Source organism: Salvelinus fontinalis, chromosome 2, assembly GCF_029448725.1.
Source record: "Salvelinus fontinalis isolate EN_2023a chromosome 2, ASM2944872v1, whole genome shotgun sequence".
Taxonomy (NCBI): Eukaryota; Metazoa; Chordata; class Actinopteri; order Salmoniformes; family Salmonidae; genus Salvelinus; species Salvelinus fontinalis.
Genome location: NC_074666.1, coordinates 45,601,165 through 45,745,343, shown reverse-complemented (window position 1 = coordinate 45,745,343; position 144,179 = coordinate 45,601,165). Strand labels below are relative to the sequence as shown.

At 41.9% G+C, this 144,179-nt stretch overlaps 3 protein-coding genes and 1 long non-coding RNA gene across 11 annotated transcripts; 2 read left to right on the top strand and 2 right to left on the bottom strand.

The window, feature by feature from the left end:
- Positions 1 to 29,878: 29,878 nt before the first annotated feature.
- LOC129819637 (interferon regulatory factor 2-binding protein 1-like) lies at positions 29,879 to 32,858 on the top strand. The gene is made up of 2 exons (XM_055876061.1): positions 29,879 to 31,906; positions 32,010 to 32,858. The coding sequence occupies exon 1, from the start codon at positions 30,114 to 30,116 to the stop codon at positions 31,893 to 31,895; it is 1,782 nt and encodes a 593-aa protein (XP_055732036.1). The 5' UTR covers positions 29,879 to 30,113; the 3' UTR covers positions 31,896 to 31,906; positions 32,010 to 32,858.
- Positions 32,859 to 32,953: 95 nt separating this feature from the next.
- On the bottom strand, positions 32,954 to 49,812 carry LOC129819643 (calcium uptake protein 2, mitochondrial-like). The gene is made up of 12 exons (XM_055876075.1): positions 48,334 to 49,812; positions 45,199 to 45,328; positions 44,972 to 45,003; positions 44,766 to 44,841; positions 44,532 to 44,579; positions 41,793 to 41,875; positions 40,261 to 40,320; positions 39,713 to 39,810; positions 38,354 to 38,525; positions 37,905 to 38,013; positions 37,616 to 37,773; positions 32,954 to 34,186 (listed from the first exon to the last, which is right to left on the bottom strand). Exons 1-12 carry the CDS (start codon positions 48,589 to 48,591, stop codon positions 34,085 to 34,087), a joined length of 1,326 nt encoding a protein of 441 aa, XP_055732050.1. The 5' UTR covers positions 48,592 to 49,812; the 3' UTR covers positions 32,954 to 34,084.
- Positions 49,813 to 55,546: 5,734 nt separating this feature from the next.
- On the bottom strand, positions 55,547 to 129,580 carry LOC129819649 (galactosylgalactosylxylosylprotein 3-beta-glucuronosyltransferase 1-like). 8 transcript variants are annotated; one of them, XM_055876088.1, is made up of 6 exons: positions 105,807 to 105,887; positions 105,619 to 105,718; positions 63,413 to 63,597; positions 62,245 to 62,765; positions 61,579 to 61,875; positions 55,577 to 60,554 (listed from the first exon to the last, which is right to left on the bottom strand). In XM_055876088.1, the coding sequence occupies exons 3-6, from the start codon at positions 63,564 to 63,566 to the stop codon at positions 60,393 to 60,395; spliced, it is 1,134 nt and encodes a 377-aa protein (XP_055732063.1). In that variant the 5' UTR covers positions 63,567 to 63,597; positions 105,619 to 105,718; positions 105,807 to 105,887; the 3' UTR covers positions 55,577 to 60,392. The 8 variants fall into 8 exon arrangements, with proteins under 8 accessions (XP_055732127.1, XP_055732063.1, XP_055732073.1 ...); XM_055876124.1 differs by adding an exon at positions 60,983 to 61,088 and having other exon boundaries at positions 60,467 to 60,554; positions 105,619 to 105,887; XM_055876136.1 differs by adding an exon at positions 60,983 to 61,088 and having other exon boundaries at positions 60,467 to 60,554; positions 63,449 to 63,597; positions 105,619 to 105,887.
- LOC129819682 (uncharacterized) lies at positions 100,420 to 105,966 on the top strand. The gene is made up of 3 exons (XR_008754109.1): positions 100,420 to 100,595; positions 101,813 to 101,910; positions 105,881 to 105,966. It is a non-coding gene; the product is annotated as an uncharacterized LOC129819682 (long non-coding RNA).
- Positions 129,581 to 144,179: the final 14,599 nt, after the last annotated feature.

Sequence of the window (144,179 nt, the reverse complement as noted above, 5' to 3'; positions counted from 1 at the left end):
CATACACCACCCACCACTGCGACCTGTATGCTCTCGTCAGCTGGCCCTCGCTACATATTCGTCACCAGACCCACTGGCTCCAGGTCATCTATAAGTCTTTGCTAGGTAAAGCTCCGCCTTATCTCAGCTCACTGGTCATCATAACAACACCCACCCGTAGCACGCCCTCCAGCAGGTATATCTCACTGGTCATCCCCAAAGCCAACACCTCCTTTGGCCGCCTTTCCTTCCAGGTCTCTGCTGCCAATGACTGGAACGAATTGCAAAAATTGCTGAAATTGGATACTTATATCTCCTTCACTAACTTTAAGCATCAACTGTCTGAGCAGCTTACCGATCGATGCATCTTTACACAGCCCATCTGTAAATGGCCCATCCAACTACCTACCTCATCACCATATTGTTTTATTTACTTTTTTTGCTCTTTTGCACACCAGTATTTCTACTTGAACATCATCATCTGCACATCTATCACTCCAGTGTTAATTTGCTAAATTGTAATTACTTCGCTACCATTGGCCTATTTATTGCCTTACCTCCTTACTCCATTTGCACACACTGTATATAGATTTTTCAATTGTGTTATTGACTGTACTTTTGTTTATCCCACGTGTAACTTGGTGTTGTTGTTTTTTGTCACGCTGCTTTGCTTTACCTTGACCAGGTCGCAGTTGTAAATGAGACGGTATCAACATTTCTTTACAGCAGTCAACTCTAAGATCAATCAGTTAACTAATTGCAAGCCTATTTGAAATCAAATTTAGTTCTCTTAAATTAAATTCCAAAGATCAGTCAACTCAATTCTCACTACTTAAATTCAGTTCCCGATAGTACAGGTATTCTTACTACAATTACTCCTCCCTTTTGACACATTGTCTCACTTTGCCAGGCCCTGCACCTGATTGCAGATCAGAAACATCTTGTGGAGAAAACATGTCTTTAACAGAGACAGGAAGTGCAACAAAATAGCCCCCAACAAGTTTTCAACCAATTTAGAATGTGAAATTGTCTTCCCAGATGAGGTGAGGAATCCACGTTGCTTCCAGAGTGTACCAAAGTCATGCACAACCCCAAATGCATGCCTGCTGTCAGTATAAATCATAACAGTTTTATCCTTAGCCCAAATGCATGCCCTAGTGAGAGCAAAAATTCTGCAGCTTGGGCTGACAGATGTGGTGGTAATTTAGCACTCTCTCGGGTAGTGGCAGCTATAGTTACTGCATAAGCCACTAATGGTTCTCCTTGAATCCCCCTGGAGTCCACTGTATCTTGTCATTCATCGCCATCTTATGGTCAGAGAGTGGTTGTACGGCCTCAGCATAGTCAGGCAGCCAGGCGCTACAATAGCCTGCCATTCCTGTGAGTGTTAACATACAGTCAAAAGTTTAGACACACCAACTCATGCCAAGAGTGTGCAAATCTGTCATCAAGGCAAAGGGTGGCTACTTTGAAGAATCTCAACTATAAAATATATTTTGATTTGTTTAACACTTTTTTGGTTACTACATGATTCCATATGTGTTGTTTCATAGTTTTGATGTCTTCACTATTATTCTACAATGTAGAAAATAGTCAATTTAAAGAAAAACCCTTGAAAGTCTGTATGTTGTTTTGTAACTGGCTGTGGTACAGATAGAATTGCAGCCACACGTTCTAGACCAAATTTTCTACCTTTTGATGTAATATCATGTTCTAGATACTTAACGAACTGAGACACAAGCTGCAGCTTTTTCTTAGAAACTTTGTGGCCATTTTCAGCAAGGGACACTGACAGAGCTCTGGTGTCGACTTCGCATGCTTGTTGGGTTTCAGAACACAGTAACAGGTCGTCGACATACTGTATTAACATACTCCCAGCGGGGGGTATGAAACCCTCTAAATCTTGCGCCAAGGTGGCAGAAAACACCGCAGACGATTCCATATAAGCTTAGGGGCTAACCTTAGGGGAAAACGGTCCAAGCCCAACGCTTGTTTAAAAATGTAAACGCGAATCAGAGCTGTGATTCTGGAGCGACTGGAATGCTAAAGACAGCATTAGCCATATCAACAACTAAAAACCATTTACCCAACACAGGCACGGCAGATAGTACTGTAACAGGGTTTGACACAACAGGTGCACTTGCATGAACAGCATCATTAACTGGTCTAAAATCTTAAATAAAACGCCAATCACCCGAGGATTTCCGGACGGGAAGGATGGGGGTGTTACAGGGAGAGTCTGGACAAGGCACAATATGGCTTTCTACCAATAAAGCATGAACAGGGGTAATTCCCCCGCAATGCCTCCTGACTCAGAGGATTCTGGGCTCGGCCGTGTCTGTGTGCTCTCAGGTGTGACGTAAGCGGTTCCACCCCCCTCATTCGCCCAATGTCATACTTATCTTTAGCCCACAGAGAGTCTGGGAGACCAGCCAACAAGGGTGACTCAGTCTCAAAATAAACCACCTGTTTAGTTGGTTTCACATCAAGGCCATGGACACCTCGTTGAACAGGTGCATTTCAAAAGAATGGCACACAATGTACAGTGCCTTCAGAAAGTATTCAGACCCTGTAACTTTTTCCACATTTTGTTATGTTAAATAAAATAAATAAAACAACTCAGCAATCTACAGACAATATCCCATAATGACAAAGTGAAAACAGGTTTCTAGAAAGTTTTGCAAATGTATTAAAAATAAAAAACAGAAATACCTTATTTACATAAGTATTCAGACCCTTTGCTATGAGATTCAAAATTGAGCTCAGGTGTATCCTGTTTTCATTGATCATCCTTGAAATGTTGCTACAACTTGATTGGAGTTCACCTGTGGTGAAGAAATTGTCAGTAGAGCTCTGAGACAAGATTGTGTCGATGCACAGATCTGGGGGAGGGTTCCAAAAAATGCCTGCAACATTGAAGGTCCCCAAGAACACAGTGGCCTCCCCAAGAACATCGCCCGGCCAAACAGCAATCAGGGGAGAAGGGCCTTGGTCAGGGAGGTGACCAAGAACCAGATGGTTACTCTGAAAAAGCTCCAGAGTTCCTATGTGGAGATGGGAGAACCTTCCAGAAGGACAACCTTCTCTGCAGCACTCCACCAATCAGGCCTTTATGGTAGAGTGGCCAATCTGGTTCGGTACACAAGGTGAGTAATCTCACATATATTATTCTTTCTTCCACTCTTCATAACACACATTGCTCTCTCCTTACTCTGCACCTTTGTGCAGGCTGCATCCTCCTTTAACCTCAAGCATTCCCTGGCTTAACGAACAAGAGCCTCGCCTCGTCTCGTCGGGTCAGGAAGTCCATATAAGGCTCAGGGGTGGAGCCAGCGGACTGCAAGTTATCTCCCCTCAATAACCACTCCCCTCACCTCTACCTGCCATCTGCCACAGTATGTACTGCAGACATTGGACCTATCTACTACTTTTACTACTTGACAGTAGTACAACATAAAGCACAGTAAAACTGTAGATTCCAATACATACTGTAAGGCGAAACAAAGTAAATGTTTTAAGTATTACTGTATGTATGAAATTGGGAGCTATACTACTTTATGATATGTATATTTTGTATACTGTATTACTGTAGTGTTTACTCTACTGGATGCTGTTTCGTTTTTGTAGAACTGAAAGACGTCCACCATGTACGTGGTGGTAGAAAGCGTCTATTTTCAGACGAACAGGAGGCTGCTATTGTGCAAATGGTAGTTGAAAATAATGCCATAAGACTGTGGGAAATCCAACAACAGATTATTGAAAACTCTGCCATAACATCAGAGCGAGCTTATCAACCATAGCCCGCATCCTTAAGAAACACCAACTTTGGATGAAGCAAATCTACAGAGTGCCATTTGAATGGAGTTCCCAAAGAGTGAAAGATAAATAGTAAGAATATGTGCAAGTAAGCAATGTAGTAGTACTACACTCTTGAAACATTAGAGACTCATTGATGTTGCCAGTGAACCTAACTATACAGCAATTACAGTATTTACTGTTATTTCAGAGAATCATAGGAGTTGGATGCAAGTCCTATCCCCCAGGAACTCATGTTCATAGATGAGGCTGGATTCAACTTAGCAAAGACAAGGAGGAGAGGAAGGAACATCATTGGTCAATGCACCATCAATGATGTACCTGGCCAGCGCGGGTTAAATGTCACCATATGCGCAGCTATTAGCCACGATGGGGTCCTCCACTGCCATGCAGTGGTCCATACAACACTGCCAATCTCCTTAATTTCCTGAACACCTTACATGACAATCTTTTTCAGCCAGAGCAGAGAGGGCCAGGTGATCCTAAGCAGCAAATGTGTGATCTAATTTGGGACAACGTGAGTTTCCACCGGGCTGCTCAGGTCCACAACTGCTTCCATGACCATCCCAGATTTACAATTCTCTATCTCCCACCATATTCCCCATTTCTCAACCCCATTGAGGAACTGTTTTCAGCATGGCTGTTGGAAGCTGTATGATCGCAAACCCCATGAACATATGGCTGTTCTCCAGGCAATGGAGGAGGCCTGTGGTGACATTTCAGTGCTTTCAGGGCTGGATGCATCATGCCAGAAGATATTTCACCCGCTGTCTGGCCAAGGAGAATATCGCTTGTGATGTTGATGAAAATTTGTGGCCGGACAAAAACAACAGATATGACAGATTTTCTTTTCGCAATGGAGTATTTGTTTCTTGACTTATGATTTAGATTTTACTGTATTTTGATAGTTTCTTTATCTATTCCGTACAATCTAACATACAGTACAGTAGTACAAATAGGCCTATTTTTTTTCCTTTGCCTATGCACAAAATATATTTACTGTATGTTTGCATTTTTACTGTGTGTGCTTACAGTATGCTGTTTGACATGTACTGAGTCATGTTGAAATATAAAACTTACATTTTTGCATGTGTTCCTTTCTTGTTTGAGTACACACAAACAATATACAGTATAACAACAAAATATTAGTCTTTACACTGAAATAGGTTCTGTTAGTAGTGTTTTGAATATGTCACATGAGTGTGATCTCTGTTTTCACTAAGTTAGATTCATTTGATGTGTGTGTGTGTCTCATTTGTACGCAGAGTTTCATTTTGAGCAGGGAGTACATGATTTTGATTGATGTGTTTTATTTTGCAAGATGTCTGTGGGGTTTGGGGAAATTGGCAAACTGTTTTGTGTTTACAGTTTTGAGTACCAGAGATGTAGTTTCAGCAAACGTGTGTCAACTATTGGGAGAAACTGTAATGTCCTTGAGTGGCCCAGCCAGAGGCCGGACATGAACCCGATCTAACATCTTTGGATAGACTTGAAAATAGTTGTGCAGCGACGCTCCCCATCCAACCTGACAGAGCTTGAGAGGATCTGCAGAGAAGATTGGGGGGAACACTTCAAATATAGGTGTGCCAAGCTTGCAGTGTCATGCCCAAGAAGAAGTGAGGCTGTGATTGCTGCCAAAGGTGCTTCAAACAAAGTACTGAGTAAAGGGTCTGAATACTTATGTAAATGTAATATTTCCGATTTAGATTTTTAAAACATTTGCAAACATTTCTAAAACCTGTTTTTGCTTTCTTATAATGGGATATTCTGTGTAGATTAATGACGGGAAAAAAACAATTTAATCAATTTTAGAATAAGGCTTTAACGTAACAAAATGTGGAAAAAGTCAAGGGGTCTTAATACTTTCCGAAACGCATGCAATAATTTCAAAGATTTTACTCAGTTAAGGTTCATATAAGTAAATCAGTCAATTGAAATACATTTATTAGGATTTAATCTATGACTTTCACATGACTGGGAATACAGATATGCATCTGTTAGTCACAGACACCTTAAAAAAAAATGGGTCCCACAATGGGCCTCAGGATCTTTTCACGGTATTTGCCATTGATAAAAATGCAATTTTGTTCGTTGTCCATAGAGCATGCCTGCCGATACCACAACCCCACCATGGGGCAATCTGTTCACAGCAAACCGCTCGCCCACACGATGCCATGCACATCGTCTGCGGTTGTGAGAACGGTTGGACGTACTGTCAAATTCTCTAAGATGACGTTGGAGGCGGCTTATGGTAGAGAATTGAACATTGATGAACTGACTTGTTGGAAAGTTGGCATCCTATGACGGTGCCATGTTGAAAGTCACTGAACTCTTCAGTACGGGCCATTTCACTGCCAATGTTTGTCTATGGAGATTGCATGACTGTGTGCTAAAATAGCTGAATCCACTAATTCGGGGAGGAGAAGGAGGGAGAACGGTAGAAAGATATGCAAAGTGTTGTTTTCATGAGCTGAAAAAAATGATCCCAGAAATGTTCCATATGCACAAAAAGCTTATTTCTCTCAAATGTTGTGCACAAATTTGTTTACATCCCTGTTAGTGTGTATTTCTCCTTTGTCAAGATAATCCATCCACCGGACAGTTGTGGCATATCAAGTAGCTGATTAAAACGCATCATCATTACACATTACACATTCTTACATTACACCAAGTCAGAACAGTAGGATAAATAAAGGGGGCATATAAGCAGACAATGAAAGTGCTTACGATATTCAATGATTACATTTCTCCCAAACAGGCTATAGGCTACATGTGCACCACCAAGTCAGAACATTAGGTGAAATTAAGAGGGGAAAAGGGACCAAATTATTAGCGTCGTTAAATGTGAAGACTTATTTTATCAAACCAATTCTCTATGTGTAATTTAATTACGCAATTAAACTAATCAAGTAACTTCAAATAACTAGGAAGTCGGGGCACCATGGAAATGTTTTGTTTATAGAGTGTCAATTTCCCGAATATAACTCTTCAGATATTTTCATATCTTATCGATTAGTCAATCTCATTAATGTATTATTTTTACCTCATCAGTTCTCATTACTGAACGTTGAAATCACTTGGATATGTTTACGAATGCTAGCCTAAATCATGAATCAGCGAATTACAAATTGGCTTAATTATTTATTTACTAACTAACTAAATGATCACACAGAATTACATAACAAACAAACAGTAGATATTGGTTACAAACACAACACATTGATAAGTCCCTAGTGGGCTTAACGGGTATGACGGCTTGGTAGACAATGGAAAGGGGTGGGGACAGATAAAAGAGCTGGAAAGACAAAATGGATTCATTACACACAGTTGATAATTATAATACTTTGCACATGAACGGCTTCTCATTCTGAAAGAATTGCAATGTACATATTGCAATGATTGCAATGTACATATTTATGCTTGTATGTTTTGTTGTCTCTCTCTGTTGAAATTGCTGGACCGTCTGCTGAAGAGTCAATCAACAGAAAGTCTTGGGTTGTGTTCATAATGGATACGTCAGGCGTACCATGTTCTTAGAATAGATGTTTCGGCGGTTGTCGGTACTCTCGTCCTAGGTTTACGTAATTTCTGGCTGCAGACTAGTAATTATATGTCTAGGATTTGCTCTTATTCTGTAGTGATCGATAGTCTCAGAGTTGAACCATTTCCAGCCGTGTAGCCAACACTACACGCGGTCTGGTTTTCTGGTCTTGTAGTTTTAAGCCATTTGTCAGTCATGTAGCCACCGCTGCACGCTGACTGGTCTAATGTAAATTATGTAGGAAGTGGGTTTTATGGTCTGTGGAAGAAGGGGCGGTCCATGACGCCGACGTAATGTCTATGCTCACGTGGGTGTGGCCACTGATTTGGTTAACTTCATATGAAAACCCATATTTTCTCATTTAGAAGGTTAACACCACATTACATATTTTCACAAATAAACTCAGCAAAAAAAGAAACGTCCTCTCACTGTCAACTGTGTTTTTTTTCAGCAAACTTAACATATTTGTATGAACATAACAAGATTCAACAACTGGGACATAAACTGAAAAAGTTCCACAGACATGTGACTAAGAGAAGTGTAATAATGTGTCCCTGAACAAAGGGTCAAAATCAAAAGTAACAGTCAGTATCTGGTGTGGCCACCAGCTGTATTAAGTACTGCAGTGCATCTCCTCCTCGTGGACTGCACCAGATTTGCCAGTTCTTGCTGTGAGATGTTACCCCACTCTTCCACCAAGACACCTGCAAGTTCCCAGACATTTCCGGGGGGGAATGGCCCTAGCCCTCACCCTCCGCTCCAACAGGTCCCAGGCGTGCTCAATGGGATTGAGATCCGGGCTCTTCCCTGGCCATGGCAGAACACTGACATTCCTGTCTTGCAGGAAATCACGCACAGAACGAGCAGTATGACTGGTGGCATTGTCATGCTGGAGGGTCATGTCAGGATGAGCCTGCAGGAAGGGTACCATATGAGGGAGGAGGATGTCTTCCCTGTAACGCACAGCGTTGAGAATGCCTGCAATGACAACAAGCTCAGTCCAATGATTCTGTGCCCAAGACCATGACAACCCTCCACCTCCAAATCGATCCCGCTCCAGAGTACAGGCCTCGGTGTAATGTTCATTCCTTTGACGATAAATACAAATCCGACCATCACCCCTGGTGAGACAAAACCACGACTCGTCAGTGAAGAGCACTTTTTGCCAGTCCTGTCTGATCCAGCGACGGTGGGTTTGTGCCCATAGGCAACGTTGTTGCCGGTGATGTCTGGTGAGGACCTGCCTTAAAACAGGCCTACAAGCCATCAGTCCAGCCTCTCTCAGCTTATTGCGGACAGTCTGAGCACTGATGGAGGGATTGTGAGTTCCTGCTTTAATTCGGGCAGTTGTTGTTGCCATCCTGTACCTGTCCAGCAGGTGTGACGTTTGGATGCACCGATCCTGTGCAGGTGTTGTTACACGTGGTCTGCCACTGCGAGGACGATCAGCTGTCCGTCCTGTCTCCCTGCAGCGCTGTCTTAGGCGTCTCACAGTACGGACATTGCAATTTATTGCCCTAGCCACATTTGCAGTCCTCATGCCTCCTTGCAGCATCAAATCAAATCAAATGTATTTATAAAGCCCTTCTTACATCAGCTGATGTCACAAAGTGCTGTACAGAAACCCAGCCTAAAACCCCAAACAGCAAGCAATGCAGGTGTAGAAGCACTGTGGATAGGAAAACCCCCCTAGAAAGACCCTAGCCCCCCGACACATAAACTACTGCAGCATAAATACTGGAGGCTGAGACAGGAGGGGTAGGGAGAAACTGTGGCCCCATCTGACTATACCCCCGGACAGGGCCAAACAGGCAGGATTTAACCCCACCCACTTTGCAAAAGCACAGCCCCCACACCACTAGCATGCCTAAGGCACGTTCATGCAGATGAGCAGGGACCCTGGGCATCTTTCTTTTTGTGTTTTTCAGAGTCAGTAGAAAGGCCTCTTTAGTGTTCTAAGTTTTCATAACTGTGACCTTAATTGCCTACCGTCTGTAAGCTGTTAGTGACTTAACAACCGTTCCACAGGTGGATGTTCATTTATTGTTTATGGTTCATTGAACAAGCATGGGAAACAGTGTTAAAACCCTTTGCAATGAAGAGCTGTGAAGTTATTTGGATTTTTACTAATTATCTTTGAAAGATAGGGTCCTGAAAAAGGGCCTTTTCTTTTTTTTGCTGAATTTAGTTTCATGTTTAATCACGTATGTTTCACAATTTTTAGATGTAAATCTGACAGCTGGGAAACATACACTTTAAGATATACAGTTACGGGTGTTTCCTGTCCTTCATGAGTTCACCAAATAAAACACAGTCGACATAACTGTCCCTTAAGTCTCCACGGACCATTCCCACATTCTCAAAAGTAGAAACATTGTTTAATTTTTCAAACTTTTGATGTCCAAGGAACTCTCTGTGTTCCACAGTTTACATTCCAATCTAAAACACTACAGAACATAGGGTCAGCGTATTTTATAACCGACCATAAAACAGTCGACTTCCCGCTCTCCCCCTCTATGAGAGAGAGCATGCTGTAGAACGGACCCCCCTGTAACCTGATCCTTCAGAGAGTTATGACATGAGGATGAGGCACATGGGCTACAACAGCTTACTTCACAACATACACTTAGTATTACTTTCTTAGCTACAGTATACATATCTCCCTGGCATATTACATCAATTATGCACCAGCATACAAGACATTTTTGGACTCACCTTGTTGTGCTCTGCTCACTTGAACAGGAAGGTGGCGCAAGGGCGGTCCTTCGTGGGGAAATGTTGTCATCAAAGACTGGCATTCTATGGATTCATGGTGCTTTCAAGACAACTGGGAACTCTATAAAAACAAGGTCGAATCACGATGGAGTGTCCCCATTAGTGACAGAACACTGAGCCAATCACGGCGTAACTAGAGAACATTACCAACCCCTACGTTCTGTATTTTCCACTGGCTGCCCCACCACCACAGAAAGCACTGACCTAGGCTGAAACACCTGCATTTTGGAGCTGCCTTACTCAAGAATGGAAAAAAAAGGAGACCATATTTGTATGCAGCTTTATTAACTCAATGATTGATTTTTACATTGTTTGCAAACTGATATGTAAAAAAACATGAGCTGGCGCACACCCAGAATAATAGTTTGTTGTTGAGGTGCTGACTAATGGTGAATAAATGATAAACTATCAAAATAAAGAAAGTTGCACACTCCACGTGTAATCTCCCAGCAATTTAATGTGTATTTACCAACGTTTCGGCATCACTGTGCCTTCTTCAGGGTAATGTCATGAATACTTGAACCAGATTATGTAGAACCCCAGTGCAATTAGTGTAATCAATGACAGTAGTGAGGGGTGTGTCACAATGATTAAATTCATTCAAATTCATTCGTGAAACTGTTAAAAAAATAGTATATGGCATATTAAATATAGTATGCTATTGTTGTCCTATAGAAACATAATGAAATATTGTACATCATATTAGCATCAACATACATTATTTATTCATTACATTTCACATAATAATTTCGTATTCATTTTTGTTACATGTAGTCTTTTGGTTCAACCTTAATATATAATGAACATCATCAACAGGGGGAACATATTAGGTGTACGCTAATAAGCTGTAAACTATTTTTTCAATTTATAACACTTGTTCATAGAGAAAAATGTGTTCATAAGAAGGGCATGAGATCAAAATCAATATTCAGACCACTAGGGGTCAATGTTTTTAGATAGGATATCCATTAAGCCTCCCTTTGTAGTAGTAGGATCTCGATGTTACCTCCTCTCCTTGGTAGAGCAACATGCTCAATGCCTGTGTATTTGAGGGAGGAGATGGGATGGTTAGCTTCAACAAAGTGAGCTACTACTGGATAGTCAATGTTCTTACAATGTTCTTACTGATTGAGCTGTGGTGTTCAGCTATGCGTTGTTTTAATTGTCTTTTTGTTTGTTCTACGTAGGCTTTTCCACATGAACACGTGAAGAGATAGATTACTCCCTTGGTCTTGCATGAGATGATACCCCTAACAGTGATCTTTCGACCTGTATGTGGGTGTCTGAAGAAATACGTTTTTATAGTGATATTGCACTGTGCGCATGAGCCACATTTGTAGTTCCCATTTGGGATAGGTGTCAAGAGTGTCTGAGTGTGCTCATGGAGTATGTCAGATCTCACCAAACTATCTCCAATATTGTGACCATGCTTATAGACCACCATTGGGGGTTCCTTGAAGAGATGTGCGATTTTTAATCTTTTTCAGGATTGCTTTCATTTTCTCCGAACCCTTGGTGTACTTAGTGCAAAAGACGGTCGCGTTGTTTTTCTTCTTTGGTTGAGTTTTTAGTAATTCCGCTCTTGGTTTTTGATATATTTTCAGCATTGTAGCATCAAGAGTTTTGTCCTTGTAGCCTCTCATTTTGAATTTATCTGTATTTTTTTTTAGCATTGCTGTCAAAATCTGACTGGTGGCCACAGATTCGTTTAACCCTGCATAACTGGCTATATGGTAGACCATTCTTGAGGGGAAGGGGATGCATACTATCCGCACATAGCAAGGTATTGCAGTCTGTGGGCTTTGTGTATAAGTCTGTTTGTAATGCATCATTCGCTTTGATAATCCATAAATCCAGGTAGTTTATTTTTCTCTCATCAGTCTGCATGGTGAATTTGAGGTATTCAGAGCTCTCGTTCAGTAGAGTTTGGAATTCATTTAGTTCCTGCTGACATCCTTCCCAGAGCACAAAGACATCATCTATGTATCTCTTCCATAGAAGTATTTTAGAAAGTAAGGGGTGTGTCTCTGTTTTTAAAAGGAATGCTTCTTAAAATTGTCCCACATACAGGTTTGCATAGTTGGGGGGAAAAGGGGAGCCCATGGCTACACCCCGAATTTGAAGGAAAAAGTCTGACTCAAAGACAAAGTAGTTATGGGATAATGCCAGTTCAGTAAGTTGTAAGATGCAATCATTGGATGGAGCAAGGGTAGAGTCTCTCTGCTGAAGGAAGTGTTGTAGTGCCTGCAAGCCTCCAGTGTGTGGGATGTTAGTGTACAAGCTCTCCACATTAAAAGTGGCCAGCAGGGTGCCCTCTGGTATCCTTCCTAAGCCCTCTATCAATGAGATCATGTGACTAGTGTCTTTGACATAACATGGGAGATTGTCAACCATCGGTTGATTGTGGTAATCCACAAATTTAGAAATGTTGGATGTGTTGGCTGATTGCTGCTACAATGGATCTACCTGGAGGAGGAGACACTTGTTTGTGTAATTTAGCGACTGTGTAGAAAGTTGGTATCTTGGGAAATTTCACACATAGAAATTCAACTTCTTTTTTAGTGATTTGTCCTGATTCCAAACAGCTTTCCACTGTGGATGAGATATTATGCTGGAATTCGAGGGTAGGGTCACAATTCAGTTTGCGATAGAAGTCACCTTTAGATAGTTGTCGGCGACATTCATTCACATAGTCACATTTGTTTTGTATACAAATTCCTCCTCCTTTGTCACATTTTTTTTACAATAATCGAAGGATCTGACTTTAAGTCCTTAAGAGCCATTCTCTCATCTCTACTCAGATTATCATAGGATTTGTGTTTCTGTTTGTCTTTCAGTAAGTCTCCTACATCATTTTCAACAATCTTACAGAAGGTTTCTATGGAGCCTTTGCGTCTGGGGGAGGTACAAATTAACTTTCTACTCTAAATGTAGTTCTCTCAGAGTTCTCAGGTACCTCAGCTGAGTTAATGGCTCCATCTCCTTCTTGACTCACAGTAGGACAGGTAAGTCTATTGAATAATGTGGTAGACCTATGTATACATCTCACTGAGGATGACATTTCAAGTGGAGTCATGTAAATTTCACTCATCAAAGAAATCACGCAATCTCAGATTACGGAAAAACTTAAATAGATCTATCTGGACATCAAAGTTATTAATGTATGCAGGGGGTACAAATGTTAACCCCTTATTGAGAACACTGAGGTGAGCGAATGTCTTGGGGGGTCTTGGGGTTCTCAATCAGAATTTTTTGGGGCATCTAAAGCTCAATTCCTGCATTTATACACAATCTAATATGACCCTTTTGTGGTCTTTTTGAGTCACTTATTGTAAATAAGAATATAATGTTTCTAAACACTTCTACATGACTGTAGATGCTACCATGATTATGGATAATCCTGAATGAATTGTGAATAATGATGAGTGAGAAAAGAGACGCACAAATATCATACCCCCCCAAAATGCAAACATCCACTGTTAGCATAATAGTGAGAGGTTAGCATGTCTTGGGGGTATGATATTTATGCGTCCAACTTTCTCACTCATCATTATTCACAATTCATTCAGGATTGTCAGTAGAAACATATTATATTTTTATTTACAATAAAAGTGACTCCAAAAGTGACACAATACATTATATACCATTAATTTCTATTGGGCACAAAATAATCTGAAACAGCCTCTCGAGTGGAGCTGCGGTCTAAGGCACTGCATCGCAGTGCTTGGGCCTCACTACAGACCCGGGTTCCATCCCTTGTCTGTAGTGACCCGGAGACCCATGAGGCGGCGCACAATTGGCCCAGCATCGTCCGGGTTAGGGGAGGGTTTGGCCGGCCGGGATGTCCTTGTCCCATCACACACTACAGACTCCTGTGGCGGGCCGGCGCATGTACGCTGACACGGTTGCCAGTTATATGGTGTTTCCTCCTACACATTGGTGCGGCTGGCTTCCGGGTTAAGCAAGAAGTGTGTCACGAAGCAGTGCGGCTTGGCAGGGTCGTGTTTCGGAGGACGCCCGAGTCTATACGGGAATTGCAGCGATGGGACAAGACTGCAACTACCAATTGGGGTGAAAAAGGGGTAAAAAGTAATAAATAAGTAAAACAATAATAATAATAATAATAATCTGAAACAGAACCAAAACAAATAGCAAATGCATCCAAGAAATTTGTAGAGTCACAATGTAGTAATTGCATTCTATGAATGTGGGACCAAATACTTAACTTTTTACTACTATGTTTTACACATACAAGTGAATTTGTCCCAATACTTTTGCTCCCCTAAAATGGGTGGACTATTTACAAAAAGTACTCTAATTTCGAAACAGTTCACCCGATATGGATGAAAATACCCTCAAATTAAAGCAGACAGTCTGCACTTTAACTTCATAGTCCTTGTTTGATTTAAAAGCCAAACCTTTGGAGTATAGAGCCAAAAGAAGAACAAATTCTTTGCTGTCCCAATAATTACGGAGGGCACTGTAATTCATATCATAGGCATAATAGTACTGTAGAGCTCTTTTAACTTGCACACAATATAGCTGGATCGCCCTGTCCTGCCCTATAGGGTCTGCAACTCAACACATCCCACTCAGCTTTAGAATCTTAGAGAAACATTCATTATTGGTTTCAGGTGTGTTAGGCCAATGGCCACGGCCAGAGTGACAACCAACAGCAAAGCCGACACCAGGCCAGCAGCTAAGGATTGCCTAAATACAGTAGGTACAGTATCTCCCCTGAAGTGGGCATGTTTTCAATACAGACTCCTTTTGTCGTACAGTATTCCATATAAGGCATTCAGACCTTAGGAAAGTTGCATAGTATACCTTTAATCTTGTAATAAATCAAATCTAGTGATACATAACTTGACATTTCTGACATCCATTGTGGCATTGTGGGAGGATAACCAACCTTCCAATTGAAGGCAATGCATTTCTTAGCCACTATAAATGCTAGGTTACACAGTTTCTTCTGATAACAGTCTCCAGTATCAACATTTCCAAGCAAACAAAAACAGGGAGAATCTGTAGACATGCTGAGATAAAATAACATACTCTTTGCCAGAATTCAGCCAGCCTTCACAAGAGCATAACATATGCAAATATATGTCCTCTTTTGTGTTGTACACCTCCAGCAGAGGAATAACATTTCTGAGTGCATGATATTCAGTTTCACTGGCAAATAGTACGTTCTATTGATGGTCTTAAACTGCAGTACTTTATGTCTGAGATGATATGAACATGACTGGGCATTCAAACATATTATCATCAATAGTCTCCCAGGTCTTCCACACATTTTTGATTTACATGTTTTGTGTCATCTGGAAAAGCCTCTATAATCCTTGATACAGTTTGGAAATAAACTTTAAGGTTTGTCAGACTGCCATAAAATAGTTTCAGTCTTTGAAGCTTCTGGCTTGTCCAGTGTTTGCTGCACAGAGAGTAAAGTGTTGCATCTCCAAACGTTCACCTTAGTGCCGTCACAGGCTGGTCTTCCCTGGTTGGCTGACCCTGCTGAGACCCCTGTCACCATCTGATCCTGCTCAGATGAGGCATGACAAAGAACTACCTTGGTGTACATTTATACATTATATTGTCCAAGAATACAATAATTGAAATTACCATTATTCCCAGATCCCAGACTGTAGCCTACCCATCCACTCAAGATGGAACTTTGTATTGTTATAATATACTGCAAAATTCACCTGAGCTTTGTAGACTGGTCTTCCCTGGCTGTCTGATCCTGCTGGGACACCCGTCACCATCTTATCCTGCTAAGAGACAGTGGTGTAAAGTACTTAAGTAAAAATACTTTAAAGTACTACTTAAGTAGTTATTTTGGGCATCTGTACTTTACTTTTCTATTTATATTTTTGACAACTTTTACTTCACTACATTCCTAAAGAAAATATTATACTTTTTACTCCATACATTTTCCCTGACAACCAAACATACTCGTACATTTTGAATGCTTAGCAGGATAGGAAAATAGTTAAATTCACGCACTTATCAAGAGAACATGTGGTCATCCCTACTGCCTCTGCCTTTGTGGACTCACTAAGCACAAATGTATAATTTGTAAATCATCTCTGAGTGTTGGAGTGTGCCCCTGGCTATACGTAAAATTAACCAAACCAGACAGCACCATTTTCTTGTTTTTTAATATAAGGAATTTTAAGGGATTTATACTTTTACTTTTGATACTTAAGTTTGTTTGACACGCCCTGACCTTAGAGAGCCTTTTTATGTCTCTATTTGGTTTGGTCAGGGTGTGATTTGGGGTGTGCATTCTATGTTATGTTTTCTATGATTTTGTGTTTCTATGTTTTGGCCGGGTATGGTTCTCAATCAGGGACAGCTGCGTATCGTTGTCTCTGATTGGGAACCATCTTAGGTAGCCTTTTTTCCCTCCTTTCGTTGTGGGTAGTTATCTTTGTTAGTGACACTATAGCCCTCGGAAGCTTCACGTTGTTTATTTTGTTTCTTGTTTTGTTGGCGACATTTTAAAAGAAAAGAAAATGTACGCTCACCACGCTGTGCTTTGGTCCAGTTCTTCCTTCAACGACGGCCGTGAGAGAACTACCCACCACCAAGGGACCAAGCAGCGTGCGCCAACCTGGAGGACGAGCTGGACCGGGGAGGAGAGAATGGCAGGGGACAAGACCCGGTCACGGAAGCCCGAGAGGCGGCTCCCAAACTTTTTTTTGGGGGGGGGGGGCACACAGGGAGTTTGGCGAAGTCGGAGTTTAGACCTGAGGCAACTCCCCATGTTTACCGTGGGGAGCATGTGACTTGTCAGGCACCGTGTTATGGGGTGATGCGCACGGTGTCTTGGGTGAGCATTCACAGACTGGTGTGCTCTGTGCCAGCGCCCCGCATTTTCCGGGTGGAAGTGGGCATCCAGCCAGAACGGGTAGTGCCAGCTCTGCGCTCGAGACCTCCAGTGCGCCTCCACAGCCCAGTGTATCCGGTGCCAGCGCCAAGAACCAAGCCTCCAGTATGTCTCCCCAGCCTGGTGAGTCCTGTGCCTGCTGCCAGAACCAGGCCTCCTGTATGTCTCCCCAGCCTGGTGATCCCTGTGGCAGCTCCACGTACCAGACTACCCATACCTCTCCTCACTCCAGTGATGATCCATGGCACGAAGCCTCCAGTGATGATCCATGGCAAGAAGCCTCCAGTGATGATTCATGGCACAAAGCCCCCAGCGACGGCCTCCAGTCCGGGGCCCCCAGCGACGGCCTCCAGTCCGGGGCCCCCAGCGACGGCCTCCAGTCCGGGGCCCCCAGCGACGGCCTCCAGTCCGGGGCCCGCAGCGACGGCCTCCAGTCCGGGGCCCGCAGCGACGGTCTCCAGTCCGGGGTCCCCAGTCCGGGGCCCGCAGCGAGGGTCCCCGCACCAGAGGTGCCACCAAAGCAGAGCCGGTGGTGGAGCGGGTTCTGCGTCCCGCACCTGAGCCGCCACCGCGGATAGATGCCCACCCAGACCCTCCCCTATAGGTTCAGGTTTTGCGGCCGGAGTCCGCACCTTTGGGGGGGGGGGGGGGGGGGGGGGGGTACTGTCACGCCCTGACCTTAGAGCCTTTTTATGTCTCTATTTGGTTTGGTCGGGGTGTGATTTGGGGTGGGCATTCTATGTTTTGTTTTCTATGATTTTGTGTTTCTATATTTTGGCCGGGTATGGTTCTCAATCAGGGACAGCTGTCTATCGTTGTCTCTGATTGGGAACCATACTTAGGTAGGCCTTTTTCCCTCTTTTCATTGTGGGTAGTTATCTTTGTTAGTGGCACTATAGCCCTCGGAAGCTTCACTGTTGTTTATTTTTTTTCTTGTTTTGTTGGCGACATTTTAAAATATAATAAAATGTACGCTCACCACGTTGCACTTTGGTCCAGTTCTTTCGACGGCCGTGACAATATTTTAGCAATTACATTTACTTTTGATACTTAAGTATATCTAAAGCCAAACACTTCTATTTGGTTTTACTGGCTGACTTTCACTTTTACTTAAGTAACTTTCTATTAAGGTATCTATACTTTTACTAAAGTATGACAATTGGGTTACTTTTTCAACCACTGCTAAAAGACATGCATGAGCATAGTGTTGTGGACTGACTGTGCACCATGACAGTGAAGCCTGTAGAGATGTGTACACCGTGTAAGTGTAAAAAGTGGGGAATTAGTTAGGGAAACTGACGGATCAATAACGTTACATTGCTATACTGACTAACAAAAACACACATTCCTCTGTCAAAAGATGTCTGAATCTTGTTAGCTGGTTTCATCATTAAATTCAAATCTAGTGTGATTGATGCAAAAATAATAGCTAAAGTTAGTGAACTAGCTAGCTAACATTAGCCAACTTTTGTCTAGCTCTAAGATACATCAACTGGTGAAAACTAGCCAAGTTAATTTACTTCTGTTGAAACGGGTCAAAACAAAGGCAAAAAAATATGTACATACAGCTGTTAGATACTGCTACCTGACAGATAGCTAGAGGCTAGAGCTGAACTGGCTGTGGTAGCTATTAGCTAGATTTCATTCCCTTCAGTCGAGAGGGGATGAAATATGTAATGCATTAACTAAAGTTACATGTCAGTTACACTACTAACTCAGCACTGGGAATAAATACTTTTTTTCTGTTAAGTGAAACAGCAGTTACCTTGCCAATTACGTCAGTCAAATAAAGAGTGGCCAGTTTCTGCTCTGCTTGCTTTTTTTTACACAAATCACAACACACTCAGACAACAGTTGCTTCTGTTCGCATGCTCTGTGGTGTCTGTGTAACCCTAAATCCAGCTGGCTGATACAGCCTACCCGACCCGACCGCTCTGAGGCGTCCGCATGGTCCTAAAGCTCACAATTCTTCTTTTTGTATCACAGTGTAATGCCAAAAAAATACAATTTGAGAATGTGAGGCGTCCCCAGTGAAAGTTGCGCCCCTGGTGAGACTGGCGCTGAGAAAACAGGGGAGACTGATGTACTAACACTAATTTCTAATTGCCTTGCAGAGGTGGAGAGCACACCTCCCGGTACTAATTGCTGATTGCCTAGGAGAGGAGAAACCACTCCCCCTCCAATAGCCATATATTACGAAGACAACAGTTGAAAATTGCCCTGCCCCTTAATCCTGGTTGATGTGTCAACAATCATCTGCAAGTTAATAGCAGTCAGCAGTTCACACACCTTGTAGGCTACTGGGAAGACAGGCAACACTTAAAGTAGATGGCCCTCGCTAGCAAAAAGACAGTAATAGAATAGAATAGAATGAAGCCCTCAGCTGCAGAGTCACAGTGGTGTTCTCCTGTGGTGTTCTCCTGAGTCTCCACTGCCTACACACACAAACAGGCACACACAAACACTGTTACTATCCTCATTAAAAATAAGTTAATATTTCACAAAATATAATAAATTATTCTAATGTGTTAACTGTGTCATGCTGTCGCTCAACAGTTTAGCTTCCTCATTCACGAGTCCGCACTGGTTACTTGATCTTGCATCCTCTGTCTTGCTAACACACGTGACCGTCCCCTTGAAACCCCTTAGCCAGCTGCACCACTGAAAAGATAGCAATACAATGGTGTGGGTGGGGGTACTTCAACTTGAGGAGTGAGATTAAAACTACTCAACTCGGTCACAAATGCAACACACATGCAAGGGCTAAAAATACCTTTTGGAATACACTTGGGGAAGATGTTGCCAATGTGGAAATTCTCATCTGCAAAGACCAGAAACAGCCTTATTATTACATGTCTTACATCTCACACTTCTTTGTTACATTGAAAGCATAGGGTGCATCCAAAATGGCACCCTATTCCCTACATAGTGCACTATACTGCCCTACCAAGCAAAAAGGCAGTAACAGCTCATTTGGTCAAAAATTAGTTAGTCATTTCTGCTACATTAAATACATGCTTAATCATGTGGACAAGTATCCTGCCTCTATTGTATTGTGTTTTGGAGAAAATTGGGGTCATGTTAGCAGTAACTGCATAAAGTTACTGTGAAACCAAGGTAAATAAAATATACTTTTCTCAGTTCATGCTATGAGCAGTTACTGCCTTTTCGCTTGGTAGGACAGTATATTAGGGAATATGGTGCCATTTTGAACGCAGACATAGAGACTTTCAGGCTTTAAAGTTTCTCTAAAAATTCTGAAATAACATGTTACATACTGTACCTAATATGAGGAGGTGGTAGGAGTGGGACTGACTGGCTGACTGGTTGATTGATTGTTTGACCAATTGACTGACTGCCTGCCTGCTTGACCAACTAACTGACTGACTGTAGACCTGGGCCCTGCAGAGGGTGCTCTTCTGCCAGCCTCCTCCCAGGATGTAGAAGTACTCGCTGCCTCTGTAAAGGATGAACACAGGCACGATGCGGGACACGCACATTGAGCGCAGCACTTGCAGCCATGCCTCTGACACTGGGTAGAGAGAGAGGTATAAAGAGAGAGTTTAAATGGAGCTCTGTATGGTTTTGTGTGTGGATTGTATGGCTACGACCACACAGAGATTCTGTGTCAGAAAATTGAGCCATTGTTTTTTCAACGGGAGTCACCCATAGACATATGATGTACAACAGAGCACTAATTGTCTGTATTTTTATGTATGCAGCTTGTCCAGAAATAGTTGAATTCAGCGGTACTTTTGACGGACAAAAACGTACAATTGATGAGGTACACAATTTAATCTGTGTTCATGCGTCTCTGTGTGGCCATAGTCTCAGTATGTCCATCAACTGTTCGTGCAGTTCCTCCCATGGCCACAGGGGACCTAAATATTTCAGATTTCACTTTCCAGTGTGTAAGCGGGGTGAATGGGAGTAAGTGGTGTCTGACTGTGCTGTGGTGCTGGTACCTGAAAGCGAGGCGCTGAGCGGTAGCAGGGAGAAGTTGCCCACAAAGCGGTGCAGCAGCTGGTTCTGGCCAATGATAAGGGTGCTCTCGGGGAAATGGCCTTCAGGTTCATGGAGGAGAACGCCACCTAGGGGCAATTCAGGGAGCCTGTCCAGCAGCTCTCGATGCCCAACTAAGTGTATACAGAACGGACATACACATACGTACCAGGGTGGGGGTCAATTCCATGTAAATTCAGGTATTAAACTGAAAATCCAATGTTTTTCTTATGGAGAAGCATTGAGGAAATTTGCAATTGGAATTTCAGTTTACCCCCTGAATTGGTGGAATTTAAACTAAGCATTTTCTTGAGCATGCCTGGAGAGCCAAATGGGCAGGGTTTGCACTTTTTGACTATTCCATTCGTTCCTTGCACTAGGCAATCCCAATAAAGCACCAATTAAGTATTTTTTATATTTTAAATACTATTTGAACCCATGTCTGTGTACACAGTAGTACACACTCGCACAAACAGTCAATGCGAAAGCCTGTGCCTTAACTATGCGTGTTTGGTTTTACCTTCATGAGGGAGTTGTGCTGGAATTTGGGGGTGGACATCAGGACAGCCTTGAAACCAGGGATGCCTTGGAGGATGAGGTTGGGAAAGCGTTCCACCACCGCCCACAGAGGGCGAGAGAGACTGCCCGAAACAATCATGTCCTCCAGTGCTGGCATCTATAGCCATACAGATTGTGAGAGAGAGCGAAAGCATTGACTTCAGAAAGTATTCAGATCCCTTGACTCATTCCACATTTTGTTGTTGCAGCCAGAATTCAAAATGTGTTGTATTAGATTTGCCCCAAACATAACACCTAGTTTTCAGGACAAAAAAATGTATGGCTTTGCCTCATTTTTTGGCGGTATTACTTTAGTGCCTTGTTGCAAACAGGATGCATGTTTTGGAATATTTGTACTCTGTACAGACTTGCTTCTTTTCACTCTGTCAATAAGGTTAGTATTGTGGAGCAACTATGTTGTGGAGTAACTATGTACAATGTTGATCCATCCTCATTTTTTGCCTCACAGCCATCCAACTCTGTAACTGTTTTAAAGTCACCATTGGTGAAATCTATGAGCGGTTTCCTTCCTCTCCAGCAACTGAGGTAGGAAGTACACCTGTGTCTTTGTGACTAGGTGTATTCATACACCGTCCAAAGTGTAATGAATTACTTCACCATGGTCAAAGGGATATTCAATGTCTGCTTTCAGATTTTCTTTTTTACCCATCTACCAAAAGGTGCCCTTCTTTGCGAGGCATTGGAAAACCTCCCTGGTCTTTGTGGTTGAATCTGTTTGAAATTCACTGCTCGACTGAGGGACCTTACGTGTGGGGTACAGAGATGAGGTGGTCATTCAAAATTCATGTTAAATACTATTATTTCACACAGAGTGAGTCCATGCAACTTATTATGTGACTTGTTAAGCACATTTTTACTCCTGAACTTATTTAGGTTTGCCATAACAAAGGCGTTGAATAGTTATTTGTCAACATTTTGAAAAACATAATTCCACATTGACATTATGGGGTATTGTGTGTAGGCCAGTGACAAAAAACTCGGGCTGTAACAACAAAATGTAGAAAAAGTCAAGGGGTATGAATACTTTCTGAATTTTTGCAAATGTCAAAAAAAAAATGAAATATTACATTTACATAGCTATTCAGACCCTTTACTCAGTACTTTGTTGAACATCCCCACAGCCTGATGCTGCCACCACCATGCTTTACTGTAGGTGCCAGGTTTCCTCCAGACGTGACGCTTGGTTCAAGTTCAATCTTGGTTTCTTCAGACCAGCGAATCTTATTTCTCATGGTCTGAGAGTCTTTAGGTGCCTTTTGGCAAACTCCAAGCGGGCTGTCATGTAATTTTACTGAGGAGTGGATTCCGTCTGGCCACTCTACCATAAAGGCCTGATTGGTGGAGTGCTGCAGAGATGGTTGTCCTTCTGGAAGGTTCTCCCATCCCCACAGAGGAACTCTAGAGCTCTGTCAGAGTGACCATCAGGTTCTTGGTCACCTCCCTGACCAAGGCCCTTCTCCCCCGATTGCTCAGTTTGGCCAGGCGGCCAGCTCTAGGAAGTCTTGGTGGTTCCAAGCTTCTTCCATTTAAAAATGAGGGACTCCACTGTGTTCTTGGGGACCTTCAATGCTGCAGAATTGTTTTGGTACCCTTCCCCAGATCTTTGACTCTACACAATCCTGTCTCTGCGCTCTACGGACAATTAATTCAACCTCATGACTTGGTTTTTGCTCTGACATGCACTGTCAACTGTAAAACCTTATACAGAGAGACGTGTGCCTTTCCAAATCATGTCCAACGAATTGAATTTACCACAGGTGGACTCCAATCAAGCTGTAGAACCTTCTGAAGGATGATCAATGGAAATAGGATGCACCTGAGCTCAATTTCGAGTCTCAAAGCAAAGGGTCTGAATACTTATGTAAATAAGGTTATTTCTGTTTTGTATTTTTAATAAATCTGCAAACATTTCTAAAAACCTGTTTTTCACTTGGTCATTATGGGGTATTGTGTAGATTGCTGAGGGTAAAAAAAAATGTTTAATCCATTTTAGAATAAGGCTGTAAAGTAACAAAAAAAGTAAAGGGGTCTGAATACTTTCCGAATGAGTGTACAAAATATTAAGGGGACCTGATCTTTCCATGACATAGACTGACCAGTTGAATCCAAGTGAATGCTATGATTCCTTATTGATGTCACTTGTTAAATACATTTCAATCAGTGTAGCTGAAGGGGAGGAGACAGGCTAAAGGAGTATTTTTAAGCCTTGAGACAATTGAGATGTGGATTGTGTATGTGTGCCAATCAGAGGGTGAATGGGCAAGACAAAATATTTAAGTGTCTTTGAACAGGGTATGGTACTAGATGCCAGGTTTAAAAAAAATCTTTAACACAGAAATGCTACCAAACAGAATTTACTGAAACTTGTTAAAACTGACGGAATCACTTTAAGCATATGTTTTTTTTCCAGTCTCCTACATCTCCATTAACTAAAGTTATTTGTAAGTATTTTTTTCCTATTAATAATGTAAAATTAAAAGATTGTTGATGTACTCAGAGGACCGTTATTAGCATGTTTTAACCTCTCCTTTAAAAATTGTAGATTATCACATACTCAGCAGGAAGGTCTGATTTTAATTATTCCTTGAAACAGGACCCAAGTGGTAAATATAAAGATAAAGTCTATTAAAAAAATTGGAGGCCCCTTACACTTCAGTGTTGTGATGCAAAAATTCTAGCAAACTGCATAGCGCATAGAATTAAAAAGGTATTGTTGGATATTATTCATCGTAATCAGACAGGTTTTAACATGGACGATACATTGGAGATAATGCCCGAGAAGCCGGTGTTTGGAAGATATATTGGCACGGGTGTTGCAAACCGTGCCAATATATCCTCCAAACACTGGCTTCGAGGCCATTATCACTTTTATACAACGGGTTACCAACATATCCAAATAATGATTGACATATTTTCATGAAAAACTTTTTATGAATTTATTCATACTATTGCTAGAGACGCAACCCAAACGTTTAGTCTTTTTGTTCTGTATCTGTGGATGTGACCCAGTCGTTCGTTCCAAATGTTCCATTGTCATGGCTGGCAATGTTCTTATCCCTTGCTTGCTAGCTAGCCAACTATGGCTAACTTATAGTCATGTCAAAAAGAGCAGCCAGAATAACAGCAAAGTAGCCGCATTTGCATTTGTTTAAGCTGTTTTCTAGTGACATTTATTTGGATACACCCAACAATGAGCTAATGAGCCATGGCATAGAAAATGTGCTCACTCGTCAGGACACTGTTGTTAAGAGGAGCTAGCCAACAACACAGCTAACCCAAACACTTCAAACTGAAGCTGGAAAGACTGCAAACTAGTTGCACTTTGTTTTGTTTGACTTTTCTCAATTGACATTTCTTTGTACATATCCATAAAAATGATGCCAGCTGATTCATGATTTCGACTGGCTGAGAAACGCTGCCTGCCTTTCTGTCTCGTCCCGACTCCCGACATGTTCATTACTATGAGACAGCTGGAGATCGAATTTGAATATTGAAACAATGTTGTAAATGTCGGAGAGACAGACAGCAACGTTTATACAAATCTCTGCTGTTGTAACTAAAGGTTAGTCTAAAAGAAATGTGAGATAATGTCTAGATGTTTTTATAGTGGAGATCAAGTTTATAAAGTGCGTGCCTGGGCTGATAAGACAGTGGATTACACAGTCAGATAGAACAGAGTAAATAGGCATTTTAACGCCATAGATTTAGCCGGCGGTAACTTGTGGAATAGACACAGGCTGGAATGCGGTTTTAACCAATCAGCATTAAGGATTAGACCCACCCGTTGTATAATATAAGACAAGTGCTGGAAACAACAGAACACTGTGAAAAATCTGGGAATCCAGGCCTGGTACTCATAGCTGACTTTGAAAAGGCTTTTGTTAAAGTACAACTGGAATTTATATATAAATGCCTGGAATATTTCAATTTTGGAGAATCTCTTATACAATGGGTTAAAGTTATATATAGTAACCCTTGGTGTAAAATAGTAAATAATGGCTACTTCTCAGAAAGTATTAAACTGTCAAGAGGATTAAAACAAGGTTGTCCACTATCGACATATCTATTTATTAAGGCCATCAAATGTTAGCTATTAAAATAAGATCCAACAATAATATCAAGGGCCTAGAAATCCAGGGCTTAAAAACAAAGGTGTCATTGTATGCTGATGATTCACGTTTTCTTTTAAAGCCACAAATTGGATCCCTCCACAGCCTCATAGATGATCTAGATAATTTCTCTAACCTCTGTAACGCTCGTCATTAGGTGGAAGAGAGGAGGACCAAATCGCAGCGTGGTACGTTTCCATATTTATTGGAACACTTATAAACACGAACAAAACAATAAACAGAATGAAACCAACGACGCTACAGACCTGAACATGTGAACCGAGTGAAAACAAAGAACGCAATGAACAGGAACAATCACCCACAAACAAACAGTGAACACAGCCTACCTAAATATGGTTCCCAATCAGAGACAACGTAAAACACCTGCCTCTGATTGAGAACCATATCAGGCCAATCAGACACACCTAAACCAATGAGATACAAAACATAGAATATACCCACCCAGCTCACGTCCTGACCAACTAAACAAAGACTAAACAAAGGAAATAAGGTCAGGAACGTGACAACCTCTCTGGATTACAACCAAATTATGTACTATATTACGTATTGGATCACAAAAAAAATGTAACTTTTACATTTCCGTGTAGTTTACCAATAATATAGTCTAATGGTGAAGTGGACATACTCAGTATTCATCACCCGAAATAAAGAAATGAAATATTATGTTTGAACTTAAATATAGTAATTGATTAAAAATATATATATTTTGCGCAACAGCAAAAACTTCTAAAGGTATAATCTTTTAAAATTATATTATAAATAGGACTGGTGGAGTTATGTCACACATGCAGCTAACAAATGTCTGCTCTACTCAAATTTATAACCAACTAATTGCAGCATTACCGCAAAAATGGAAGAGGCAACTGAAAGGGGGAGAAAGTAAGGAACTTGTCTGTCAGCCCTGAATTAAAGACCAAAATTGGCTAAAGAAAATTGTGATAAAGAAAATAGTATACTAGTTTAATTTAAGGACCAAAAAATGTAATTGACAGCTGTGCCATATAGATTGCAAAATAGTTGGGAAGAAATGTTTGATGTACCGATTCCATGGCACATGGTTTATGAACTGATACACAAAACACTAGATTCAAAACTTTGACTTTGTCAATTTAAATGATTATACAAAATTCTTGCAACCAATGTAATGTTATATATATATATGGGGGTTACAACCATCCCAGCTCTGCAGATTTTGCTGCGAAGAGACAGAATCATTAGATAATTTGTTTTGGTACTGTCCATATGTAGCTTGTTTTTGTTCGCAGGTTCAGGAATGGCTGAAGAATTGCAACATTTACCTGGAGCTAACTCTGCAAATAGCACTGCTGGGTGATTTAAAAAGTCATAGTCAATCGATCAATAATATACTAATACTCTTAGCAAAAAATGTTGTCTTTAATTTACAATATGTAGAATCTATGAGAATAGAAAGAATCAGAACTTTTGTGAAATATCACAGCACTGTTGAAAAATATATGGCAAATAGAAATCAAAGCTGATAGTGTTCAGAGATAGATGGGAGGGGTTGAGTGGAGCTGAAGGATGGCACTAAAAACAAACAAAAGATAACTATTGTAAAATATACTCTGTTCGTAAAATGTATATAGTATGTATAAGCTGGAAGTAGAAGCCTAATTGTTGTTTTCCATTAGTTTACTCCAATTAGGGGAGGAATGGTAGGGTTAGGGGAAAATAATAAATATGGGGGATTGGAAATAATGCAGACAATTACATTGATGGAAGCCACAATCTAACGGAAAAATTAAAGCTGATCTACCCCCTTAAAAAATAAAATAAATATATTTTTTAATAAACTCTAATCTAATCTATTATTTCGCTTCCTACCAATTTTGCTGGTGTAATTAGGCTATTTGAAATCTGATATCCCAACTCATGTCCGTGCATTTATGTAAGCTTTTATGGACAGTGTTGAATATAGGCTAAGTCATAAAATGAGAATAGGCTGTATTGAAATGCCTCTTGCATCAAATATCCTATTTTGTCATTTTAGTATTTTGCACAAGCTGCTAGGCAGAAATACAAAAGATGCCTATGTAGAGTAGTGCTTCCCAACTCCTCGAGTACCCCCAACAGCACACATTTTTGTTGTAGTCCCAGACAAGTACACCTGATACAACTTGTCAACTAATCATCAAGCCCTCAATGAGTTGAATCAGGTGACTTTGTCTGGGGCTAAAACAACCATGTGTGCTGTTGAGCGTCTGGAGGACTGGAGTTGGGAAACACTGATGTAGAGTAAGATGATGGAAAGGTTTTGCAAATCAGCCTCAACCACCTGAAGATTGATGTTAATAAACGGCTCTCTATCCACCGGATGTGTACCAAACTCACTAAAAGTGGCAGTAATAAAGCCTCTCTTGAAAAAGCCAAACCTTGACCCAGAAAATATATAAAAATATAAAAAACTGGAGATCTTTGTGGGCTATACTCGGCCTTGTCTCAGGATTGTAAGTTGGTGGTTGAAGATATCCCTCTAGTGGTACGGGGGCTGTGCTTTGGCAAAGTGGGTGGGGTTATATCCTTCCTGTTTGGCCCTGTCCGGGGGTATCATCGGATGGGGCCACAGTGTCTTCTGACCCCTCCTGTCTCAGCCTCCAGTATTTATGCTGCAGTAGTTTATGTGTCGGGGGGCTAGGGTCAGTTGGTTATATCTGGAGTACTTCTCCTGTCTTATCCAGTGTCCTGTGTGAATTTAAGTATGCTCTCTCTAATTCTCTCCTTCTCTCTTTCTTTCTCTCTCTCGGAGGACCTGAGCCCTAGGACCAATGCTTCAGGACTACCGGGCTTGATGACTCCTTGCTGTCCCCAGTCCACCTGGCCTTGCTGCTGTTCCAGTTTCAACTGTTCTGCCTGTGGTTATGGAACCCTGACCTGTCCACCGGACGTGCTACCTGTCCCAGACCTGCTGTTTTCAACTCTTAATGATCGGCTATGAAAAGCCAACTGACATTTATTCCTGATTATTTGACCATGCTTGTCATTTATGAACATTTTGAACATCTTGGCCATGTTCTGTTATAATCTCCACCCGGCACAGCCAGAAGAGGACTTGCCACCCCTCATAGCCTGGTTCCTCTCTAGAGTTCTTCCTAGGTTTTGGCCTTTCTAGGGAGTTTTTCCTAGCCACCGTGCTTCTACACCTGCATTGCTTGCTGTTTGGGGTTTTAGGCTGGGTTTCTGTACAGCACTTCGAAATATTAGCTGATGTACGAAGGGCTATATAAAATAAACTTGATTTGATGATGTTCATTACAGTTTTCTTGAATGTGGAGTAATTTGTAGAACGTCACATGAACATATTCAAACCCCGGTATTTGGGAAACATAGATCAGGGGTGGCCAACCCTCTTGGAGAGTAAACTTTTGGCAGGATTTTCTATGGCCTAAATGAATTACATATTTACATGTTTGTTTGCTATGGACAAGGAGAGACTGAAATCCATAATATGGTTAGCAACTGCCACCAACCAATAATATTAGCATTTTCTTTCACCCCAAAAAGTTATTCAATGTCCCCCAGTTTGCTTACTCTAAATGTCATGTTCAAATAATCTCAAAGGTACTTCAAACCAAGTTGTCGAATATTGAGTGATCAAGGGCCTAAGCCATGTGAAAATATGGAGAATTGCAGGAAATTAGTTTTAAAACATTTATTTTTTCTGGGGTTGGATCAGCCATCCACAATGCAGGTGATGGCTGCAGGATGAAGTTGGCGAAGAGCAACTGCAGAAACTCACTGCAGTCAAAATTTCATGAACTTTGATCACCTGATTTTTGTCAAGTTCATGCATTTGCTCAATGCAATATACTTTGAAGGCGGCAAACAACGATGGTCAAGGTCTTGACAAAGTGATCTGCTCGAACGCAACCTTTTACTTCTCTAGCCTTGGCTACCACACGAGCACTCAATCGGTCACACGTTCAAGCTAGCCAATAATGAGCTAGTTCCCTCTTTTGTCGTGTTGGTATCATGCGTAGAAGCACTGGGCACAGAACATTGCATTAATCACGTAGTTCGTTAGCTAATACATTTTTCTTAAAATGTTGAATGAGTGTGAGCTGGCCAGCTATCGAGGAGAGATGTTCAGACTTAAACTACAGCTCCCAGAATGCAACCGCAATGCAGCGTAGGCGCGTATATCCGGTGTCGTAAACACATTTTACTTCCGCCCAGACAGACCGACACTGGCAGCCAGAAAAGGAAAACGTAGCTAACTTTTAAAAGCAGCAATCAACAAGAGCTTTTTGAGCATAGTTTCATATTTTACAATAAAATCAGGACATGTTTCTCGACGTGACTGAATATTGACGAAGTCGCTAAAAGCAAAGACAAACGCGTTGGCCGCTCAAGAAAGTTTGTGTGAGGGCCTGTAAACAACATGTCCTCCGCCTCGCAGGCATCCTCTAGACGGCAATGGTGCTACCTCTGCGATCTGCCCAAGATGCCCTGGGCCATGCTCTGGGAATTCAGCGAAGCTGTTTGCAGGGGATGCGTGAACTACGACGGGGCGGACAGAATCGAGCTCCTAATTGAGACGGCCAGGCAGTTGAAGAGCAGCCACGGTGTTTTGGACGGAAGGTCCCCGGGCCCTCAGCAAGGCAAACCCAGCTCAAGTGGACAGATGGAAGGAGGGAGGCAGCATGCAGAACGTTTAGAAAGGGGGAGGGGAGAGTATGGCGTTTCCCCCCGCCTCCCCAATGGTCTGCACAGAGCTGAAGATGTGAGTATGTCAGAGGGGAGCAGACAGAGCCCCAACACTAGAAGGGCTATGGCTGGGGCCGCACCTGCTCTACATGGGACCATACCTCATGCTTTGATAGCCCAGGGGTTAGTGGGGGCCCCTCACGGCTTGTTGGCCCCCGTTTCAGGCACCAGAGCTGGGGGCCAGCAGATGGCTGGTTCCTCTGGCCATATAATGGGTGGTGATGGAAGGCGCCAGGTAATGTCAGCCATGTCGCTGGGGGCTGGTGCCTCCACTCTTGTGGGTCTGGAGGCAGGCTGGAGGAATGGTGAGGTCATGGCTGAGCTGGCAGAGAGCGCCAGGAGCCGGGCAGAGGGCTGGCCCAACCGGCCCAGAGCGGTACGAGATGTCCTGGTGACCCTCTGTGGCTGTGCCCCCTTCAGTGTGCGCTTCAGGAAAGACCACAACCTGGTGGGGCGCATTCTCGCTTTCGAAGCCGGGACCGGGCCTGAGTTTGAGCTGAAGGTGTTTGTGGAATACCCCAGCGGCTCTGGAATAGTCTTCTCTGGCATCCCGGAGCTTGTCAGGCAGATGTTTCGTGACTCAAACAAAGACGCGGGCAAAGCGGTGAACTCTGGGCTGCGTTACGTGGAATATGAGAGGCGGCAGGGTGCCGGGGACTGGCGTGCGCTCACGGAGCTCCTTAGTGACGGTGTACGCTCGTTTAAGGAGCCACCGATGCCCGAGATCCTCCCACAGCCGTACACGGATGCCGGCATGCCCATGGCGCCCGCCGGCCGCTCTGCACCTACCAAGGGTGCTGCACGGCGACGCAAAGCATCACCGAGCTCTGAAAACGGAGAGAGTGATGGAAGACCCATGGGGGATCACTCAGCCAGAGAGCCCTGGTCTCGAGGTGCCTATCCAGGCATGGAGCCCCTAGGCTCAGGCATGGCCAACCCCCAGGACGGCCTTCCCCGCTCACACAGCCAGCCCTCGCCCATCTCAGCGCTCATGGGAGTGGCCGACAGCCTAAGCTCAAGCCAGATGTCCCGAGACGGCCCCGGCATGTCCTCAGCCCATTCCTCCGCAGCTGGCCGCCCAACCAGCAGCAGTCCCTCCTCTGCCTCCACCGCAGTCTCCCAGGCAGATATGGGCCAGGGTGCCCAAGGGGGGGCGAGCACTACCAGCGCTGGGGATTCCGGGAGCGGCGCCCTGCTTTGCTGCACCCTCTGCCGAGAGCGCCTGGAAGACACTCACTTTGTCCAGTGTCCTTCTGTCCCGCACCACAAGTTCTGCTTCCCATGCACGCGTGGCTCCATCCGCAGTCAGGGCCCTGGAGGAGAGGTATACTGCCCCAGCGGCGAGCGTTGTCCCCTGGCCGGATCCACCGTGCCCTGGGCTTTCATGCAGGGAGAGATCTCCACCATCCTGGCCGGAGACGGCGACGTGACGGTGAAGAAGGAGAACGACCCCTGACCCCAATCAAGGTGAAAGGCCCATGACATCCATCTTTTATTTTTTTCATAATCTATTCGAGCAGTAGTTTTATCTGTTTCTAATAAATGTTGTAATTGTCTTCTTTCTCAACAGCGGATCAAACACTTTGAAAGCTCTTCCCTGATCTATTTATCTCACCCGGAAGTTCAGATTGGCTGCAGTTCATCACGTGCACCGCAGAGGTGCAGCAAGAAATAACCGAATCACCACGCAACCCAGGAGGCAATAGAACCACCTTTTTAAACAAGTTAGGAGGGCACCAGAACCATCTGTCCAAAAGGGCCATTTGTCTGTCCAAGCTGGGCTCATCTGTTAGTAATAGTTAAACTAGAGAAAATCACAAGTCATTCTCCATGTCCAATGAAGAAGCAGAGGCTATTCACGAGGCCTTGTTTTAAAAGCCCAGGATTGAAAGCACAGGTCTGTTCTTTAATATGACAATCTCTCAACGTGTTTCTATATAAAACAATTTAGTTGCATACTGTGTCATATGTGAACGATACCAATATTGAAAGTCCATGGGTAGCCAGAAGCAGGCAATTATTTGGACAGGACAAATAGATTTTTAAAACAATGGCAAAACCAAGGTTTAAACATTTTAATCAAGTCTCTTCAATGTATGCTCCTTTATTACATATTGTATGTCAGAAATGTGAATTTACTTTAAATGACTGTAATTTCTATTTTTGATACAAATTTATGTATGCGTTTATAGTAAGTAATAAGACCAAAGATGGCTTTGTGCTCTAATTTGACTGTAGCTTTGTATGCTGTACTCACTGATAACTCTGTTTCTTAATCTACCACAGAAGTAAGCTGGTTGTTTGTCTAACTTTTTTTGAAATCCCTGTGTGTGTATACACACACGCTTCAATGGTTTAACAACATACTCAAATGTGATCTTAATATGGGGTCAACTCTAATAAATTCCAGAATAGTCAATGCTCTTGTGGATTTTTTGTCTTGCTCCCTTTTTGCTAGTGCAATTCAATTCCTATGTTTCTGTATGGCACATACACATATCAGGAGAAGTGCAGCATTTTTCAAACATTTAATTCATCTTAGAAAAAGGTACAGTTGCACTCATTGGCACTTTCCTAAGGAGGAAAGTTCAAAACGCTATTTTTACACTGTTGAAATTACACCGTTAATGAGAATAACCTGATTCCAACCAATTTAATTAGAATTTTGAATAATTTAGTCCAGGCCATTTGACTTTGAAAAATCTCAAATACATGTGAACAACAAGTCCTAAATTACAATGTATTTAAGTGAATTGTGAAAAGGTGCCAATATATTACAGCACATAGACATTTGAAGACAGGCACATATTTAAAATCTTTTCCCATGATTCAGCATTTTAAAACTTAATAAAATTCCAATGATACCACAGTAAACCACCTCTAACTGTAAACAATGTATTTGAGCAGCGAAATAGGGTATAAAAAGGTGACAGACATTCAATAAATGTCAAACGAGCTCACATTTCACATTCCTCGTATGCATAGACTGGTACCAAGCGTCACAACCAATTTCCAGGATTAGAATTGGGCGGTATTTAATTTTCATACCGTTTCTGTACCATACCGAAGTATACAGTATTGCTAAATGTTCACACAAGTGGCGCCCAAAAGATTAATACTTTTTTTGACACAAAACAATTTAGGCACTAGGGATCTTGATCCAGGAGGGGATTGAATGTCTCTGCTGTAACCAAGAAGCTTGATCATGACATCTAGCCACTTCACTAGCAAACCAAATGCATAGCTGGAGCCCTACGCTGGATATAATTTGATATCTTCGATTTCTTATAGTTACACTTAACTTATAGCTAACTATAAGTAGTGGCGTAGCACGGTATTGAAAATCATATAGTCGGTATTCGGCAATACCCCGGTATATCGCCCAAGCCTAATTAGAAAATATTGTAAACAAAACACCCATAGATTATGTATATTGTAATAACATTTTCACAAACAAAAAGGAAGCCTGAAAAATATAGAATTTGGTATCACCCCTTATTGATCTGGTTCATGAGGACCATGTTTATATTTCATTGACAAATATCAAGTGATAATAAGCAACTTGATGGTCAGCCATCAATGCTTTTCATTGGAGTCACCCAGTGAAACCTCGCAAGGAGCTTCTTGATCCAACAACGTGACCCCTCAGAAAGGGCTTCCTGTGTCCCGGAGGGCCTCTTGGGCCCCTTTCAGTGTCTCCCTCTTCACACACTTCCAATAATCTATGATGCCACGCTGGGGCTGCACCTGGGGAAATACAAACATCACATAATAATTAGAGGTCGACCGATTTTTTAAAACCTGCATATTTAGTTCAAATAAATTCATGTTAGCAGGCAATATTAACGAGGGAAATTGTGTCACTACTCTTGCGTTCAGTGCAAGCAGAGTCAGGGTATATGCAACAGTTTTGGCCGCCTGGCTCGTTGCGAACTAATGTAGGAATTGTACATAATATTGAAGGTTGTGCAATGTAACAGCAATATTTAGACTTGGGGTTGCCACCCGTTCGATAAAATACGGAACGGTTCCGTATTTCACTGAAAGAATAAACGTTTTGTTTTCTAAATGATAGTTTACGGATTTGACCATATTAATGACCAAAGGCTCGTATTTCTGTGTTTATTATATTATAATTAAGTCTATGATTTGATAGAGCAGTCTGACTGAGCCGTGGTAGTTAGCAGCAGGCTCATAAGCATTCATTCATACAACACTTTACTGTAAGTATCTCTACTTGCACATCATCATCTGCTCATTTATCACTCCAGTGTTAATCTGCTAAATTGTAATTATTTCACTCCTATGGCCTATTTATTGCCTACTTCCTCATGCCTTTTGCACACACTGTATATAGACATTCTTTTTTTCCCTACTGTGTCATTAACTTGTTTCTTGTGTTATTGGTTTGTTTACTGTTTACTCAATGTGTAACTGTGTTATTGTCTGTGTCACACTGCTTTGCTTAATCTTGGCCAGGTCGCAGTTGTAAATGAGAACTTGTTCTTAACTAGCCTACCTGGTTAAATAAAGGTGAAATCAAAAAAGAAAATTGCCAGCAGCTTTCTCTTTGCTTCAAGCAGCAGTAGCAATGCTTGAAGCAAAGCGCTGTTTATGACTTCAAGCCTATCAACTCCCGAGATTAGCCTAGCAATACTAAAGTGCCTATAAGAACATCCATTAGTCAAAGGTATATGAAATACAAAATGGTAGAGAGAAATAGTCGACGCATCAAAATTCCTATAATAACAACTACAACCTAAAACTTCTAAACTGGGAATATTGAACCACCAGCTTTCATATGTTCTCATGTTCTGAGCAAGGAACTTAAACGTTATCTTTTTTACATGGCACATATTGCACTTTTACTTTCTTCTCCAACACTGTGTTTTGGCATTATTTAAAACCAAATTGAACATGTTTCATTATTTATTTGAGACTAAATTGATTTTATTTATGTATTATACACTGCTCAAAAAAATAAAGGGAACACTTAAACAACACAATGTAACTCCAAGTCAAATCACACTTCTGTGAAATCAAACTGTCCACTTAGGAAGCAACACTGATTGACAATACATTTCACATGCTGTTGTGCAAATGGAATAGACAACAGGTGGAAATTAGGCAATTAGTAAGACACCCCCAATAAAGGAGTGCTTCTGCAGGTGGTGACCACAGACCACTTCTCAGTTCCTATGCTTCCTGGCTGATGTTTTGGTCACTTTTGAATGCTGGCGGTGCTTTCACTCTAGTGGTAGCATGAGACGGAGTCTACAACCCACACAAGTGGCTCAGGTAGCGCAGCTCATCCAGGATGGCACATCAATGCGAGCTGTGGCAAGAAGGTTTGCTGTGTCTGTCAGCGTAGTGTCCAGAGCATGGAGGCGCTACCAGGAGACAGGCCAGTACATCAGGAGACATGGAGGAGGCCGTAGGAGGGCAACAACCCAGCAGCAGGACCGCTACCTACGCCTTTGTGCAAGGAGGAGCAGGAGGAGCACTGCCAGAGCCCTGCAAAATGACCTCCAGCAGGCCACAAATGTGCATGTGTCTGCTCAAACGGTCAGAAACAGACTCCATGAGGGTGGTATGAGGGCCCGACGTCCACAGGTGGGGGTTGTGCTTACAGCCCAACACCGTGCAGGACGTTTGGCATTTGCCAGAGAACATCAAGATCGGCAAATTCGCCACTGGCGCCCTGTGCTCTTCACAGATGAAAGCAGGTTCACACCGAGCACATGTGACAGACGTGACAGAGTCTGGAGACACCGTGGAGAACGTTCTGCTGCCTGCAACATCCTCCAGCATGACCGGTGTGGCGGTCGGTCAGTCATGGTGTGGGGTGGCATTTCTTTGGGGGGCCGCACAGCCCTCCATGTGCTCGCCAGAGGTAGCCTGACTGCCATTAGGTACCGAAATGAGATCCTCAGACCCCTTGTGAGACCATATGCTGGTGCGGTTGGCCCTGGGTTCCTCCTAATGCAAGACAATGCTAGACCTCATGTGGCTGGAGTGTGTCAGCAGTTCCTGCAAGAGGAAGGGATTGATGCTATGGACTGGCCCGCCCGTTCCCCAGACCTGAATCCAATTGAGCACATCTGGGACATCATGTCTCGCTCCATCCACCAACGCCACGTTGCACCACAGACTGTCCAGGAGTTGGCGGATGCTTTAGTCCAGGTCTGGGAGGAGATCCCTCAGGAGACCATCCGCAACCTCATCAGGAGCATGCCCAGGCATTGTAGGGAGGTCATACAGGCACGTGGAGGCCACACACACACTACTGAGCCTCATTTTGACTTGTTTTAAGGACATTACATCAAAGTTGGATCAGCCTGTAGTGTGGTTTTCCACTTTAATTTTGAGTGCGACTCCAAATCCAGACCTCCATGGGTTGATAAATTTGATTTCCATTGATAATTTGTGTGTGATTTTGTTGTCAGCACATTCAACTATGTAAAGAAAAAAGTATTTAATAAGAATATTTCATTCATTCAGATCTAGGATGTGTTATTTTAGTGTTTCCTTTATTTTTTTGAGCGGTGTATTAAGTTAAAATAAAAGTGTTCATTGAGTAGTTGTAATTGTTAAGATTACAAATATATATTTTAAAAAGCAGCCGATTAATCGGTATCGGCTTTTTTGGTCCTCCAATAATCGGCATTGAAAAATCATAATCGGTCAACCTCTAATAATAATAATAATGTTAATAAACTTTACAGAGTGGCTGCGTGAATTGATCACCAGGACACCTTTTTATGTGGACTAAACAACCCCCCAAAAAATGTTATGCAACCTCCGCTGCTTCCTCCCTTTCCTAATCCTCACTTCTGAGATTAACATTCTGAAAAATTTTGACAACATGATCAGCGTGAGGTTTTCTCCCCCCAAAAAGTGCGTAAAGTAACACATCGTGGAACGTTTAAAAGGTTATTTAGTACACTGGAAAAGGTGCCCTAGGGGGCGGGGCAGTTCGATTAGATTGTGTAGCCTCGGCTGAAACTTAACTTGTATAGCACAATTCATACAGAGACTGCAACTCACAACACAATGATTATTAACAAGTAAATTGGAGACTTGCATGAAAGTTTGAGTGAAGCACGGATCTCAAGATCAAATAACGCCTTGACATACTTTTTAATGTGATTGCCAACTGGTAAATACCCCCTTTACCTTCAAGCCACGTAGTACTCGGTCCTCCATCACTCCGATAAACTCCTTGTGGCTCAGGCAGTTATCGCCGTCCAGGTCAAAGATCTTGAACACAGTGTCCAGCACGTTCTCCGAGAGGTCGTGCCCCGTGGCGATCTTCACAGCTCGCTTAAATTGGACTGTGGAGTATCAAAAGAGAGTCAAATTATCAGGATAATGTCTTTGGTTGAAGTGATTTGCCTGTGTCGAATCAGAAACTGTCATACAAAATGCCCTTCCTACTTAAAACAAGGTAGACATGAAAAATTACCCATTCCAATAGGTCGGTTGGCTTCACTTATCATTTTCACAGAGAAGGCAAAGTCCTCCAGGTTGTTGGTGAATAGGCAAAACGCTTTGAACTCATCAAATGTGATGCTCTACAAAAGAAGAGGGACAAATGTCCAAGTTGTACACTGAGAAGTCAACCCTTGAGACACACACACACACACCACCCCCCCCCACAAAATGTGCTATATTTCACAACTTCTTAAACCTGAAGGTACATTGACCTGACTTCCTATTATCCCTGGCCCTGTTTGAATAGAAAATGCATCCTTTCTTCATTAAAGTGACACCACATCAGAATTGGTTGGATTGGGGAAAATAATTGGGTGGCAATTCACAACCTTGCTTTCACAACCCCTAATCATCTGTGGTGACCAAGGAAGGAAGGGTGGATTTTTCAAAGCATTGGAACAGGGCCACATTCCTTTTTACCTGGCCAGCGGGGATCCTCTTCCTCATGTTCTCCCAGTAGGCCTCGTTGGCTTCCTCGTTGGTGTAGTGCAGTAGCCACTCTGCAAAGTCCTCCCGCCGCATGGTGTCCATGCCCTTGGAAAACTGCAGGAACTCCATCTCCTGCACCTCCGCCTGCAGGTCCTCCATGAACCTAGAGGAGACATCCAGAGTAAAGACACTGAATGTGACTAGGTCGGTTCTGGGCCCGTACTCAGTGTCTCAGAGTAGGAATGCTGATCTAGGATCAGGTCTCCCTGTCCTTGTAACTATATTATGATCTAACAGGCAACACTGATCCTTGAGCAACAAGAAGTATTCAGTGCGTATGAGAAAACATGATTTTACTAGGATTAGGTACACCTATATATATAAAAGTATGTGGACACCCATTCAAAGAAGTGGATTCTGCTATTTCAAACACACCCATTGCTGAAAGATGTATAAAATCAAGCACACAGCCATGCAATCTCCATAGACAAACATTGTTATTGTCAAGTTGCAATGTCTAGGAGCAACAACGGCTCAGCTGCAAAGTGGTTAGCCACACAAGCTCACAGAACTGGACCGCCGAGTGCTGAAGTGCGTAAAAAATTGTCTGTCCTCGATTGCAACCCTCACTACGGAGTTTAACTTCCTCTGGAAGCAATGTTTACAGCACAAGATCTGTTCATCGGGAGCTGAATGAAATAGGTTTCCATGGCCGAGCAGCTGCACACAAACCTAAGATCCCCATGCGCAATGCCAAGCGTCGGCTGGAGTGTTGTAAAGCTTGCCATTCTACTCTGGAGCAGTGGAAACATTGCGATGAATGATGATGAATCACTATTAACCAATGAGGGCTGTTTTTCATGGTTCGGGCTAGGCCTCTTAGCGTTAAGATTTCCCTTCACTGGAACTACAGCATACATTTACATTACAGACGATTATGTGCTTCCAACTTTGAGGCAACAGTTTTGGTAAGGCCTTTTCCTGTTTCAGCATGACAATGCCCCCTGTGCACAAAGCAAGGTCATACAGAAATGGTTTGTCAAGATTGGTGTGGAAGAACTTGACTGGCCTGTACAGAGCCCTAACCTCAACCCCATCAAAGACCTTTGGGATGAATTGGAACACCGACTGCAAGCCAGGCTTAATCGTCCAACCTCACTAATGCTTGTGGCTGAATAGAAGCAAGTCCCCGCAGCAATATTCCAATATCTAGTGAAAAGCCTTCCCAGAAGAGTTGAGGCTGTTAAAGCAGTAAAGGGGGGAACAACTCCATATTAACGCCTATGATTTTGGAATGAGATGTTCGACGAACATGTGTCCACATACTTTTGGTCATGTAGTGTATTTTACCTGCAGAATACATTGTACTGAAGCTTGTTTTTGCCATTCCTGCCAAAGAAGAATGCCTGCAGTGTAGTGTTCACACCATCCCCCTCTACGACTGGTTTCTGTGAAGATGACATCAAGTGTCAACACTTCCCGCCTTTGTTATTACTGCAAGCCCCATCACGCTTGAAATACGAGTAAACACAATCAGTTTCCCAGCCGGTACACAATGGTTTACGTCACCGTACAATGACAGTTGGCAAGGCTTAGTGCTTTCAATGTGCATTTCCACATGTAATTTAAAATAATAAAAATAAACTTTATTCAACTAGGCAAGTCAGTTAAGAACAAATTCTTATTTACAATGACGGCCTACTGAGGAACAGTTAACAGTTAACTGCCTTGTACAGGGGCAGAACAACAGATTTTTACCTTGTCAACCTTTGTTACTGGCCCAACGCTCTAACCCCTAGGCTACCTGCTGCCCATATCAAGTATTTTGAAAACTTTTCAACAAGTCACATAAATGACTAAGGAGTTCAGTCTTAAAAAGGTTTAGAGTGTTGACTCACCACGTCTGTGGCACCTTCCATGGGCACTTTATCTTTTCTTTTCCCAATGATTTTCTTGAGCTTCATCATAAAACAAAGCAGCAACAATTATTCCTTGTATTATAATAAACGCAGATACTAAACTACAAAAGATTAAGCTAAAAACATGTACTACAAGTGAGAGCATTTCTTAGCTAGCTTAGTCTAAAAATTCAGGAAACAACTAATTCAGTTATAAACCCACTAATAACACATACATACCTCTTACTCATCTGGATTATCCAATAAATGTCAGCAATAAGAGAATTTTTCATTAGTCAAAAAAGGTTTACTACCCACAATGCCTCACTAATATTAAAACTGGAGCCAGTTTGAAACAGCAAACAGTGTGTGTTTGAAATCGACAGAACAGCAGTTGGACCGCATAGAACTACTGATCTACAAATCATCTTGCATCCCAAATGCTACTCATGATGTGACCAAAGCGATCACTTGCCTGCCTTGCTCAAACTGATCCCCTCAAACACGCTGAATGATTATCCATGCAGCTCCTCGCTCTACTTTGTCAGGTGCATAACATGCTTACGTGTAAGACGTTTTGGACCCAATATTCCCAGTAGGAACACACAACAGAGGTATCTTAACGTTATCTAAACCCTGTGGTTCCCAGTGTTGCTGAATGTCCACACCAGGCTCTGTTCAAAATTAGGGAATCAACTTTTCATTGGTTTGGTACAAAACTGTGTCAGTCACATGCATTTTTGTAGCAATGTATGCATATTGCATTGTGCTAAAGCCAACTGGCAAATACAGTATGTTAACAAGCTAGATTCTGTAACATACAATGCATTCGGAAAGTATTCAGACCACTTGACTTTTTCCACATTTTGTTACGTTACAGCCTTATTCTAAAATGGATTAAATTGATTTTTCCCCTCATCAATCTACACAGAGAGTCAGAGTCCTTTAGGTACCTTTTGGCAAAAACTGGGAGAAACTGGTCCAGACTTGAAGTACTGGCCATACAACATGTGACTGAGTTAGTATCAAGAGTAAAGTACTCACTTGTAGGAGCATTTATTTTAAAACCTCCAACTGGGCAACGTCCATGTAAGGGCTGGTAATATTTTGGAATTTAACAGTGTGGATACTTGATATAGATATACATGACTATATAATTTCATATACAATCAGACTGAATACAGATTACTATATGCAACATGAAAATACAAATCCATCAACTCCTTGAGAAGCATATCATCGCTGTCTGATGAAAACCTCATCTCCAAACCACAAATGTTTCAGTAAATTCAAAAATATTAACACATTTTCCGCATTAACGAACATACAATTATGAAGCTTCAGAAGCTATTTTGAATACATTTTCTTGGTCCTAGAGTCACGAAATGTTCAGAGTACATTGAGGGGAATTACTGCTTTCAATTAATAAAAAATAAATAAAAAATGGCCACAAATGCAGTTACAAGGTTTTCATCAGAGAGTAAAAAACAAAAATGTGAGGAACATTATATAATACAGATTATAAAGCATACCTTGAGAAACTCCTTTCTGTCCACATGCTCATTGCCATCAATATCAAGCATTTTGAAAGCTATATGAAATCCTGTGTGTGGCTCTGAAATTACACAATGCATTTTCTATTAGAAAATAACATCACAGGCTTATCTGCAGTTGAAGTTGGAAGTTTACATACACTTAGGTTGAGTCATTAAAACTTGTTTTTCAACCACTCCACAAATGTCTTGTTAACACCCTATAGTTTTGGCAAGTTGGTTAGGACATCTACTTTGTGCATGACACAAGTCATTTTTCCAACAATTGTTTACAGAGATTATTTCACTTAGAATTCACTGTATCATAATTCCAGTGGGTCACAAGTTTACATACACTAAGTTGACTGGCCTTTAAACAGCTTGGAAAATTCCAGAAAATTATGTTATGGCTTTAGAAGCTTCTGATAGGCTAATTGACATCATTTGAGTTAATTGGAGATGTACCTGTGGATGTATTTCAAGGCCTACCTTCAAACTCAGTGCCTCTTTGCTTGACATCATGGGAAAATCAAAAGAAAAAAGTACCACGTTCATCTGTACAAACAATATTACGCAAGTATAAACACAACGGGACCACGCAGCCGCCATACCGCTCAGGAAGGAGACGCGTTGTCCCCTAGAGATGAACGTATTTTGGTGAGAAATGTGCAAATCAATCCCAGAACAACAGCAAAGGACCTTGTGAAGAAGCTGGAGGAAACAGGTACAAAAGTATTTATATTCACAGTAAAACGAGTCCTATATCGACATTACTTGAAAGGCTGCTCAGCAAGGAAGAAGCCACTGCTCCAAAACCGCCATAAGCCAGACTACGGTTTGCAACTGCACATGGGGACAAAGATCATACTTTCTGGAGAAATATTCACTGGTCTTATGAAACAAAAATAGAACTGTTTGGCCATAATGGCCATCGTTATGTTTGGTGGAAAAAGGGGGAAGCTTGCAAGCCGAAGAACACCATCCCAACCGTGAAGCACGAGGGTGGCAGCATCATGTTGTGGGGGTGCTTTGCTGCAGGAGGAACTGGTGCACTTCACAAAATAGATGGCATCATGAGGTAGGAAAATGATGTGGACATATTGAAGCAACATCTCAAGACATCAGTCTGGAAGTTAAAGCTTGGTCGCAAATGGGTCTTCCAAATGGACAATGACCCCAAGCATACTTCCAAAGTTGTGGCAAAATGGCTTAAGGACAACAAAGTCAAAGTATTGGAGTGGCCATCACAAAGCCCTGACCTCAATCCTATAGAAAATGTGTGGGCAGAACTGAAAAAGTGTGTGCGAGTAAGGAGGCTTACAAACCTGACACCGTTACACCAGCTCTGTCAGGAGGAATGGGCCAAAATTCATCCAACATATTGTGGGAAGCTTGTGGAAGCCTACCCGAGACATTTGACCCAAGTTAAACAATTTAAAAAGGCAATGCTTCCAAATACTAATTGAGTGCATGAAAACTTCTGACCCACTGGGAATGTGATGAAATAAATAAAAGCTGAAAGCCTTCTCTCTATTATTCTGACATTTCACATTCTTAAAATAAAATGGTGATCTAACTGACATAAGACAGGTAATTTTTACTAAATGTCAGGAATTGTGAAAAACTGAGTTTAAATGTATTTGGCTAAGGTGTATGTAAACTTCCAACTTCAACTGTAGGTTCTGCTTGGACCTAACAAAGCAGCGACAAGATGAGCGCTAAACAGCAGGGTCTTCTGAAATAATGATTCTAGCACAACATTGTTGGTGACTGGGCAACATTTTGAATGAGAAAGTTAAGTCACCAAAACAGTACCACCAAAACACTACCACATGAGCTGTGTGTTCAGTATCTAAGTATGAGAAAAAAATACTATTGGACTGTTTGAAGATGTTATTTTTCATTTTGTGCCTACTGAAAACCACCACCCAGGTTGTCAGTCCAGCCACACATAAGTTTTAGCCAGCTTTTCAGTCACTGCACTAACCCTGAGGGCATAGAAAATCCCACAAATTCAAGTAATGCATACATAATCTTATTATTTTCACAATGTGTTACAGTAACAGGCTACACAATGTACTATCCTAAACATGATAGGTAGTACATTAGATTAGGCTACGTCAAATTAAGTTAACCTATTGTGCAGACAATAAGATGAGGGGCCTGAAAATATCATGAGCAACGGAAACTCAGCAATTCATAAATGAGCCAGCTCCTGTACAAAGATGTTGCCACACATTCATTATGTTTGCACGTCTATATGCTACATCTGTGCTAAACCAGGGCCGTGTTCATTAGGCACCCAACGGTAGAAAACGTTCTGAAACGGGAAGGTATCATCTGTCCTTGTGTAACAGTGTTGCTTCTGTTCTTCTCCCTGCCCCAACCTGGACTCAAACCAGGGACCCTCTGAACACATCGACATCTGTCGCCCATGAAGAAGCCGCGGCCCTTGAGCAGGTGATGTCACCGATTGAATGACACTAGGCTACACTCAAACCCTTTGACCTCCTCCACAGCAACTACAGCAGTCGGGCAGAGCGCAACTGAGTAGATACCTCTAACTAGCTAGCCAATTGATATCGACTAAACTTGTCCAATAAACACACATTTTGCTAATCGACACCACCCAGATGAAGTAAGATGTGCTGTGTAAGCATGAAAGGATGCAGGTTCCAATGCATGTCATTGAAAGGGGGGGCTGTTTCTACTGTATGTCATGCTGAGTCTATAACTTACTGGTCAGAATAGTCAACAGGAACAGGTACTCTGTGTAGGATATCAGACCTGCAAGACACAAAACATGCCATCTGTATCACACAAACATTTCAGTGAGTGTTCATTTAACCCGTTTAGATTGACTCCAACATTACATACATATTTCCTGCCTGAAGTATAACTAGCCAGCATCTTTTAACTTTGATAAAGCACGTAGCACCAGTGAGGTTGATTGACCATGGCATGAAAACGTACCATTGTCTCCAAAGTTTCTGAACAGACTGTTGCCTGCCTTGGCCCGTGAGGCAGCATCCAGCATCTTATCCACCTCCTGCAAGTATCATCAATTACGCAAAGAGAAACAACAAAAAGTAATCTTGTGCTGTAATGCTCATGTTGGTAAGACTATAGTAAATTCAAAACAAGTTCTGACAATGAGTTAACTCGATCCCAACACTCACCTTTTTGGTTAGAGCTTTATTTTGCAATTTCCCTACAAGCAGAAGGAAAAGAAAAGAGCAGTTCTTGCTTGGAACAAAATGTAATACACTTACCCAGATGGAGCTTGTATCTAGCCAATGAAGCCATATGTCAAACAATTACATTCATTACATCATGCAGTATCCCTTTTCAAGCACGTAGGCCATTTTACAACATGGACACTGTCATTTGATACTACTGTACTTACGGTCAACATTCTCCAGCATGATTGAGAAGAGGAAATCCCTTGGTGTCATGTAGAGCTCCTCATCATACATCATTGAGGCAAACTGGTTGAAGCGCATCCGTCTGGCAGACATCTGGTATACTGGAAGCACCTATAATACCGAATGAAGAATTAGCACTAAAAGGAGGACAAAGTCTAAATTAAGGGGCAGTGCAAAGCTGAAAATTGGATAAGATAATGGAAATAGAATGGTCAGTACTCCTGACCAACTATTTTGGCTCAGACTTACTTTCATGCAAACAGCAATTAGCTAATGGATACATTTTATTTGCTTGCTTATTTCTATCAATGTATCTACTGATTGCACAATTTCCCTTTACATAGAAAATATTATCCCATAGGCCTCTCCCTCTCGGTCACCACAATCACACCGTTATTCAACTGGTCGTTCAGATCGGCACCGTTTCCGTTTTATTTAACGTTGCACATGAATGGCATGATGATTACGGTGGCTCAGAGGGCGATATTGTTTTGTGTGTTCTTTATATATGAACTGTGTTTGAATACTCATACTAACCATGCTATCTGTGACGTAAATGTAGTGTATACTTTTTGGTCATAGTATGGATATAGTTAGTATGCCAAAAGTTTCCGGATGTCGTACTACATTCGCCAAAATAGGAAGTATACAAACAGTGGACACTTGCTGTGATTTAGGGTCCATAATGCAATTCTTCTGGAAATGGGCGTGACTTATGCAGCCAAAGTCTAACGAGAGCGGATACAAATGTATTGCTTTACTAATTGACAAATGTTGTGCAATGTAATAAAGTAATGAACGTTACTTTTCGAATAAGTTACCTTACAGTTATGTTGGCTGACAATTCGTTAGCTACGCTACCCTTACGAACCACATACCGGTTACATACTGCTGTAAATCAAATTGTATTAGTGACATGCGCCGAATACAACAGGTGTATGTATACCTTACAGTGAAATGCTTACTTATGAGCCCCTAACCAACAATGCAGTTTCAAAAAAATATGGATAAGAGATAAAAGTAACAAGTAATTAAAGAGCAGCAGTAAAATAACAATAGTGAAACTATATACAGGGGGGTACCAATACAGAGTCAATGTGCGGGGGCACCGGTTAGTTGAGGTAGTATGTACATGTAGGTAGAGTTATTAAAGTGACTCTGCATAGAAGACAAGAGAGTAGCAGTAGTGTAAAGAGGGGGGTGGGGGACAATGCAAACAGTCTGGGTAGCCATTTGACTAGATATTCAGGAGTCTTATGGCTTGGGGGTAGAAGCTGTTTAGAAGCCTCTTGGACCTAGACTTGGCGCTCCGGTACCACTTGCCGTGCGGTAGCAGAGAGAACAGTCTACAACTAGGGTGGCTGGAGTCTTTGACAATTTTTAGGGCCTTCCTCTGATACCGCCTGGTATAGAGGTCCTGGATGGCAGGAAGCTTGGCCCCAGTGATATACTGGGCCGTTAGCACTACCCTCTAGTGCCTTTCGGTCCGAGGCCGAGCAGTTGCCATACCAGGTAGTGATGCACCAGTCAGGATGCTCTCGATGGAGATGCTGAAGAACCTTTTGATGATCTGAAGACCCGTGCCAAATCTTTTCAGTCTCCTGAGGGTTAGTTGGTTTTGTCGTCCCCTCTTCACAAATGTCTTGGTGTGCTTGGACCATGTTAGTTTGTTGGTGATATGGACACCAAGGAACTTGAAGCTCTCAACCTGCTCCACTGCAGGCCCGTTGATGATAATGGGGGTGTGCTCGGTCATATTTTTCCTGTAGTCCACAATCATCTCCTTTGTCTTGATCACGTTGAGGGAGAGGTTGCATAAAGATATGCTATCTTAGCTAGCTGCTTTCTAACGGCGTTAGTTGGTTACTAATACATCAAAATTGCCAGTATATTAACAATATCCTATCTAACCAACGTTTATTGACTTGATTATTCCAGTCATTAGCTGTGCGTTCTCAATGGACATTCAGGTGCTTTCATAAATTCGCTCAGGCTATCCGAGTTGTCCGAGAGTACTCTCCTTTGAGTGTACCAGAGTAGCGCAGAATAACTGAATTTACGAACGCTCAACACACGTTGAATTTTGCCAGCGTCGTTAAATGTTGGCAAAATAGCTTAATTAAATTGTTGCCAGCAGCAGTTTGTCACCAACTGTCTGGATAACATGAAAACTGCCTAACCAGCTCTGCTAGGGTGAGTGAAATGGTCAGAGTGAGGTGTTAGCTAGCTACTTCCAGACACAAATGAGAGGTCAGAACAAGGTCAGAATGCTCAAACCCTACTCCTCGGCTAGAGCGTCCAGTGGGCACTCTGAATGTTCCCAGAGCAAAACGCTATGAATTTACAAACGAACAATCTGACAACGCTCTGAATTTACCAACGCCCAGAGCGCACTCTGGCACTCCAGATTGAATTTAAGAACACACCCGAAGTAGTAAAATGTTTAGCTACTAATTTGTTAGGCTAGCAAGAGGTTGCATTGCAACAGCATCAACTTCCGGTAGACAGGCGAAGCGCTAGTATGCTCAACTGAAGGATACTGTTCGTTTACAGTATACTAATAGTATGTATTATATACTCATTAAGTATACAGTATGTTAGTATGGGTATTCGAACACAGCTATGATCTATGTCTGTGCTCCACAAGTTTTGCTATTTGATGGTCACACCATATTGATTAGGGCTGCTTTCAGTATGAAAAAAAACGGCGTCGTTTCCGTCTAATTAAACGTTTAACACCGTTCTGAATACACCACAATACTCTCAAAATGTTGATTGGATCAACAAAATACAACAACATTGCGATAACTAGCTACCTAACGTTACCGTATTAATTGTACGCATAGCCATGGCTAAATAGGCTACTTGTTTACTAATAGGCCTACTGTAATATAGGACGCCGCGCATCGTCCTTAATATGGCTGTTTACTTGAGCATTGTACTAACATTCAGTTGTGATAATGCCTGGTAGAAAAGTTTAGCATACAAATACTGACTCACCAGGCACTTAGCAAGATTCCTGGCATGTTCGGATAGCTAGTTAACTCAAACTTCGTGGCTAACTTTACAGATAGCTAGCTAGCTGCGCCACTTCACCAAAGATACTTTAACGTTACCTTTTCCTCCTCGGCATGGACGGTGAAGGGCAAAAACCTCTTGCTCGGCTGAAAGTGATAATATACCAGCCCGCTTCCAACGACAGACCCCAAAATGCCAGGTCCCAGGGCACTATGCAGCGTTCTGTATGACCAAGGTCTCCTCCAAAAGTTTCTCAAAACTCCAGCAACCCTACCAAAGCTGGCCATTTTCCGTAAACTTCTTCTTAGGTACCTTCTTCTTCGATGACGTTTAATGGCGATTGGCATCCAATACATGTTGCATTACCGCCACCAACTAGACTGGAGTATAACTCCTTTATACTTTGCTTGAATAAAAAAGAATAAACAAATACCATATAAAAACAAAGAATAACCTCCACCCCCCTCAAACTATTTAAATATATTTAGTCCTACTTAACACACCCTGTAACTCTTCTGACGTCAAGTCTTGCACACCCAAATACCTCTCTGCAGCAGCCTCCACCACCTCAATTTTCTGTGACTTATGTTCCATTCCTGCAGTACAGTTGATAACCATTGCTATAAATGATAAAAATCCAATCTTACTGAAACATATATCACTTGTTGGACTATCCCTCTGCACTGGTACAGCTCTACAACTCACACGACTCCTCATGATCCCCCTTGACCAATCTTCCTTTACCCTCTTCACTGCCTCAGCATAGACAGCTTCTGCACTACTCTAACCCTGGAAACTTCAACCTGCCTCTCTCGTGGACATTTCTGATCTCCAGCCCCATGGGTATCCCTACAATTAACACGTACCACTACTTTCCCCAATACTACACATGCCTTTGTCTCATGCCCTTACGCACACTTCTCACACCTAGGAACCTCCCTCCTACACACTGCTGCCACATGCACATACGGTTGACACCTGTAACCACATAATGTATTCGGCACAAAAGCTCATACGGGATAACGTACATATCGTAACATCACTTCGTTGGGCAAAGACTGAACATCAAAACTCAAAAGGACAGACAACAACTCCTCTGTTTCACCACTCACGCCACCCTGTCTGCGTCGCATCAAACTACGAGCATCGCAAACACCCGGAATCTTCACCTTCAGTTGCTCAACTTTCACATTTACCCCAGTAATCACTCCTCTCAATGGCACCCTTTCCTTGAGAGCAAAACAATTCACCTCTCTTGTCCCCATTCGTTTAACGTGGAGCGCCTGCTCCATCTGACCAGCAGAAACACGCAATTATCAAAAGACCACTTCTGATTACCTTCACTGATTCCACAGCACCCAACTCTGTTTTCACCCAGCCTGAAACCACAAATGGATCAGCCAAAAGGCAAAGGTCCACTTTTTCCAAAGATGTTACTCCTACTGTCTCAGACACATCTTTATCCTGACCCTTGGTGCAAACCTCGGGCTCCGAAAACTTAACCACATCTACCACCTCCGATACTTCGCAATCATTCGCTTCCATTTCTCCTCCTGTCTTAGATCCGGCAATCACCCCCCCCCCCCATTTTTAACCCCTTCCTCCCATTCTCTCTTCGACCTTCTCTGCCTATCTTTATCCCTCCATTCCTCCTCTGTATGCCAAGTATACATCCCCTTATGATAATACTGCACTTCTCCTGACATACATCTTGTTCTTGCCCTCTCAAGGGACGCCAGTTAACCGGCAATCACAATCCAACAGCAAATGCAACCTTCCTGTCTGCGTGTCCAAATCTCTTCTTTGGTATCATGGCATTCACACATTTTGTTTGTGCATGCTGCCACCTACTGTGCGGAAATGTGTGGCCGATCGCGTTACATTATGTGATACAAACATAAAAACGATGGGGGAAAGGAAAAAATTGCCCCACCAACTAACCCCACACTTATATACCGCTATTTAATTTACCCTAAATGATCTTAGCCAGGCTGCTGGCCTGGGAGAACGGGACTCTCGTTCAACACACCCTGTAACTCTTCTGCAGTAAAACCTTCCACACCAGTACTTCTCTGCAGCTGCCACCATAACATCTATATTTTGGGATTTACGTTCCATTTCTGCAATACAGTTATTAACCATGGCAATGAATGCTAAGAAGCCAACCTTACTGAAGCACAAATTTGTATTACTCTTTAGTAGAGGTCGACCGATTGCCGATTAATTAGGGCCGATTTCAAGTTTTCATAACAATCAGTAATCTGCATTTTATGCAATTACATTGCAGTCCATGTGAAGACTGCGTGGCAGGCTGACCATCTATTATGCGAGTGCAGCAAGGAGCCAAGGTAAGTTGCTAGCTAGCATTAAACTTGTCTTATAAAAAACAATCAATCTTAACATAATCACTAGTTAACTACACATGGTTGATGATATTAGTAGTTTAACTAGCTTGTCCTGCGTTGCAAATAATCAATGTGGTGCCTGGTAATTTATCATCGAATCACAGCCTACTTCGCCAAACGGGTGATGATTTAACAAGCGCATTCGCGAAAAAGCACTGTCGTTGCACCAACGTGCCTAACCACAAACATCAATGCTTTTCTTAAAATCAATACACAAGTATATATTTTTTATCCTGCATATTTAGTTAAAATAAATTTATGTTAGTAGGCGATATTAACTAGGAAAATTGGGTCACTTCTCTTGCATTCTGTGCAAGCAGAGTCAGGGTATATGCAGCCGTTTGGGCCGCCTGGCTCGTTGCGAACTGTGTGAAGACCATTTCTTCCTAACAAAGACCGTACTTAATTTGCCAGGATTTAATAAAATTATTACATAACATTTAAGGTTGTGCAATGTAACAGCAATATTTAGACTTATGGATGCCACCTGTTCGATAAAATACGGAACAGTTCAGTATTTCACTGAAATAAACGTTTTGTTTTCGAAATGATAGTTTCTGGATTTGACCATATTCATGAACGAAGGCTTGTATTTCTGTGTGTTGATTATATTATAATTAAAGTCTATGATTCGATATTTGGTAGAGCAGTCTGACTGAGCGGTGGTAGGCAGCAGCAGGCTCGTAAGCATTCATTCAAAGAGCACTTTCCTGCATTTGCCAGCAGCTCTTCGCAATGCTTGAAGCACAGCGCTGTTTATGATTTCAAGCCTGTCAACTCCCGAGATTAAGCTGGCAATACTATAGTGCCTATAAGAACATCCAATAGTCAAAGGTATATGAAATACAAATGGTATAGAGAGAAATAGTCCTATAATTCCTATAATTACAACCTAAAACTTCTTAACTGGGAATATTGAAGACTGATGTTAAAAGGAACCACCAGCTTTCATATGTTCTCATGTTCTGAGCAAGGAACTTAAACATTATCTTTTTTACATGGGACATATTGCTCTTTTACTTTCTTCTCCAACACTGTGTTTTTGCATTATTTTAACCAAATTGAACATGTTTCATTATTTATTTGAGACTAAATAGATTTTTTATTTTGTATTATATTAAGTTAAAATAAGTGTTCATTCAGTATTGTTGTAATTGTCATTATTACAAATATATATATAAAAATTGGCCGATTAATTGTTTTTTTTGGTCCTCCAATAATCGGTATCGTCGTTGAATAATAATAATCGGTCGACCTCTACTCTGTAGTGGCCTCGGCCTACTGCTCACCCTTGACCCATCATCCTCTGCTCTCTTCACTGCCTCAGTATACAACACCTTCTGTAATAATCTAACCCTGGCAACCTCAACTTGTCTCTCTTGCACTGGGCACTTATGATCCCCAGCAACATGGGCACCCCCTACAATTGAAACACTCAGTTTTTTCCACTGATCCTACACATTCCTTTGTCCCATACCCTCCTGCATACTTCTTACATCTCGGAATCACTGCTGCAACATGACCATAAGTTTGGCATCTGAAACACCTTTGTGCGTTAGGCACAAAAGCTCTTACGGGATAACTGACATATTTTAACATGACTTTCTCAGGTGAAGACTCTGCACCTGGGTCCAACCTCATGTCACATGGCCAGTGAACAGAGGCAGCAGGTCAGTGAAGTAGTTCTAGGAATGCAGTTTGAGGGCCACCTTCAGAAGCTTAAGTGTCATGGAGAGGTGCTGAACAAACTCGGCCGTCAGGCTCTCCTCCACCAGGGAAGAGATGGCAGTGACCTCATCAGGGAGGAACACAAACATACTGACATAATCCTGCATCTGAACAATCTGCAGAGAGAGAGAGAAGAAGGAGAAATAGGCAGGAAGAAAATGGGGAGAGATCAGATCAATGGGAAAATATGTTCATGAACAATAAGAAGTATTTAAAACTTTTTATACCAGGCTGTGAGAACAAATGAACTGTACTTATTGTTCAGGCCAGGTCTGAGTTGATATCCCAATTTCACTTGGTAATGGTCATGGGTCATCCTGGCAATGCAGGTGAGCGTCTTCCCATCTAGCTGGAATTATAACCATCCCTCTACTTTGACTTATCAAATAAAATTGTATTTGTCACACGGTGTAGACCTTACAGTGAAATGCTTACTTACAAGACCTTAAGAAGCCTTTTGACCCTAGACTTGGCACTCCGGTACTGCTTGCTGTGCGGTAGCAGAGAGAACAGTCTATGACTAGGGTGGCTGGAGTCTTTCATAATTTTAAGGGCCTTCCTCTGACATTGTCTGGTATAGAGATCCTGGATGGCACAAAGCCTGACCCCAGTGATGTACTGGGCCGTACACACTACCCTCTGTAGTGCCTTGGGGTCGGAGGCCGAGCAGTTGCCATACCAGGCAGTAATGCAACCAGTCAGGATGCTCTCGATGGTGCAGCTGTAGAACTTTTTAAGGCTCTGGGGACCCATGCCAAATCTTTTCAGTCTCCTGCGGGGGAATAGGCATTGTCGTGCCCTCTTCACGACTGTCTTGGTGTGTTTGGACCATGATAGCAGGTTGAGAACTTTAAGCTCTCAACCTGCTCTACTACAGCCCCGTCGATGAGAATCGGGAAGTGCTCGGTCCTCCATTTCCTGTAGTCAACAATCATCTCCTTTGTCTTGGTCACATTGAGGGAGAGGTTGTTGTCCTGGCACCACACGGCCAGGTCTCTGACCTCCTCCCTATAGGCTGTTTCATCGTTGTCGGTGATCAGGCCTACCACTGGTGTGTAGGTAATGATGGTGTTGGAGTCATTCCTGGCGATGAAGTCATGGGTGAACAGGGAGTACAGGAGGGGACTGAGCACGCACCCCTGAGGGGCCCCCATGTTGAGGATCAGTATGGCAGATGTGTTGTTACCTACCCTTACCACCTGGGGGGCGGCCCGTCAGGAAGTCCAGGATCTAGTGGCAGAGGGAGGTGTTTAGTCCCAGGGTACTTAGCTTAGTGATAAGCTTCAAGGGCACTATGGTGTTGAACGCTGAGCTGTAGCCAATGAATAGCATTCTCACAAAGGTGTTCCTTTTGTCCAGGTGGGAAAGGGCAGTGTGGCGTGGAATAGAGATTGCATCATCTGTGGATCTGTTGGGGTCGGTCTAGGGTTTCTGGGATGATGGTTTTGATATGAGCCATGACCAGCCTTTCAAAGCACTTCATGGCTACAGACGTGAGAGCTACTGGTTGGTAGTTATTTAGGCAGGTTACCTTAGTGTTCTTTGGCACAGGGACTATGGTGGTCTGCTTCAAACATGTTGGTATTACAGACTCAGTCAGGGACAAGTTGCAAATGTCAGTGAATGCACATGCAAGCTGGTCCGCTCTTGCTTGCAGTACACGTCCTGGTAATCCATCTGGCCCAGCGGCCTTGTGAATGTTGACCTGTTTAAAGGTCTTACTCACATCGGCTACGGAAAGCGTGATCACAGTCGTCCGGAACAGCTGATGCTCTCATGCATGCTTCAGTGTTACTTGCCTCGAAACGAGCATAGAAGTTATTTAGCTCGTCTGTTCTGCTTGTCACTGGGAAGCTCGCAGCTGTGATTCTGTGGCTGTGCTTCTGTGCTTTTGCTTGCAAGCAGGAATCAGGAGGATAGAATTATGGTCAGATTTGCAAAATGCAGGGCGAGGGAGAGCTTTATACATGTCTCTGTGTGTGTGTGGAGTAAAAGCGGTCTAGATTTTTTTTCTCCCTCTGGTTGCACATTTAACATACTAGTAGAAATGAGGTAAAACGGATTTAAGTTTCCCTGCATTAAAATCCACGGCCACTAGGAGCGCCGCATCCAGATTAGTGTTTTCTTGTTTGCTTATGGTCTTATACAGCTCATTGAGTGTGGTCTTAGTGCCAGCATCGGTTTGTGGTGGTGAATAGACAGCTACGAAAAATATTGATGTTAAACTATCTTGGTAAATAGTGTGGTCTACAGCTTATCATGAGTTACTCTACCTCAGACGAGCAAAACCTCAAGACTTCATTAATTTTAGATTTGTGCACCAGCTGTTTACAAATATACACAGACCACCACCCCTTGTCTTACCGGAGGCAGCTGTTCTATCTTGCCAATGGACCCGAAAACCCCCCCAGCTGTATGTTATCCATGTCGTCATTCAGCCACAACTCGGTGAAACAGTTTTTAATGTCCCGTTGGTAGGATATTCGTGATTGTAGCTCATCCATTTTGTTATTCAATGATTGTATGTTGGTTAATAGGACTGACGGTAGAGGCAGATTACCCACTTGCCGTCAGATCCTTACAAGGCACCTCGACCAATGTCCCCCATATCTCCGTCTCTTCTTCATGCGAATGACGGATTTGGGCCTTGTCGGGTGTCTGAAGTAAATCCTTCGCATCCGACTCGTTAAAGAAAAAAAATCTTTGTCCAGTTCGAGGTGAGTAATCGCTGTCCAGATATCCAGAAGCTCTATTCGGTCATAAGAGATGGTGGCAGAAACATTATGTGCCAAATAAGTTACAAATAATGCGAAAAAACACACACTAGCACAATTGGTTAGGAGCCTGTAAAACGGTAGCCATCTCCTTCAGCGCCATTACACTATCTATCCATCTACCCACACACACATCGAGCTGGAGCATTGATGATGTGAGGCCTGATGCAGTTGATACAGTAAGTCTACCACTGTGCCTATGGTATTGTTTGCAGGGTTGGGGCAAAGGGGCAGTCTCATCAATGGGTTGAACCTGGGGCGCCACTGGTTTATCGGCCCCCCAGCAAACACTACCTCCCACGACCTTTTCTCAACAGTGGAGTAAACCAGGTAAGACTCACTACAAGCACTCAGTCAGAATCATAATGAAAAGATAATACACTAACACATGCTCATGACAAGTCTTAGTTTCACAAAGTTGTTTACTTAGTCTCTATCTTTTAGTTACCTTTATTTGTTTCTTCATCATCATCATGCAGCTCATTGTGTTTGAGGAGCAGGAAGCTGACTGTAAGATGTTTGAAGAGACTCCTGATCTGGGCATGGCTGTGGACATTCAGTGACTGCATTCCCATGCTACTGTACTTTTGATAGACAATAATAATGAGTGGATCGCATTTTCACATTGAGTGCAGTACATTGTATGGGGGTAACTCACCTCATCCATCTTGAGAAGAATATTTTTTTCCATTTTATTGACATGAAATGTCATGCAAACTGGGGTTTATTTATTGAAAAAAGGAGTTAGAACTAAATATCCCAGCCTAACAAAACAAAACATATTTTCAACTGGAATCATTGTGTAGACTAACAAATCATCACTTTCTGTGTGTGTCATGATGTAAATGAAAGCATTCTGAACTGGTGCAGCGGTCATGCGCATTGCTTCGCAGTGTTAGAGGCGTCACTACAGACACCCTGGTTCAATTCCAGGCTGTATCACAACCGGCCATGATTGGGAGTCCCATAGGGCAGCACACTATTTTTTGTTTAACCTTTATTTAACTTATTTATTTAACCTTTATTTAACTGGGCAAGTCAGTTAAGAACAAGTTCTTATTTACAATGACTGTCTACACCTGCCAAATCCTGCCAACACTGGGCCAATTGGGTGCTGCCTTATGGGACTCCCAATCACAGCCGGTTGGGAAACAGCCTGGAATTAAACCAGGGTGTCTGTGGTGACACCTCGAGTCCTGAGATGCAGTGCATTAGACCACTGCGCCACTCAAGAGCCTCAGTGTTGTCCGGCTTTGGCCGGTGTAGGCGTCATTGTAAATAAGAGTTTGTTCTTAAACCTCTACAGGATTGTTGGGTCCCCCACAGGACGGTTGAGCTAACGTAGGCTAATGCGATTAGCACAAGGTAAGTAACAAGAACATTTCCCAGGACATAGACATATCTGATATTGTCAGAAAGCTTAAATTCTTGTTAATCTAACTGCACTGTCCAATTTACAGTAGCTATTAGTGAAAGAATACAATGCTATTGTTTGAGGAGAGTGCACAGTTATGAACTTGAAAAGTGATTAATAAACTAATTAGGCACATTTGGGCACATTTGAACAGAAATGCAATGGTTAATTGGATCAGTATAAAACTTTGCAAACACTGCTGCCATCTACTGGCCAAAATCTAAACTGCGCCTGAGCTGGAATAATACATATGGCCTTTCTAAGATGATAGTACAAAAGAACAAGTTTTTTTCTTTGTATTATCTTTTTACCAAATCTAATGTGTTATATTCTCCTACATTCATTTCACATTTCCAGAAACTTCCAAATGTTTCCTTTCAAATGGTATCAAGAATATGCATATCCTTGCTTCAGGTCCTGAGTTACAGGCAGTTAGATTTGGGTATGTCATTTTAGGCAACAAAAAAAAAGGGGCGGATCTTAAATCAAATCAAATCAAGTTTATTTTATATAGCCCTTCGTACATCAGCTAATATCTCGAAGTGCTGTACAGAAACCCAGCCTAAAACCCCAAACAGCAAGCAATGCAGGTGTAGAAGCACGGTGGCTAGGAAAAACTCCCTAGAAAGGCCAAAACCTAGGAAGAAACCTAGAGAACCAGGCTATGAGGGGTGGCCAGTCCTCTTCTGGCTGTGCCGGGTGAGAGGACGGAGGACGGAACATTACACCTGTATCATCTGACCACTGATTGACAAGCTTGGTCAGCTTCAGTTGTGACATTTATCATGTACCATATTGGCAATTTGGTCTTCCCTGAGACCAGGACTGTATAGGAATTTTCTTTATAAAAAGGGAAACCAATGCTATGTTTGAACAAAAATTTAAATATCAGCCATTAGTCGCAATAAACCATGTCAAACAAGGAAACCAAAAGAGACATTGACATGTGGGGTAAATTTGTGTAATTGCAGTGGTTGTTTACAAAGCAGACATTCCCTCTGTTTTCTTTTGAATATCAGATCAAAAATCATTAAGTGCCATTTGGGGTCCAGACTGGTTAGAAAATGGCATATCAAGGGAAGGCATTTATCCTGTGACTGATGTAGTATGTGTTGTGAAATAATCATATTTAATTGACTAGCTCTAGTTTCATTGGCAAATGTCCTTACCTATTGTCTGTTGGTGAGGTGAAAAAATGTGATGGGTATTTCACTCCAAAATTAGTTTTTCTCAATCGCATACAAGGAATTTTTGGATCGGTGTTGAAACAAACTATAGCAGAACATCAATGATCAAATGCTCAAATACATTTACAGAACTTCTGATGAATTTTTTGCTGGTGTACCTGACTTGCATATCTTACAGGCTGACCACACCGCTCGCGTCGCGTGCGCGAGCATTGCAAAATAAATCTATGTTATTCAATTATTGTACCCACACTGCTCGCATGCACCAATGAGCGTCTGCGTTGCCAAGGGCTAAAATAGAAATCAGTTCTATTTCTGACGCAGATCGCGCTGCAAGTCCTGCCTCTCCCATCTCCTCATTGGTTTATAGAAGCAGTTATCCACGTGCCATCTTCTCATTGGTTATGCCCACGTGGGTGACTGAAAGACGAATGAGGTCAGTGTCCGTAATGCACCTAATTTATGAAAGTTGCCAATCGCAATATAAAGTCAAAAGAAGAAAAAGCCTGGAAGGAAAAGAGATGACTAGAAACGATTCGGTTGACCGTTTTATGTGTGGATTAATTGGCGGAGTAGAGGACCTTGTGCATTTCAGGTAAAATAACAGCTCAATGTTTATACCCCAGGACAAATTAGCTAGCAACAGCAAGCTAGCTAAATAGGACAAATTAGCTAGCAAGTGCAAGCTAACTAGCTAAATTGCCATAAATGTTTCATGCTTTTCAACCTGTCCCCAAATTAATATAATTGGTTCAAAGTTTGTTTTGATATTTTAACCTGCGTGTCGTGATCGCGTTTGGTGTGGGGGGACAAAATTTATTTATGCACGATGGTGCACGCACACAGCTGGTTTGGGTTCCATGTTAGACTTTCCAGGAGATACTGACCCTATTGTTATAAAGGTAAAATTTGGAGTACAGTGGCATATCCCATCCCTGCACCGAGGTATGTTTTCCAACCCATATCTTGCGCTGGCTTCACAGTGTCTTAATGTAATTATGATTGCATTCACACAACAGTGCAAATTAGTGTAAACAAGAGTAATGGTAGGGTCGGTATCTTCTGGGAATTCTTAGACCACCTTTTGCAAAACTTTAAGTACAAATGTCATTGGTAAATACAATATTCACTTAAGTGTTTTGGTCACAGAATATTAACACATTGTATTCTTCAGAAGAGAAAGGTGTGCAATTGTGTTCACTGTTTCTGGCAATCAGTAAATACTACTGCATGAAATTCTAAATCACCCCATCAGTGTCATACCATGTACACATACTGTAGGGATGCAGATAAAGTTGGGTTACTCCTAAGTTATCCTCTCCAACATTGTGACCTTCCATTATAGAGGTTTTGCTTTGAGGCCTCCCTATACATTCATACCAGTTGTATTCTTCCATTGTATTCACCTTTCCTTATTTCTATTTTGGATTGTGTTTCTGTGCGCCAATGGAGTCTACAAAGCCTGGTTTGCTCATAGTTATGTATTGACTATGGAATGGAATTGGATTGTGATTATACTGATGAATCCTGCACACAATGTGCTTATTTTGTTTCTTATCAGGAATATATTTGATTTAATGTGTATGAAATTGTTTGGTGAAATATGCATAAAAGGAGAGTAATTGCACATAATTCTGCACTTTTGGATAGTTGTACTTACAATTTTGATCATCATGATTTAGTAACTGCAAGGAACATGTATTGATCTACTGAGATTTTTTTCTCGTGTCTACTTGGACTCGAGATAAGTATGGTTGTGTTCATCTTTTTGCAGGCAGTCGTGTTGTTTTGATGAATTTATTAGCAAATTTGAATGTACAATTTTAGTTTTGATTTAATGTATTTATATTTTGAGAAGGCAACTACATTTCGGTAAGGCAACCATTTACTGTTTTGCTAAAAAAGCCACAGAGTTCTGTCTTGTGAACTCTGTTTTGAAAATCGATTGTTAAACAAAAATGCTTGTATGTGATTGAGAAACTGTAACAGACAACAGACCCTGATCTTAAAGTGCTGATATAAATCAGTAGTGTTATATGATCAGTAAAAGATGTGCAACAGCAAATAAAAGCTGGCATTACAGTACGGGGGTTATGCTAAATCAATGTTCCTACACTGATTACTCTGTGCGTGTCTGCGTGCGGATGTTTGTGTGCAGACGTGTATGTGTGTGAGACGTGTTCTAATTAGTGATAGGTTTGAGGGAGCAGAGCTGTCTGAATAGCTTAGTGTTTTACAATGGGATGTGGGAAGGGTTCATGTCCTCTCCAGATCAGTCTGTCAGTCAATGCTGACTCCAGTCAGACAAGACCTACTTTATCCAGCTCTGTTCTGCACCCCAAGTACAGTCCGCTCCACAACAAAAGGAGCCTAATCACCAACAGACAAAAGCCATTCGGGGCCCCTGATTGATTCAGTTTGGTCCAGTGCCTGGTTACGATCATGTTGGTTTGTGTCAGCTGGGTTAAGGACGCTTCCTGTTGACCACTGTATGAAGCCATCCTGTTGTCTGAACCGCCGACAGTCTTTTGTTTTAAGTTGCACTCTGGCGACTGGCGAGCTCCTTGTGGGCGTCTTCCATTGATGCATCAGATAAGCGCTTAGCTAGGTACAGTGTCACCATCCTCCATGAATCTGTGCTTTGATATTCTATGCCTGTATTGATACGTAGCTGTGTAATGCTTGTAGTAGACAATAAGGCTGTCTGACTCCCTTTACAGTCGTATTACAGTAAATATATATTTCACCCTGATCCTGCTTGCCTGGAGCTTGTCTTTTGTCAGTCTGTTTGGAATCCCAGCCATATATAACCTGCAATAACACAATGGTATATTGGCTTAGGAGATGTGTAAAGAAAATACGTAATCAACAATTATTCCATCATTACTACCAACCACGGAGAGAATAGTTTAGGCAAATGAGAAGAAACTAAAGACAAAACCACATTAATAAAACTATCCATCTTTTGTAGGGATCTTCTGTCAAGTTATGAGATGAAATCATAACATCCCTGTTATACAAATTCAGACAGATTCGGCAAAGCTTTATACTATGAATAATAATACAATATTAAAACCTTTAGTGGAAATAATAAGCTCACAGGGGTTCAGAAAGCCAGGTTGGCCCTCAGACATAGGGTTGCGAAATTCCGGTAACATCTGCAAAATCTGGGAACTTTGGGAAAGGTACCGGAATTTTGCAAACTTAATTAATCCCAGACCCAATAACTTTCTTATTACCTGTGCTCCAAAATAAGTTTCATATCTCCACGTTGGAGTCCGTAAATCCTTTCTTTCCCTCATTCACCAGGACAGGCTTCTCTGTCCTAGTGTGCCACACAAGTACCTGTTTGGGGCGGGCGGGAGGTTCAAGTAAAAAGGGTGGAAAAGTTAGTTGAAAGTAGTTGAAAGCATTTTTATACCGCTTTAATGTTAGCTAGGCTAGAGGTTAGGCTTAGGGGTTAAGGCTAGGAGTTGGTGTAAAGGGTTAAGGTTGGGGTTAGCTAACATGCTAAGTAGTTGCAAAGAAGCAAAACATGTAAGTAGTTGCCCGCGAGGAGTTTCGAACACGCAACCTTTGGGTTGCCTGACATTTGCATTATACGGCTACCATCCACAGCGACCAACCACCTTTCTTTAATTTTTGCCTGAAGTAACATTCTGTCTTATGTAACCATATTAAACAAATCATACTAGTTTGACTGTGCTGGATTTTCATTTACTATGTTACATCTATGAGACCAGTCTGACCCAGTGGGAATCAAACCCACAACCCTAGCATTGCAAGCAACATACTCTATTAGCTGAGCCACACAGGACAACTCTTAGTTCCTTACCTTAGTGCAATTAGCAGCCTTGGGCTCCAGGTCGCTGAGGGTGACCAGCTCCCGCAGTAAGCTGCTCTCCTGGTATCCTCCCTTGACTCCCCGCAGCTTGAAGTAGGCCTGAGGCTTAAAGAGAATGAGGCGGAGGTTCACCGCAAACCCAGCCATGTCTATGGCAAAGGGTCGGTTGGGGTCAAACACAGTCTTCCAGCCATAAACCTTGCCCAGGGTATTGACTTTAGGGGACTCGTACCGCAGGCCGCCCACAAAGGCTACAGGCCACACAGACACCTTCCTTGTTGAACGCATCTAGACGAGGAAGGAGAGAGAGAGTAGAGCCCATGGAGATCCTATGATATTAGTGCTCTATGTAATTCTATGGGTGGAGAAGGATCAATAAGTATTCATTTTCCGAAATATGATTTTATGTGAGGAAATAGCTATTTTAATTTGTATCATATTGAAATATCAGAATTCATGTTTATAAACTTTGTTGAAGGCAGGTGTCAAGTGATGCCTATGTGTTGAGGCTGTGCATTTATCTAGTGGCATATTGTAAGGAGCCATGCTCTTTATTTAATTATACTAGTGCGCACTGAAACCAAACATTTTGCCTGTTTTGGTAGCTAAAGAGAAAACAATTCTGTACTGCACAACATCTCTCCTTGTTCCACTCACCTCCTCAAACAGATCCAGACTATAGGTGTTATCATCGTCTGCAAAGTAGACGATACCAGGCTGGCTGTTGCTGTTGTTGGAGTTGAAGGTCTCTCTAAGCCAGCGCAGAGCCAGGTTCCTCTGCATGGTTCCCCGGGGTATCCTGGGGTCCCTCATGTCCCCACGCAGCTTATAGTTCCTGGGTGTCTCCACATTAAGGTGGGTGTAGTTCAGGCCTGTTTCCTGAAGGAGCCTGGTGACTAGTGGGGTTTTTCGCTGAGAGTCCTCAACCAGGATCCAGTGCAGGTTGGGCACGTGGAGTAAGGTGTTGGCCAAACGGGTCAGCTCTGCCTTCTGGACCGGCCGGCTGTAGGTTGGGGTGACGACGTGGAGGGTGGGGAGGACATCAGACCAGGGCGGCTGGCGGCTGTAGACGTACTCGGTGCGCACAACCTCCACAATGTCCTTGCTGTTCTCTGAGGTGCAGGACGCCTTGAGGGTGAAGGTGTTCCGGGAGTCTCGCCGACTCTCATGTCTGTCATCTGAGAAGTTTTTGGTATAATAAACGCTTATAGACTCTATAGGAACTGGACGTTTCCATAGAGATGGCCTTCGTAGAGAGAGAGGAGGCATCTAATCTTGCAAATAGTCTTCTTAGTCTGTTGTAGTTAGATTTCAGTCAAAAGGTTTAATGAACGTGTCGTTCTGAAATCTAACTCCATACTCTTTTGTTAGACATATAATCTCCTTGTAATAAACATAATATACTCATCACTAACTTATAAAGTAATGAATTAAATGTCAGACTAATATGATTCAGTTAAAGGTGTGAATCCGATTTGAGAAATTAATATTGTGGACAATCAATTTTCTACTGATAGTGCTCAAATTGATAGTGGCCTCATGCCACGCTCTCACAAAATGACAATATTTTTTTCATACACTGATGAAGTGTTCAGCTCATTATGAACAAATACCTTTTGCCATTGTGTTAAAAGTCTTGCAATAGAAAATGCAGCATATTCTGATAAAAAGTTAAGTGGTGGGAAAATGTAAAAAATTAAGCTGGGAAATCATGTGTAGACGTTCTTTTAATCATGTATTTTAAATGTACTATATTAAATGGAGCATCCCAGAATAAGCATAGATATAAGTAAACCAAACGTGCTCCTCTACTCAAGAGACTAACCATAAAACCCCCTACATGGGGAAATTGAGGAATGACCTTTACACTTTCGAGCAGCTAGCAGAGGGGTGATGGCACTCTGATGCCAAACAGTGATAAGTAGCGTCCAAGGCAACACGATCAACACGATGGCCAGAATGTCTCGTCTCTTCGGCATCTCCGGGGTCAAACCTGAGCCACGTCATTACCTGCAACACACATTTTTGGTTCAGAAAAGGTAACACAATTATACTAAGCTCATGTAGCATTTATTAGTAATATTCTTCAATAATCAATGGGTGGCCTTTTTATCATTAATTGAGAACCTTAACAGCAGAATATTTTAGACATTGTGCCTTGAAGGTAAATACCAGGTGTTATTTATGGATGGATTTCTGAACAATGGCTTCAGTATAAAGCGTTGAACTTAAAGAATGGGGGACAGCGATCCTCCACTTTTCAAACAGACTACGGTGCCTTTGGAAACTATTCAGACCCTTTGACTTTTTCCACATTTTGTTAAATTACAGCCTTATTCTAAAATTGATGAGGATTCTTTTTTTAAATCAATCTACACACAATACTTCATAATGACAAAGCAAAAACAGGTTTTGATTCATTTTTGCTAATGAAATGAAATTACATTTTACATAAGTACTCAGACCCTTTACTCATTACTTTGGGCAGCACCTTTGGCAGTGATTACAGCATCAAGTCTTGGGTATGACGCTACAAGCTTGGCACACCTGTATTTGGAGAGTTTCTCCCATTCTTCTCTGCAGATCTTCTCAAGCTCTGTCAGATTGGATGCTCCACATCTATTTTCAAGTCTCTCCAGAGATGTTCGATCAGGTTCAAGTCCGGACTCTGTCTGGGCCACTCAAGGACATTTAGAGACTTGTCCCGAGTCCACTCCTTCGTTGTCTTGGCTGTGTGCTTAGGGTCGTTGTTCTGTTGGAAGGTGAACCTTCGCCCCAGTCTGAGGTCCTGAGCGCTCTGGAGCAGGTATTCATCAAGGATCTCTGTACTTTGCTCCATTCATCTTTCCCTCAATCCTGACTAGTCTCCCAGTCCTTTCCACTGACAAACATCCCCCTGACCAAGGCCCTCCTCCCCCGATTGCTCAGTTTGGCCGGGTGGCCAGCTCTAGGAAGTCTTGGTGGTTCCAAACTTCTTCCATTTAAAAATTATGGAGGCCACTGTGTTCAATGCTGCTGACATTTTTTGGTACCCTTCCCAAGATCTGTTCCTCGACACAATCCTGTCTTGGAGCACTACGGACAATTCCTTTGACCTCATGGCTTCATCTCAAGGATGATCAATGGAAACAGGATGCATCTGTCTCATAGCAAAGGGTCTGAGTACTTATGTTACTATAGTATTTCCATTTTTTATTTTAATACATTTTCAACAAAAAAAAACGTTTATCTTTTTCATTATGGGGTATTGTGTGTAGATTGCTGAGGATTGAAAAAAAATGTAATCCATTTTTGAATAAGTCCGTTACGTAACAAAATGTGTAAAAAGTCAAGGGATCTGAATACTTTCCAAAGGCACTGTATATTTAGCCAGCTCATAGTCAGAGAATGGAGGGGTTGACCCGTGGTAAAGCTACAGTAGCCGCCATCTAATGGGTGATCACGTGTGGATTAGCCACATGCTTAACCCTCCATTAATAAGGAGCTGTCGCTCCGAGTCTAGTTCTGCAAAGATAAAGCGTTTGCTAAGAAACCTGCTTTCCCATCAAAGCCATTGCACACCAGAAAATAGGTCAGACAGCTGCAAGCTTTTTAAAATTTCTACCTTATAGAAAAGCATGCTGGAACGCTACATAAAGAATACCTCACATTGCTAATGATCTGATTTTTTTTTTTTTTTACTGTAATATCCTATGTTTCGGAGTCGTGGCTGAACAATGACATGGATGATATATACACCTCACTGGCTTTTCCATGCATCGTCAAGATCAGACACCAGTCTCGGGTAAGCTGAGAGGGCGAGGGGTGTTTATAACCGTTAACAACAGCTAGTGTGCGATCTCTAATGTTAAGTAAGTCTTGAGTTTTTGCTCGCTTGAGTTAGAATACCTCATAATAAGCTGCAGACCATACTATTTACATTTTTCGTAGCAGCCTATTTCCCATCACAAACCGATGCTGGCTTCATTAATAAGTGCATCAGTGACCTTGCATACATATCCCTTCCAAAAGCCATGGATTATAGGGAACATCTGCACTGAGCTAAAGGCTAGAGCTTCTGCTTTCAAGAAACAGGACACTAATCCAGACGCTTATAAGAAATCCTGCTACGACCTCCAACAGGCAAAGCGGCAATACAGGACTAAGATTGAATCCTACTATGCCGGCTCTGATGCTCGTAGGATGTGGCAGGGCTTGCAAACTATCACAGATTACAAAGGGAAACCCAGATGCAAACTGCCCAGTGATGCAAGCTTTCCAGACAAGCTAAATGCCTTCTATGCTAACTTCGAGACAAACAACACTCAACCATGCATGAGAGCACCAGCAGTTCCGGACGACCAGTTGTGTAAAGTTCTTAAGTATTTTTGTGGAGTATCTGTACTTTACTGTGCTATTTATATTTTTAACAACTTTTACATTCCTAAAGAAAATAATGTACTTTTTATTTTTGAGCAATTACATTTACTTTTGATACTTAAGTATATTTAAAACCAAACACCTTTTTTAGAATTTTACTCAAGTAGTATTTCACTGGGTGACTTTCACTTTTACGACTAGTAATTTTCTATTAAGGTATCTTTTAATCAAGTATGACAATTGAGGACTTTTTCCACCACTGCAGACGACTGTGTGATCTTGCTCTCCGTAGCCAATGTGAGTAGCACCTTTTAAACAGGTTAACATTCACAAGGCCGTGGGGCATATTACCAGGACGAGTACTCAGAGCATGCACTGACCAGCTGGCAAGTGTGTTCAAGTATATTTTCAACCTCTCCCTGGCCCAGTCTGTAATACCTACATGTTTCAAGCAGACCCCCATAGTCCCTGTGCTCAAGAACAACATGGTAACCTGTCTAAGTGACTATCGCCCCGTAGCACTCACATCTGTAGCCATGAAATGCTTTGAAAGGCTGGTCATGGCTCACATTAACACCATCATCCCAGACAGCCTGGACCCACTCCAATTTGCATACCACCCCAACAGATCCACATGATGCAATCTCTATTGCACTCCACACTTCCCTTTCCCACTTGGATAAAAGGAACACCTATGTGAAAATGCTGTTCAGCCTTCAACACCATAGTGCCCTCCAAGCTCATCACTAAGCTCATGACCCTGGGACTGAACACCTCCCTCTGCAACTGGATCCTGGACTTCCTGACGGTCCATCCTAGGTGGTGCAGGTAGGCAACCACACATCCGCCATACTGATCCTTAACATGTGAGCCCCTCAGGGCCACACCGACAGGCCTGTAGTGGAGAGGGTTGAGAGCTTTAAGTTCCTCGGTGTCCACATCACTCCCTGCCATCCAGGACCTCTATACCAGGTGGTGTCAGAGCACTGGCGTAACGCAGTTTATCTGGACTCCCGCAAGGTTGGCGTTTGGCCCCCTTCCCCCTCCCTAAAATAAAATGTGTCAGCCACACAAAATATAGACTACCTATCGCTGTCCATGGTGCTGAAATTGAGACATGTCTATGCAGCTGCATGCCTATTGGCTTTCAGTTGTTGATAGGCTTTCAGTTGTGCTATGGCATGTATAGCTTTGCTTTAGCTAATGGATAAATGTGTATTGGTAGGCCTATTTGGTTGTAATTTTCTCATGTTAAGCCTAACATTTCACAAAGCTATACATGGTGTCGCAATGCTGCCATTTTATACTGCTGGCAACAATGTAATTACTTGTTTAGTAATTAAAGTTGGAAATTCAAACATTTCAGATATAAAATAAAAGTTTGATGCAAACGCATACTAATCAGCTACCAATAGATTTTTTGGAATATACAACTGTCCTGCATGACCCATCCTCGCGCTTTCTCAAAACACTAGCTTACTAGGGATTGTTTCATTATGCAGTGTATGCATAATGTACAGTATACTGTATACTGTATTTAGCTGCTATTTAGTTGCTATTTATAACATGTTTTATAAAAAATTACACATCAAATAATCTAACAATGAGGAAAGAAGTAGTCGACTTGAGGATAAATCCAGCCACTATTTATTATTGAACTCAGCGGGTTTGTCTGGCTAATAGCCTACTAAAAAATGGTCTGCAATATTCATGGTAAATTCAATTAAATCAAATTAAATCCAATTTGAGAGACTCCCCTGGTCTCCTGAATTCCTCCTTTTTTTGTGTGCAAACGTTTTCACCTTTCCTATACTGGATATTGCCAACCCAGACTTTCCTGAGACAATGTGCATTATACACTGAGTATACAAAACATTAACACCTGCTCTTTTTCACTACAAGACCATGGTACTTGCCTACGGAGCAGCAAGAGGAACTGCCCCTCCCGACCTTCAGGCTATGCTCAAACCCTACACCCCAAGCACTCCATCCATTCTGCCACCTCTGGTCTCTTGGCCGTCCCACCCTGACAGGAGGGCAGCTCCCACTCAGCCCAGTCCAAGCTCTTCTCCAATGATGAAACCAGATTACCCCTGAAGCTAGGACAGCAGTCCCTGCCCATCTTCCAAAAATATCTGAAACCCTACCTCTTCAAACAGTATCTTAAATAATCCCACCCCCCCTGACACACCTCCTCAACCCCCTTACTAGTGCTGACTTTGCTCATAGCTCCTTTATTGAGGAAAAATGTACTTACTTTTACTGTGATATGTGGTTGTCCCACCCTGCTATCTTAAAATGAATGCACTAACTGTAAGTCGCTCTGGATAAGAGCATCTGCTAAATTACTCAAATGTAAATATAACAGACTGACCAGGTGAATCCAGGTGAAAGCTATGATCGCTTTTTAAATCCACTTCAATCAGTGTAAATCAAGGGAAGGAGACAGGTTAAATAAGCATTTTTTAAGCCTTGAAACAATTGAGACATGGATTGTGTATGTGTGCCATTCAGAGGGTGAATGGGCAAAACAAAAGATTTAAGTGCCTTTGAACGGGGTATGGTAGTAGATTCCAGGCACACCGGTTTGTGTCAAGAACTGCAACAGTGCTAAGTTTTTCACACTCAACAGTTTCCAGTGTGTACCAAGAATGGCCCACCACCCAATGGACTGTTCTGCAGGGCCCGGCGCCAGAACGAATCAGTTGGACGGACCGTTGATTGCGCCTCCACCTTTTTTTAATGGGTCTTATAGTAAAGACTATAGGCAGCTCATGAGTTTGAAGTTTGGGGAAGCCTACAATTAAGCCCACTATTTATACCGATCTGCATGCCAGTTATTGTTATTTTTATATGAGCATTTTCGTGGAACAGTTTAATTTCAATAATAACATTTTAGTTTCTCAAAATCATTGTCACGTTGTTAATCATAAAAATCTGGGCCCAGCTTTAAATTTCTTTCAGCTTATAAAGACATCATAAAGCCTTCATAATGACTTCATAAGCAATACATAACTGTTACAAAGCATCTATAACATTATGTCATGCTTTATAAAGGGTTCATAAATGTGGCATAACTGTGTGACATAATCACCAATATCAAATGTGACATAATCCACTATGTCGAATATGATATAAACATGTACTTTATAAAGGGTGACGTACTGAAGGATGGCAAACGCTCTACAGTGATGTCATGTTAGTCACATTACACCTAATCTCATTCCCAGACATTTCCGTCCAAATACGCGGAAGGTCTGTTGGACCAACGCATCAAACTTGGCCTTCATTAATTAGGGTTAGAATGAATATCACATTTTAAAAAGATAAATTTTCGAAATGGCAGGGTTTGGAAATAATTATGACTTTTTGACTGTGTTAAGTCGTGACAAAATGACATACTTTACTCAGTAAGGTCACTCTTATAGAATTCTATGGTCACTCACACTAAGGCCAACTTTGAATGGTTGATATCCCAGGCTTAAATGTGCTGTGCGTTCAATAGCCTGGGGACGACGTTACACTAAGTAACACTTAACTTGATGAAAGTCCACAACCTAAAGAAATGTCTTTCTTCTGGAACCAAGTTCCTCAGTATTTTTTTAATTGAACCTTTATTTAACTAGGCAAGTCAGTTAAGAACAAATTCTTATTTAACTGTACACAAACATGCACACAACAAAAGAGAGCAATACTGCGTGGTGCTGGGCCCAGTCAGGTTTTTTACACATTTACCCACTTCCCCGCTGAAAGATCAGCCACAAAATGTTGACACCATTGAAACAGGTTGTAATCAAGCCCTGGTCTCCAGCATTGGAACAGAAGATGAATACCTTGTGCTGTAGTGTCAGGTTGGACAACTCAAAATCCTCTTGGTTCTGATACATACACACACAATCGCAAGCTTTGCAGGTCCATCAATCCATTTAAATACCTCTCACACACTACAGTAACCTGCAGATGATGACAGAACCTTCATAAATCAGTAGAAACTTAATAGACTTTTTTTACACTTTATGTAGTGTCCTGTAATACCTAGTTTGAAGTGAGACACTTTCGGTTATTCATAACACATCCATAAAGACTCTATATCAGTCACGCCCTGACCATAGAGAGCCCTTGTTTCTCTATGGTGTAGTAGGTCAGGGCGTGACTAGGGGGTATTCTAGTTTATAATTTCTATGTTGTGTTCTAGTTTATATTTTCTATGTTGGTGTTTTGTATGATTCCCAATTAGAGGCAGCTGGTAATCGTTGTCTCTAATTGGGGATCATATTTAAGTAGCTATTTTTCCCCACCTGTGTTTGTGGGATATTGTTTGTGCATGTGCACCACGTAGTCACGTTTAGTTGTTAGTTTATTGTTATATTTTGTTTTGTTTAAGTTTCTCTTTGAATTAAATATGTGGAACTCAACATCCGCTGCGCCTTGGTCCCATTCTTACACCAGCCGTGACAATATCAAATATTGCATGACTCTGTACTTAATTTAAAGTCAGACGCCTTTGGTCATTGATAAAAAAAATAAGCAATCAAAGAGCAAACAATTCACACAATGAAACAATGTATGTGCGATAATTAGCAGGAGACATTCTGGAGAGTGGAGTGCATGGATTCTGGAGAGAGACACGCCATATCTTCGCCACACACCCCTCCCCTTCTTCTTGTTGCAACATTTTAACCTATACTCAAGACACATTATCTTCACACATATTTTAGATGATTATCAGTGACAGCTGCAACTCAATCAGCTAGACCTATTGTCACCAGCTCTACCGAAAATGCTGGCTATAATTTTGGCAAAACATCAATTTACTTTAGGGGATTCCAGCATTCTAAGAGCCAGTTTATGCTTGAGCCGAAAATGTGGTCGGACGCACCGTATGGATGGTATGACACAATTGCGGAGCCTCCAGAGGCAGGCAGAGGCCAAATTGAGCTCTGTAGCGCAATGCTGTGCACCTCTCAAATTGTGTAACAATGCGGAGCGCTCCATACAACTCTGCATTGACATGATTGGTAAAAACACAAACTTGACAACTTCCTTCACAACAGCTTTGAATTTGCAGGTCCATCAATCAATTCTGCAGAGGACATATCAGCATAAATGCTGCATGGACAATGCAGACGTCAGATGGACCATGCACCAACACCTGCTAACTTTCCTTTCCTATTCACAAGAGGCTGAAACCAGAGATCTGTATGTAATGACAAGATGCTAATTTCTCCACCCTAACAATGGGAGTCTTTGTCCCAAAGGCTGAAAACGGTATGACATGCCATACTCTTTTGGTCCAGACCGTATCAGATACATTGTCTACAAATACCGTTTCGCTCAAATTGCAAACAACTTTTTTTGTTCAAGCCCTCAGATGATAATCTGTTTGCATCTGGCAATTCATTGTATGTCCAGTATCCAGATGACCTGTCCCTAGAACTTCCTATACAGTTCATCTCTTTCTTTAACGTGTTAAGGCCGGCAATTAAGGAGAATGAGAGGCTTGATTAAAGATGTTGCAGAACGCTGTATTTGAAGCACCACTCCTTTCAGCCCAGTTTCCCTGATGTTGCTACTTGCAAGCAAGCTGTTTTGACCATCCCTGTAACTGTCTCTTCTGCAGATAAATCGTTTTCTAAACTAAAACTCATGAATAACTAGCCAAGAAGCATTAGGCTCTGTCGTGTCTTTGGCATCATTAAAACTGAAAACGTATTTATCAAATAACTCTCTATACTTATTATTACTCGATTAAACTGATTAATCATGTAACTGTAATGAACTAGGAAGTCGGGGCACCAAGGAAAATATTCAGATTACCAAGTTATAATTTCCCTAACATAACATTCAGATATTTTACTTCAGCCGAAGTCGGTCCCTCTCCTTGTTCGGGCGGTGTTCAGCGGTCGACGTCACCGGTCTTCTAGCCATCGCTGAGGCACCTTTAATTTTCCACTTGTTTTGTCTTGTCTTCCCACACACTTGGTTTCAATTCCATCATTGCGTGTTGTGTATTTAACCCTCTGTTTGTCTCATGTCCTTGTCTGGAATTGCTTATTGTAGTGCTTGTGCACGTTATGCTGGTGTGTAACGGGTTTTGTTTACCCATTGATTTATGGTTCTGTTTAAGGTGGTTTTGTTTATTAAACTGCGCCGTTGGAAATCAGTTTTTGCTCTCCTGCGCCTGACTTCTTTGCCGCCAGTACGCACCGCCTACACTGATCAAATAGTCTTCGAATTAATTCATTATTATTTACCTCACGTTAGTCTCATTCCAAACATCATAAATTGTTGGTTATCTGCACGAACCCAGTCTTCACTATGAGTCATCCATACATCAATTGTCTTAAATCCTTTATTTACTAACTAAGTAATTCACAGAAATGCATAACAAACAGTAGATATGGCTACAAGGAAATAATAGGGTATGTGCCCTAGTGGGCTAAACCGGCATCGCGGCTTGGTGGACAAAAGACTGAGATGAGACACTACAAAGTTGATAATTATAACAATTGAAATGCTAATCCTTTGCACATGAACGATCACTCATTCGGGAATAATTGCAATCAATATATATATTTACGCTCAGTGTGTCGTCGGGATCTCTGTTGAAAAGTTTGTTTCTGTTGGAGAGTTTGTCTGCCCTCTTTCTCTCTCTGCCGTGGTTAGAATGGATAGTTCAGAGTAACATTCATTCATGTCGTTATAGATAGATGTTGAGAAGCATACCCATAACATGATGCAACCACCACCATGCTTTAAAATATGAAGAGTGGCACTCTGTGATGTGTTGGATTTGCCCTGAACATAACACTTTGTATTCAGGACATAACATTTATGTTTTCAGGATTTTATTTTGCAGTTTTACTATAGGTTATTTATGAGGGATACCTGGAGAAAATCGTAACTCTCTGAAATGAAAATTGAAAAAGCATGACCCTCCATTTTCCTCCAGGTAAAAATTGTGTACATTTCAACCGCTACCTTACTGCAAACAGGATGCATGTTTTGTAATGTTTTTATTCTGTACAGGCTCCCTTCTTTTCACTCTGTCATTTAGGTTAGTATTGTGGAGTAACTACAATGTTGTTGATCCATCCTCGGTTTTCTACCTTACCACAGCCATTAAACTCTGTAACTGTTTAAATGTTATTGGCCTCATGGTGAAATCCCTGAGCAGTTTCCTTCCTCTCTGACAACTGGGTTAGGAAGGACACCTGTATCTTTGTAGTGACTGGGTGTATTAATACATAATCCAAAGTGCAATTAATAAATTCACCATGCTCAAAGGGATATTCAATGTCTGCTTTTTTATTTTTTACCCATCTACCAATAGGTTCCCTTCTTTGCGTGGCATTGGAAAAACTCCATTGTCTTTGTGGTTGAATCTGTGTTTGAAATTCAGGGACCTTACAGATAAACACTATTATTGCACACAGTGGGTCCATGCAACTTATGTTTCTTGTTAAACAAATGTTTACGCCTGAACTTATTTAGGCTTGCCATAACAAAGGGGTTGAACACTTATTGACTCAAGACATTTCAGCTTTTCATTTAATGAAATTGTAACTATTTCTAAAAACATAATTCTACTCTGAGTGTAGGTCAGCAACACAAATGTAATCTATTTAAAATTCAAGGCAGTAACTCAACAAAATGTGGAAAAGGTCAAGGGATGTGAATACTTTTTGAAGCCATAGTATCTACCTCAATTACCTCGTACCCCTGCACAACTCGGTACTGGTAGCCCGTGCATATGGCCAAGTTATCGTTATTCATTGTGTATTTATTCCTCGTGTTATTATTATTTTCTACATTTTCCTCTCTGCATTGTTGGGAAGGACCCATAAGTAAGCATTTCATTACTAGTCTGCACCTGTTGTTTACGAAGCATGTGACAAATAAAACATTTACTTGATTCAAATGACATCTGTGGTTTAATCCTTAGTTCCTACATCCATTTTTGGACTTGAAAATGTATGAAATATATCCAGAGATACTTGAAGAATATAACGTATAAATATCTCATGAGCTTAGTTCAAATGTCGTTCCCCATCAGAACCCACCCAAAATATAAGCTTGTTTTACTCCAATGTTTGTAAACTTAAATGTAAACAAACACTGTCTAACCTCAAAACATGGTTAAAACTAACTACAACCAACTACAAAACTAGACATTTGATATCATGGATGGCCAGTCCTTGCATCCATAGCTCTGTTAATGAATTTGAGAGTGTTTACATTTCTCCAGCCACATCCCTTAACTTTTTAGCAAAAACAGGGGTGGATTAAGGATTACAGATTTAAATTGTTATTGTGCAGGTTCATAGCCTAGGTAGTACACTCTCGGTGCAGATGATCTAGTATCAGTTGGTGCAACATTTTTACTACTTTACTAGTGACAGCTGGTGAAGAGAGAAGTTGGGAGGACAAGAAACCCTAGATCTGAAAATGAGGAATCATATGAATTCACCTAGTTATATATTTATAGCTCATAAAGGACCATAGCAAGGTCCAACAGTATTGGGCTGATGTTTGTCAAAATACAGAGCGTTAAGCACACAAATGCCAGGTGTTTCTTCGATCATGATATGCTCCATTAGTGACGTCTGGGTATGGACAGCCAAAATCTGCAGGAAGATCTTATTTTAGATAACTTTACAGTACTGTCTGCTTTAATTAATGCGATATTTCAGGTAAGGTAAGGAAACAATCATATTGGCTTTTGGGTGAACTATCTCACAAGTATGTTTGACTTCAAATAATTTCTTTGGGCTCAAAAAACTTCTGCTACCTCATTCTGTCCAGCCCTTCTCATGCAAACCAACCAGCCAACTGTTTTGGTTGGAACACTGTGCGGTTAACACATTTAAATACATCTACATGAAAGGAAACCAGAGAGAAAGAGAGAGAGCGTATTGGCTCAGAGATTGTAGTTTCATCTAGGTCGGATATATTCCATAAGTCAAATACTCGTCTTTTATTCACTGCCTATCTCTGACTAAAACACAAGGGATAATTAATGCAACCAAAAAAACAGCAAGCCTCTTTTCATTCCCCTCAGCTTTCGGGGTGTGATCAAGACAGATACTGTAGGCTGCATGTTAATCGTAGCTCTTTAGATGGAATTAATCGTTGATTAAAGAGGATAAACCTCAGTCTGGGAGATCAAACAGTGCAGTACCTAATTATTGTGCCAGAGGAGTCATGATGGGGTCCCTTTGTTAATTAGGTATTATGAATATGGGGAGGGTAATTAACATTACAGAGCATCCTGCCAATCAACTGTTTAAAACTTTTTCTACATGACTTAGTGCCACACCGGCATCTGGAGTCCTTCATTCTAGCATCAGAATAAGTTGTTCTGCAATGAATGGACTCACTGACCTCTTTCTACTAGCATGATTACAAATGGAAACCTCTGATTGAGACACACAAACATGACTATGAATCAAACTTTATGAAAGATCTATCCCTAATGCAACATCAGTTTTCAGCTATACTTTTCATGGCTGTTTATTTACCACCACAGACAGATGCTGGCACTAAGACCGCACTCAGTCAGCTGTATAAGCAAATAAGCAAATAGGAAACCCCTCACACAGAGGCGGCGCTCCTAGTGGCCGGAGACTTTAATGCAGAGAAACTTAAATCAGTTCTATCAAATTTCTATCAACATGTTAAATGTGCAACCAGAGGGAAAAAAATTCTAGATCACCTGTACTCCACACACAGAGACGCATACAAAGCTCTACCTCGCCCTCCATTTGGTAAATCCGACCACAACTCTATCCTCCTGATTCCTGTTTACAAGCAAAAATGAAAGCAGGAAGCACCAGTGACTCGGACTAAAAAAAAGAAGTCAGATGAAGCAGATGCTAAACTACAGGACTGTTTTGCTATCACAGACTGGAACATGTTCTGGGATTCTTCCGATGGCATTGAGTACACCACATCAGTCACTGGCTTTATCAATAAGTGCATTGAGGACGTCATCCCCACAGTGACTGTACGTACATACCCCAACCAGAAGCCATGGATTACAGGCAACATTCGCACTGAGCTAAAGGGCAGAGCTGCCGCTTTCAAGGTGCGGGACTCTAACCCGGAAGCTTACAAGAAATCCTGCATGCCGTACGACAAACCATCAAACAGGAAAAGCGTCAATACAGGGCTAAGAGAATTGGAAAGAGAATTGGCCTGCAATCTTAACACCAAACCACTGCTTTCAACTGGTTGATGGTATAATATCAGTCATGTCAACATACAGTATGGGAAAACGGCAGGTTTCTATGTTTTGAAGTAAAAAAGATAAAGGGCTCGATTAAATCTTTTTAGCAGAAGTATCATTGAAATTTAAAGGCAATGTTCCCGCCTTCACCGAGACTGCAATCACGGTAAACGCTGCATATATCGGCTCAATCGGATATTACCTTTACATTCTTACCGGATCTTCTGCGATACTTCCGAGATATGATTTGAATCCAGCCCAAAGTGTTTCCAATGACATAATGCAGTGACACTGATGACATAATCTGGTGTGCATCATGTGATTTTAAACAACTATGGGCAACTAAGGTTTGTAAAATGTGTTTCTATTTATCATTAGCCTCACTTCTGAGACCCCGTTGCATGCTTTGTGGTTGGCATATAAACGAAAATGGCAGTAGACAAAAAAACAGACTAGGAACAGAAAATGTAAAATATTGTTGTTTTCTACATTGTAGAGTAATAGTGAAGACATCAAAACTATGAAATGACACATGTGGAATCAATTTCTTTTCTTCTTAATGCATATGAGCCAATCAGTTGTGTTGTGACAAGGTAGGGGTGGTATCACGTATAGACATGAAGGTCAGTCAATACGGAAAATTTCAAGAACTTTTCTTCAAGTACAGTCACAAAAACCATCAAGCGCTATGGTAAAATGAGGACCGCCACAGAAAAGGAAAACCCAGAGTTATCTCTGCTGCAGAGGATAAGTTCATTAGAGTTACCAGCCTCAGAATTTGCAGCCCAAATACATGCTTCACAGAGTTCAAGTAACAGACACATCTCAACATCAACCGTTCAAAGGAGACTATGAATCAGGCCTTCATGGTCAAATTGCTGCAAAGAAACCACTATTGAAGGACACCAATAATAAGAAGAGATTTGCTTGGGCCAAGAAACATGAGCAATGGACATTAGAACAGTGGAAATCTGTCCTTTGGTCTGATGAGTCCAAATTTGAGATTTTTGTTTTCAACCGGCGTGTCTTTGTGAGACACAGAGTACGTCAACGGATTATTTTATCATGTGTGGTTCCCACGTGAAACATGGAGGAGAAGGTGTGATGGTGTGGGGGTGCTTTGCTGGTGACACTGTCGTGATTTATTTAGAATTCAAGGCACATTTACCCAGCATGGCTACCACAGCATTCTGCAGCGATACACCATCCCATCTGGTTCACACTTAGTGGGACAACACTTTTTTTCAACAGGACAATGACCTAACACACCTCCATGCTGTGTAAAGGCTATTTGACCAAGAAAATGTCACCAGAGGGTGGCAGAGACCGTCCTAGAGACATTAACGATGCTCAGGTGTGTCCTATTTACTCATTATGATTTCCCTGTTAAAAAGAGATGTGTTTTCTGTTGTCCTTTGCAGAAGCTTGAATTTTTTCCCATGTGCATTTGTTTCCTGATTGAGTTTGAGACTTAGTGTTTGTTGTTTTTCTACTGTACTGTGATCCTGCGGCTACCATTTCTCTGTAAAGTCTTTATGTTTATCCTGAACCACTGATTCCTCGTCTGGTCTCTTATCTGCACCTGGGTCCAACCTCACCATGTCACAGCAAGCTTCTGCCTAAACATGGACCCAGCAGAGATCAACCAGATCAAGAATGTTGTAACCCACCAAAGAGCACTGCTGGGATGGCAGCAAGAACACCTCTCCCAAATATCAGAGACCCTCCGGGCAGTTACCGACTCCCTCCAACCACAGCCCAACCTCAACCCAGGAGGAGCCAATGCCAAAGTCTCATTGCCCAGTGCTACAGGCGTCACAGAAGTTCCTCCAGGGAACCTGCACCGGGAACCCAAGATCCCAGCCCCCGACCGGTATGATGGCCACCCGGGAGGATGCAAGAGGTTCCTCACTCAGTGTTCTCTGGTGTTCGAGCTACAGTCCTCCTCATTCCACACCAATCAGTCCATGACTCTACTCTCGGGCAAGTTCCTGGAGTGGGCAATGGCAGTGTGGGAACAACAGTGACCATCCTGCAGCTCCATATTAGCCTTCACTGCCGAGCTGCAACAAGTCTTCGACCAACCAGTCGGCTTACGAGAAGCGGCCAGCCAACTGTTCAACATCCATCAAGGGGCCAGACCAGAAGTTGACTTCGCCATCAAGTTCCGCACCCTCGCCGCCGAGAGTGGGTGGAATACAGAGGCCCTGGTCACTGGCCATCTCCGTGCTACATGCCCAGAGCTGACAGGAAACGCCAGGGCTTGCCAGGACAAGGGGAGACCCTGACGAGCTGTGCAGTTACCCACTGTCACTACCCACAACCTTCCACTGGGACAACCGTCGGCACCAGATTTAAGCCTTTGTGGATTCTGGGGCCGCGAATAATTTCATTGATCAAGACTTCGCCAGAGAATTACAAATCCCATGCGTGAAATCTCCCATCCCGCTGCAGATTCAAGCCCTCGATGGATATCCCATTGGCTCCGGCCAGGTGGAATATCAGACCAAGCCCAATATACTGCAGGTTAGGGTGAATCACTCAGAGACTTATTTTTCTTTTGATCACAGCTCCCGAGAATCCCCTTATCCTAGGGTATCCCTGGCTATCGCTGGCTATCCGGGAGTCGCTGGAAGCAGGTTTCATTTGCACCTCAACATCTCCAGCTGGTGTGGGTTTCTTCATCGTGGGAAAGAAGAATGGTGGTATGTGTCCCTGCATTGACTACAGAGGGCTTAACAGGATCACGATTAAGAATGGTTACCCCCTATCCCTGATGTCAGTCGTCTTGTAGCTGGCCCAGGGGGCCCAATTCTTCACCATACTGGACCTCCGCAACGCTTACAATTTGGTGAGAATCAGGAAGGTAGATGAATGGAAAGCTACCTTTAACACCCCTAGTGGCCACTATGAGTATTTAGTCATGCTATTCAGATTATCGAACTCACCGGCAGCCTTCCAAGCATTGGTCAATGACACTCTAGGATAATGTTGAATCAGTTTGACTTTGTTTACCTTGAGGACATCCTGATCTTCTCCAAGACCCTTCCGGAACACATCCTGCACGTCCGCCAAGTCCGGAGACGCCTCCTGCACAGTCAACTATACGTCAAGATTGAGAAGTGTGAGTTCCATGTATCCCAAGTCTCTTTCCTGGGCCACATTGTCTCTACAGCCGGCATCCAAATTGACACTGTTAAGGTTAGGGTGGTCACTGACTGTTCCCATCCTGCCTCACTCAAATAAGTCCAGCGATTCCTTGGGTTTGCCCATTTTTACAGCCATTTTGTACGCAACTTTGGTGCGGTGGCAGCGCCTCTCAGGGCCCTAAACCACAAGTCCCAGACCCACAAGGCTGACAGGGCATTCATGGAGCTCAAGGGACGTTTCACCTATGGACCCATCCTCGTTTATCCTGATCCAACTCGTCCCTTCGTGGTAGAGGTGGATGCCTCAGACACCGGAGCAGGGACGGTCCTTTCACAGCGGAATGAGGGGGGACAAGAGAACACACCCATGTGCCTTTCTTTCCAAGCGAGTCTCGCCATCGGGTACACAACTACGATTTAGGCAACCGGAAGTCAAGTGGCAGTCAAGTGGACCCTTGAGGGGTGGAGACATTGGTTGGAGGGGGCACCACATCCTTTCGTAATCTGGACGGACCATAAGAACTTGGTCTCCATTCAAGCAGCCAGGAGGTTGAACGCTCGCCAGGCTAGGTGGTCTTTGTTATTGAACAGGTTCAACTTCGCTTTAGCCTATCGCCCGGGATCCAAGAATCAGAAATCAGATGCCCTGTCCCACCAACACGATGTCTCTAACAAGGAGAGGGCTCTGAGCCCATCATCACCAGCTCCCATATTGTGGCTCCCGTGTTATTGAGCATAGGGACCACGGTACGACAAGGCCAGACCCGAGGACCTGACCCCGGCGGGGGTCCCACTAACAGACTTTATGTTCCGCGATCACCCCGTTCTCGAGTGCTACCATGGGGACACTCCTCTAAATTAACTGGGCATTCAGGGGATAATCGGACACTGGAGTTCCCGAGGCGTAAATTCTGGTGGCCCAACATGATTGAGGATGTGAGATCTTTTGCTGCAGCCTGTTCCACCTGTGCCCAAAGCACGACAGTGACCGGGGTTGCTCTAACCTCTTCCCATCCCCAGCCAGCCCTGGTCCCATCTGTCCGTAGACTTTATCCCAGGGTTACCTTCATCCCAATAGTTACCACTTTTCTGGTGGTCGTTGATTGGTTCTCCAAGGCAGCCCATTTCATTGCCTCACCCAAGTTTCCCTCAGCGAAGGAGACTGCTGATCACATGATTACCCATGTCTTTCGACTACACGGAGTTCCCCAGGACATTGTCTCGGATCGTGTGCTCCAGTTTGTCGTATGGTATTGGAAAGCCTTCTGCTCCCTGTTGGGGCCATCGGTGAGTTTTTCCTCTGGGTTCCACCCACAGTTGAATGGGCAAACAGAGCAGGCACACCAGGAGCTGGAGAAGGTCCGCTGTTTCGTCTCCACCCAGGTTAGCAACTGGAGCAAATTCCTCATCTGGCCGGAGTATGCTCACAACACACTGCCAAACTCGTCCACTGGACTGTCACCATTTGGGTTCACCAAACTGAGGCCGAAGCAGGGGCGCCATAAGCCGCGGCGTTCATTCGTCGATGTCGCCGCACCTGGATCAGAGCACAATCCTCCTCGCTCTGCTCATCTGCCCGACACCAACACCAGAAAAACCCGGCACCGAAGGCCTCTTCGGCTCCTTTGACTGGGGTCAACGAGTGTGGATGTCCACCCATGATCTTCCTTTTAAAGGTGGACTCGATGAAGTTTGCTCCATGCTACATAGGATCATTCAAGATCCTGAGTCGCATCAACCCGGTCACCTATCGTCTCTAGCTTCCCAGGTCTATGAGGGTCTGTCAATCCTTCTATGTCTCCCGTCTCAAGCTGGTAAGGACAAGTCCCTTCTCTCCCCCCACACATGCCCCTCTTCCCCCTCGACTTGTCGATGGTCACCCGGCCTACACTGTCCGGCATTTGTTGGAAGCTCGTTGAGTCCGAAGCACCCTGAAGTACCTGGTGGACTGTAAGTGCTACGCCCCGAGGAGCAGGTGTTGGTGCCTGCCTGGGACATGCAGGATCCGGGACTCGTTTAGGACTTCAACCAACAACGTCGTGGTCGCCCTGGCTCTGTGGCTGGAGCCGCTCCTAGAAGAGGGGGTACTGTAATGGTTCCATCTATCACCAGAGGGTGGCAGAGAACATCCTAGAGACATTAATGACACTCAGGCGTGTCCTATTTACTCATTATGATTCCCCTGTAAAAACAGGTGAGTTTTCTGTTGTCGTTTGTAGAAGCTTGAATTGTTTACCGTGTGCTTTTGTTTCTTGAGTGAGTTTGAGACATATTTGTATTTATTTTTTACATTTTTTTATTTACTTTTTTTAATTGAATATCCGAAACATACAATATACTTTCAGTGAAGCCGCTCAACTACATAATACCAGTCATCCAACAGTCTCCCATTCAGAGCGACACACAGAAGCATCCAGGGTCAATGTCCTGCTCAAGGGCACGTTGACAGATCTCCCACCAGGCCAAAAAACATGAACCCTAACCCTCCAAGATCCCCCCCCCCCAGTTCCCCAATAGCTGTCCCTCAACCGTTCGAGACACCTCCCACAGCCCCACTCAAGAATAAAAATAAAAAAAACATTTAATTCCATTCCCCACGCCCAAGAACCCCCCAATGCACCAACAACCATGAGAATGAACTAAAGAGAAAAAAGAAAGACACAAAACAGCAAACAACAATGCAAAAAAAAAAGACCAAAAAAAAAGACAAAAACAAAGGATATCAACGACAACTAAAATTATAACAGCAATGCCAACTGTATATGTTTGTGTGCATGTCTGGCACTATTACATGCATGTGTGTGTTCTTGTATGCATTTATTTGAATGAGAGTGTGTGTATATGCATGTGTACAAACACCTGCATGGCATCAGCCTCCGGCAAACCGGCATTAGTTGTAAAAACCCTGCCCCTCAGTGTCATTCAAACATACTTTTTTATTATGTTTTATTTGTACTTAAAAAAAAATACTTTTATCTTTGACCATCATTCTATCTCCCGCACAGCAACTCCACTCCCACCTGTCTCCAATTCCACATCCCAACCCCCAGCTTCCCTCTGCCCATCCCATCTATCTCTGCTGGCCACCCTCTTAGGATTTCTACATAACACATATCTTTCAACTATGCTGTGATGTTTAACGTAGAGTATTAGTATATTAGTAATTGACTGACCCGGTCTCTCCAGATCTCATAACAGTACTATTTCTAGGGTCAATTTTAGATCAATGCTATGCATTTTCAACCATTCCTAAACCTGAGACCAGAAACAGCCTACCTGAGGGCAATACCAAAATAAATGGTCTATTGATTCTGTATCCTCACAACAAAATCCGCAGAGCTTCGATGATTTTATGACCCAAATACTCAACATTTTGTTGGTGGCAAGACTTATCTACAATAATTTTAGCTGAAAAGCATGAAGTCTTGAATCTTGCGTTGTTTTATATATCAACTCATGTTGATGTACCATGGAATCGGTACATCAAAAATCTCTTCCTGTAACGGCTATCGTCATATTCCTCCTCCTCGGACGAGGAGAGGCGAGACGGATCGGACCAATACGCAGAGTGGGTAGTGCTCGTGATAATTTATTAACTCGAAACTGAACACTAACATGAAACAAAATAACAAAATGAGTACAACCGACAACAGTCCTGTGTGGCACGAATACAAACACGGAAATAAACACCCACAACACACACGTGAAACCCAGGCTGCCTAAGTATGATTCTCAATCAGGGACAACGATTGACAGCTGCCTCTGATTGAGAATCATACCCGGCCGAACACAAACATCCCAACATAGAAAATCACACATAGACGGACCCACCCAACTCACACCCTGACCAACTAAATAAATACAAGTCAAAAGAAAACAGGTCAGGAACGTGACACTTCCCAACTATTTTGCAATCTGTATGGCACAGTTGTCAACATCCTGGTCCTCAAATGAAACCGGTATACTTTCCTATTCATGATATTTATTCCTCTGCCAGTTTTGCTCCTTTATATTGGGCAGACAGACCAGTTCCCTACCTCCTCCCTTTGCCACCGCCTCCTACATTTTTGGGGTAATGCTGTAATCAATTGGTTGTACTCTTGGATTGAGCAGACCTTCCTGTACAATTCTGATGAAGGACATAACTTTACCATTCCAATATCATTTTCAAACATCTTTCCCATAAATACAGGTATTTTATCAAGCAGCATATTTGAGTTCAGCCATAATATTTGTTCTATCTTTTCAGGGGGATGAAATTTAAATTGTTGCCAGCTCTGCAATGATTGTTTGAAAAAGAGAGATACTTTGAAAAAAGTCAAATTTTCAATTAATTGAAAATGAGACATGGCAATCTGCACAAAGGCAAAAAGGCAATTTTTAAACAATGGATGAGCTTTTTTTGGAATCTACTTGAGAACCGTTTAGGGTTCAAGTAAAACTTTTAAATAAGTGAAGCTTTTAGAGAGATGTTTAGTGCTTTTATATGTAATAATCTTAACCCACCCAATTCATATTCATTATATAGATAAGCATGCTTTATTTTGTCTGATTTAGCATCCCAGATAAAGCAAGATATATTTGCTCATATGATTGAAAAATGTATCCTCAGGAGAAGGCAGCGCCATAAGTAAGTGAGTAAACTGAGATATGACTAAGGAGTTTATCAGAGCAATTTTTCCATAAATAGACAGGTATTTACCTCACCATGGTTACAGGATCTTGTCTATTTTTACAAGTTTTCTATTGGAATTCATTGTGGAGAGCTTATTTATATATTTAGTGATATGAATACCAAGTATGTCTACTTCACCATCAGCACATTTTATAGGTAAACTGCAGGGTAATCTAAAAGTTGAATTTTTTAAATATCCAATACGTAATATTGTACACTAATCATAATTAGGTTTAATCCAGAGAGTACAGAAAATGTATCTAGATCTTCAATAAGACATTGCAGGGATCTAGCTTGCGGACTTAATATAAAACTTGAGTCGTCGGCATACATGGACACCTTTGTTTTTAAGCCTTGGATTTCGAATCCTCTAATGTTGTTATTTGATGAATAGATATGGTGACAGTGGACACCCTTGTTTAACTCCTCTGACAATTCAAAACTCGGAGAAGTAGCCGTTATTTGCTATTTTACACCTGGGGTTGTTATACATTATTTTTACCCATTTTATAAGAGAATTATAGAAATTGAAAAAAATCCAGGCATTTATAAATAAAATCTATTCTTACTTTATCAAATGTATTTTCAAAATCCGCTATAAATACTAGGACTGGCTTCTTAGATGTTTCGTGATGTTCTATTATTTCTAGTACTTGTTATATATTATCTCCAATGTATTGTCCATGTAAAAAACCTGCCTGATCAGGATTAACAATACCTGGTAAAACCCTTTTAATTCTGAGTGCTATGCATTTCGCTGCTATTTTTTGCATCACAACATTGAAGTGTAAGGGGCCACCAGTTTTTTAGATAGACTGGGTCTTTATATTTGCCATCTGGGTCTTGTTTTAATAATAGAGAAATCAGACCTTCCTGCTGATTACCTGACAGACTACCATTTCTATTGGAGTAGTCAAAACAATCTAACAATGGAGCTTTTAGTATATCAATAAAGGCTTGATATACTTCTACCGATATGCCATCAAGCCCTGGGGTTTTTCCAGACTGAAAGGATTTAATAGCCTCAAAGTTCCTCCTCTGTAATTTGGCCTTTGCACTGATCTTCCTGTACATTTGTTAATTTTCTATTTTTTTATATTATTTGGAAAGAATTCCTTACCGTAATCTTCATTCAGTGAGAGAGGATGAGATGGGAAAAAATAACATCTGCCTAAAATAATTAGCTTCCTCTTTAAAATATAATTTAGAGAATCATAGATGACTCTATCTTCAATAACGAGTTTCTGCAAATTCTTTTTGTTAGCGTTCCTGTATTGGTGATTGAGGAAGAATTAGACGAGAAAGTACTCCAGACGACTAGCTTGATTAAGTCTCCTCCATGTATATCTCACTAGGTGGGTTTTTTTTAGTCTCCAAATATCCACTATTTCTAATGTGTCCATAATATTAGTGATTTCCTTAAGAGCATGGTGATGATAGTTTGTAGAGTGATTTTCTTTACGGTCCATTGAGGTACAATAACTGTGTTATAGTCTCCTACTATAATGATTTGATCATTTGTTGCCTGTAAGTTCAATAAAATGGTATAAATGTTTTCAAAGAATTATGGATCATCCTGATTTGGACCATATAGATTAATGAGCCAAATCTCTTTTTCGTCCACTTTCATATTCAAAAAAATCCACCTTCCTTGCGAATCAATCCTGACTATTTGCACATTCAGATCAACATTTTTTATAATTAATATCATCACACCTTTTGACTTCCTTTGTCCATGACAGAAAAATATTTCACCACCCCATTCCTTTTTCCACACTTCATATAAGGATGTAGAGTGAGTTTCCTGTAAACAGTATATGTTATATTCCTTTTCTTTTAGCCATGTAAAGACTAATCTTTTTTTATAATCTGCTAAACCGTTACAATTATAACTGACTACACTTATTTCACCCCTTACCATAACTAGATGCTATTCTCAGTCTAAATTGACCATAGCTAGTGCTTGTAAAGTTACTGTCATCAGAGGTATTATGATGGTCAAAATTAGAGCTTTCAAATGTCTGATATTTAGAATTCAAGAAATAGGTTCTAGCAATATTTGTTTTATTCCCTTGCCTGTTTGCCTGTGAGCCAATGCCACAGATGTTAGAAAATTGAGACAAGATATGATGTGTGTAGTAAATCTGAGTAGGTTGATGTGTATGATATTGAATGTGATTTAGTGAGAGTGTGTATGATGTCTGTATAAGAGTAAGACTATAAAATGTGATGTCCAAATAAATAATAACTCCTCCAATTTGCATGGTTGAGTCTCTATGTGTGTAACATGTAGTGCGTATAGCCTTAATATTCATGATGATAATTGTAATCCATATCGTATCACCATCATAGTTGCATCATAATTACCTTTAACATCATTGAAAAACACATCCCAGCATTTCCATAGCAATTGACGTTTCACATGATCATGAAAGACACCTTGCATTACTCTAGAGACGGCTTCACTACAGTACAAATGTATTTCGTACAATATGTTATCATTCCCCAATGCCCTTATTCTGATATCTTCCCCTTGCTTGTTGTAAACATATATACATTTGTAGACAAATACATAAAACAATAGACAAACAATAACCATATTAAACTTCTTAGCGCTAGGGGTCAGAATTGGTTGTTTAAAAAAAAAAATGTGCCCAACGTAAAACAGACATTTTCTCTGGCCCAGATCGTAGAATATGTGTATAATTTACAGATTAGGATAGAAAACACTCCAAAGTTTCCAAAACTGTCAAAATATTGTCTGTGAGAAAAATAATACTTATTCTGCAAGCGAAAACCTGAGAAAAAGTAACCCGGAAGTGATATATTTTTTTAAATCTGTGTTTCCTGGCCCGTCTAACCTCCATTTAAAGGGGTATCAACCAGATTCATTTTCCAATGGCTTCCTCAGGCTGTGACCAGGCTTTAGACATAGTTTCAGGCTTTTATTTTGAAAAATGAACAAGTTTTTTCAAAACTAGTCAAGTGTCCTGCGAATATTTCCTGCGCTCGAGAGAGGGGCACCCCATTTTCCTTTTGTCTCTTAATGAATAGGTTATGCTCCGGTTGAAATATTATCGATTATGTTTGTTAACCTGTTTGGGCTGCAGGGGCAGTATTGAGTAGCCAGATAAAGGTGCCCATTTCTAACAGCCTCGTACTCAATTCTTGCTCGTACAATATGCATATTATTATTACTATTGGATAGAAAACACTCTCTAGTTTCCAAAACCGTTTGAATTATATCTGTGAGTCAAACAGAACTCATTTGGCACAAACTTCCTGACCAGGAAGTGGAAAGTCTGAAATCGAGGCTCTGTTCTACTTCCTGCCTATAAATGGGCATGATACGTATTAGTATACATGCACTTCATAGACCTTCCCCTGGATGTCAAGAGGCGGTGAGAGAAGAAATTGAGTGTTTATCTTGGTCTGAAGTGGAATACAAGCTCTTTGTATGACGTGTCACCCATTTCCTGTTTTCTGGAGAGCGCGAGGAGGCACCTGGATTTGCCTTCTGTTTAGCTGCCGTTATGGACGACTAATATCTCCGGCTTTGATTTTATTTGATACATGTGACCATATCATCGTAAAGTATGCTTTTTCAATATAGTTTAATCAGATTATTGAAATTTTTTCAGGAGTTTTGCCGTGTTCCGTTCTCTGAGTTTGTTGACGATGGAGAGATTCGTGCCACTTGGCTAGTGTGCTTGCTAAATCAAGAGGGAAAGAGGCCATTCTAAATCCAAACAACGATTGTTCCCGACAAAGGACCCCTTGTCCAACATTCTGATGAAAGATCAACTGATTTCAGCTCTAAATATGCACATTTTCGAACAAAACATAAGTGTATGTATAACCTGATGTTATAGGACTGTCATCTGATGAAGAATATCAAGGTTAGTCAAAAATTATATATCTTTTACTGGTTTGTTACGATCGCTAACCTTTGCTACTGGGAAATGGCTTGTGTTTCTGGCTATTGTGGTAAGCTAATATAACGCTATATTGTGTTTTCGCTGTAAAACACTTATAAAATCGGAAATATTGGCTGGAATCACAAGATGCCTGTCTTTCATTTGCTGTACACTATGTATTTTTCAGAAATGTTTTATGATGAGTAATTAGGTATTTGACGTTGGTGTCTGTAATTATTATGGCTGCTTTCGGTGCAATTTCTGATTGTAGCTGCAATGTAAACTATGATTTATACCTGAAATATGCAAATTTTTCGAACAAAACATAGATTTATTGAATAACATGTTATAAGACTGTCATCTGATGAAGTTGTTTGTTGGTTAGTTTGATTGGTTCTTGGTTAGTTAGGTTGGCTTTGTGCATGCTACCTGTGCTGTGAAAAATGTCTGTCCTTTTTTTGTATTTGGTGGTGAGCTAACATAAATATACGTGCTGTTTTCGCTGTAAAACATTTTAAAAATCGGACATGTTGGCTGGATTCACAAGATGTGTACCTTTCATTTGCTGTATTGGACTTGTTAATGTGTGAAAGTTAAATATTAAAAAAATATATATTTTGAATTTCGCGCCCTGCACTTGAGCTGGCTGTTGTCATAAGTGTACCGACGTCGGGCTTGCAGCCAGAAGAAGTTTTAAAGACAACCTGAGGATTGATTATAAAAAAACATTTGAAATGTTTCTACGACCATTTTGGATACTTTTTGGGATTTTGACGAACGGAACACGGCTTTTGTTTTCTCAAAATAGTGCGCAACCCAAATGTGATATGTGATAAATGTGATAAATGTGATAAATGTAATATTTATCGAACAAAAAGAAGATTTGTTGTGTAACTGGGAGTCTCCTGAGTGGAAACACCCGAAGATTATCAAAGGTAAGCGATTAATTTTATTGCTTTTCTTACTTTCGTGACCAAGCTAACCAAGCTAATATAAGGCTAAGCTGTTGTAGCATTGAAAGCTACACTCACAAAAGCTTGGATTTCTTTCGCTGTAAAATATAATTTCAAAATCTGACACGATAGGTGGATTAACAACAAGCTAAGCTGTGTTTTGGTATATTTCACTTGTGATTGCATGATTATAAATATTTTTAGTAATATTTTTTAATCTGATACGTTTGGAAATGTTTATCTTCTATTCAGGTCCGGAACGAGGCTGTAGTTTTCTCATCATAACGCGCAACCCAAATGGTGTTTTTTTGTGATAAAAGTAATATTTATTGAACAAAAAGAAGATTTGTTGTGTAACTGGGAGTCTCGTGAGTGGAAACGTCCGAAGATTATCTAAGGTAAGCGATTAATTTTATTGCTTTTCTGACTTTCGTGACCATGCTAATTTGGGGCTAGCTGTTGTAGCATTGAAAGCTACACTCACAAAAGCTTGGATTTCTTTCGCTGTAAAATATATTTTCAAAATCTGACACGATAGGTGGATTAACAACAAGCTAAGCTGTGTTTTGGTATATTTCACTTTTGATTGCATGATTATAAATATTTGTTGTAATATATTTTTTGAATTTGGCGCCCTGGAATTCAGCGGTTGTTTAGGAAAGTGAACCCTTATTCGGTATCCGTAGCGCAGAGAAGTTAAATTATAAAACAGTTTGACAATAAAGAGAGAGAAGAGAAAGGAGAGAGAGGAGAGCGAGATCAGGTGTGTGTGTATGTATAAGTCTGTATGTGTAAGCGAGCATGTAATTGAGTACGTGTGTGCTCATATCCACTTCATAGTGTTCAGATATTTTTACAGTTCCCATACTTTCGTATTTATTTTCGCATATTTTCGTAACCTGAAGTCCCTGTAGAATTTAGTACAGCCATGGTGTTATAGAGCTGTCTCGGAATAGCTGTCCATCTATAAAGAGGTTGTCCACAATGAGAAAGGCATGCTTACCCTTCTTCCTTTGTTGCCTTTGTACCGGATACAGTCTTTTACGACGTTCGTTTATCTCCCTTGGAAATTGGTCATTTAGACCGAATTTGGTCCCTTTAAGCTCCCTTCCCCTGCTTTTGATCAGCTCCTTTAATTGGTATTGTACAAATTTGTGATGATCAGTTGGGGACCCTTGGTCTTGTCGCTCCGAGCTCCAAGTCTGTGTACTCGGTGGAAAGCCACCTTGTTTACAGTCTCTTTATGAAGTTTCAAGGCGGATTGCATGAGTTCTCTGATCGCGCCCTCTGGATTATTAGATGTGTCTTCAGGAATCCTTGAAAAAAATAGATTTTCACACATGCTACGACTTTGTATGTCTAGTAGCGACTCCTTCATCACCCTGTTTTCCCTGAGTAGACAATCCATGTTGGAATCGTGGATTTTTACCTTGGCTGCGAGTGCCTTGTTTTCTCCTTGGAGTGTGAGAATTTAACTCTGGCTAAACTCCAAACTCCCCATCAGCCTTGTTACCGCTTCACACAACTTTTCCAGTGTTGAATGGATTCCAGCCAGAGCACTAGCCTCTACTTCAACGGAAAGTAAATCATACGTGTCTGTGGATTAATATGTTTTCTATTTTTGTTGGGTTAACTTCTACTTCCTCCCAATCCCGGGTCCGGGAGCACCCCCATCAGTAAAAAAGCTGACTAGCATAGCCTAGCATAGCGTCACAAGTAAATACTAGCATCTAAATATCATTAAATCACAAGTCCAAGACACCAGATGAAAGATACACATCTTGTGAATCCAGCCATCATTTGTGGCCTGCTGGAGGTCATTTTGCAGGGCGCTGGCAGTGCACCTCCTTGCACAAAGGCGGAGGTAGCGGTCCTGCTGCTGGGTTGTTGCCCTCCTACGGCCTCCTCCACGTCTCCTGATGTACTGGCCTGTCTCCTGGTAGCGCCTCCATGCTCTGGACACTACGCTGACACACAGCAAACCTTCTTGCCACAGCTCGCATTGATGTGCCATCCTGGATGAGCTGCACTAACTGAGCCACTTGTGTGGGTTGTAGACTCCGTCTCATGCTACCACTAGAGTGAGAGCACCGCCAGCATTCAAAAGTGACCAAAACATCAGCCAGGAAGCATAGGAACTGAGAAGTGGTCTGTGGTCACCACCTGCAGAATCACTCCTTTTTTGGGGGTGTCTTGCTAATTGCCTATAATTTCCACCTTTTGTCTATTCCATTTGCACAACAGCATGTGAAATGTATTGTCAATCAGTGTTGCTTCCTAAGTGGACAGTATGATTTCACAGAATTGTGATTGACTTGGAGTTACAATGTGTTGTTTAAGTGTTCCCTTTATTTTTTTGAGCAGTGTATAATTTTTGACTAACCTTCATAAACTTCTTCAGATGACAGTCCTGTAACATCATATTACACAATGCATATAGGGTTTGTTCAAAAATGTGCACATTTAGCGGCACAAATCGTGGTTATACAATGTGATTAGTGGCCAAACTTCAAGCAATCTGTCCGGCGCCATCTTGGAGAGGCACCTATTCTAATCGATAAGTAATCATAAACTTGACAAAAAAAATACAGGTTGGACAGCAAATGAAAGATACATTAGTTCTTAATGCAACCGCTGTGTTAGATTTTTAAAATTAACGTTACTACGCATACAGCGTGCGCTAAAGCGAGACCGCACCGAAATTCATGGCGGAATTATTATTTGACATTTGTCAACATAAATACGAATTAACAGCATAAAGACTGCTTACTATTTGCTGAGCTTCCATCAGAATCTTGGGCAAGGTGTCCTTTCTCCAGAACAATCGTCTTTTGGTTGAAAGATGTCCTCTTCTCCTGTAGAAATAGCAGCTAACGCTAGCCATCCACCGGAGAGGTGTCCAACCCGCGATAGCGCAAGACAAAGAAATTCCAGAAAATCGCAATAAACTGATATAAACTGCTATAAGTCGGTTTAAATTAACTACCTTATGAAGTTAAGACAAAAATCAAATTAAATCAGAGCCGGAGATATAGAACTGCTAAAACGAAAGCTTTTCAGGACACCATTGTGATGTCCCTCTTGCGCCAGGCGCCCCGTTGAAAAGACCGGTCCTTCCGTTACATGAGCTTTTATAGTGCCCCAGATGGTGCAATCCACTCCATTCAAATTCTCACCGCTTACTGACATCTAGAGGAAGGCATATGCAGTGCATGTAGCCCCATAGCTTACATGGGGACTTATAAACTGACCCTAGAACAGGGACCTCGATTTCAGAAATCTCACTTCCTGACAGGAAGTGTGCTGCAGAATGAGTTCTGTTTCACTCAGAGAAATAATTCAAACGGTTTTAGAAACTAGAGAGTGTTTTCTATCCAATAGTAATAATAATATGCATATTGTACGAGCAAGAATTGAGTAAGAGGCAGTTTAATTTGGGAACAAATTTTTACAAAGTCGAAATGGCGCCCCCTTATTGACAAAAGGTTAAAGTTATTTTGTGAGGTAGTCGGATCTTTCCTTGATGCAGTATGTTGTTCCTCCATAGCGTAAAGCTGTTGGTACTCGTTGATTTCCCTCAGGATCTCCTTAGTATCCAGGTTGGCTCTTTACTGCAAACAGTTGTTATCCAAAAAGATAACAATGTGTCTTTCCCATGACGACGACAGGTGTCTTTAGTACAGCCAGCTGGCACTCGTGGAATCCACGCAAAAAAATGGAACATAAACTTGCAGTCCCAGCCGTAAAGACTAACCGCATTGTGGAATCCTTAAAAACAAAACCTATAAACAACAAACCGAGACTTAGTGTTTGTTGTTTTTCTAGTGTACTGTGATCCTGTGGCTACCATTTATCAGTAAAGTATTTATGTATATCCTGAACCACAGATGTAAAAAAATTAAACCACTTGGAGCTGATTTTCTTATGTTTTTACAGTCTTACATTTGCCATAAGAAACTAGCTCCCTGGTATACAGAAAATACCCGAGCTCTGAAGTAAGCTTCCAGAAAATTGGAACGGAAATGGCGCCACACCAAACTGGAAGTCTGCCGACTAGCTTGGAAAGACAGTACCGTGCAGTATCGAAGATCCCTCACTGCTGCTCGATCATCCTATTTTTCCAACTTAATTGAGGAAAATAAGAACAATCCTAAATGTATTTTTGATACTGTCGCAAAGCTAACTAAAAAGCAGCATTCCCCAAGAGAGGATAGCTTTCACTTCAGCAGTAATAAATTCATGAACTTCTTTGAGGAAAAGATCATGATCATTAGAAAGCAAATTACGGACTCCTCTTTAAATCTGCGTATTCCTCCAAAGCTCAGTTGTCCTGAGTCTGTACAACTCTGCATGGACCTAGGATTAAGAGAGACACTCAAGTATTTTAGTAATATATCTCCTGACACAATGATGAAAAGAATCATGGCCTCTAAACCTTCAAGCTGCATACTGGACCCTATTCCAACTAAACTACTGAAAGAGCTGCTTCCTGTGCTTGGCCCTCATATGTTGAACATAATAAACGGCTCTCTATCCACCGGATGTGTACCAAACTCAATAAAAGTGGCAGTAATAAAGCCTCTCTTGAAAAAGCCAAACCATGACCCAGAAAATATAAAAAACTATCGGCCTATATCGAATCTTCCATTCCTCTCAAACATTTTAGAAAAAGCTGTTGCGCAGCAACTCACTGCCTTCCTGAAGACAAACAATGTATACGAAATGCTTCAGTCTGGTTTTAGACCCCATAATAGCACTGAGATTGCACTCGTGAAGGTGGTAAATTACCTTTTAATGGCATCAGACCAAGGCTCTGCATCTGTCCTCATGCTCCTAGACCTTAGTGCTGCTTTTGATACCATCGATCACCACATTCTTTTGGAGAGATAGGACACCCAAATTGGTCTACACGGACAAGTTCTGGCCTGGTTTAGATCTTATCTGTCGGAAAGATATCAGTTTGTCTCTGTGAATGGTTTGTCCTCTGACAAATCAACTGTAAATTTCGGAGTTCCTCAAGGTTCCGTTTTAGGACCACTATTGTTTTCATTATATATTTTACCTCTTGGGGATGTCATTCGAAAACATAATGTTAACATTCACTGCTATGCGGATGACACACAGCTGTACATTTCAATGAAACATGGTGAAGCCCAAAAATTGCCCTCGCTAGAAGCCTGTCTTTCAGACATAAGGAAGTGGATGGCTGCAAACTTTCTACTTTTAAACTCGGACAAAACAGAGATGCTTGTTCTAGGTCTCAAGAAACAAAGAGATCTTCTTTTGAATCTGACAATTAATCTTGATGGTTGTACAGTCGTCTCAAATAAAACTGTGAAGGACCTCGGCGTTACTCTGAACCCTGATCTCTCTTTTGACGAACATATAAAGACTGTTTCCATGCCGTCCCTAGGAGGGGTGTGTCACTGACGTGATCTTCCTGTCTGGGTTGGCGCCACCCCTTGGGTTGTGCCATGGCGGAGATCTTTGTGGGCTATACTCGGCCTTGTCTCAGGATGGTAAGTTGGTGGTTGAAGATATCCCTCTAGTGGTGTAGGGGCTGTGCTTTGGCAAAGTGGGTGGGGTTATATCCTGCCTGTTTGGCCCTGTCCGGGGGTATCATCAGATGGGGCCACAGTGTCTCCTGACCCCTCTTGTCTCAGCCTCCAGTATTTATGCTGCAGTAGTTTATGTGTCGGGGGGCTAGAGTCAGACTGTTATATCTGGAGTACTTCTCCTGTCTTATCCGGTGTCCTGTGTGAATTTAAGTATGCTCTCTCTAATTCTCTCTTTCTTTCTTTCTCTCTCTCTCTCGGAGGACCTGGGCCCTATGACCATGCCTCAGTACTACCTGGCATGATGACTACTTGCTGTCCCCAGTCAAATCAAATCAAATTTATTCATATAGCCCTTCGTACATCAGCTGATATCTCAAAGTGCTGTACAGAAACCCAGCCTAAAACCCCAAACAGCAAGCAATGCAGGTGTAGAAGTCCACCTGGCCGTGCTGCTGCTCCAGTTTCAACTGTTCTGCCTGCGGCTATGGAACCCTGACCTGTTCACCGGACGTGCTACCTGTCCCAGACCTGCTGCTTTCAACTCTCTAGAGACAGCAGGAGCGGTAAAGATACTCTTAATGAAAAGCCAACTGACATTTACTCCTGAGGTGCTGACCTGTTGCAACCTCGACAACTACTGTGATTATTATTATTTGACCATGCTGGTCATTTATGAACATTTGAACATCTTGACCATGTTCTGTTATAATCTCCACCTGGCACAACCAGAAGAGGACTGGCCACCCCTCATAGCCTGGGTCCTCTCTATGTTTTGGCCTTTCTAGGGAGTTTTTCCTAGCCACCATGCTTCTACACCTGCATTGCTTGCTGTTTGGGGTTTTACGCTGGGTTTCTGTACAGCACTTTGAGATATCAGTTGATGAAAGAAGGGCTATAAATACATTTGATTTGATTTATGTCCAACAATACTGAACAAAAATAAATGCAACATGCAACAATTTCAAAGATTTGAGTTACAGTTCAAATAAGGTAATCAGTTAATTTAAATAAATAAGGCACTAATCTATGGATAACACGACTGGGAATACAGATATGCATCATTTGGTCACAGATACAGTACCTTAAAAAAGGTAGGTATATGGATCACAAAACTAGTCAGTATCTGGTGCGACAACCATTTGCCTCATGCAGTGTGACACGTCCTTCGCAAAGAGTTGATCAGGCTGATGTTTGTGACCTGTTGAATGTTGTCCCACTCCTCTTCAATGGCTGTGGGAAGATTCTGGATATTCCTGTGAACTGGAACACGCTGTCGTACACGTCAAACCAGATGATCACAAACATGCTTCAAAGAGTTGATCAGGCTGATGTTTGTGACCTGTTGAATGTTGTCCCACTCCTCTTTAATGGCTGTGGGAAGATTCTGGATATTGCTGTGAACTGGAACACGCTGTCGTACACGTCAAACCAGATGATCCCAAACATGCTTAATGGATAACATGTCTGGTAAGTAAGCAGGCCATGTAAGAACTGGGATATTTTCAGCTTCCAGGAATTGTGTACAGATCCTTGCGACATGGGGCTGTGCATTATCATCCTGAAACATGAGGTGATGGTGGTGAATGAATGGCATGATAAAGGGCCTCAGGATCAATTCAAATTGCAATTGATAAAATGCAATTGTTATCATTGTCCGTAGCTCATGCCTGCCAATACCATAACCCACCGCCACCATGGGGCACTGTATTCACAACGTTGACATCAGCAAACCACTTGCCCACACGATGCCATACATGCTGTCTGACATCTGCCTGGTACAGTTGAAACTGGATTCAACCATGAAGGGCACACTTCTCCAGCTTGCCAGTGGCCATTGAAGGTGAGCACTTGCCCACTGAAGTCGGTTACAACGCCAAACTGCTGTCAGGTCAAGACCCTGGTGAGGATGATGAGCATGCAGATGAGCTTCCCTGAGATGGATTCTGACAGTTGTGCAGAAATACTTAGGTTGTGAAAACACAGTTTTATGAGCTGTCCAAGTGGCTCGTTTCAAACCATCCCGCCTGTGCAGAAGCCAGATGTGGATGTCCTGGGTTGGCGTGGTAAGACGTGGTCTGCGGTTGTGAGGCCGGTTGGACGTACTGCCAAATTCTCTAAAACGACATTGGAAGCAGCTTATGGTAGAGAAATTAACATTCAAACATTCTCTGGCAACAACCCTGGTGGACTTTTCTGCAGTCAGCATGCCAATTGCACGTTCCCTCAACTTGAGACATCTGTGGCATTGTGTTGTGTGACAAAACTGCACATTTTAGCGTGGCCTTTAAGTATCCCCAGCACAAGGTGCACCTGTGTAATTACCATGCTGTTTAATCAGCTTCTTGGTATTCCACACCGTCAGGTAGATGGATTATCTTGGCAAAGGAGAAATGCTCACTAATAGGGATGTACACAAATTTGTGCACAAAATTTGAGAGATATGCTTTTGTGCATTTAAGGTCATGAAAGATGGGAGCAACACTTCACATGCTGCGTTTACATTTTTTGTTCAGTATGTATACAGACTGAGTATACCAAACATGTGGAACTCCTTCCCAATATTGAGTTGTACCCCCCTCTCAGAGCATCCTCAATTCGTCGTGGCATGGACTCTACAAGGTGTCGAAAGCGTTCCACAGTGATGCTGGCCCATGTTGACTCCATTGCTTCCCACAGTTGTGTCAATTTGTCTGCATATCCTTTGGGTGGTGGACCATTCTTGATACACATGGAAAACTGTTAAGTGTGAAAAACCCAGCAGCATTGCAGTTCTTGACACAAACCGGTGCACCTGGCCCGGCACCTACTACAGTACCATACCCTGTTCAAAGGCACTTCAATATTTTTGTCTTGCCCATCCACCATCTGAATGGCACACATACACAATCCATGTCTCAATTGTCTCAAGGCTAAAAAAAACTTCTTTAATCTACACTGATTGAAGTGGATTTAACAGGTGACATTATTAAGGGATCAGAGCTTTCACCTGGTCAGTCTATGTCATGGAAGTAGTTCCTAATGTTTTGTACACCCAGTGTATGGTACACGCACATGCACGCATGCACGCACTCAAACCCATGCCCCTGATTTTAGCATTCAGACACATTTCCAAAGCTAGCCACCGGTCATAATAAGAGTATTATTAAAAATAAGGAGCTGTAAAGAAACTCTTATTCTTGAGCTTAAAAAGCCAGACAAGCAGAGAGCCATCCCAGTGTAGATAAATTAAATGTTTATATTCATGATGTGAACTCAGCTTGTTTTACATGCAAAGCTTTTCTGAGGAGCAGAAGAATACCAAAGCACATCACATGATACAAATCCTCTCTCTGGGGAGATTGTGATGAATGAGAACCCCCACAAGAAAAAACATATTTGATTTATCTGACAATAAACCAACTTAACCCAGACAATATTGGCGCTATTTAAATTAGTTTTTGCTGTTACTCCGTTGTTACCCTTACTATATTGATATTTATAAATGCTCACTGCACCTCCTGTGCACTCACTAGTGATTTCAATGTATAGTTACACTCTTTTCCGCTCTGTGGCACCTAGATATAGTAAATGTGCAGACTGAATCTGGTTGATATGTACTACAGATATTGCAATCAGACAACTCAATGATCTTCGTGCAAGTCCATTAAAACCTTTTCAAATGCTTGGCAGCTCCAGGACTTGGCAGCTCTGGAGTTTGTCCTCTGACTGCCATTGATTTGAGGGACTGGCAGCGAGTCTCACTGCGAGCTCCATGGTGACAGAGACATCACAAAGAGCCTCACACGCACGCGCTCACACACTATGAAGGAGCTGGACAGGGACCAAACCATTAACCACACTGGAGGAAGCAGGGATCCTTACTAATGGGCCCCACTGGGGTTGGCCTTGTTACATGTGGAAATGTCCCCAATTACTGTAACCAGGCCAGCCATAAACTCTGGTTGTATAGAGTGGTTCAGTCGGCGAAATGTTTGCATGTCTTTTAATCAAATGCTGAGAATGCACAAATACAGACCGGAGACTCATAAATCAGACACAATGTTCCATTCATTTATCGAGACCTAGAAAAGCAACACAAAAGAGTCTTCTTCTGTGGTGCTGCTTTATCTCTGTGTAATCAATATGATTCACTCACATATAACTACTGATCCTTGAGAATGTACTTGATTAGTCTTTATAACTGGTCAAGGCCAAAATCAAGATATCAACATGGTGAATGTTCTATACGGTGAACACCTTGACTGGGTAGTTGATAGAGGGCTGCTTTTCTCTTGTGAGACCTGAGAAGGTTTCTGTTCTGTATGTTATTCACACCAACCATGCTATACATATGATATAAAACTGAACTGGTTTAACTTGATAGAACCATTAGCATGTGTCCATCCTCATCATATAACTTCCTGATTATATAACTTCCTGATTAAATAACTTATCTATGAAAACATGACTATGTAAGAAAGAATTAAGCTTTGCTTTACCAGCACCTGAACCCCTGAAATCCAATTAAATCACACAGATTGATTATTTACCTTCAGAGGCATATCCCCACCACCTCTCCAAATGGAATGATGCCTTGATACATCAAATAAGATGGGATTTTCAAGATGGCGAAATGGATTAGCACATCTCCTCATGTGTCTCTCATGAATACCAAGGTCATGAATGAATCAATTTCTTTGGATCCATCAAATGAATGCGGACACTTATCAAGGCGGACATATTGCCTCTGCTGTGAACTACCGGTCGTAATACTATGAATGAACTATATAGTCAATTTGATGGCTGGTTGGGGTATACAGTAGGACACATGGCAGAAAAATACATTAAACATGACTAAACTCATTACCATATCGTCACTGGAGGCATTCACTACAACCTTGAGTTCATGTTTATTATACAATATGGGTGGAATGTAGACAGATGAACCACAAAGTGTCATCTTGCTGATACATGTATCCTAATCATGAATGCATTCGTGTTTTACAGCTTAATGTCATCACACTGAGCCATCTCTAGTCTAGACTATTTGTTCACGTAGTCAATTTACACACAGCACTGACCCCACCAGAAATGCCACTAGAGGTCTTTTCACAGTCCCCAGGTCCAGAACAAATTCAAGGAATACAGAGCCATGAGTGCATGGAACTCCCTTCCATCTTATATAGTGCAAGTGAACAGCTAACCTGGTTAATAAAAAACAAATAAAGCAACACCTCATGGAACAATGCTTCTCCCCCATGTTACCTACTTGTTGTGTGTATGTACGGACATGTACACTATATATACAAAAGTATGTGGACACACCTTCAAATTAGTGAATTCGGCTATTTCAGCCACACCCATTGCTGACAGGTATATACAATTGAACACACAGCCATGAAATCTCCAAAGACAAACATTGGCAGTAGAATGGCTTTACTGAAGACCTCAGTGACTTTCAACGTGGCACCTTCATAGGATGCCACCTTTCCAACAAGTCAGTTTGCACAGAGCAATGACCGCAACCTAATTCAACTTTGGGATTAATTGGAACGCCGTCTGCGTGCCAGGCCTAATCACCCAACATCAGTGCTGGATGTCACTAATGCTCTTGCGGCTGAATAGAAGCAAGTCTCCACAGCAAGGGACAGAAGAGCTTATAATCACCAATGTTTGTTTTTAAAGATAGTTTACCTACATCCTTGTGTTGACATGCTGTGGCAACTCAACACATGGCAGAGCACACCTTTCATATTAGCATGCTGAGTATTGCTATACAACACACTATTACTGGTGGCAACTATATAACCAATACGCCATTAGATTTGGATCTCTTGGAATTGTATTTTCCCGGAGTGACCAATTTCCCTAAAACAAATAGTTCTGCACTTTACAACATAGTCAGTCTCGGTAAATAATTTGATCTAATGGCGTAGAGTAATCAAATACCCAATTGAATGTTCCGTTGTTTGATAGTCATTTTCTGTAGAGCTTGCGGTTGCGTCACAAATCAGCTAGCAAAATGCACCAGGCGCCATGTTGGAAGACCAAAGTCAGCCTGTTGGAAGTTATCCAATCGTTCACATGGCTGGCTGCCTTTTGCTACCACTTGAAACTTCGGAAGATTGCCCATTATTTCGTTTTTTAAGGACCCAGAAAACGGAGGAATTTGGAGAACCTATTCAAGAAAGTAAATATATTTTGAAAATGATCAAAAACGATTGTTAGCTAGCTTTCTACAGAAACGTAGTGTGCAGGCTAACTCATGAGCTGCTATGTAATGTTCACTAGTTAACGTTAGCTAGCTATAAATTATTTAAAGTTATTTAAGTGAATTAAATATCACCAGCTTGCTAACTTCATGTTAGCTGGTTAGCTATCTTGATGTATTTATCGTTGTAGCTCTAAATGCATTTGTAGCTAGGTAGTTAGCTAACAGCCACGGAAGAGGGTGAAAGGATTAGCTAGCAGTTCCAGCTGCCAGAGAAGGGAGACTAGGCTACTCTGGATATGGCAGGTACCTTTGTGGGAGGACATTATGAAAATATTCTCCAGTTCCATTCCCTAGCGAGAAACTGAGGACAGAGAGATATGTAACTAGCAACATAATATTCAATACTGTCTATTTGAGTATAATTATATGTTAGCACATTTTGTGAACAAAAAGTTTAAAAAAGTCACAATGTATAAACCTATTAACTGGAGCAGGCCAACCCTGCTGGGTGTGCATGCTTCTGTACCAGCCCAGCATGAACACACCTGATTCAATGTATCAAACCTGATTATTAACTAATAACGTGTGCTATTGCTGGGCTGGAACAGAAGTCTGCTCCCCCATAGATCAGTGGAGCAAGGTATGGTATTGACTTTTTGTTCACCTAAGATTATGCTTTAGTAAAAACAGCCTACATGTTACTAAAATGTCTAACCTTTAGATACGAGTTAGCTTACTTCTACACTTTGAAATGATATGAAATAGTGTTGATTATATGGGTTAAGTATTTAAACTGAACAAATACTCAATATTAACTAGTGTCGATGTTGATTAATCACAGATCACAATACTACAATAAAGAGGGGAAGGGAATCTCTAATTTGTCTGTTTGTCATTGTATTCTCAGATTACCTTTTTGTTCAGTCATAAGCTCTCCAATTAGTTTTATTTGATTGTCACCATTCTTTATCAGCCATGTGACCCCATTTTGCAGCTGATAATAGCATGTAACGCCAATGCAGCCATAGGCCTACAGCAGTGGTTCCCAATTCCAGTCCTTGAGTAACCCCAACAGCACACATTTTTGTTTTAGCCCCAGACAAACATACAGCGCATTCTGGAAGTATTCAGTCTCCTTCACTTTTTCCATATGACCTTCAATGCTGCAGAAATGTTTTGTTACCCTTTCCCAGATCTGTGCCTCAACACAATCCTGTCTCAGCGCTCTACGGGCAATTCCTTCGACCTCAAAACTTTGATCTGACATACACTGTCAACTTTATATAGACAGGTGCGTGCCTTTCCAAATCATGTCCAATCAATTGAAGTAACCACAGGTGGACTCGATCAAGTTGTAGAAACAACTCAAGGATGATCAATGGAAACAGGATGCACCTGACCTTAATTTTGATTCTCATAGCAAAGGGTACTTACGTAAATAAGGTATTTATTATATATATTTTTTATACATTTGCCAAAATGTATAAAAACCTGTTTTCACTTTGTCATTATGGGGTATTGTGTGTAGATTGATGAGGGAAAAAAATATTTCATACATTTTAGAATAAGGCTGTAACATAACAAAATGTTAAAAAGTCAAGGGTTCTGAATACTTCCCGAATGCACTGTACCTGATTCAACTCGGAGGGCCTGATGATTAGTTGATAAGTTGAATCAGGTGTGTTTGTCTAGAATAAAATGTACTGTTGGAGGTACTTGCGGACTGGTGTTGGGAACCACTGGCCTACAGTGTGATGGCATTAGCCTTATGGGCATTTGCAGTGCAGCCCTCGCCATTGTGCATCTGAAGCAGAGAAGCTTAACTCACACATGGTTTATATATTGTTCAGCTATATGTTCTCAATTTTAAAATGATACCAGTTGACAATGTATATGAGGCTAATCATTATACTGGTTTTTGTACATGCCTTGTGCTGACATGAAATTGTTTAGTGCAAATCCAACTGTTGTAATCTAGGTGGTGAAATGATGGGATCCTTAGCTTAAAACATACAACTACTACTACCAAGTTCAATGCCAGGTACTTTTCTCGTGGAAGGTCTGAGTGGCACTTGGAGGTGCTACAGTGTTAATGAAGATGGTTTGCTTAAGACTACCACAACAATTACATTGTCTACGCTAAATGTGTTTAAATTGAAAAATAAATAAAATAGTTGCTTTATAAGAAACACTTCCTATTCAATGGGGCTAGGTAAAGCAGAGAGAACAATACTTTTAATTTCACCCACACAACAATATAGTGTTTTATTAAAGTACAGAATGTTTACAATGTCATGAACAATAGTCTTTAACACTTTTCAAAATACATTTTATACATTCATATGATTTATAGGGGCACTTCTGTCTTGACGACAAGGTGAAGGTGCTCTCTAATTGAATGGCACAACAGAATCATTCAGATAGTCCAAAGTACAGCATACGACAACCATCTCGTATAACTGAGGGATGTCTCCTTTTATAGCTGGGAAAGGACGAAGTAGAAGCAGAAACTGTTGCTGCTGCAGCATTGCTCATCTTTACAGTGGGAATCCGGTCGACATGGGTGTCTTGATAGAGGTCAACTGGTGAACCTACAGTACATAAACAAATGAAAAGCACTCCTGATGTTAGAATATCACTTCTTCAGGTCACCTATACCATCAGGGGACTTAAGTGTATGGTTGTGTTTAATTCATTTGGGTGTTTTAGTTTCATATAAAGATTACATCAATTGTTGGGCTGGAGCAAAGAATAGTCAACAAGGCAGGTTGTCCTATGTCCAATTTTTAATAATAAAATAAATGTGTTTATTATATATATTTATTGCATCTCCCCTTTTCATGGTCATGGCCAGAATGCATCCAGCTTTTGTCAAATTTATGTAATATTTTACATTCCGTAGCAGATTAGGAGAATTTCTGCAGCAGGTTAGGAAAATTTGGTAAAGAAAAGGGTTAGGGTTTGCTAAAATGCATTTTTTGTAACTTTTGACCTTAATTTGACAAAAGCTGGATCCCTTTTAGCCAGGACCCCTTTTCGGCCAAGATTACATGGTTGCATTCAAAACAAGGTCATTTTTATTGATCTTTTGTCAGTAGAGTAGGTCTAGGCTACTATCGTGCTAAAAAATATTCTGCTAATGTCTCCAGTCATATATAAAGTGTAGTAGAATTGCATGAAATATTTATTAAAGGCTACATTTCTCCTGTGCAAAGGAAAGAAACATCTCTGATATAGCCCATAAGCCTATGTCACTATGCGCTTATTAATAGCCTAAATTATTACTATCCAGTCTACTCATCACATTAGGAATAGTACGCTTACATTCGTCTGCCAGGCTCCCCAGCATTGCGCACCCCTGCCATCATCATTACGCACCCCTGCATCAGCAATTATTGGACTCACCTGGACTCAATCACCTCTGTCATTACCTTCCCTATATCTGTCTGGTTCCCCGCTCTGTTCCCTGCTTCTGCATTAATGTTTATATGTCCTTGTATACCCGTGTGCTGACGCTGTTTCTGTCCTGTTAACTGTCTGTTCCTATTAAATGTATGACTCCCTGTACCTGCTTCTCTTCCCTGGCATCAGTCTTTACAATGTGATGATAGAGGCATGCAATCCATTGTTATAAAGGTGTATTTTTATTGTGAAAAAATACCTTCCCCAAAACGTGAAACTCACGCGACACGTGCTAATAGCTAGACTACAAGCTACCTAGCTAGCTAATTTTGGCAAATTTACTGTATACAGTGTTATTGTTAACATCTGATTAGCATAACAGCTAAACTAAACTCGAAATTGATCAGACTTGACTTACCAGTAACGAAATAATCGTAGCAGACCCTGTACTGACAGCTGTCTGGGTTCAGGTCTTGATGGGCAAAAGGTTTCTTAACTTTTCTTGAGTCTTATCTCATTGTTATCACCAATGGTCAGTGGCGATTGTAGCATGTAAATCTTGGTGGGGCAAAAAAGAAAAAGTGGGATGCATGCCAGCAAAGCCACTACACTACACAACACAACACTAAACAATACATTAATTGCACTATAACGGTGACAAACGGTGCCCACAAACTGATAGGGCCTATATAAAGCTGTCCCAACAGCAATCCCAACACCTTACCACTGCTACACCTGGTTATCAGCGGAGCCTAGTCTGGCAGCGAAACAGTTAATTCAGCCTCATTTACTGCCATTTAAAAAACATAGCTGATATGGCTGACTTTCTTACACAAATGTGGTTTCTACTGACAATTGAGATGCACAAACTATGGCATAAGAGGACGACAAGGGGATAAGAGGCAATCCATAATTTCGATCAAGACATTAATGAGCAAGCGATGACGGACGTAGTCAATAACTATTTGTTCAGCAGTTTTGAAATGTACAGCGGCAGAATTCAGAACATGGGCCGTTCTTACAGTCCTTTGCGCACACCAAGCCAGAACCGTAGGATAAAAAGGGGCATATAAGCAAACAATGAAAGCTCTTATATTTGATGATTACATTTCTCTTAAACAGGTTATAGGCTACATGTGCACCACCAAGTTAGAACAGTAAGTGAAATTAAGAGGTGAAAATAGACCAAATTATTAGGGTGAGGCACATTGCACACCGTTTGGGTCTTCGCGTATCCAAAAAGATACACGTCAAATAACACTATTTGACATGTTAAATCAGCTTTTAATTTGACACTTCAAAGTTGTGTGTGCTCAATTTGCACGTGCAAGCCAAGCGTCACCGTTACTACAGTAGCACTGTCAAAGCTGTACAAAAGAAGTCTGCAAACAAGCACACACCAGACCACGAACAATGTGTTTACAATACAGTGTTAGTGAAAATAGACCAAATTATTAGGGTGAGGCACATAGGCTACTAACAGCTTACTACACAACATACACTTAGTATTACTTTCTTAGCTACAGTATACATGTCTCCCTTGCATATTACATAATTTATGCAGCAGCATAAAGTTACAAGACATTTTTGGACTCACCTTGTGCTGTGCTCACTTAAACGGGAAGGTGGCACGGCGTTCCTTTGTGAGCAAATTTTGTCATCAAAGTCTGGCATTCTCTGTATTTAGGGTGGAAACTCTGAAAAAAAACACACAGCCACTCCACTGAATATCAGCCTAGTGGTTGCTTTGCAATGCTTGCAGTTAGCCACTGATTCCTTCCAAACCTCTCATTGTTGAATTTGCAATGTGCAACTTGTTGGAAGGGACACATAAAGTCAGCTTCCTCCTGTTTCCCCAGTGAACTTCACAAAGTGATTTGCCCCGCTGAGGAGCTATGAGTCTGAGCAGGCTGATCTGGGTACCGCGAGGTATCCAATCCACGGGCAGCAGGGTCGTGTCCTCAGTGCCAGTCCCTGTGGAGACAGAAGAGGTCATCCTTCTGGAAGAATGCTGCTTCTCATTCCAAAAACAAAGGCTAGGATTGTTGAAAGCTGACAGAAAGGGTGGGGGTGGGGCACATGGTGGGACAATGGGATAAATCCTATAAAAATGTAAGAGCCCACCGAATGGGATTTTTGCTTAGGGATGAGGTATTATAAAACTGTGATGCATAAGTGATACATAACATTCAGGTAATTTATCTGCAGTACAAGCAACAGTCACATGGGCAGTCAGACAGACAGTCATAACATTTTTTTAAATTCGTTTTCATTTCCTGACGAGCGTTATGAAAGGGCCACATTCTCAGCGGACATCCTTAAGCCCCCGAATTGACACCTATTTGACATGGTAAAAATAAACCTCTAATATAAGAAGTTGCCCAGATTGTAAAAAAAAAGATGGCTATATGAGAGGCAGTACAATGAGACATTTTATATTGGATTGAGATTGGATTGAGGAACATGTTGATAGTGGTAGTCAAGCAGGAAATTAGCTAAATACTCTTGGCAGGGGGATTAGAATGCAGTTGTTTCTCTGAGGAGTGCATGCAGCAGGTGTTTTGGAAGAGGAGGAAGTGTCTGCGAACTCCCTGCCCTGTGAAAGAGCAGTCGAGATCAAAGCTACTGTATTACAGAGTGAATCAAAGGCTGAATCAGCGTCTGAAAATGGCAATGTGAAATTAAAGAGCACCCAGAATATTGTATTAAATGGTGTATACACTGGACTCAACTTCAGAAAATAAAGCATTTGTTCAAATTCTTCAGAATTTGTCTCAAAAAACAACACGTGACATTTTCCTTATTTTTCTTTTGTTTCTGACAGTTGAGAGAAATTCTTTTTTGTCTGACAGGTGAGAGAGACAGCATCAATTTCTTGAAAAGGCATGCATCCCCTCCTCCTTTTTCAAGGAAGATATTGGAAGAAAATGTAACTTTAAGAGCATTTAACTTTAAGGGTCATGATGGGATATGGTGGAAAGTAGCTAAAAAAAATAAGAGTACATACACTTGATGAGAGAGAGGAGGGTGTCCTTGAAAAACCCCGAAATCTGATTCTGCCTGTTGGCTTCTTTTGAATGACAAGTCTGTCTTATTTCCTCATTCCAAAAGTTAATACAATCTTCAACAAATGTTGTCATTTCATTTAATAAAAAAAAGGCTTTGTAAATGTCAGTGTGCAAGAACGTCTTCGCTTGATTAAAGCTTTATATTCCAGCCAGTGTTTCACTACATGTAATTCAACTAGTAATTTAACTACATTTTGCAGTATGGTAGTTTAACTAAATTAAAATCTTCGTAGTGGGATTAACAAGAAGTTGTGCTTTTAAATGATGTACGACACTTGTATTTTCATGAACGTTTAATATTACAATTTTTGTATTTTGAATTTCATGCTCTGCAATTTCACCGGATGTTGTCGTAGGTGTCCCGCTAGCGGTTCATGTGCCAAAAGACAATGCAGTTTTAAGGAAAATAATAGTTAAAAAAATACTTACTAAATAAACTAAAGTGAAAAAAAATTCAAGAGTAATAATAAAATAACAATAACGAGGCTATTTATAGGGGGTACCGGTACCGAATCAATGTGTGTAAATCCGGGACAATTCTATTAGTATGATATGTTACCTTTGTATGGTATTTATTAATTTGTGGATGTCCATCATCCATTTCATTTGATATGTTACAAATTACAATTCATATAATATGTTACATATTGCAATTCATACAATATGTTACGAATTGCAATTTGTACAATATGTTACAGATTTTCAAAATGTGTAACGGCTGTCGCTCTCCTCATCCTCGGATGAGGTGAGGAGAGAAGGATCTTCAGACCAAAACGCAGCATTTGGGAAATAAGCCATCTTTATTATAAATACGACGGCAACACGAAACAAAACAAAACACTTTCAAAACTACAAAACAAGAAAACGACGTAGACGACAAAACCTGAACATGAACTTCCTTAACTAAAACGTAAAACTCACGGACAGGAAACAGACTACATCGAAACGAAACGAACAGCCAAACAGTCCCGTATGGTAAATCCATGCAACGACACAGGAGACAATCACCCACAAACAAACAGTGAGAACGCCCTACCTAAATATGACTCTAAATTAGAGGAAAACGCAAACCACCTGCCTCTAATCAAGAGCCATACCAGGCAACCCAAAACCAACATAGAAACAGATAACATAGACTGCCCACCCAAAACTAACGCCCTGACCAATTACACATACAAAAACAACATAAAACTGGTCAGGACCGTTACAAAATGTATATTGGGCTCCCGAATGGCACAGCGGTCTAAGGCACAGCTAGCACAGCTCAGTGCTAGAGGCATCACTACAGACACCCCGGTTCGACTCCAGACTGTATCACAACCGGCCGTGATTGGGAGTCCCATAGAATGGCGCACAATTGGCCCAGCGTCGTCTGGGTTTGGCTGGAGTAGGCTATCATTGTAAATAGGAATTTGTTTTTAACTGACTTGCCTAGTTAAATAAAGGTAAACAAATGACAAATAGCTAGGTGGCTAACATTAGCTAGGGTTAGAGTTATGGGTTAGGTTAAAGGGTTAAGGTTAGGGTTAAAGGTTTAGGGGAATGGTTTGCTAAAATGCTAAGTACCTAAAAGTAGTAAGTAGCTGTAAAGTTGCTGAAATGTTAAAGCTGTTAGAGATTCGATCAGGCAAACTTTGGGTTGCTAGGTGTTTGTGTTTTACGGCTATCCATCCCCACCCATGATTAGACATGTGGAAGTTTTTTTCCTCAACCAGCCTGGTCTAATATCTTTCCATTGCCTTGACAGTCCATTCACTCAAGTCTTCTAATAAAAGCAGTTGGATGCTCTTGAAACAGGCTCTGTTCATGGTAAAGGATTAGGGAAACTTACAAGAGTTTCAGGGAGGGATAACAAACCCATTACTACACTGTAAATACCACCTATTCTTCACTGTAAGTTGGGATAGAAAGCCTTAAAAGTGTGTGCCTGCATTCCTGTTTCAGTGAAACTCATCATTTGGACTGTAGAAAATAGAATGCCTTGGCAACATTCTCCAGCATTGCCTAGTTAGAAGGGGAAAAAAACATTTTTGCACAATCGCCAATAAAGTGGGGATGTGATATCATTGATCTCTCCGCCCTGGCCTCTACCAACTCTGTCCACTCCTCCATTCTCCCAGTGCTCTTTCATTACAGTTCTTTCCTCTTCCACAGTCTGTATACCTGGTATTATTCCTCCCATTGTAAAGGAATATAGCCGAGGTCAGGTCTTGCACCTTATCCAAGGCAAGATATCCAAGAGGAGCAGCATCTACAGTACACCTGCTCAAAGCACTTTCCTATTAGAGCACCAGCATGCTGCACTAATGTGATGCTTCAACAGTTAGGTTATTGCATTGAAATAGAGTGACACATGCATTTTATTATTTTGTAGTTTGAGACAATTCAAATAATTGTTAAGGATGGAAAATTATTAATTGTTTTCTGACAGATTTTCAGAGGAACTGAGTATCTGATACAGCACCTACACTTGAGCTCAGGTACAGAGAGCAACATATTCCATCTATGTGGCATTTCTCAAGACAGAAGATTCTAAACATAACCTACAGTACTGTATGATTTAGGTGAACTGTTAAATCAACTGCTTCACATAAAATAATATTTGGAGCCATATTGGAAATACATCCACTCATCTGCACATAACGCTGTTATAGTTCATCTTCTTTCATCTTTCTCAGCCCGATGTAAAAAATACACTGCTCAAAAAAATAAAGGGAACACTTAAACAACACAATGTAACTCCAAGTCAATCACACTTCTGTGAAATCAAACTGTCCACTTAGGAAGCAACACTGATTGACAATAAATTTCACATGCTGTTGTGCAAATGGATTAGACAAAAGGTGGAAATTATAGGCAATTAGCAAGACACCCCCAAAAAAGGAGTGATTCTGCAGGTGGTGACCACAGACCACTTCTCAGTTCCTATGCTTCCTGGCTGATGTTTTGGTCACTTTTGAATGCTGGCGGTGTTCTCACTCTAGTGGTAGCATGAGACGGAGTCTACAACCCATACAAGTGGCTCAGGTAGTGCAGTTCATCCAGGATGGCACATCAATGCGAGCTGTGGCAAAAAGGTTTGCTGTGTCTGTCAGCGTAGTGTCCAGAGCATGGAGGCGCTACCAGGAGACAGGCCAGTACATCAGGAGACGTGGAGGAGGCCGTAGGAGGGCAACAACCCAGCAGCAGGACCGCTACCTCCGCCTTTGTGCAAGGAGGCGCACTACCAGAGCCCTGCAAAATGCCCTCCAGCAGGCCACAAATGTGCATGTGTCAGCATATGGTCTCACAAGGGGTCTGAGGATCTCATCTCGGTACCTATTGGCAGTCAGGCTACCTCTGGTGAGCACATGGAGGGCTGTGCGGCCCCACAAAGAAATGCCACCCCACACCATGACTGACCCATCGCCAAACCGGTCATGCTGGAGGATGTTGCAGGCAGCAGAACGTTCTCCACGGCGTCTCCAGACTCTGTCACGTCTGTCACATGTGCTCATGTGCTCAGTGTAAACCTGCTTTCATCTGTGAAGAGCACAGGGCGCCAGTGGCGAATTTGCCAATCTTGGTGTTCTCTGGCAAATGCCAAACGTCCTGCACGGTGTTGGGCTGTAAGCACAACCCCCACCTGTGGACGTCGGGCCCTCATACCACCCTCATGGAGTCTGTTTCTGACCGTTTGAGCAGACACATGCACATTTGTGGTCATTTTGCAGGGCGTTGGCAGTGCACCTCCTTGCACAAAGGCAGAGGTAGCGGTCCTGCTGCTGGGTTGTTGCCCTCCTACGGCCTCCTCCACGTCTCCTGATGTACTGGCCTGTCTCCTGGTAGCGCCTCCATGCTCTGGACACTACGCTGACAGACACAGCAAACCTTTTTGCCACAGCTCGCATTGATGTGCCATCCTGGATGAACTGCACTACCTGAGCCACTTGTTTGGGTTGTAGACTCCGTCTCATGCTACCACTAGAGTGAGAGCACCGCCAGCATTCAAAAGTGACCAAAACATCAGCCAGGAAGCATAGGAACTGAGAAGTGGTCTGTGGTCACCACCTGCAGAATCACTCCTTTTTTGGGGGTGTCTTGCTAATTGCCTATAATTTCCACCTTTTGTCTATTCCATTTGCACAACAGCATGTGAAATGTATTGTCAATCAGTGTTGCTTCCTAAGTGGACAGTTTGATTTCACAGAAGTGTGATTGACTTAGAGTTACATTGTGTTGTTTAAGTGTTCCCTTAATTTTTTTGAGCAGTGTACAATATCTCTATCTCTGATAAATGTCTCTCAATGCTCTCTGTCATTATTGAGGTAGGGTATGAGAGTACAACCATGAATGAACCATGATCAACGTCTGCTTTCAGTCAAGGTTTCTGAATGAAGCAACACATTGGTAGCCAAGGCCGCCAACTTTTGAAGATAGCTTGGAGTGAGATTTCCTATCGTGAATATCATTGTCTCCACCCCTAGCCGGGGGTCTCCCCTAGGAAAATACAAAAAAAAAAATCACAGGTCAGGTGTTCTCAGGATTCTTTTAAAGTTTAATACACACTCAAAACTCAACGACTTGGTTTGAAGTTACTTTGAGATTATTTGGCCATGAAATTTTGAGTATAGTTGTCACGTTCCTGACCTGTTTCTGTTAGTTTTTGTATGTGTTAGTTGGTCAGGACGTGAGTTTGGGTGGGCAGTCTATGTTTTCTGTTTCTATGTTTGTTTAAGGAGTGACCTAATATGGCTCTCAATTAGAGGCAGGTGGTTTTCATTTCCTCTGATTGAGAGTCATATTAAGGTAGGTGTTTTCACACTGTTTGTTGTGGGTGGTTGTCTCCTGTGTCTGTGTATGTCTTTGCGCCACATGGGACTGTTTCGGTTTTGTTTGTTTGTTTGTTTGTTTGTTCGTTTTATGTAGGCAGTTTTCGTTTTCATGCGTTCTTCGTGTTTTATGTGAGTTCATCGTTCAGGTCTGTCTACATCGTTTATTTGTTTTGTAACTTCAAGTGTTCGTTCGTGTTTTCTGTTTTGTTTAATTAAACATCATGTCATATTCAAACGCTGCGTTTTGGTCGAATCCCTGCTCCTCCTCTTCGGATGAAGAGGAGGAGGAAAGCCGTTACAATAGTGGGCTTTCAGTTGACGTATAACGCCTCCTGGCGGCCATGATGGAAGACCACCACATTAATTATTCTGACAACAACACTCCACATTGCATGATAACAGTGCCTAAAACTAGTTGATTCATCGCTGTCACGATCATCTTCTTGAGAAAGAGAGGACCAAGGCGCAGCGCGTGAAAAATACATCTTCTTTAATGAAGGAAAAAACAAACACTTACAAAATGAACAAAACAAACGATCGTGAAGCTAAACAGAACTAAGTGCACACATGCAACATAGAACATAGACATACAAACACCTAGACAAGTATTTGCCCCATAAACATACAAACCCCTAGAAAAACCAAAACACATACATCCCCATGTCACACCCTGACCTAACTAAAATAATAATGAAAACAAAGATAACTAAGGCCAGGGTGTGACAATCGCCACGGTCATTTTATGTGGTGTATTTGACTGCTCTAACAAGGCAGCAAAGAACGGGGAATAAATATGTTTACAGATTCCCCAAAATCACGAAACGCCATTCATTGGTGACACCAATGAGACAAGACTCAATAACTCTCAAAAAAGCGAAGAAACCTTTTTGCCCTTCAAGACCTGATCCCAGACAGCTGTCAATACAGGCAGGGTTTGCTACAATCATTTCATCACTGGTAAATCAAGTCTGATCCATTTCGAGTTTAGTTTCGCTGATATGCTAACAAGGTGTTAACAACAACACTAACTTACTTAAAATGAGTTACCTCAAAGGGGAGTCACACATTACATGGTACAATATGATGTCCAAAAGCCCGGAGGACATTATTGTCCAGAACAACTCCAGTGGTTATCATATATTCATATGATAACTTGATAACTTTATTCGTAAGAGTAGGGAAAATGTATGGACATTACATAATAGGACAAAGAACTCAATGGGATAGGACAACCTGATGTGTTGACTATTGGTTGTTCCAGCCCAACAATAGATTTCATCTTTATGTGAAACCAAAACACCTGAATGAATTTTTAAAAAACACTTAAGAGCCAAAAAAAACACTTAAGAGCCCTGATTGTATACAAAGGTTGTATACAAAGGTTTCTGTACCAAATATTAAGTTCTGCTCGTTCTGATGTATCAAATACTTATGTCATGCAATAAAATGCAAATTAATTACTTAGAAATCATGCAATGTGATTTTCTGGATTTTTGTTTTAGATTCAGTCTCTCACAGTTGACGTGTACCTATGATAAAAATTACAGACCTCTACATGCTTTGTAAGTAGGAAAACCTGCAAAATCAGCAGTGTATCAAATACTTGTTCTCCCCACTGTATGTGACCTAAAGAAGTGATATTCTAACATCAGGAGTGCTTCTCATTTGTTTCTGTACTGTAGGTTCACCAGCAGACCTCTATCAAGACACACATGTCGACTGGATTCCGACTGTGAAGATGAGCAATGCTGCAGCAGCATCAGTTTCTACTTTGTCCTTTTCCAGATATGAAAGGAGACATCCCTCAGTTATACGAGATGGTTGTCATATGCTGTACTTTGGACAATCTGAATGATTCTGTTGTGCCATTCAATTAGAGAGCACCTTCACCTTGTCGTCAAGACAAAGGTGCCCCCTTGAACTGTATGAATATATATATATATATCATTTAATTTGGAATGTGTAAAAGACTGTTGTTGATGTTGTAAACATACTGTGCTTTAATAATAGGCTGTTGTTGTATGGGTGAAATGAAAAGTATTTTGTCATCTCTGCTTTGCCTAGCCCCATTGAATAAAACGTATTTCTTATAGGCCAACTATTGTCATTCTTTTACAATTTAAACACATTTAGCACAGACAATGCAATTGTTGTGGTAGTCTTAATTAACCAAACCATCTTCATTATCACAGTAGCACCTCCAAGTTGAACTTGGTAGTAGTAGTTGTATGTTTTTAGCTAAGGATCCCATCATCTCCTGCTTCCAGACATTTCACCACCTAGATTACAATAGTTGGATTTGCACTAAACAATTTCATGTCAGCACAAGGCATGTAAAAAATCTAGTATAATGATTAGCCACATATACGTACATTGTCTGCTGGTATTGCTTTTGAATTGAGAATATATAGCTGAACAATGTAAACAATGTGTGAGTTAAGCTTTTCTCCACTTCAGATGCACAATGTCAAGAGGTGCATTGCAAGTGCCCATAAGACTAATGCCATCATACTGTAGGCCAGTGGTTCCCAACTCCCCGAGTACCCCAACAGAACCGTTTTATTGTAGCCCCTGATTCAACTTCTCAGCTAATCATCAGGCCCTCAATGAGTTGAACCAGGTATGTTTGTCCGGGGCTACAACAAAAATGTGTGCTGTTGGGGTTACTCAAGGACTGGAATTGGGAACCACTGCTGTAGGCCTATTGCTGCATTGGCGTTGCATGCTATTATCAGCTGCAAAATGGGTTCACAAGGCTGATATCTTGAAAAAATATTTACAATCTAATAAAACTAATTGTAGAGCTTATGACTGAACAAAAAAGTCATGTTAATTTGAGAATACAACACAAAAACACAGATACATTTAACACAGATTCCCTTCCCCTCTTTATTGCAGGTTTGTGATCTGTGATTAATCAACATCGACACTAGTTCATCTTGAATAATAGTTAAGTTAAGAATTAAAACAAGTTTAAACACTTAACTTCAACAAATGAACACCTCCATATAATAATAAGTATACACGTAAGCTAACTCATATGTAAAGGTTAGACATTTTACTAACAAAAAATTACTAGGCTATTACTACAAAAGCGTAATTTCAGGTGAACAAATAAAAAGTCAATACCAGAGGTGGCCAACCTCGCTGCACTGATTCCTGATCAACTGGGTGAGTAGACTTCCGTTCCAACCAAGCAATAGCACACTTGATTATTAACAAATTAGGTTTGATACATTGAATCAAGTGTATTAGTGCTGGGTTGGAACAGAAGCATGCACACCCAGCAGGGTTGGCATGCTCCAGTTTTAATAGGTTTATACATTGTTTGAATTTTAAACAGTATTTTTGTTCACAAAATTTGCCAACATAGGTACACATACAGTTGAAGTCAGAACTTTTAATACACTAGTTTTTTAACCACTCCAGAAACGTATTGTTAACAAACTATAGTTTTGGCAAGTCGGTTAGGACATCTACTTTGTGCATGACACAAGTCATTTTTTCAACAATTGTTTACAGACAGATTATTTCACTTATAATTCACTGTATCACCATTCCAGTGGGTCAGAAGTTTGCATACACTAAGTTGACTAACTTTAAACAGCTTGGAAAATTCCTGAAAATTATATCATGGCTTTAGAAGCTTCTGATAGGCTAAATTACATAATTTGAGTCAATAGGAGGTGTACCTGTGGATGTATTTCAAGGCCTACCTTCAACCTCAGTGTAAGTATAAACACCATGGGACCACGCAGCCGTAATACCGCTCAGGAAGGAGACGTGTTCTGTCTCCTAGAGATGAACGTACTTTGGTGCGAAAAGTGCAAATCAAATCCAGAACAACAGCAAAGGACCTTGTGAAGATGCTGGAGGAAACAGATACATAAGTATCTATATCCACAGTAAAACGAGTCCTATATAGACATAACCTGAAAGGCCGCTCAGCAAGTAAGAAGCCACTGCTCCAAAACCGCCATAAAAAAAGACAAGACTACGGTTTGCAACTGCACATGGGGACAAAGATTGGACTTTTTGGAGAAATTCCCTCTGGTCTGATGAAACAAAAATAGAACTGTTTAGCCATCATGACCATTGTTATGTTTGGAGGAAAAGGGGGGAGGCTTGCAAGCCAAAGAACACCATCCCAAACGTGAAGCACAGGGGTGGCAGCATCATGTTGTTGGGGTGCTTTGCTGCAGGAGGAACTGGTGCACTTCAGGAGGAACTGGTGCACTTCACAAAATAGAAAGCACCACGAGGAAGGAAAATATGTGGATATATTGAAGCAACGTCTCAAGACATTAGTAAGGAAGTTAAAGCTTGGTCGCAAATGGGTCTTCCAAGTGGACAATGACCCCAAACATACTTCCAAAGTTGTGGCAAAATGGCTTAAGGACAACAAAGTCAAGGTATTGGAGTGGCCATCACAAAGCCCTGACATCAATTCCATAGAAAATGTGTGGGCAGAACTGAAAAAGCGTGTGCGAGCAAGGAGGACTACAAACCTGACTCAGTTACACCAGCTCTGTCAGGAGGAATGGGCCAAAATTCACCCAACTTATTGTGGGAAGCTTGTGGAAGGCTACCCGAAACGTTTGACCCAAGTTAAACAATTTAAAGTCAATGCTACCAAATACTAATTGAGTGTATGTAAACTTCTGACCCACTGGGAATGTGATGAAAGAAATAAAAGCTGAAATAAATAATTCTCTCTTCTATTATTCTGAGATTTCACATTCTTAAAATAGAGTGGTGATCCTAACTGACCTGACCTGACCTGATCCTAACTGAGTGGTGATCCTAATTTTTACTAGGATTAAATGTCAAGAATTGAAAAACTGAGTTTAAATGTATTTGGCTAAGGTGTATGTAAACTTCCGACTTCAACTGTATCATCCATGGTACACAAAGATGTATGTACCCTTATTATTATATATATATTTTTTTCAGCCCTTTTTTCTCCCCAATCTTGTGGCATCCAATTGGTAGTAGTTACAGTCTTGTCTCATCGCTACAACTCCCGTACGGACTCGAGAGAGGCGAAGGTAGAGAGCCATGCGTCCTCCGAAACACAACTCAACCAAGCCACACTGCTTCTTGACACAATGCCCATCCAACCCGAAAGCCAGCCGCACCGGAGGAAACACCGTACACCTGGCAACCGTGTCAGCGTGCACTGCGCCCGGCCTGCCACAGGAGTCACTAGTCCGCGATGAGACAAGGATATCCCTGCCGGCCAAACCCTTCCTAACCCGGGCGATGCTGGGCCAACTGTGTGCCGCCCCATGGGCCTCCCGGTCGCGGCCGGCTGCGACAGAGCCTGGACTCGAACCCAGAATCTCTAGTGGCACAGCTGGCACAGCTAGCACTGCGATGCAGTGCCTTAGGCCATTCGGGAGGCCCGTATGTACCCTTATTCAGTTGGGAAATTCTTTGGGACCTCTCCGTCTGCAGACAGGATGTCATGGCTCTCTATCTGAGGACCAAAAACATTAGAAAGAAACAGGCTGCATTATACAGAAAGTAGACAGCCCTTAATATTATGCTGCTATATCTCTCGGTCCTCCGTTTTTCTCGCTAGGGACTGGGACTGGAAATGGAGAATATTTTCATAATATCTTCACCCAACGTTTCCTGCCCTATCCAGAGTAGCCTAGTCTCCCTTCTCTAACAGCTGTAAGTGCTAGCTAATCCTTTCACCCTCTTGTGGGCTGTTAGCTAGCTAGCTACCCAACTACAAATGCATTTCGAGTTACAACGACAAATACATCAAGATAGCTAACTAGCCAATATGAAGTTGGCAAGCGGGTGATATTTCATTCACATAGCTAACTAGCTAACGTTATACAGTATGTAAAGTTAGCTAACTAGCTATTAGAGTTAGTCTGCGCACTAAGTTTATGTAGCAAGGTAGCTAATAAATCTGCCCCTACACCCAATCCAAATTACACGACATGACCAAAAGTATGTGGACACACGCTCGTCGAATAGCTCATTCTAAAACCATGGGCATTAATATGGAGTTGGTCCGCCCTTTGCTGCTATAACAGCCTCTACTACTGTCGGAATTCCAATTTATCACAAAGGTGTTCGATGGGGTTGAGGTCAGGGCATGCCAATCAAGTTCTTCCACACCGATCTCGACAAACCATTTCTGTATGGACTTTGCTTTGTGTTGAGGGTATTGTCATGCTGAAACAGGAAAGGGCGTTCCCCAAACTGTTGCCACAAAGTTTTACACCACTCCAGCCGACGCTTGGCATTGCGCATGGTGATCTTAGGCTTGTGTGTGGATGCTCGGCCATGGAAACCCATTTCACGAAGCTCCCGACGAACAGTTATTGTGCTGACGTTGCTTCCAAAGGCAGTTTGGAACTTGGTAGTGATTGTAACAACCGAGGACAGGCTATGTTTATGTGCTACACGCTTCAGCACTCGGCGGTCCTGTTCTGTAAGCTTGTGTGACCTACTACTTCGCGGCTGAGCTGTTGTTGCTCCTAGATGTTTCCACTTCACAATGACAGCACTTACAGTTACTCTAGCAGGGTAGAAATTTGACGAACTGACTTGTTGGAAAGATGACATCCTCTGACAGTGCCACGTTGAAAGTCTGTGAGCTCTTCAATAAGGCCATTCTATTGCCAATGTTTGTTTATGGAGATTGCATGGCTGTGTGCTCAATTTAAAACACCTGTCAGTAACGGGTGTGGCTGAAATAGCCGAATCCACTCGTTTGAAGGGGTGTACACATACAGTACCAGTCAAAAGTTTGGACACACCTACTCATTCAAGGGTTGTTCTTTATTTTTACTATTTTCTACATTGTAGAATAACAGTGAAGACAACACTATGAAAAAACACATATGGAATCATATAGTAAACAAAAAACTGTTAAAAATATCAAAATATATTTTAGATTTTAGATTCTTCAAAGTAGCCACCTTTGCCTTGATGACAGCTTTCCACACTCTAGGCATTCTCTCAACCAGCTTCATGGGGAATACTTTCCCACAGTCTTGAAGGAGTTCCCACATATAATGAGCACTTGTTGGCTTCTTTTCCTTCACTCTGTTGACCTCTGTTGAGGTCGGACGATTTTGGAGGCCAGGTCATCTGATGCAGCACTCCATCACTCTCCTTCTTAGTCAAAAAGCCCTTCAAACAGCATGGATGTGTGTTTTGGGTCATTGTCCACACATGCAGGGTTCATTCCCTCACCTACTCTACGTCTCACAAAGACACAGTGGTTGGAACCAAAAATCTCAAAATTAGATGTAACAGACCAAAGGACAGATTTCCACCTGTCTAATGTCCATTGCTCGTGTTTCTTGGCCCAAGCAAGTCTCTTCTTCTTATTGGGAAAGGGAAAGGGGGGATACCTAGTCAGTTGTACAGCTGAAATCATTCAACTGAAATGTGTCATCCGGTGTCCTTTAGTAGTGGTTTCTTTGCAGCAATTCGACCATGAAGGCCTGATTCACGCAGTCTCCTCTGAACAGTTGATGTTGAGATGTGTCTGTTACTTGAACTCTGTGAAGCATTTATTTGGGTTGCAATTTCTGAGGCTGGTAACTAATGTACTTTTCCTCTGCAGCAGAGGTAACTGGGTCTTCCTTTCCTGTGGCGGTCCTCAAGAGAGCCAGTTTCATCATAGCGCTTTATGTTTTTTGTGCCTAAAGAAACATTTGAAGATTTTGACATTTTCTGGATTGACTGGTTTTCATGTCTTAAAGTGAAGACGGACTGTCATTTCTCTTAGCTTATTTGAGCTGTTCTTGCCATAATATGGTTTGGTCTTACCAAATAGGGCTATCTTCTGTATACCACCGCCACCTTGTGACAACACAACTGATTGGTTGAAAAGCATTATTAAAATAAATTAATGTTAACAGGCAATATTAACTAAATATGCAGGTTTAAAAATATATACTTGTGTATTGAAAGGCATTGATGTTCATGGTTAGGTACACGTTGGAGCAATGACAGTCCTTTTTCGCGAATGCCACCGCATCGATTAAATACAACGTAGGACACGCTAGATAAACTAGTAATATCATCAACCATGTGTAGTTAACTAGTGATTATGATTGATTGATTGTTTTTTATAAGATAAGTTTAATGCTAGCTATCAACTTACCTTGGCTTCTTACTGCATTCGCGTAACAGGCAGGTTCCTCGTGGAGTGCAATGTAATCATGTGGTTAGAGCATTGGACTAGTTAAAACTTCTTGTCAATACGGGGGCGCTGTTTTCACTTTGGAAAAAATCGTGCCCAAACGAAACGGCCTCGTACTCTTTTCTAGATCATACAATATGTATATTATATTACTATTGGATAGAAAACACTCTCAAGTTTCTAAAACTGTTTGAATTATATCTGTGAGTAAAACAGAACTCATTTTGCAGCAAACTTCCATGCAGGAAGTGAAAAATCTGAAAACGAGGCTCTGTTTCAGGGCCTGCCTATTCAACTGGCTTTTATTTATCGATATGCATGCACTTCATACGCCTTCCACTAGATGTCAACAGGCAGTGGAAGGTGGAATGGGGTGTCTAGCTTGATCTGAGGTCGAATGAGAACTTTTGGAGTGACAGGTCCGGAATTTTCTTTGTCTTCTAAGGCGCACGGCGGAGCTCGACACTGTCTTCTGAAAAGCGTTCGGTTTACACGGCGAATATCTCCGGCTCTGATTTTATTTGATACATGTGATAATAACATCATAGAGTAGGTTTTTTCAACAAAGTTTTATCAGTTTATTCAACGTTTATTGGGACTTTTGGAGTTTTCCGTTCTTTGCGTCAAGAGAGGATGGGAATGTTAGCAACCTTGGCTAGCATTGTGGCGCGAATTCAACAGAAGAAATGGACATTCTAAAACCAAACAATGATTTAATCTGGACCAAGGACTCCTTGTACAACATTCTGATGGAAGCTCAGCAAAAGTAAGAAAAAATGTATGATGTTATTTCGTATTTCTGTGTAAAATGTTGAGTCCTATTCTCCGCCGTTTTGGTGAGCGCTGTCTCGCAATAACGCAAGCTGTATGTTATGGAAAAGTTATTTAAAAAAATCTAACACAGCGGTTGCATTAAGAACCAGTGTATCTTTCATTTTCCATACAACAAGTATTTTTATGTAAAGTTTATGGTGAGTTCTTTGGTCAGATTAGGTGAGTGTCCAAAATATCTCCGGTGATTCTGGTGAATCGATGCTACGTATTCACAATGTATAATCAGGATTTGTAGCTCTAAATATGCACATTTTCGAACAAAACATAATTGTATTGTATAACTTGATGTTATAAGACTGTCATCTGATGAATTTGTTCAAGGTTAGTGATTAATTTTATCTCTATTTTGTCGGTTTTGTGCAAGCTATTTTTTGCGAGGAGTAAATTGCGTTGTGTGTTTGGCTACTGTAGTGAGCTAATAGAAATATATATTGTGTTTTCGCTGTAAAAGACTTAAAAAAATCGGAAATATTGGCTGGATTCACAAGATGTTTATCTTTCATTTGCTGTACACCATGTATTTTTCATAAATGTTTTATGATGAGTATTTATGTATTTCACGTTGCTCTCTGTAATTATTCTGGCTGCTTTGGTACTATTTTTGATGGTAGCTGCAATGTAAAACTATGATTTATACCTCAAATATGCACATTTTCGAACAAAACATAAATGTATTGTATAACATGTTATAAGACTGTCATCTGATGAAGTTGTTTCTTGGTTAGTGACAAATTTTATCTCTATTTTGTCAGTTTTGTGAAAGCTACCTATGCGGTGGAAACATGGTGAAAATATGCGGTTGTGTGTTTGGCTATTGTGGTTAGCTAATAGAAATACATAGTGTTTTTGCTGTAAAACATTTTAAAAATCGGAAATATTGGCTGGATTCACAAGATGTTTATCTTTCATTTGCTGTACACCATGTATTTTTCATAAATGTTTTATGATGAGTATTTATGTATTTCACGTTGCTCTCTGTAATTATTCTGGCTGCTTTGGTACTATTTTTGATGGTAGCTGCAATGTAAAACTATGATTTATACCTCAAATATGCACATTTTCGAACAAAACATAAATGTATTGTATAACATGTTATAAGACTGTCATCTGATGAAGTTGTTCCTTGGTTAGTGACAAATTTTATCTCTATTTTGTCAGTTTTGTGAAAGCTACCTATGCGGTGGAAACATGGTGAAAATATGCGGTTGTGTGTTTGGCTATTGTGGTTAGCTAATAGAAATGCATATTGTGTTTTTGCTGTAAAACATTTTAAAAATCGGAAATGATGGCTGGATTCACAAGATGTTTATCTTTCATTTGCTGTATTGGACTTGTGATTTCATGAAAATTATATTATATGTTAACTGTAAGGTTGCAAGATTGAATCCCCGAGCTGACAAGGTAAAAATCTGTCGTTCTGCCCCTGAACAAGGCACTTAACCCACCGTTCCTAGGCCGTCATTGAAAATAAGAATGTGTTCTAAACTGACTTGCCTAGTTAAATAAAGGTGTAAAACATTATTTAATTTTTTTTATCCGCCAAATCTGTGTCCAAAAATATCGATTTCCGATTGTTATGAAAACTTGAAATTGGCCCTAATTAATCGGCCATTCCAATTAATCAGTCGACCTCTAATACAGTGCATTCGGTAAGTATTCAGACCCCTTCACTTTTTCCTGATTTTGTTACATTACAGACTTATTCTAAAATGAATTTAAAAAATGTTTTTTGCCTCATTAATATAAACACAATACCCCATCATGTCAAAGCAAAAATGTTTTTTGGGGGGTTTTTCTTAACAAGTATTCAGACCCTTTACTCAGTACTTTGTTGAAGCACCTTAGGCAGTGATTACAGCCTCACATTTTTTGGGGTATAAATCAACAAGCTATATTTGGAGAGTTTCTCATATTCTTCTCTGCAGATCCTCTCAAGCCCTGTCAGGTTGAATGGGGAGTGTCGCTGCACAGCTATTTTCAGGTCTCTCCAGAGATGTTAGATCGGTTTCAAGTCCGGGCTCTAGCTGGGCCACTCAAGGACATTCAGAGACTGGTCCCGAAGCCATTCCTGCATTGTCTTCGCTGTGTGCTTAGGGTCGTTGTCCTGTTGGAAGGTGAACCTTCGTCCCAGTCTGAGGTCCTGGGCGCTCTGGAGCAGGTTTTCATCAAGGATCTCTCTGTACTTTCCTCCATTCTTCTTTCCCTCGATCCTGACTAGTTTCCCAGTTCCTGCCACTGAAAAACATCCCCACAGCATGATGCTGTCACCACCATACTTCACTGTAGGGATGGTGCCAGGTTTCCTCCAGACGTTATGCTTGGCATTCAGGCCAAAGAGTTCAATCTTGGTTTTATCAGAACAGAGAATCTTGTTTCTCATGGTCAGAGTCCTTTAGGTGCCTTTTGGCAAACTCCAAGCAGGCTGTCATGTGTCTTTTACTGAGGAGTGAATTCCGTCTGGCCACTCTACCATAAAGTGCTGCAGAGATGGTTGTCCTTCTGGAAGGTTCTCCCATCTCCACAGAGGAAATCTGGAGCTCTCTCAGAGTGACCATCAGGTTCTTGGTCACCACCCTGACCAAGGCCCTTCTCCCATGATAGCTTTGTTTTGCCGGGCGGCCAGCTCTTGGAAGAGTCTTGGGGACCTTCAATGCTGCAGGCATTTTTTGGTACCCTTCCCCAGATCTGTGTCACGACACAATCATGTCTCGGCGCTCGACGGACAATTCCTTCAACCTCATGGGTTGGTTTTTGCTCTGACATTCATTGTCAACTGTGAGACCTTATATAGACAGCTGTGTGCCTTTCCAAATCATGTCCAATCAATTTAATTTCTACAGTTGGACTCCAATCTAGTTGTAGAACCATCAAGGATGATCAATGGAAATAGGATGCACCTGAGCTCAATTTCGAGTCTCATAGCGAAGGGTCTGAATACTTATGTAAATAAGGTATTTATGTTTTTTATCTTTAATAAATTTGCCCAGATTTCTAAAAACCTGTTTTCGCTTTGTCATTATGGGGAACTGTGTGTAGATTGATGAGGGGGAAAAGGCTGTAATGTAACAAATACTTTCCGAATGCACTGTACTACTGGCAGTATTTGTCAACATATAGAGAAAATGGAATGTCCATATAGTCCTATCTCATAATAGCCAATTAGTCCATATCTGGTCATACCATGTCTGTTATCTGTAGGGAATCCAAAAATTATATGTGTATGAAAGAAAAATATGGATTTCATATTTGTCAAATTATTGAGCATGTGCTGAAAACTCAGAAATGCAGCAGAAATCGTCCTTATTTTCAGCATATCAAAAAACATATCAAGATCCGGATATGGACCTTAGCCAAGAGATACATATCTGGACTCAATATAGCTTCCTATCTTGAAGGTGCTGAGAAAACATAGAAATGCTACATATACAGTCAGTATTTGTCAACATGAAGAGAGAAAATAGGATGTCACATCTCAGGATATTGAATGAGTCATCCGGACGTGAAAATACTGCCCCCTACCCCAAAGAAGTTAAATTATGTGAAACTCAACATCCGCTGCGCCTTGGTCCGACATTTATTATAGCGAACGTGACAGAATATCCCATCACACCAGGACCAAGCAGCGTGCCCAGGAGGAGATGGCATCCTGGACTTTGAAGGAGATCAAGGAGAAAATATCCTGGACTTGGGAAGAAATCCTGGCAGGTCAGGATCGCCTTCCTTGGTGGGAGACACAAGGAGAGAAGGGAGGACAGCGACGACACCGGGGTTCGTGGCCACAGAGAAAGCACAAAAGACAGCCCTAAAAAAAAATGGGGGGGGGGGGGCACATGGAGTGGTCGGCAGAGCCGAGGAGTGAACCAGAGCCAGTCTGGGAGAAGAGGGAGAAACTGAAGGAGAGTGAAAAGAGAGAGTCAGAGACCGTCAGAGAGTGGATGGAGGTATTGTAGGAGAAAGAGCGGAGAGAGTTGTTAAGTTGGTGGAAGATGCACGACAGTTGCCCTAAGGAGCGTGTAATTAGTTTAATGCCACCTGAGTCAGCTCCCCGTACTCGTCCTGAGAAGTGTGTTAAAGTTCCGGTACAATTGAGGCCGGCTATACGCACCAGGTCTCCCGTGCGCCTTCACAGCCCAGTACGTCCTGTGCCAGCTCCTCGCAATTGCCGTGCGAAGTGAGTTAAAGTTCCGGTACAATTGATGCCGGCTATACACACCAGGTCTCCCGTGCGCCTTCACAGCCCAGTACGTCCTGTGCCAGCTCCTCGCACTTGCCATGCAAGGTGCGTCATCGGACCGGTACCATTGATGCCGGCTATACACACCAGGTTTCTAGTATATCTCCACAGCCCGGTACGTCCTGTGCCAGCTCCTCGCACTTGCTGGGTGAGATGTGTCATCGAACCGGTACCATTGATGCCGGCTTTACGCACCAGGTCTCCAGTACGTCTCCACAGCCCGGTACGTCCTGTGCCTGCTCCTCGCACTCTCCCTGAGGTGTGTCTCCCCAGTCCAGAGCTTCCGGCGAAGGTTCCCAGTCCAGAGCTTCCGGCGACGATCCCCAGTCCAGAGCTTCCTGCGACAGTTCCCAGTCCAGAGCTTCCGGCGACAGTTCCCAGTCCAGAGCTTCCGGCAACAGTTCCCAGTCCAGAGCTTCCGGCGACATTTCACAGTACGGAACCTCCAACGACGGTCCACAGTCCGGAACCTCCAACGACGGTCCAGTCGTTCCCCAGTCCCCTGCGCCGATGCCCAGTCTAAGCACGGCGTCCAGTCCAGCTCCAAGACCAGAGTCTTCTTCTGCGTTGGTGCCCAGTCCAGGCACAGCGCACAGTCCTGCTCCATGGCGGGAGCCTTCCCCTGCGCCGTTGCCCAGTCCAGGAACGGTGTCCGGTCCAGCTCCATGGCCGGAGACTTCTCCTGCGCCGGTGGTCAGTCCAGATACGGCATCCAGTCCTGCTCCATGGCAGGAGCCTTCCTCTGCAATGATGTCCAGTCCAGATCTGGTGTCCAGTTCCGCTCCATGGCAGGAGCCTTCCTTGACACCGAGGTCCAGTCCAGGCACAGTGTTCAGCCCAGGTCCATGGCTGGATCCATGGGATGAGCGGGTTCTTTGGCCCGCACCAGAGCCGCCACCAAAGCTGGCGGATCCACGAGCTGAGCGGGTTCTTCGTCCCGCACCAGAGCCGCCACCGACACTAATCACCCCCCCTACCCTCCCCATTTGGTTTCATGTTTTGTGGCCGGAGTCCGCATCTTTGGGGGGGGTGGGGGGGTACTGTCATGCCCTGACCAAAGAGAGCCTTTGTTTTTCTATGGTAAAGTAGGTCAGGGGGTGACTGGGGGCTATTCTAGTTAGTTATTTCTATGTGGTAATCGTTGTCTCTAATTGGCGATCATTTTTAAGTAGCTGTTTTTTCCACCTGTTTTTATGGGATATTGTATTTTGAGTTTGTGCACATATCATCTCTGTAGTCACGGTTCGTTGTTAGTTTATTGTTTATTTGTTTTTTGTCTTTGCTAAGTTTCACTTTATTCATTAAATTATGTGGAACTCAACATCCGCTGCGCCTTGGTCTGACATTTATTCTAGCGAACATGACAATCACAGAAAAATATAAACCGTTGAGTTTACAAGCTTACAAACAGGGTTGTCTAACTATTTTATAATTTCTGATAATAAATGTTTTTTAATAAAAAGTATCTATTTTCTTTTATCTTCATGCGTGAACTCAGATTTTTTTCCATATTCACATATCTTGTAGCTTAGATTCTGTTTTACATCATCTAAGGTTTTTGTGTTGTGCCCGCCATCGGTTGAACAATGAAACACAACATGCTCTTGAATACAGGATGGGTGTCATGGTTTATCTGGGAATAAAATAGACATTTCAACTTTCAAATGGTACTACAAAGATGGTTGGAGGTCAACAGTTCAGAGAATGTTGACTTGAATGGGAATATCTGTTGTTTTAAATTATACTGTCAATCCTCTATAGGAAACCTATTGAAATCATAGAAATATAGATAATAGAATAGAAACGAGCATTTAAGTTGACATTCGACAGTGGGTTTCCCCGGTGGTCATCTTTGAGGCAGTAATTAGAAGTTAAAATTAAAATGTCAATTTCAACGGTGTACCAGCTAAATTGCAGTAATCTGAAGGGATAGGTCCGTTCTATGAATTATATTTCTATGATTAAAATGACACTCATCTTGTATTCAAGAGCATTTTCAATGCTCGCCACCTTTCAAAATTATTCCAGTCTTTTTTTTGCTTTTTTTTTCACTTTCCAAGTGGAGTTGATTCAGATCCAATAACTGATAATGATGTTTATTCTGTAGACATTTAATGAAAACATTGCCCCTGCTACCACAACAAGCAGTAGCTTGCTGGCTGTGTCTGCTGTGTTTATTATTGGCGGTTGTAGAAAGTTACTTACCACTTCCTTTCTCTCACTCTAGCAACGGAATTTGAATGGGCGGGAGTTGGTGCAATGACACACCTTGCCCAGAAGGCCAGCCCAGAACAGCGTAAGACCAACCCCCTTGTTTTCGTTCGAAGCAAAACCACAACAGAAGAAGTGGGGTGGCCTAAGGCGTTCACGACTTGTGGATTTCAGCTTTAAGGGATTGTAGTCCATTAGTCACAAAGCATTACCAGCTGTAACCCTTGATGATAGTGAGTTAGTTCTGGTAATAACTTCAGAGTCATTCCCTGGGGGAGAATCTAAGCTCTAATATACAGGTTAGAATGTCAAGATAACCAAGAGCAACATGATTAATAACCCCAAAGCAAAGCAGATACATTCTGTTGACAACTAACTTCAACAGATTAATCCAAGATCTCTGTTTCCGTATACCTCTGATCAATAAGTAAATATATTGATCAAAGCAAAATGAAAATCAGGTTGAATGAAGACTGATATGGTTTCAAAATGGAGGCCCACTTTTGTACAAAAATACTTTTGCACAACATTAATTCAAACATGACATGCATTGCTCTAAATGTGTTTGCCGATGCACAGTTTAAATGATAATGCAACACAAAATCTAGACAACACATTTTTTTTTATATACATTCTGATTGAAATGGATGCTTCGCCAACCTGGACTCAGGGATAGACGTAAAATGGTAGACATAAATCTGTCTCCCTCCATTTGGTATGATATGTTACATTTTGTATGGTATGTATTAATTTGTGGACAATATACTACGAATTTGCAATACATATATTATATGTTTTTTTATTATGTTTTTTAAAAATCCTAGGGGGTAGATCAGCTTTAATACCAGGCCTGGTTTTCCAGATTTTTCATAGTGTTCTATTGTTTTCAGTACCTGTCTTATATTATCCCAAATGTATCATCCATGTAAAAATGAATAATATCCGACAATACCTTGTTAATTCTATGCACTGTTCATTTTGCTAGGATTTTGGCATCACAGCACTGTAGTGTAAAGGGTCTCCAGTTTTTGGATCTTTATATTTACCACCTGGGTGCTGTTCCAGTAACAGTGAAATCAGACCTTCTTGCTGAGTATCTGATAATCTACCATTTTTATAGGAGTGGTTAAAACATGTTAATAACGGTTCTGAGAACATAAAAAAATATTTGATATACCTGAACTGGTATGCCTTCCAGCCCTGGAGTTTTCCCGGATTTGAAGGCTTTAATTGCATCTAAAAGCTCTTCCTCTGTAATTAGGCCTTGACATTAGTGTTTCTGTATAGCTGTTAATTTTACACTATTATTAGAAAAAAATCATTACAATTAACTTCAGGTAGTGGAGATGGTAGAGACTGAAATTAAAAGATATGTTTAAAGTACTTTGCTTCCTATTTCAAAATATTGTTTGGTGAATCATGGCTCACTCCATAATTTGTAACAAGTTTCTGTAAATTCTACCATACTAAATGTAAAATATCATACTAATTTGAGTGTCACAGATTTACAATTACTATGTTACGTCTAGTCTTTGAGGCCAGGCTGACCCTGCAGACCCATTGGACCATGACACATAATACTTTGGTCTGCAACATGTCCCTTTGTGACAGCACCAAAATAACACACAGAGGAGTTCATGGCTGTATCCCTCTTCACTGCGACTGTTGAAGTTGAGATTAGAACTTACCTTAAGGTTTAATTGTAACTCCAGTTTGACAGCATTTCCCTTGTTGCGTTGAATCCAATTCTGTCTATGAAATACAGTTTGCTTTTCTATGTTTCCAAGCTCTTTTCCACCCTCAAGACAGACAGACTCAAAACCTTTTTTCATTTAATTTCATGCCAACATTGTAGCTGGCAGTCCCGAAATACACCCGTTTGAAAGGAGAAGCAAAACATGCTCCTGAGATTCCCTCCTTGCTCCAGTTCACAAGCACAGAGATGTGGGAATGGTAGAGAAGGCTGTGGATTCTGTAGTATACATACTCTCTCTTGCTTGTTCTCTCTTCACAGCTATCTCTCTCTCTCCCTCTCTCTTAGCTCTCTCCCTCTCTTGCTTGCTCTCTCTCCCCCCTTTCGCTCTCACTCCCCTCTCTTTCTCTCTCTTCCTCCCTCCCTCTCTCTCTCAGTGCTGGTGCTAGTGATTAGAATCTGGCAGAGGGAGAGAGAGAGGCAGACAGCCTGGACCGAGACATCTGTGATTGTGTTTATATGGGAGTCTCTCCTTCGAAGCAATAACCACCCCCCACCCCTTGTAGAATGGGTTAGCTGATGGCATGTACCACTTGCTCACGGAGCAGGGTGGGTAGCCTGGCGAGAGGGAGAGAAAAAGAGAGAGAGATTTAAGAGGGTTATTGTTCCATAAATAATTTCAGAACCACTTGCCTTTATAACATGTGTTAAAACAGATACATAATATATAATGATAATACTTGAGTGTCATACAGCAACAAAGAAAGTGACACATGCATTTCATGTAGAGGTCGACCGATTAATTAGGGCCGATTTCAAGTTTTCATAACAATCGGAAATTGGTATTTTTGGACACCGATTTAAAGGCAAGTCAGTTAAGAACACATTCTTATTTTCAATGACGGCCTAGGAACGGTGGGTTAACTGCCTTGTTCAGGGGCAGAACGACAGATTTTTACCTTGTCAGCTTGGGGATTCAATCTTGCAACCTTACAGTTAACTAGTCCAACGCTCTAAACACCTGCTTTACATTGCACTCCACGAGGAGCCTGCCTGTTACGCGAATGCAGTAAGAAGCCAAGGTAAGTTGCTAGCTAGCAACACTTATCTTATAAAAAAACAATCAATCAATCAATCATAATCACTAGTTAACTACACATGGTTGATGATATTACTAGTTTATTTAGCGTGTCCTGCGTTGCATATAATCGATGCGGTGCGCATTCGCGAAAAAGGACTGTCGTTGCTCCAACGTGTACCTAACCATAAACATATATGCCTTTCTTAAAATCAAAACACAAGTATATATTTTTTAAACCTGCATATTTAGTTAATATTGCCTGCTAACATGAATTTCTTTTAACTAGGAAAATTGTGTCACTTCTCTTGCAACAGAGTCAGGGTATATGCAGCAGTTTGGGCCGCCTGGCTCGTTGAGAACTGTGTGAAGACTATTTCTTCCTAACAAAGACAGCCAACTTCACCAAACGGGGGATGATTTAACAAAAGCGCATTTGGGAAAAAAGCACAATCGTTGCACGACTGTACCTAACCATAAACATCAATGCCTTTCTTAAAATTAATACACAGAAGTATATATTTTTAAACCTGCATATTTAGCTAAAAGAAATCCAGGTTAGTAGGCAATATTAACCAGGTGAAATTGTGTCACTTCTCTTGCGTTCATTGCATGCAGAGTCAGGGTATATGCAACAGTTTGGGCCGCCTGGCTCGTTGCAAACTCATTTGCCAGAATTATGACATAACATTGAAGGTTGTGCAATGTAACAGGAATATTTAGACTTATGGATGCCATCCGTTAGATAAAATACGTAACGGTTCCGTATTTCACTGAAAGAATAAACGTTTTGTTTTCGAGATGATAGTTTCCGGATTCGACCATATTAATGACTTAAGGCTCGTATTTCTGTGTGTTATTATGTTATAATTAAGTCTATGATTTGATAGAGCAGTCTGACTGAGCGATGGTAGGCACCAGCAGGCTCGTAAGCATTCATTCAAACAGCACTTTCGTGCGTTTTGCCAGCAGCTCGTCGCTGTGCTTCAAGCATTGCGCTGTTTATGACTTCAAGCCTATCAACTCCCGAGATTAGGCTGGTGTAACCGATGTGAAATGGCTAGCTAGTTAGCGGGGTGCGCGCTAATAGCGTTTCAAACGGCACTCGCTCTGGGACTTGGAGTAGTTGTTCCCCTTGCTCTGCATGGGTAACGCTGCTTCGAGGGTGACTGTTGTCGATGTGTTCCTGGTTCGAGCCCAGGTAGCGGAGAGGGACGGAAGCTATACTGTTACACTGGCAATACTAAAGTGCCTATAAGAACATCCAATAGTCAAAGGTATATGAAATACAAATGGTATAGAGGGAAATAGTCCTATAATTCCTATAATAACTACAACCTATAACTTCTTACCTGGGAATACTGAAGACTCATGTTAAAAGGAACCACCAGCTTTCATATGTTCTCATGTTCTGAGCAAGGAAGTTAAACGTTAGCTTTCTTACATGGCACATATTGCACTTTTACTTTCTTCCCCAACACTTTGTTTTTGCATTATTTAAACCAAATTGAACATGTTTCATGGCTAAATTGATTTTATTTATGTATTATATTAAGTTAAAATAAGTGCTAATTCAGTATTGTTGTAATTGTCATTATTACAAATAGATTTTTTTTTTTAATCGGCCGATTAATTGGTTTCCGACTTTTTTTGGGGTCCTCCAATACTCGGTATCGGCATCGGCGTTGAAAAATCATAATCGGTCGACCTCTAAATTCATGTATAACATTGAGTAATCCTATGAAATATCACACCTTTGTGGTAGTTTCTGCATTGTAAATGAACAGAAGGCAATAGTGTGTTCTCTGTGTTGCCAGGGACCAATTTTTGACACAAGTCACATTGATGTGTGCGAAAACACGGTCGCACTAAGGGTCAGTAAATGAGAGGAAAGAAACCTCATCAGACTAATTTGGGTATCGTAATTCACACAATCGGTGTAGCTGTAGACAACATCACTAAACATTGGCTTATCTAAATAGCTTTTGGGGATATCACAATACACTGGGGATAGTCTCTGAAAGCAAAGTGCAGGCTATTGAAATTTAGCAAAAGACAGTTCCACGAAGGTGGCATGCTCTATGACTTGAAAATTGCATGTTTCTTTTGACGGAGAGCTTCAGTGTTAGAGAATCCCTCTCTATGTGGGTTGGCTGTGGTTGAACAGCTTGCCTTACCAGAAGCACGACAAGTAGGTCAAAGCTCCCAGGGATCTTGTAAGTGTTTTGGGGGCAAACAGACCCACACATCTCCTAGATGTGGCTCTTTAGAGAGGTGATGGGAATATTTAGGCCAAGGCCATACAAATACACAGTGATCTCACTCTCTTCAATAGAAATCATGGAACCAAAGGAAAGATAAGAGACAGATGTTAAGCATTTGGTAGCAGCCAATCCCTTGATATATTATTTTATTTTACCCATATCAGTACTGAGTCATTCTCATACAGTAGCTCAAGATTGTGAGGGAAGAATGGATTTTTAATCCTATAGCTTTGATTATGATCAGCCAATGGCTAAGAAGCATTAGTTATGGTGGAAATTATTGTATATCCGTTTCAGTTGTGTATCCATTGTGTATTTGCAATGTGAAAGCATGTTTAAGGCAAGGAATCTTTATCTTTACTTTCCTTAGTTCAACGGTGTCACTTTTGGGATACCCATCATGCACCTTGCCATTCCCCAGTTACCAAGGGAGCGGTGAAAACAGTGGTAGGGAAAAGGAATAGAAGACAGAGATCAAGGCAGGGTACATTGTAATGAGAGGGATAAGAAGCTCAGCCAACCTGAAAGCTTTGATATTTTGTCTTTGGGCGTCTCAGGGGATGGCTTTGAAGCAAAATACTCCCCAACCAGCCCAAAAATTGCTTTTCCAGCTCAATTGGTATTCTCAGAAGTTGATTATCCAGGCTGTATTTGTTGCAAAAACAAACAACAAAATTTCAACAACAGATTCAAGTGTAAAGTTTATTTTCAATAATTAGACAAACCAGGTGATATTTTACACTTGAACACACACACACACACACACACACACACACACACACACACACACACACACACACACACACACACACACACACACACACACACACACACACACACACACACACACACACACACTTATGTCATGTAAAGGCAGGAAAGTGTTGCATCATCTACTCTGCCAGCATTGTGGCACTTTTGTTATGATAAAATACCTCAGTGGCAAAGCAATACAAAGACTCTTGTGAGTCTGCATATCCCATTTGAGCTGTTATCAAATGTAGCTGTTTGTTGGATCAGCAATTCTGCCCTTAACTTTTGAGGAGGACGTGGGTGAACTGACTTGAGAGAGAATTAGATGAAACAGCTTATTATTGTTTTGTCCCTTTCCAAACTCATTTTGAAATTGGGGTATTTACACTCCAGCAGTTTGTAATTGTCTTCACACCATATTTTGTGGGTCCAGGGTAGACCTGACTTTCGGCTCTTAATCATCTCTACCTTCAAGGTTCTGGCCCACAGATTACTTGTATCGTGTTATGAATTATTGACAAACCAAATGGCCTTCCTTCATTATTTAATGACTATGAATAGCAGGGGAAATCAGCATGGTCGCTGTTTGCTTGTCAGCAGGGCTCTATGTGACTCCCAAATAACAACATTAGTTTCAACAAAGTATGGAAGTAGGGAGTCCATAAAGGATTCATAACATACTATACAACTGCACATACTGTAACTACATATAGCTGGCTGACTATGTTAACAGTATGTCTTGAGAGACTAAGCTATGCAAGTCTGTGGTGTCCGAAAGGTAAAGACCTCTAATTAAAAGGACATGGCTACGTTCCGATGCCTCAATGCTAGAGGGAGCATGGTGGAAAAGACGGCCATGTAGTAACGATGTAAGGAATCTGCTGACGTTTATTCTCCCCGAGAATCCACTTTCTGCTGTGGAGTGAAAGGACAATATTTGTACTTGAGAAAGGACAATGGGGACAGAAAATGCAGAGGAGTGCTGTGCTACTCCAATATAATTAAATGGATGATTTAAAGAGCCAAGAGGATGTTGTTTTTCAGGGTGCATTACAGTAATTCAACATACACTAATGAATTGCCATACCATACTTAGTGAGGATCTGAAGACAAGACACCAGCATTGATCTTCTCTCACTACAAACAAGCATAATCCTCTTTATGATTCAGAGACCTTGCGGCTTTTACTGTAAATTATTTCCCCACCCGCTCACACTTAGGTGACCTTGTGTTGTGTTCACCTTCTGACACTATAACTTTAAATTACACACCCCACAGAAGTCTTACTAATGCTTTAAAATGGGAAGGATTAATGTTATAGGCTCGAGTATTAAGGCATTCCAGGTCAACGTTAAGGCTTTGTGACTAATTCAAATAATTGAGTAAGTATTGGTAACATTTTTAACATTGCTCTTCTGTGGGTTTTCTTTCAAATGTTTCAGCATCAATGATCCATGCTAGCAGGTTAACAGTGATAAGAAGAAAAAAAATCTGACTCAAAATGCAGGTCCCCATTGCCGAAAAGACCACAGTCATGAGCCACTCAGTATACTGTGTGAATGACTGATTTCTTTACCTCAATGTTGTTAAAAGTTTTGCTCCTTGGACAGTTAACAAGCATTTGAAAGCAGTGAAGTAAGCATATCCATGCAAAACGATGTCAAATATTGTTGCACATCTACAAATACTAAATTATCAAGGAAAAAATACCCAAATGTTAAAAGGGCAATTTGGAGTTCGAACAATAACGAAGCGGTTACCCTGCTAATGTTTTGGCAAACAGCTGAAGGATGGGGCTGGGTAAATGTTTCCAAAAATGAATAGAGAGAGCTACGGATACAAGGATTGACCATCCATGATATACAAATTATAGTCTTAACCATGTTTTGAGGCTATGGAGTATTTGTTAGCAATTACATTGTTTACAAATATATGTGTAAAAAAAAATGTAGGTTCTGGTGGTGTATGAAGTTTGAACTAAGCTCATGGGGCATCTATAAGTTACAGTGCATTCGGAAAGTATTCAGACCCACTTTTTCCACATTTTGTTATGTTACAGCCTTATTCTAAAATTGATTGAATAAAAACATTTCCTCGTGAATCTACACACAATACCCCATAACGACTAAGCGAAAACAGGTTTTTAGAAAGTTTTGCAAATGTATTAAAAAGAAAACAACAGAAATACCATATTGACATAAGTATTCAGACTCGCTATGCGACATGTAATGGAGCTCAGGTGCATCCTGTTTCCATTGATAATCCTTGAGATGTTTCTACAACTTGATTGGAGTCCACTTGTGGTGAATTCAATTGATTGGATAGGATTTGGAAAGGCACACACCTGTCTATATAAGGTCCCACAGTTGACAGTGCATGTCAGAGCAAAAACCAAGCCATGAGGTCAAATGAATTGTCCGTAGAGCTCCAAGACAGGATTGTGTCAAGGCACAAAGGGTACAAAAAAATGTCTGTAGCATTGAAGGCCCCCAAGAACACAGTGGCCTCCATCATTCTTAAATGAAAGCAGATTGGAACAATCAAGATTCTATCTAGAGCTGGCCGTCCGGCTAAAATGAGCAATCGAAGAAAGGCCTTGGTCAGGGAGGTGACCAATAACCCAATGGTCACTCTGACAGCGCTCCAGAGTTCCTCTCTGGAGATGAGAGAACCTTCCAGAAGGATAACCATCTCTGCAGCACTCCACCAATAAGCCTTTATGGTAGAGTGGCCAAGGCGGAAGCCACTCCTCAGTAAAAGGCACATGACAGCCCACTTAGAGTTTGCCAAAAGGCACCTAAAGACTCTCAGACCATGAGAAACAAGATTTTCTGGTCTGATGAAACCAAGATTGAACTCTTTGGCCTGAATTCCAAGCGTGACGTCTTGAGGAAACCTGGCACCATCCCTACGGTGAAGCACGGTGGTGGCAGCATCATGATGTGGGGGATGTTTTTCAGCGGCAGGGACTGGGAGACTAGTCAGGATCAAGGGAAAGATGAACAGAGAAAGGTACAGAGAGATCCTTGATGAAAACCTGCTCCAGACCACACAGCCAACACAACGCAGGAGTGGCATCGCGACAAGTCTATGAATGTCCTTGAGTGGCCCAGCCAGAGCCCGGACTTGAACCCGATCGAACATCTCTGGAGAGACCTGAAAATAGCTGTTCAACGACACTCCCCATCCAACATGACAGAGCTTGAGATCTGCAGAGAAGAAGCGTCATACCCAAGAAGAATTGCGGCTGTAATCAGTGCCAAAGGTGCTTCAACAAAGTACTGAGTAAAGGGTCTGAATACTTATGTAAATGTTATATTTAAGTTTTTTATTTTTAATACATTTGCAAAAATGTCTACCTTTCAAACAAGTCAGGGTTTCCATGGCCGAGCAGCCGAACACAAGCCTAGATCACCATGCGCAATGCCAAGCATCGGTTAGAAACCCATATGTGGAAACTCCTTCAAAAATGTTGGAAAAGCATTCCAGCTAAAGCTGGTTGAGAGAATGCCAAGAGTACGCAAACCTGTCATCAAAGCAAAGGGTGGCTACTTTGAAGAATCTAAAATATATTTTGATTTGTTTAACAGTTTTTTTTGTTACTACATTATTCTAAATGTATTATTTCATAGTTTAGATGTCTTCACTATTATTCTTCAATGTAGAAAAACCCTTGAATGAGTACGTGTGTCCCAACTTTTGACTGGTATCGTACGTGTTCGTGAGAGTCTCACCGTTACACAGAGTGGTTAGTGTGTAGTCCAAACTGTTCGGACGCTGCAGACAGAAGTTGGCAGATCGGCTTTACCAACTTCAGATAAATCACAAGACGCTTGTGGGGGTTATAGAGCAAAACGTAGTCCACCATCGTGTTCGTGAGAGTCCCATCTTTCCATTGTGTAGGCCAAACCGTTCAGACAATTTTGTGAGAAGAACGATTTTCAGGATGTCTATGGTCTTACAAACATCGCTTTAGCTCTGTCACCTTTCACTGCAGATGCGGAAGTGTTACATATGCTTTGGTTGGAGTTGCACCAAATGCAATTTTTTTTATTGATTCTCTATTTTAAACTGACTGTTTCATTATGCTAATTATATTCACGCGTGGGCGGGACATCAGCCTTAGGGGGTTAAAGGCCCAATGCCGTCAAAAATTTGATTTACATGTGTTTTATATATATTTCCACACTGAGGTTGGAATAACCCTGTGAAATGTTGGTTTTGGCCTGCCTGGTCACATCACAAAATGGTCAATTAGTTAATAGACCAACAAGAAAGTGGTTTCTAAACGTCTCTGACAATAATAGCTCATTTTCAGTTTTCCCCTCACCACTCCCAGACAGTCCTAGCAAAATTCTTGCTTGAGAAATTGCTCCTTGCTAAGAAGCTATTTTTGTGTTTTTTGGACGATTTTAATGTAACACAATCACAGTGAGAAGCTTAATTGTCACCCAGAAATTATTTGATATTGAAATAAAAACAGCTGCATTGGACTTTTAAGCTTAAACAAAGGGCAAAATAAATGTATCACAGCCTGAGTAAACAAGACTGCTTCAGGTCTTTAACTGTGGCTAATGCTGGCTTGAATGGTGAAAAAGGCTTACAACACAGACACAATCAAATTAATTTGACTGCACTGAGCACAATCAGTACAGTTGAACTTGAATGGTTATATTGACAGGGCACTTTCAGCTATCTCAGACCAGTCTTAGAACGTCAATGTCACGTTCCTGACCTGTTTTCTGTTTATTTTGTATGTGTTTAGTTGGTCAGGGCGTGAGTTGGGGTGGGCATTCTATGTTTTGTGTTTCTATGTTTAGGTCAGGTGTAATTAGCCTTATATGGTTCTCAATCAGGGACAGGTGTTTGACGTTTTCCTCTGATTGAGAACCATATAAAGGTAGGCGTTTCACACTGTTTGTTTGTGGGTGATTGTCTTCCGTGTCTGTGTATGTTGCACCACACGGGACTGTTTCGGTTTGTTCATTCATGTATGTAGTCTGTTTCCTGTTCGTGCGTTCTTCGTCTATTGTAAGTTCTCATAGTCAGGTCTGTCTACATCGTTTATTTGTTTTGAAGTTTATTCAAGTGTTTTTCGTGTTTTCGTTTTCGTCTGTAAATAAATCTTTATGGATTCCACATACGCTGCGTTTTGGTCAAATCCCTACTCCTCCTCTTCGTCTGAAGAGGAGGAGGACACCCGTTACAGTCAAAGGCAGCACAGCAAGGGTATGATGCGGCATGTAACTTCTATCAACACAATTCTTTGGTGCTGTCAATTCAAAATTCTCACACATTTAGAAACAACTCTCAGACTCATACGTCATCTTTAGGTCCGAAAGACTTCCCTTTGTGTATAGCTTGAATCTAATACGTAGGCCAGAGCAAATGTGATGAACAACACTGTTGTGACCTGCGATTCGTTATTTTGACAGTACAGCAGAGGTGACATCATGTTTCAATGTCATTTTTAGACACCCGCTAAAACATTTTGTGATGCAAGTGACATTTGAAAGCCCATCGCTCTCCCATTTTGCCCCCGTACCCTTAAAATGAAAGTGTTATTTGTCATGTTGCCTCAGACGATGTGGCTTAGGCAGACAGAGAGAAATGGATCTCATATCAGAGAGCTGGAGATAATCTAATACCCTCTCCGGAACCCAGATGCTTATATCGGAGCTTGGCCAAAGATGTGAGACGTGCTTGTTACATCCCAGTCCTATACAAGGATGGCATTTCAGACTAAAGGAATCACAAAAGCAGAGTGATTTGTTTTGTAGTGACCCCAGGTGAATGAATACAGAGGGAATGTTATAGCCTACGAATGCTTGCCTTTTAAATGAAATGCAATCGCTCATCCGAGGGCTGCTTTTTAGCCAATATTAAGTTGGAAATGTAAAATGTTCAAATGTCATCCAAATGAAAGACAGAATGACGCTTGTAAACACATGGAAAAACTGCATTTGTCTTGTTTTTTATTAGTACACCTTATACATTGGAATCACATTGATAATACTGTTGCAAACCTCATTAATATGAGCCACAATCCCTACCAAGTGGTTTAATTGGTGCGATGTGTAGGGTGTTTGCCTTTCACCCCAGCGACCCGGGGCAGGTACGCTATTCGCTACATTGGTGTCAGAAATGGGATGGCGTCCGAGAGGTCATTGGAATGCACAGCCCGGATGTGTGAGGGGGCTGATGTTGTCGAAGCACGGGACATGCCTTCTCGTTTGGAGGGTGCAGTGTAGTGATCCCCACTAAAATGAGCCACGTTACAATTCCCACCAAGTGGTTAACTCCCTAAGGCCGATGTCCGCGCCCCCGCGTGAATATAATTAGCATAATGAAACAGTCAGTTTAAACTAGAGAATCTATATTTTTTTTGCATTTGGTGCGACTCCAACCAAAGCATATGTAACACTTCCACATCTGCAGTGAAAGGTGACAGAGCTAAAGCGATGTTTGTCAGACCATAGACATCCTGAAAATCGGTCTTCTCACAAAATTGTCTGTAAATTCTGAATGGTTTGGCCTACAAAATGGAAAGATGGGACTCTCACGAACACGATGGTGGACTACATTTTGCTCTATAACCCCCACAAGCGTCTTGTGACTTATCTGAAGTTGGTAAAGCTGATCTGCCAACTTCTGTCTGCAGCGTCCGAACAGTTTGGGCTACACACTAACCACTCTGTGTAACGGTGAGACTCTCACAAACACGTACGATACCAGTCAAAAGTTGGGACACACCTACTCATTCAAGGGTTTTTCTACATTGTAGAATAATAGTGAAGACATTTAAACTATGAAATAACACATTTGGAATAATGTAGTAACCAAAAAAGTGTTAAACAAATCAAAATATATTTTATATTTGAGATTCTTCAAAGTAGCCACCCTTTGCCTTGATGACAGCTTGGCACACTCTTGGTATTATCTCAACTAGCTTCATGAGGTACTCACCTGGAATGCATTTAAATTGATACAGTTGAAGTCAGAAGTTTACATACACCTTAGCCAAATACATTTAAACTCAGCTTTTCACAATTCCTGACATTTAATTCCAGTAAAAATTCACTAACTTAGGTCAGTTAGGACCACCACTTTATTTTAAGAATGTGAAATGTCAGAATAATAGTAAAGATAATGATTTATTTCAGCTTTCATTTCTTTCATCACATTCCCAGTGGGTCAGAAATGTACATGGACTCAATTAGTATTTGGTAGCATTGCCTTTAAATTGTTTAACTTGAGTCAAACATTTCGGGTAGCCTTCCACAAGCTTCCCACAATAAGTTGGGTGAATTTTGGCCCATTCCTCCTGACAGAGCTGGTGTAACTGAATCAGGTTTATAGGCCTCCTTGCTCGCACATGCTTTTTCAGTTCCGCCAACAAAATTTCTATGGGATTGAGGTCAGGGCTTTGTCAATAGCTTGACTTTGTTGCCCTTAAGCTATTTTGCCACAACTTTGTAAGTATGCTTGGGGTCATTGTCCATTTTTCAGACCCCAGCTTCCTGACTGATGTCTTGAGATATTGCTTCAATATATCCACATAAATGTCCTTCCTCATGATGCCATCTAGTTTGTAAAGTGCACCAGTCCCTCTTCCAGCAAAGCACCCCCACAACATGATGCTGCCACCCCCGTGCTTCACGGTTGGGATGATGTTCTTCGGCTTCAGACTAGAGTACATTTCTTCAAAAAGTACAATCTTTGTCCCCATGTGCAGTTGCAAACTGTAGTCTGGCTTTTTTATGGCGAGTTTGGAGCAGTGGCTTCTTCCTTGCTGAGCGGCCTTTCAGATTATGTCGATATAGGACTAGTTTTACTGTGGCTATAGATACTTTTGTACCTGTTTCCTCCAGCATCTTCACTGGGTCCTTTGCTGTTGTTCTGGGAATGATTTGCACTTTTCACACCAAAGTACGTTAATCTCTAAGAGACAGAACGCGTCTCCTTCCTGAGCGATATGACGGCTGCGTGGTCCCATTGTAACGGTAATCCTCCTCCTCTTCATCAGAAGAGGAGGAGTAGTGATCGAACCAAGGCGCAGCGTAGTGAAATGACATGATTTATTGAACACGACGGAAAAACAAACTAAACTTGCATAAACAAACAAAACAATTAAACGATGCAGACAGACCTGAACGACGAACTTACATATAACGTGAAGAACGCAATGAACAGGAACAGACTACATAAAACGAACAAACCGCAAACAGTCCCGTATGGTGCAAACATATACACAGACACAGGAGACAACCACCCACCACGAACACTGTGAAACAACCTACCTAAATATGACTCTTAATTAGAGGAACGCCAAACACCTGCCTCTAATTAAGAGCCATACCAGGCAACCCAATAAACCAACACAGAAACAGAAAACATAGAATGCCCACCCAAACTCACGTCCTGACCAACTAACACATATAACAAACTAACAGAAATAGGTCAGGAACGTGACATAACCCCCCCCATAAGGTGCGAACTCTGGGCGCACCAGCACAAAGTCTAGGGGAGGGTCTGGGTGGGCATCTGACCACGGTGGTGGCTCAGGCTCCGGGCGAGGTCCCCACCCCACCATAGTCAATCCCAGCTTCCATCTCCCCCTAAAAATGTCCACCCACATCTTACCCCCACAAAATCCACTTGGTAACATCCACGACAGGGGCAGCACCGGGACAGAGGGATAGATCAAGACAGAGAGATCGATCAGGATATAGAGGTAGCTCAGGATAGAGAGGGAGATCAGGATAAAGAGGTAGCTTAGGATAGAGGGGCAACTCCGGACTGAAGGGCAGCTCCGGACAGAGAGACAGCTCTGGACTGAGGGGCAGTTCTGGATTACTAGCCGCTTCTGGCTGAGGGACAGCTCATGGCTGACTGACGGCTCTGGACGCTCATGGCAGGCTGACGGCTCTGGATGCTCATGGCAAGCTGACGGCTCTGGACGCTCATGGCAGGCTGACAGCTCTGGACGCTCATGGCTCTCTGACGGCTCTGGCTGCTCATGGCTCGCTGACGGCTCTGGCTGCTCATGGCTCGCTGACGGCTCTGGCTGCTCATGGCTCGCTGACGGCTCTGGCTGCTCATGGCTCGCTTGCGGCTCTGGCAGATCCTGTCTGGTTGGCGGCTCTGGCAGATCCTGTCTGGTTGGCGGCTCTGGCAGATCCTGTCTGGTTGGCGGCTCTGGCAGATCCTGTCTGGTTGGCGGCTCTGGCAGATCCTGTCTGGTTGGCGGCTCTGGCAGATCCTGTCTGACGGACGGCTCTAGCGGCTCCTGTCTGGCGGGCGGCTCTAGCGGCTCCTGTCTGGCGGACGGCTCTGTAGGCTCATGGCAGACGGGCGGCTTTGCAGGCTCATTGCAGACGGATGGCTCAGACGGCGCTGGGGAGACGGATGGCTCAGATGGCGCTGGGGAGACGGATGGCTCTGGCCGAATAAGGCGCACTGTAGACCTGGTGCGTGGTGCCGGAACTGGAGGCACCGGGCTAAGGACACGCACATCAGGATTAGTAGGGGGAGAAGAAACAGTGTGTACAGGGCTCTGGAGATGCACAGGTGGCTTAGTGCGTGGTGCCGGAACTGGAGGCACCGAACTGGATACACGCACTACAGGGAGAGTGCGTGGAGGAGGAACAGGGCTCTGGACACGCACTGGTAGCCTAGTGCGTAGTGTAGGCACTGTAGGTACTAGGCTGGGGCGGGGAGGTGGCGCCGGAAAAACCGGACCGTGCAGGCGTACTGGCTCTCTTGAGCATTGAGCCTGCCCAACCTTACCTGGTTGAATGCTCCCGGTCGCCCAACCAGTGCGGGGAGGTGGAATAACCCGCACCGGGCTATGTAGGCGAACCGGGGAAACCATGCGTAAGGCAGGTGCCATGTATGCCGGCCCGAGGAGACGCACTGGAGACCAGACGCGTTGAGCCGGCCTCATGACACCTGGCTCAATGCCCAATCTAGCCCTACCAGTGCGGGGAGGTGGAATAACCCGCACCGGGCTATGCACACGTACAGGAAACACCCTGCGCTCTACTGCGTAACATGGTGTCTGCCCGTACTCCCGCTCTCCACGGTTAGCCTGAGAAGTGGGCGCAGGTCTCCTACCTGCCCTTGGCCCACTACCTCTTAGCCCCCCCCCCCAAGAAATGTTTGGGTGTTACTCACGGGCTTTTTGGGCTTCCGTGCAAGACTCGTCCCCTCATAACGCCGGTTCCTCTCTCTCTTCTCCTCCGCTCTCCGAACTGCCTCCAGCTGTTCCCATGGACGGTGATTCACTTTAGCCCATGGTCCTTCTCCGTTAAATACCTGCTCCCAACTCCACAAGTCCTGTATACTCTCCCGTTGCTCGACATTACGCTGCTTGGTTCTGGATTTTTGGTGGGTGGTTCTGTAACGGTAATCCTCCTCCTCTTCATCAGAAGAGGAGGAGTAGTGATCGAACCAAGGCGCAGCGTAGTGAAATGACATGATTTATTGAACACGACGGAAAAACAAACTAAACTTGCATAAACAAACAAAACAAATAAACGATGCAGACAGACCTGAACGACAAACCGCAAACAGTCCCGTATGGTGCAAACATATACACAGAAGACAACCACCCACCACGAACACTGGGAAAACGCCTACCTAAATATGACTCTTAATTAGAGGAACGCCAAACACCTGCCTCTAATTAAGAGCCATACCAGGCAACCCAATAAACCAACACAGAAACAGAAAACATAGAATTCCCACCCAAACTCAAGAGCCATACCAGGCAACCCAATAAACCAACACAGAAACAGAAAACATAGAATGCCCACCCAAACTCACGTCCTGACCAACTAACACATATAACAAACTAACAGAAATAGGTCAGGAACGTGACACCCATGGTGTTTATACTTGCGTACTATTGGTTGTACAGATGAACGTGGTACCTTCAGGCGTTTGGAAATTGCTCTCAAGGATGAACCAGACATGTGGAGGTCTACAATATTTTTTCTGAGATCTTGGCTGATTTCTTTTGATTTTCC

Bases quoted from the DNA above. Each gene is read 5' to 3' on its own strand.
- LOC129819637 (XM_055876061.1), top strand. From the start codon at position 30,114: ATGTCCTCCGCCTCGCAGGCATCCTCTAGACGGCAATGGTGCTACCTC.
- LOC129819643 (XM_055876075.1), bottom strand. From the start codon at position 48,591: ATGTATTGGATGCCAATCGCCATTAAACGTCATCGAAGAAGAAGGTAC. The intron at 38,526-39,712 runs GTAAAATACACT...TGTCTCCTCTAG, and splicing joins CAGTACAATGTATTCTGCAG to GTTCATGGAGGACCTGCAGG. The intron at 34,187-37,615 runs GTAAAGGGGGTA...GTATTTCCCCAG, and splicing joins GAGTACTACGTGGCTTGAAG to GTGCAGCCCCAGCGTGGCAT.
- LOC129819649 (XM_055876098.1), bottom strand. From the start codon at position 63,566: ATGCCGAAGAGACGAGACATTCTGGCCATCGTGTTGATCGTGTTGCCT. The intron at 61,876-62,244 runs GTGAGTGGAACA...TTCCTCGTCTAG, and splicing joins GTCTGGATCTGTTTGAGGAG to ATGCGTTCAACAAGGAAGGT. The intron at 60,555-61,578 runs GTAAGGAACTAA...GTGTTATTGCAG, and splicing joins AGGCTGCTAATTGCACTAAG to GTTATATATGGCTGGGATTC.